The sequence below is a fragment of the Rana temporaria genome, chromosome 2, assembly GCF_905171775.1.
Source record: "Rana temporaria chromosome 2, aRanTem1.1, whole genome shotgun sequence".
In the NCBI taxonomy this organism is placed as follows: Eukaryota; Metazoa; Chordata; class Amphibia; order Anura; family Ranidae; genus Rana; species Rana temporaria.
In genome coordinates this window covers 202,409,653-202,553,831 of record NC_053490.1, presented here as the reverse complement: position 1 = coordinate 202,553,831, position 144,179 = coordinate 202,409,653, and the positions used below count along the sequence as shown (strand labels likewise).

At 41.6% G+C, this 144,179-nt stretch overlaps 2 protein-coding genes across 2 annotated transcripts; both read right to left on the bottom strand.

The window, feature by feature from the left end:
* Positions 1–29,249: 29,249 nt before the first annotated feature.
* On the bottom strand, positions 29,250–61,714 carry CRLF2 (cytokine receptor like factor 2). The gene is made up of 6 exons (XM_040336267.1): positions 61,554–61,714; positions 49,485–49,627; positions 46,190–46,376; positions 45,929–46,061; positions 41,596–41,680; positions 29,250–31,200 (listed from the first exon to the last, which is right to left on the bottom strand). Exons 1-6 carry the CDS (start codon positions 61,645–61,647, stop codon positions 30,946–30,948), a joined length of 897 nt encoding a protein of 298 aa, XP_040192201.1. The 5' UTR covers positions 61,648–61,714; the 3' UTR covers positions 29,250–30,945.
* A 20,542-nt stretch (positions 61,715–82,256) lies between these two features.
* On the bottom strand, positions 82,257–134,225 carry GRK1 (G protein-coupled receptor kinase 1). Its single transcript, XM_040336266.1, has 7 exons — positions 133,123–134,225; positions 118,229–118,356; positions 106,144–106,301; positions 96,877–96,960; positions 91,732–91,856; positions 88,335–88,536; positions 82,257–84,017 (listed from the first exon to the last, which is right to left on the bottom strand). The coding sequence occupies exons 1-7, from the start codon at positions 133,822–133,824 to the stop codon at positions 83,740–83,742; spliced, it is 1,677 nt and encodes a 558-aa protein (XP_040192200.1). The 5' UTR covers positions 133,825–134,225; the 3' UTR covers positions 82,257–83,739.
* Between the last annotated feature and the right edge of the window lie 9,954 nt (positions 134,226–144,179).

Sequence of the window (144,179 nt, the reverse complement as noted above, 5' to 3'; positions counted from 1 at the left end):
ATGTTTTTACATGGCATAGTAGACAAATGTATACAGTACGTTAGGAAAAAATCGAGGTGAGACATAAATTATGGGCGCTTATACAAGCTGTATAAAAACATGTACAACTCCTTGCTTCATCAAAGTATGGCTGAGACTACCAGTATTACAAGGTCTGCACAATCCCGCTACTGTCTTGGAGCTAGTCCGCTATGACAATGTCAGTTTCAAGAGGCAGCTTCTGGAGAAAATTAAAAATGTATAGGGAATGCCTTGGACCTGTTATGTAACAGATGACCAGTTTTAGGCCTCATGCACACGGGACAATTTCTAAACTGTCATATAATGCCACGTACACACAATCGATCAAACCGATTAGAACGGTCTAATGGACCGTTTTCATCGGACCAAACCGATCGTGTGTGGGCCCCATCGGTAATTTATCCATAGGTCAAAAAAAGCAATCTTGTTTTAAATTTAACCGATGGATACCTAACCGATAGATCAAAACCGATCGTTTGTAGGCACGTCCATTGGTTAAAAATCTACGCATGCTCAGAATCAAGTCGACGCATGCTTGGAAACATTGAACTTCGTTTTTTTCAGCACGTCGTTGGGTTTTACGTCACCGCGTTCTGACACGATCGTTTTTTTAACCGATGGTGTGTAGACACGACGGACCATGAGTCAGCTTCATCGGTTAACCAATGAAAACAGTCCATCAGACCGTTCTCATCGGATGGACTGATCGTGTGTACGCGGCATAAGCCTTCCTCCTGTCAGCAGCGTTTTGGCAAAAAAAATGTCTAGCGCTTGTAAAAGTGTGTAACGCGTTATGCCATGTTTACCTGCATCAAGTGTGAATGCACAGCAAGGGATAATGATAAATCATGTTATATTCCCAAGAGTTAAATATAATTTTTTTTAATAAAAGGATATCAAAACCTGAAAACATATAAAACATTAATTATATTGAAGCTTACCAGTCCTTAGATGTGATGTCTGCATTCGTTTTAACTATTCAGGCCAAGAATGTTTTTTAGCAAATACAGAAAATACCTGATGATCGGGCCAGAAATTCAATGTCCTTGTCATTTACAGTGAGTGTAGCTGAAAGCACAAATTATATCATCTTCCTTCTGTAAACTAATATCCCCCCCCCCCCCCTCCCATGTAAGTGAGATGAAAAGAGCAAAGCATGTTTGAAGTCCAACCTGGGTGACAACAATGACTCCCTCCATAATTACAGTGGAGCAAGTAAGGGTAGCCACCTTAGGACAGGAAATGTGTTATTTGCAGGATTACTAGGTGAAAATAAAGGTAAGAAAGTCTAAAAAAAACTAAAGCAGCTATAACATGTAAGGTCTGGAAAGCTGCAATATATTCAATTTTTGCTTTGGGGTTTAGATAAGCTTTAGGAGAAAAAAATGTTATTGCAGCTGCTGAAAGTGGTCGATTTGCATGTCTGATGTTTTGTCTGTCATCTTAGGTTACAAGCACAAGGTCAATGCACAGATGTATAGGTCTGAAAGAACATTTTGAGATGCTTATAATGTCTCCTGAAATGACTAACTGAACATAAAATTCCTCAAGGCAGTCTGGTGACAATGGCCCAGATTCTCAAAGGGCTTACGACGGCGCAACGCCATGTACGCCGTCGTAAGTCCTAATCTGGGCCGTCGTATCTATGCGACTGATTCTTAGAATCAGTTACGCATAGATATCCATTAGATCCGACAGGCGTAAGGCTCTTACGCCGTCGGATCTTAAATGCAATTTTTTTTTGGCCGCTAGGTGTTGCCTCCGTCGTTTTCCCCGTCAAGTATGCAAATTAGCTAGATACGCAAATTCCCGAACGTACGCGCGGCCGACGCAGCGAAGTTACGACGTTTACGTTAGGTTTTTCCGGCGTAAAGTTACCCCTGCTATATGAGGGGCAACCTATGTTAAGTATGGCTGTCGTTCACGCGTCGAAATTAAAAAAATTTACGTTGTTTACGTAAGTCGTCCGTGAATGGGGCTGGACGCCATTTACATTCACGTCGAAACCAATGACGTCCTTGCGACGTCATTTGGAGCAATGCACCCTGGGATATTCTTCGGACGGCGCATGCGCAGTACGTTCCGCGCGGGAACGCTTAATTTAAATACTACACGCCCCCTACCCACCTAATTTGAATTAGGCGGGCTTGCACCGGGTGATTTACGCCGCCGCAACTTTACAGGCAAGTTCTTTGTGAATAAAGCACTTGCCTGTAAAACTTGCGGCGGCGTAACGTAAATCAGATACGTTACGCCCGCCAAGTTTTACGCCATTCTACGAGAATCTGGGCCAATGAGTATTTTGGAGCTGTTACCTTCTGAAACCAGGGGCTTAAAGGCATAGTTCACCTTTTTACAAAAATGTAATAAATGCACCCACATTATTGCCTGCTTTTGTCCACCATGCAGGAACGCTTCATGAGATGGTCATCTATGTGACACTCTTGATTGGGAGGGATGTCTCTCTTTAGGATGGATATCCTACTGAGATTTTTTTTACATCTTCCAAACAATTCCGATCCGTGTCCCATGCTCATTTTTTCGACTGGAGCGGTCTATACCACTTAAATGTATCTGGCTTAGATCTCTGGCTAGACGTAGATCTGATATATTGTTGAAAAAGCGAGACTACGATGGTGCAGGCATACCCCATCTGGAACTATATCATGCTGCGGCACTACTTAGTAGGATGTTGGACTGGTTTCATCATGATTCCCTCAAGCAATGGGTTACTCTTGAGTCAGATCTATCACCTGAACCACTGACTTCCCTTCTATGGTTGCTCCCTACTGATCGCCCACCTTCAACACAGCTAAAGCTTCTACTTTCTTCACTCCTATACTTTGGTATAAGGTCATTACAACACCTTTGTGTCCGGGCCCCTTAACTCCAATATTGGGCAACCCTGGGTTTCTACCCGGTTTGTCAAATAAGGGATTTCTCTGCTGTACACCATCACGCCCATCGCCCATCTTGCAATCGCTCACTCCTGGGGGCCTGATATCCTTGGGAGAGCTCAACTCCCTCTCTTGTTCCTATAGAGGAGAATGGCTTCAATATTTCCAACTACTCCATTTCTATAATGGGTTGGGTAAGGAGTGGCATTGTGGAGACCTGATTGTTTTGGAAGTTGTTACTTTCTGATTCGAAATGTTCACTCTTTGTAAAATATATGGCACCCTATTGTTTCATACATTCCCTGATCACCCTTTCTATATTCGAGACTGGGAGCAAGAATTAGGCAAAAGTTTGGCTCCTGAGGACACTGATTAACCTGTCACTAAACGCCCTTATCAAGAAGGGGTCTAAATCTTCACCCTCACATTTAAATCTACTTTAGCTTCCCAATTGCAGGAATGAAATTATAAAATTCTAACCTGGTGGTATCGTTGCCAGGCTTTTTTAAATAAGATCAATCCGGCTATTCCGGATCAGTGTTAGAGATGTGGTGAGCTGAGAGGAACACACCTACATGTGTAGTGGTCTTGCCCGCAATAAAAACCATTTTGGTCAGCTATTTTTTAGCTTAGTCTCTGATTGTGGGCAATATATGGTCGAAGATCCGTGAGGTTGCTCTCCTTTCCATAATTCTGGGATCAATTCAATCCACCAAAAAGGGAATATTTAGATTCTTGCTGATCCCCGAAACTGGAAATCTGTAATGATACCAACGATACGAGAATGGGTAGTGGAAATTAATTACAGTTTGCATATGGAAGAGATGGCAGCTATAGCAAATGAAAATCACTCGGTTCAGGGAAACATGGACTACGTTGGTGGAGTTTCTTGAATCTCTTCTGCTGCTGTGTTTTATTATTTTTAAATCAGAAAAATGTTTATTGTGCCATTAGGTATCAAAAACACATTACAGTAATCTGAACATAGAAAAGAAGCATAGAACATACACTAGATGAGAATACAGAATCCATTGTGATAAGGCAAAAAAACATGTCCTAAGAAACAGAACATTTCAGCTCTGGGAGCAGTAATATATTACCATATTTGAAGATTTTAGTAAAAAACAAATTGACACATGACATGACATAGTCCTGTAAGACGTACTGTAACCATAAAAAAAATGGGAAAGATAACATTCAAAAGAGTGAAGTCTAACTACTTTCACCGCTTTGGTGAGATTAATGACCAATGGGCCTACAACAAAGTATGGTTTCTGCATTCCCAAATCCCTGGCACACAACCTCCTTGAGTAAAGATATGTTTTATTATTAGATACTGGCACCCCCCCCCCCCTCTACTAATAGCTATATCTAGTTGACCCTTATGGCGTGTACACACGATCGGTCAAACCGATGAGAACGGTCTGATGGACCATTTTCATCGGACCAAACCGATTGTGTGTGGGCTCCATCGGTTATTTATCCATAGGTTAAAAAAAAGCAATCTTGTTTTAAATTTAACCGATGGATTCCTAACCGATAGAAAAAAAACGATCGTTCGTAGGCACGTCCATCAGTTAAAAATCCATACATGCTCAGAATCAAGTCGACGCATGCTTGGAAGCACTGAACTTCATTTTTTCAGCACGTCGTTGTGTTTTACGTCACCGCGTTCTGACACGATCATTTTTTTAACCAATGGTGTGTAGGCACGACTGACCATCAGTCAGCTTCATCGGTTAACCGATGAAAACGGTCCATCAGGCTTGCAGAGCAGTGTGACTATTTTTATTGCATCACAGACCTCTGCCTTGTTTACTTCTAAGCCCCAGGTCGTTACAGAGGTATAGACCTACTGTTATGGTATTAAAAAAGGTAATCAATGGACTATAAGTGCAGTGACATCACCACATATGTGCTCCCTTGAGATACAAGAGTCTCTGTGCCATGGTGGCAGATAGGACTTGTAGTCGTTACTCTGAGGCCTCGTACACACGACCGGATCTGTCCGTTGGGATTTATCCGCGGATCAGTTCCAGCAGACAAATCCGGTCGTGTGTACGGCCTAGCGGACATTTTTCGGCGGAGATTTCTCCAGCCGACGGTTTTCAAGCGGATAAAAATTTCTTAGCATGCTAAGAAATCTATCCACTGGAAACCTGTCCGTTGGACTGATCCGGTCGTCTGTACAGACTCACCGGATAAGTCCAAGCGATCCCCATCCCTCGCATGCGTCGAAGTGATTTGACGCATGCGTGGAAGTATTTACCTTCCAGGGTCGCGCACGTCGCCGCGGCATTGTCGCGGCGACGGCGCGGCCACGTCACCGCGTATGTTTTCCGCGGGGATTTTGATCTGATGGTGTGTACAGCCATCAGATCAAAATCGGGAGCAGAAATGTCCGCTGGAAACGGTCCGGCGGACCGTTTCCAATGGATATCCTCTCGTGTGTACAGGGCCTGAGGCCTTGTACACACGGTCGGACCAAACCGATGAGAATGAACCGAAGTTCAGTTTCATCGGACCAAACCGACCGTGTGTATAGGCCATCGGTCTGTTTTCCTTTGGTCCAAAATTTTAAAACATGCTTCAAAACCGAACCGATGGACCGCTGCCCCATCGGACCAAACCGATGGTTAGTACAGAAAAGCATCGGTTCAAAACCCGCGCATGCTCAGAATCAAGTCAACGCATGCTTGGAAGCATTGAACTTAGTTTTATTCAGCACGTCGTGTGTTTGACGTCACCGCGTTCTGACCCGATCGGATTTTGGACTGACGGTGTGTACACATATCAGGCCGTACGGCCACTTCAGAGGTGAACCGATGAAAACGGTCCGACGGACCAGTCACATCGGTTTGGTCCGACTGTGTGTACAAGGCCTTACAGATCCCTGTTAATAGATCTGTGATTAGATGACATGGCTGTGTGTGAGCAACTCAAGTAAATGTTACATAACTCAAGTAAGGCAGGGTAGCCTAAGGATTTGGGAAAATAACTGTGTTTCAAGTTACAGTGTACATTCTAAATATGGGGGTAGCATGAAACATGGTCACAAAAGTGAACTAAGCCTTTAACATTTCTGACATTTTCATGGAATTAATAGGCCCCTTGCTCAACCCTCCAGAATGTTTTTCTATAATTTTGAGCCCCATTCTACGCGGGGAGTTCCTTTTTTATCCTCCCGTCTCTAGGACAAAGTCTCCCTACCTACCTCAGTGAATCTGTGGTGCAAAATAATCTTTGGTGATGTATAATAGTCTAGATGAGGTCAAGTGAACACTGGTTGATTTCAGAGTGCTAAACTGTCTAAAGGCCTTTCCAGCCTCAGAACTAGGTTGCCTTGGTGTGCCCTGTACAGCGTCTGCATTTGATTCCAGAAGGTGTGTTTTCCAGTAATCTTTTAGCCTTGGCAAGGACTTTGCTGCTTAGTGGAGTTATTCTCAAACCTGATGATCTAGTGATATAGTGAGGAAGAGCTAAGAAAAGAGGTACATGAGGTTGGTGGTGGGAAGTGTTGGCCATCTGTGCAGAGACAGGCAGACAGAATCTGTCTACTTTTATTAAACCTGCCCAAAATATGAAAAAACTACATGGGGGAGTTGAGAGGGCCTATCACAAAGAAAGCATTGGTGTTCATCCTCTCTTCAGGAAATGCTGGGGAGAAAGCCTCTGAAAGATAACAACAGCAGAGTGTATGACAAAATACATTTATTTACCACAGAAAACAAGATAAAAAGGTACAAAGTTATCTAAATCCATGTTAAAAACTATGTTTGCCTGGAGCAACAAATTAAGCCAGTTGTAAAGTACATACTTATATGAGTGCTATATCAGAGTCTACAGTAAAAAAATAAAAAAAAGCTAAAGAAGTGAAAGGCGTGTGGAGGTTAGGTGCAGGGAATCACATTTATAAACAAATATACTAAATCCAACGCAATGCTATAAAGAATCAACACAGAAATGATAATCGTGTTCTTCTTGATAAGGGAGTTTAGTGACAGGTTAATCAGTGTTAACACCAAGCAATGGATGAAGTATTAATGCAGAACATTGTGACTGACAGAACGCGATTAAAAAAAATTGTTTTTTTTTATCAACAGCTTACCGGTACTTTGATTGGCTGGTAATAAGTTGGCCATCAACAGCCTGAGCCTGGTATAAAGTTGGCCACCAACAGCCTGAAAGGGAAGAGCGGAGAGCAGTGACTAATAGCCACTGCTCTTTACTCTGAAAAGACGAGAACTGGGTGATCAGCAGTCATGTGATTACTCAGTTCTTAAGCTTATAGCCAACGATAGACAGCTGCAGCATTAGACCTAAGCTGCAGCATAAAGTTGAGTATAGATATTTGCTTTTTTAAATACCCCAAGCTTTTGCTTTAATACAAACAATGTTTTCTGATGATCTTAACCCAAATCTTACTATGATTTTGCAATTTAACCACTATCCAGCTAGATATATATTCCCACAGATATAACATTTTTTCAAAACACTTTTTGATCATCCCTTTTGAGGTTATGGGCACTACCAAAACCTTTTTCTGGTGACCTTTGCCTATCTCTAAGCTTATTGAAGATTTTTCAACATGGTCTTCCCATGGCCTTTTCCCAAAGATACACCCATTTTTCAAGCCCCTAAAACGGTTGTAAACCTAAGACATAAAATATGTACAAAGCATATTCCTGTATAGTGTGTGCTTGTCTTAATCCATATCACTCAGGCCTCGTACAGACGACCGGATCTATCCGCTGGGATTGATCCGAGCGGACATTTCCCGGCGGATAAAAATCCAGCTGACGGATTCCCAGCGGATAAAAATTTCTTAGCATGCTAAGAAATCTATCCGCTGGAATCCAGTCCAGCGGACTGATCCGGTCGTCTTTACAGACTCACCAGATCAGTCCGTCCACTCCCCTCCCTCGCATGCGTCGTAATGATTCGACGCATGCGTGGAAGTATTTACCTTCCAGCGCCGCGGCGATGACGCGGCGACGGCACGACACGTCACCGCGGATGTATTCCGCGCGGATTTCGATCTGATGGTGTGTACAGCCATCAGATCCAAATCCGCCAGAGGATTTATCCGCTGGAAACGGTCCGGCGGACCGTTTCCAGCGGATATCCTCTCGTGTGTACAGGGCCTCAGAGTCATTCCTGTCTGCTGCCTGATTCCTCTGCTATCTGATTTAGTAACGTCTGACAAGTTTTCCCAACGCCAGGAGAAAAATGGTGACAGGGGAGGGCACAGTCCGTGATTGACAGCCTCAACTCTGTGCCTGTGTGCTGTGTGAAGGGTGATGTGTTCCTTCTCTCCAATCAGCTCTCAAAGCTCTCCTCACTGATGTAACTTCAGCTCTCCACCCCTGTTTTTGAGAACTGAGAGATCCTGCATAAATTCTGCACTTTGAATGGATGTGGGGAACGACGTCTGTAGTTATCTGGAAAAATGTTGTGTACTCCAGAGTGTAAAAAATCATCGATTTTTAGCAATGATCCTGTTTTAGAAGTGTAGCACTACCCCCAAAGGAGCTGCTGGTTTAGATTGGGTTTTGCACGTTACCTCTAAGTTCGTTGTCTAGGGAAGGAAGTCTGTAGAAATTGAAGGACCCCGGATAACGGCGTCTGCCCCTTAAGTATCCCCTCCCAGCATGCACAGCGGGGCACCACTCCCACTGGGCTGCTGCCGAGAAGGGTCAACCAACACACTATGGTATGCCCGAGTTCAAACATGGGCCTGAAGTAGTAATGCCACCTACAGGCAACAAGGGAAAACTTCTACCGAGCACAACCATAGCCAGAACAGAGGCTAATTTAAATAGAATTATCAGAGTCTGAGCCCATTTACTAGCTCAGACACCCCTAAATTTACAATAGCGCCCAACTCGTTGGGAGACCAGCGCTACAGTGATTAAAGCAGAGCTCCACTCAAAATGAGAAGTTCTGCTTTAAGGCCTCCTCCCCCGCCATTTGTGAAATGGAACTTTTGGCCAGGAGGGGGGGAGCAGGTACGCAATTTTGATAGGTATCCGCTCACACTTCTGCTATGACCTCCTAGGTGATCGGAAGCATAATTTCTCCTTCTCCCCTCCCTACCTCCCAAAGCCTTCTGGGACACATGGCAGGTCCCAGAAGACTGTGGGACCATTTACAGTGTGCAGTGGGCACCCAGTTGGGAAGCCTGAAGCAGTCACAGCCGGGTGCCTATAGTAAAGATACGAGAGAGGATACAGAGAGAAAAATCGCTGGGATAAGCACACCAAAAGATAGTCGGACAGGTGAGTGTGTGTTTATTAAAAGTCAGCAGCTATAGTTTTTATAATTTTCACTTAGGAGACTGGAGCTCCTCCTAAAATATTTAGATTTGTCCTGAATGCTAAAATATCCTGGTTGAAAGTACAACAATGAACTGCATGCATTCTGCTTAATACCGAAGGTGAACTTCATGCTGGGTGATATACACATCTGTGCTGGATTCTCTTTTAATGGAAGTAATCATGATCTTTTTTGTTCTTTTACAAAATAAGACTCGGATATGAATCACTATCTTGATCATTCCACTGCACACCTTTATGAGAACCAAAGAGCATAGATTTTTTTATTTTTTTTCATTTAATATTAACCAAGATGTTTCTAATCAAATACTTTATACGGGATGGCTTCTTTTTGAGGTTATTTAGCATGTTTATTGAAGTTGACTATTTTTGTTTAAAGCGGGAGTTCACCCGAAAAAAATGTTTTAACATTAGATTGATGCTCTTTTGTCAAGGGGAATCGGGTAGTTTTTTTTAAATCGAAGCAGTACGTACCGTTTTAGAGAGCGGTCTTCTCCGCCGCTTCCGGGTATGGTCTTCCGGACTGGGCGTTCCTATTTGATTGACAGGCTTCCGACAGGCTTCCGACGGTCGCATACATCGCGTCACGAGTAGCCGAAAGAAGCCGAACGTCGGTGCGGCTCTATACAGCGCCTGCGCACCGACGTTCGGCTACTTTCGGAAAATCGTGACGCGATGTATGCGACCGTCGGAAGCCTGTCAATCAGGAACGCCCAGTCCCGCAGCCCATACCCGGAAGCGGTGGAGAAGATCGCTCTCTAAAACGGTAAGTACTGCTTCGATTTTAAAAAAACTACCCGATTCCCCTTGACAAAATGAGCATGAATCTAATGTTAAAAATGTACTTTTCGGGTGAACCTCCACTTTAAGATGAAGCTGAAATTGCCTGCCTTCATGTTCTAACTTCTACATGCAGTGGCCCGGATTCAGATACAATTGTGTATCTATCCGCATGCGCCGTTCGTGAACGTTTCCAAGTGCGCATGCTCCAAATTACACCGCAAACTGTCAATGCTTTCGATGTGAACGTAACTTACGTACAGCCGTATTCGCGAACGACTTACGTAAACAACATAAAATACGACGCTGTTGAGTCATTTCCGACGTCCATACTTAACATGACTTACCCCTGCTTTATGAGGGGTAACTTTACGCCGGAAAAAGCGTTACGCAAACTACGTAAAAAAATGCGCCGGGCGAACGTACGTTTCTGAATCGGCGTATGTACCTAATTTGCATATTCAACGCGGAAGTCTAGGGAAGCGCCCCTATCGGTCAGCGTAAATATTGCACCCTAAGATACGACGGCGTAGGAGACTTACGCCGCTCGTATCTAGGCAACATTGAGGCGTATCTGATTCTATGAATCAGACGCCGAGATGCGACGGCCCGCACTCAGAGTTACGACGGCGTATCTGGAGATACGCCGTCGTAACTGCTTTCTGAATCCGAGCCAGTATGTGTAAGAAAATATGGACAAGGTACAACAGCTTTAACTTACTTGTGTTGATTGTCTTTTTGGTTTTTCCAAATTGTATTCCAGTTACAAATAAGGATTATTTAAATAATCCTTCTGTTCTTGTGCACAGAATTTAGCTTAGTTTATTCAATACACTTTTATTACCCTTGATGTATGGGAAATGTCTCAATGGAAAAATTAAATTAGATATGATTGCTATAACCACTGCCATCTAACAAGCCATAAAATAGTTTTATACAACATGGTTTCATTCATATTAATGATATAATGTGCTATTTATATATTTAGCCTCCAAATACTTTGAATTTTTAATATATTTTGCGGCAAAAATCTAAATAATATAGAAAAGACATTCCTTAATATATTATATTTTTTATATGTATGCTGAATATGTACACAGTTGTACCAAAATGAATATTTAATAGACTGTTTTTTTTTCAGTGGAATCAGTTTAATGAGTGTAATATAAAATATATACAGGCTTGAAAAAGCCAGTTTGAATAATTGTTAAATTCTTTGCAGGCCTCCTAATAGGAAGCCCTGTTTCCCTTTAAAAGCAAAAATGCTATTATATTCTTGAGCTGAAAGCTTGCACATTGTATTTCTTCTTTCTTATGTAGTTCAACATGTGGCACTTTAATTTCCCTTCTCTTTATAAAGGAAGTTGCCATCTGGTAAAATTTTGCTGGTCAGTAATTGAAAAAAAAAAATCATGAAATAGAAAAATAAAGATACAAAAGATTAATATGTACCAGCAAGGCAGCTTCCCATTCAAGATCAATCGATTTTGCGACTACAGGAATACAAGAAAAAAAAATCCAATATTCTAATAATATGGTTTCAGAAACCATTCTAAAAAGTCTGGTAGATGTTTGTTTAAGGGCAAACTTTAGTATTTAACGCATATTTGGCTTATTACAGCAGTGTTTAGCTTAAAGTAAATTTGTATGCCTCTTTTACCATCCTATTTTATATTTTTGCCATTGTATAAAACATTCTGTAGATTAACCACTAGAGGGAGACCTGTATTTGACTAAACCTCCTTCACTCATCTCGCGTAATGCATCTCTAGGAAAAAAAAAAAACATTATTTTTTTTTCTTTTGATAAAGTCCCTCTGTCCCCATTTCACCCCTCTATTTGTACTTGTAGATATTAGCCCAATATGTGACACTTACCTGCAAAAGAGTCCAGTGATGTCCCAGCTGCAGGAAGCATCCATCTCCTGGCTTCTCTTCTTTCCGGGCTGCGGACTCCGGCACTGTGATTCGCCGGAGCCGCATGATGTCACTCCTGCGCATGCGCATGAGAGCCACAATTCACGGCACAGGCTGGGGAAGAAACAGGACTTTGTTTCGTTTCTTCCCCGCGCATGCGCCGTGGGGGTTTTCAGTGGACTACAAGTGCACGTTTAGGAGATATTTCCACTACCTACAGGTAACCCCTATTCTAGGCCTACCTATAGGTAGTAGTAGTCCAACTTTAATTATCACAAGTAAGTAATATACATATAATTATTATATATATTTTTTAAGGTAATTTACTATATTTTCAAAAACTGTACCCAAAAAGGTGGCTTAACGGAGAAATTCCTGAAGTTTGAAGTTATTACTCAAACCAGTAATTTCACAGTAAATAGATAAATAATAAATTATTATCTTAGACTTAGAACATTTAGCATAATAATATATGATTTAGCTTGTACCTTTTCAGCAGCAGCAGATTCTTATTCTCCCTCTTAACTGTGTGAGAAAAAACATGGGATTATGGATAAATCTTATACCCATGAACACATGTTTTTTCCTTGTAGATAAAAAGGCTGGGCTGGAAGGGGGCATTTGTCTTTTAGACACCTTGCCCCTATGACACTGCAGTGAGAGCACAGCCTCTACTGTAGCATTTTTATTGAACAGCTGGGGCTAATGGTACTTTACCATTGATCCAAGGCTCCAAGCTGTATATTAAGCTCAGTGCCTCTGACAAGAAGTGAGGAGAGGCACTGTGAGCTCATCCTCTTAGTCTGCTGCAAACAGAGTGTCTCAGCTTGTATTTAAACTGGCCACTCTGTATGTAGCTTCTGACAGGCTGCTTAAGTAGCCCTGTATCTCCAGAACCGTAGGTCGTAGGAGCCCCAGTGGCGGGGTAGAACTTTATCTACATACCCCCCCCCCCCCCCCAGGTCGCCAAGCTACGACCCTCGAAATTGATCTTTTTTTTGTTTTGTTTTTCATTATGTTCATGGCAGGTGAGGCTTTGTCTCACCTGCCTCTCCTGACTGCACGTCCCTGGCACAGTTGGTTAGTGCAGAACTTCTCAACCAGGGTGCCACAAAGAGCCGACTCTGTTCTGAGCGTTTTCCTTGTTAACTTCTGTGTACAGACAGGAGAGAGAGAGCACATCCTGCACCCCTCCCATCTCTCTCTGCTGCTATCTGTACTTCTTTCAGTGACCCAGAAAGATGTGCCCTCTGGTCGCCCGCCCGTGTCCTACTAATCGGTGACATCATCGGTTGCTAAGGACATATTGCACAGCATTCTGGGTTGTCAACAGGGGTACAGATAGCAGCATTGAGAGCCGGGTGGAGATGCGGGCTGTGCTCTCTCCCTCCTGTCTGTACACAGGAGTTAACACAGGTTCGCTCAGATCACACTATACAGGATTTGATTACCCACCCACCATTCTCCTACCCGGACTGCTTCTTCCACAGCAGTAATCAAGCCCTGTATAGTCCAATCTAAGCAATCCTGTAATAACTCCTGTGTACAAAGTGGAGGAAGAGCCCCTTTGCAGGCAGTGGAAGACCATAGTCCAAATTTGTGCTTGCGGTAGGCAGATTTGTGCTAGGAGGGGGAATTTGAGAGGAAAGAGGATTTGGGTTGGGGGGAAATTTGGGGCTGGGGGGTTGGGAGGGAGGTGGTTTTGTGCTAGGAGGGGGAATTTGAGTAAGGGAAGTATTTCTGCTAGGAGGGGGGATTTTGGAGGGGTATTTGTGCTAGCTAGGGGGATTTGGAGGGAGGGAATTTACAACCTACAGACCACTGAAATCTATCTCACAAATTAAATTTTAGGGCTTGTTAACACCAGGTGCAGTGCAGTAACACATACGGAATCATGCGTATGTGTTGAAACATGCCTGAATGTGTTGAAATTGCCTCTTGTAGTCTCTATGGGGAAGTCATGCTACAGGGTGAAATCACAGGAGCACAAGTGCGAGACAGCAACAGAGCGTTGTCACCCTATAACAGGAAGCACCTGAGAAACATATATGACAGAATCAATAGGTGATATTTGAGGAAAAACTGCTGATTTAACTGCTTGCCGTCCGCCCACCGTCAAATGACGGAGGGACTGTGCTTGCTCTCAATCTGGGTGGACATCACGCAGGAGAATGCAGCACGGCGATCATGGCTGTGCCGTGTTGCTAGAACATGGTGCGACCTCTTTAACCATGTGATCGGCTGCCCGCTGTGTCCAATCACAGCCAGTCACATGTAAAAACAGAAGTGCTGTGAATCAGCTCTCCTCGCCTCACACTGACAGAGTGTGTGGCAAGGAGTGCCAATCAGCGACATCTCCTCGCAGAGGAGACCTGAGCAGGTAATCAGGGCACTGATCACCAGTGCCCTGATTACAGGAAAGCCCCAGCAGTGCCACCAATCAGTGTTTATCAGTGCCACCATAAGATTGGTGGCACTGTCATAGGTGCCACCAATCAGTGCCCATAAGTGATGGCAGTCAGTGCATCCCATCAGTGCCCATAAGTGATGCCAATCAGTGCCTCTCATCAGTGCCCATCAGTGCCTGATCATCAATGCTGCCCTTTAAATGCCCAGCAATGCCCATCAGTGCTGTTCATCAGTGCCCATCAGCACCGCTCCCATCAGTGTTGTCTATCCATGCCGCCTATCATTGCCCATCAGTACTGCCCATCAGTGGCCACCACTGCCGCCTATCAGTGACCACCAGTGCCACCTATCAGTGCCCATCTGTGTCTGCTCATCAGTGCTGCCCATCAATGCCCATTAATGCCTCCCTTTAGTGCCTATCAGTGCTGTCCATCAGTGCCCATCAGTGCTGCTCATCAGTTCCCATCAGCACCACCCATCAATGCTGCCTATCCGTGCCGCCTATCACTGCCTGCCAGTGCTGCCCATCAGTGACCACCAGTGCCATCTATCAGTGCCCCCCAGTGCTGCATATCAGTGCCATTTATCAGTTTACATCAGTGCAGCATATTAGTGCCTCTTCATCAGTGCCCGTCAGTGCAGCCTATCAGTTTCCATCAGTGAACCCTCATCAGCGCACATCAGTGAATGAGAAAAAGTACTAATTTACAAAATTTACTGACAGAAAATAAGAAAAACATGTTATTTTTCACAATTTTCTGTCTTTTTTTTATAAGAATCACAGCAGTGAATAAATGGCACCAAAAGAAAGCTCTATTTGTGTGAAGAAAAGGATAAAATAAAAATTTGGATACAGTGTTGCATAACTGCGCAATTGTCATTCAAAGTGCGACAGCGCTGAAAGCTAAAAAAGGGCCTGGTCAGGAAGGGGGTGAAAGTGCCCAGTATTGAGGCGTTTAAAGATATAGAAAATGACTTTTGAAACGTCATTACCATGTTAGAGCCTATAGCAATTGGCGTACATATACTATAATATTATCATATCATGCGAATGCACATATTTCACCACATACAAGACATAGAAAAAAGGAACTTTCAGAATAAATGACGCTTACCATCCCCTCTGAGAATTGTAAGTACTATATGTTACAGATGAATGTGTGATCATTGCAATTGTCATTCTGAATGGGAGATAAGCCTGATCTCAGAAGGGAAGTGTGACGGTGCTGATGTCTGCTGGATGTGTGTGAAAGCAGATGTAGAGGCGTATATCTGTATATCACATCTGTGCTGATCACAATACTTTACATCGCAACGGTGCACATGTTACAAATCCTTCACGGGGAAGTTTGGTGACCTGAATAGAAATCTTAGATAACTAGTGTAGATACATTACAAAACAAATGAAAAGCTGAGAGTAGAGGTAATTTCCCAGTTGTCACAATGTACTGAGATAAAACAAAACAGCTTAGATTAAAATATATAAAAAATAAAATAAAAATGTATTACATTATGCTGTATATGGCAGTCATGGGTGACAAATTAAGGAGGTTTAATATAGTCAGTCTAAGAATATAGGTTACAATTTTGCTTTATTTCTCAATAATACATACAGACTATCAATACAGAAATAATATTGATTAACTACATTAATCTTGTAGTCACTAACATAGTTTTAAAGAAAAAGCAATAGTTATTACCTATATTTTAATGCAGTTGTTAACAACACTGTCTAGCATTACTGGCAGTATAACAGAATTCCCCATATTGGGACACATAACAAACAATGATAAAGTTTTGTTAAAGAATAAAAAAAACATTTGTAACCTTTAATTTTTGCTACAATTCTGGATTTTTATCTTTGGTAATGATGCATTTAAAGTATACCTCAAGGCAAATTTGTATTATTTTTTTTCCGTTTTGGATACAGTAGAGAGAGAGATTAGAGCACATGTGTCAAACACAAGGCCTTCATTCCGAATCTGACCCTCCAGGCAATTTCATGTGGCCCTCGTACCTCTCCTACAGCTGCAGCACCCCATAGGAAAGAACCTTTCTGACAGATCCTGCGCTTTTCTGTGAAGCCATTGAGAGGTTTGCCCCCCCCCCTCCCCCTCCCCCCCTGTCTCAGCAGCCGGCAGCAGAGAGGAGCATAGGACTCCTCCTACAGATTCTGCGCCTCTCTGTGCAGCCACCCTGGTCCGTCTTCCGTCTCCCTGGTCTTAGCAGCTGACTCCTGCCCTCCTCTGGTCCTTCTTCAGACCCTGCACTTTCTGATTCCCAGCTCCACCCCCAGCTTCTTCCCAGCAGCAGCACATGGAAAGGAGGTGCACTGTTATGTAAGGGAGGGTGGTTGACTCTTGACTTCTTACTGTGTGCTCTGTAGATCTCGTTTTACAGATACAACCGGCCCTTTGAGGTTAACCATAATGCTGATTAAATCAAGTTTAACACCCCTGGATTAGAACAACTTCCAGGTTTTTATTGCTGTCTGTGTCCCCAAAAAGCTGGCCATACATTATACAATTTTCATATTCAATTTCCTTAATGCCCGCATACACGCGATCATTTTTCGGCATGAAAAAAACGTCATTTTTCGGCATGTGGAAAAAACTTAGTTTTTTCCAACTTCAACATTAAAACGACGTTGCCCACACCCAATCATTTTCAAAAGCGCGGTGACGTACAACACGTACGACGGCACTATAAGGGGGAAGTTCCATGCGTATGATGCCACCCTTGGGGCTGCTTTATCTGATTTCCTGTTAGTAAAAGACGATTCGCGCTTTTTTGTCTGTTACAGCGTGATGAATCTGCTTACTCCATTATGAACGGTAGTTTTACCAGAACGAGCGCTCCCGTCTCATAACTTGCTTCTGAGCATGCGCGGGTTTTTAACGTCGTTTTAGCCCACACACGATCATTTTTTACAACCCGAAAAACAACATTGTTTAAAACGTTGTTAAAAAATGCAGCATGTTTGAAAAAAAATGTTGTCGTTTTTCAGAACCTGAAAAATGATGTGAAGCCCACACACCATCATTTTAAATGACATTTTTTTTAAACGTCTTTTTTTTCATGCCGAAAAATGACCGTGTGTACGCGGCATTAGATTTATCTTCAATTATGTAGTGAAAGGGCCTGTCTGATTGTATACAAATTGAAAGTGTTTAGGTTAGACTTCATATTACAGGCGGTCCCCGGGTTACAAACAAGATAGGGACTGTAGGTTTGTTCTTAAGTTAGATCTGTTTGTAAGTCGGAACAGGTAAATTTTTTAGGTGTAGCTCCAGCCCAAAAAATCTATTTTTAAGCTTTTCGGATAGCACAGGGAAGGGTTATCACCCCTGTAACATTTGTTTTGCTGTCTGTGCCTCTGTTCAGAAGATTTCACCTCACATTCTGTCTCAATGACAATTTTGAAAATTTGGGCTTGTTAGGGAAACATGGACTGGTGATAAAGCATCAGTGGAGACACCTTTTTCCCATATTAACTCTTACAGAAGAGAATTTCCCTTCCTAGGGGTAGATATTCTCTCACTTACTGTTGTTTCCCTCCGTTTGTAAGTAGGAGTCATTTGTAAGTCGGATGTTTGAAAGTAAGGGACTGCCTGTATATGGTTTTGGTAAATCTAAAGGAAAATTGTAAAAGAATATTGTATAATGAATAGGCATCCTCTCTATTTGCCCTGTTTGCCATTATCACAGAGAAAGTAAATCCCACGTTTTGGGTTGTCACCAGAACAGGAATACAGGGTAAAGCTTCTAATGAGGACACTAGTTCTAGTGACTTTAGGGACAACCAGGCATTCCCTCACTTTGAAGGGATTTTCTCTCATTTACTCTTTTGGCTATGGGACAGGAAGTGAAGCGAAATTTCCCCAATAGGACACAGATGACAGGGGTTATAACCCTCCCTTATTCTATTAAAAATGAAAAAAAAGAGGGGGCGAGCAGGAGTGTCAGGACGCCCACTAACACACAGCTCCTTTCTCTATCTGCAAAGTAGAGAGTGTCCTGACTTGTCTGCTCGCCCCCTTCCCCCTCAAGAGGCTTTCTCCACACCAGGGAGAAAGCCTCACATTACTGTGTGTAGTTACAGATAGAAGAACAGGAAGTGAGGATTTCTCAGAAGGAATAAGGACATTTAAAAGCAAAATCGAAGGATGAGGTAAGTGAAGGAAGACTGCACTAAGGTAAAGGAAGCTATTTAGGGGAAAAAATGTGAAACAAAAAATACAGCGCTCGAGGATGGAGTACGAATCACTTTATAGTCTTTAAAGTATTGCAAAAAATACACATGAACTAAAAATATAAATAAAAACTGCACACTAGGCAGAAAGTTTACACAAGCGAATCTATTGCAAAGTCCCCAAACACTTGAACAATAACCATAAGGTGATGGTGGGATAGCAACCTGAAATCACTGCTGGGAGAAAGCTTCCAACCAAAGTACACTTCTGTAGTATATGAAGGTGGTACGGCCGTTAGTAAACCTCTAAGCAGGGAGAAGAAAAACACACAGCGGGGAGACAGCATCCACGCTGGGAGTGATCAAAGATGATATTCACCTGCCGAGGAAGAAATGGCTATAGTTCTAATCCAACAGGGCGGCCGATGGAGGCGGGATCACTCCTCGCAACGGAGGGCAGTAAGGGAGATCCTGGATGGGAACCACCGTGCCAATACAAGGACGCCACCGCGTCAATCAGAAGCGAGGAGGGAGGGGTGGAATCACCGCTGCGTCACATGAAGGGGAAGGGAATGAAGTCCGGACTCTATCCCTCAAGGGTCATGTGACTCCAGGGGCCAATCAGTGGAAGAGATAGCCGAGCAGTAGAATCAACAAGCTGAACGTCACTGAAGGAATTCCCAGACTGTCAGTATCTCAGCATTGGCTTCTTGTAAACAAGTGGGGGCATAAAACGAGATGGGGGTGAGCCGTGACTGACATGTTTCGCGTGCCAGACGCTTTGTCAAAGTCACGGACAGGCAACACCACCAGATTAAAATAGGAACATGTAACAATCCCATTGGATAATGGCAGGCGGGGGGACGGATTTAAAGTGTTAACCCCACCATCACCATTCGGTTCTTTATTTAAAAAAGCAACATATTGAGTTTGCAATTGTTTGTTGATATTAAACTAGAAACACCCAATAGTGACACATATACAAAAAATAATAATAATAGCACATAAACAAAAACAAAAATACATAATCCATACATTAAAAATAAATACATTGAAAATAAATGAAAATAAAAATAAAAAATAAATACAAATATAGTACACATTATCCTCAGCTCATAACATAAATATTAGTGACATGAACACATTTATCTATAAAAACTATCATTTTTTAATTTTTTAAAAAACATTGAATAAAAAGAGCCATAAGCTCTGTATGCTAAAATTTAAAATTTAATATTTAATATTTAATTCAAGTTTCGTTCGTAATACTGAGGATATCTAGCTCCTCGTTAAGGCCACCTGGTGACAAAGAACCCATCCGAAAGATCCAATAAGTTTCCCTCTTGCAGAGGAGGGAAAATCTTTCATTGGCCGTAAGTGACCCTATTGGAATGGACTCAATCGCCATGACCTCCAGGCACTTAAAATCTTTATTATGGGCCTGCAGGAAGTGTCTAGGTACACTGTGTTTGTCACAGCCCTTTGTGATAAGGCGTCTATGCTCACCTATACGTATCCGTAAAGTACGGATTGTCCTTCCTACATAAAGCAACTTACAAGGACAACGCAACACGTAAACAACGAATTCCGTTGAACAGGTAATGAATTGATTAATCGGAAAACTACAGTCTTTGGTTTTAATAACATCAGTCCCTCCTTTAGAGATAGACTGACAAGTGAGACATCCTCTTTTACCACATCTGAAGATACCTGTTTTATTATTGAAATAGGCCCGAATATCTAAAGGACGAGTGGGGTTATTCTTAGTGACTTTACTTGGTGCAATGATATTTCGGATGGTCCGTGCCCTTCTAAAGGTAATCTGGGGTTTAGGGGGAAGGGAAGAAGACAGATATTGGTCTAGTTGAAGAATGTTGAAATGTTTATTAATAATGCTGCTTATGTTTTTATGTTCAGTATTGAAAGTAGAAATAAACCTTATATTATTTACGACCCTGTCCTTAATGACCTTCTTCTTTTTGTTCATAATCATATTGGAATTGAAAGCATCATCTAATAATTCTTGTGGATATCCCTTCTCTCTAAATTTCGTCTTCATAGTAAGGCCCTGGGTCATGTAGTCCTGTAACTTTGAACAGTTTCTCCGTAGCCTATTGAATTGCCCATATGGGATGTTTGATTTCCACGACGAGTGATGGCAACTATTAAAGTGTAAATATGAATTACCACTAGTGGGTTTAATATGATTACTAGTGGTAATGACCTCCTGATCATGTGAAAGTACCAAATCCAAAAAAATTAAGTTATCCTTATCGAAGACATGCGTAAACGAAAGGCCTAGCTCATTATTGTTACAGTGGTCTACAAATAATGAAAAAAGATCAGCACCACCACTCCAAATGAGGACTACGTCGTCTATATAACGCCCATAGAAGACGACGTGTTCCAGAAATGGATTGTTATTCCAAATATGCAAAATTTCCCAGTAGCCCATAGTCAGATTGGCATAAACCGGTGCAAAATTGGCCCCCATTGCAGTACCTTTCCTTTGTAAAAAGAACTGATCACAGAAAGAAAAATAATTGTGTTTAAGGCAGAATTCAATACCTCTACTGATAAATTCAGATTGTAGAGAGTTAATATCGTTGTTTTTACTTAAGAAGTATTGTACTGCCGCTAAACCAATATTATGGGGTATTGACGTGTACAAAGAGGCCACGTCTAGTGACGCCCAAGCATAACCCTCTTCCCAGGAATAATTTTCAAGGGTCTTAATAATGTCATTGGAATCTTTAATATAAGATGGCAATTCACAAACAATAGGCTGTAGGGCATGGTCTATATACATAGATAGGCCACTAGTAAGGCTATTAGTACTAGCAACAATCGGGCGACCCGGTGGGTCTACTAAAGATTTATGTACTTTCGGGAGGTGGTAAAAATGTGGAGTACTAGAAATTTTGGGCAATAAGAAGGACTTTTCACTCTTGTTGATAACGCCTTTACTATAGGCCGTCTCAACAAGAGTAGTAAGTTCTATTTGATAGGCGGAGAAAGGGTCTGTATTGAGTTTTTGGTAAGTCTCGCCATCCGACAGCAGACGATATGCTTCTCGGAGGTATTCAACCTTATCCTGTACAACTAGGCTCCCGCCTTTGTCGGCTTGTTTGACTATAATATTTTTATTTGCCGTGAGATCTTTAAGTGCCTGACGTTCTGCAAAATTTAGATTGAGGGTCCCTGACTTAGAAGGGTTATCACAAAAACTGGAAAAATCCTTATACACAGCTTGATAGAAGGTCTCAATATAGGGCCCTTTAGAGCGGGTAGGGTTAAAAACGGACTGAGGCCTAAATTTTGTGTGCACTATGTCCGGTTCCATGAAAGGACAAAAAGTTTGACTCTCTGTATTGCCCTCAGACCATAGTTCTTCAAGGATTAATAACAAACCATCTGGATCTTGATCAATGTCTGGGTCCTCACGAGTGCTAGTTGCAACACTGTCAGAATCCTGAACATTGTCAGTATTGGACGCATCACGTTTAGCAAAAAATCTTCTGAGGGTGAGGAGTCGAACAAATTTATTTAGATCCTTAAAAAGTCCAAATTTATTTGGTCCAGTAGAAGGACAAAAACTTAGCCCTTTGCGTAAAAGGGTAAGCTCAATTGGGGTTAGGGTATGGCTAGAAAGATTAAATATTTTAATGGTACTATCTTTTAGTCCCTGTCTGTCTTTTCTTTTTTGTTCAGTCTTGGATCGGAGTCCTCCTCTTCTACCTCTTCGAGTTTTCTTTTTTCTTTTTGTAATGAGGTTCCCTTTAGGGGTAAGTCTAAAAAACCTTCATCGATATTGCCTATTATAGTGTCACACATAGAGGTTGGAGGCCCATTGACTCTTGGACGAGCCCCTTCCTTCATGTAGACTTCTAAGTCTTTAGATAGAGGGCTATATTTATTACTAGTGGTGACTGAGAAGCATATGGGTAATTGTGAAAATGACGTGTTGCACTCATGATCACTATTGGGGTCTGCTATACTTGGACTGGGGTTGAGATCTACCAAAATGGGAGGGGGATTGGGTATTAAAATAGGTACGTTGGAAAGCTGGTTAATTGGCCCCTCTGATATTGGTTGCTTAGCAACCAATATCAGAGGGGCCAATTAACCAGCTTTCCAACGTACCTATTTTAATACCCAATCCCCCTCCCATTTTGGTAGATCTCAACCCCAGTCCAAGTATAGCAGACCCCAATAGTGATCATGAGTGCAACACGTCATTTTCACAATTACCCATATGCTTCTCAGTCACCACTAGTAATAAATATAGCCCTCTATCTAAAGACTTAGAAGTCTACATGAAGGAAGGGGCTCGTCCAAGAGTCAATGGGCCTCCAACCTCTATGTGTGACACTATAATAGGCAATATCGATGAAGGTTTTTTAGACTTACCCCTAAAGGGAACCTCATTACAAAAAGAAAAAAGAAAACTCGAAGAGGTAGAAGAGGAGGACTCCGATCCAAGACTGAACAAAAAAGAAAAGACAGACAGGGACTAAAAGATAGTACCATTAAAATATTTAATCTTTCTAGCCATACCCTAACCCCAATTGAGCTTACCCTTTTACGCAAAGGGCTAAGTTTTTGTCCTTCTACTGGACCAAATAAATTTGGACTTTTTAAGGATCTAAATAAATTTGTTCGACTCCTCACCCTCAGAAGATTTTTTGCTAAACGTGATGCGTCCAATACTGACAATGTTCAGGATTCTGACAGTGTTGCAACTAGCACTCGTGAGGACCCAGACATTGATCAAGATCCAGATGGTTTGTTATTAATCCTTGAAGAACTATGGTCTGAGGGCAATACAGAGAGTCAAACTTTTTGTCCTTTCATGGAACCGGACATAGTGCACACAAAATTTAGGCCTCAGTCCGTTTTTAACCCTACCCGCTCTAAAGGGCCCTATATTGAGACCTTCTATCAAGCTGTGTATAAGGATTTTTCCAGTTTTTGTGATAACCCTTCTAAGTCAGGGACCCTCAATCTAAATTTTGCAGAACGTCAGGCACTTAAAGATCTCACGGCAAATAAAAATATTATAGTCAAACAAGCCGACAAAGGCGGGAGCCTAGTTGTACAGGATAAGGTTGAATACCTCCGAGAAGCATATCGTCTGCTGTCGGATGGCGAGACTTACCAAAAACTCAATACAGACCCTTTCTCCGCCTATCAAATAGAACTTACTACTCTTGTTGAGACGGCCTATAGTAAAGGCGTTATCAACAAGAGTGAAAAGTCCTTCTTATTGCCCAAAATTTCTAGTACTCCACATTTTTACCACCTCCCGAAAGTACATAAATCTTTAGTAGACCCACCGGGTCGCCCGATTGTTGCTAGTACTAATAGCCTTACTAGTGGCCTATCTATGTATATAGACCATGCCCTACAGCCTATTGTTTGTGAATTGCCATCTTATATTAAAGATTCCAATGACATTATTAAGACCCTTGAAAATTATTCCTGGGAAGAGGGTTATGCTTGGGCGTCACTAGACGTGGCCTCTTTGTACACGTCAATACCCCATAATATTGGTTTAGCGGCAGTACAATACTTCTTAAGTAAAAACAACGATATTAACTCTCTACAATCTGAATTTATCAGTAGAGGTATTGAATTCTGCCTTAAACACAATTATTTTTCTTTCTGTGATCAGTTCTTTTTACAAAGGAAAGGTACTGCAATGGGGGCCAATTTTGCACCGGTTTATGCCAATCTGACTATGGGCTACTGGGAAATTTTGCATATTTGGAATAACAATCCATTTCTGGAACACGTCGTCTTCTATGGGCGTTATATAGACGACGTAGTCCTCATTTGGAGTGGTGGTGCTGATCTTTTTTCATTATTTGTAGACCACTGTAACAATAATGAGCTAGGCCTTTCGTTTACGCATGTCTTCGATAAGGATAACTTAATTTTTTTGGATTTGGTACTTTCACATGATCAGGAGGTCATTACCACTAGTAATCATATTAAACCCACTAGTGGTAATTCATATTTACACTTTAATAGTTGCCATCACTCGTCGTGGAAATCAAACATCCCATATGGGCAATTCAATAGGCTACGGAGAAACTGTTCAAAGTTACAGGACTACATGACCCAGGGCCTTACTATGAAGACGAAATTTAGAGAGAAGGGATATCCACAAGAATTATTAGATGATGCTTTCAATTCCAATATGATTATGAACAAAAAGAAGAAGGTCATTAAGGACAGGGTCGTAAATAATATAAGGTTTATTTCTACTTTCAATACTGAACATAAAAACATAAGCAGCATTATTAATAAACATTTCAACATTCTTCAACTAGACCAATATCTGTCTTCTTCCCTTCCCCCTAAACCCCAGATTACCTTTAGAAGGGCACGGACCATCCGAAATATCATTGCACCAAGTAAAGTCACTAAGAATAACCCCACTCGTCCTTTAGATATTCGGGCCTATTTCAATAATAAAACAGGTATCTTCAGATGTGGTAAAAGAGGATGTCTCACTTGTCAGTCTATCTCTAAAGGAGGGACTGATGTTATTAAAACCAAAGACTGTAGTTTTCCGATTAATCAATTCATTACCTGTTCAACGGAATTCGTTGTTTACGTGTTGCGTTGTCCTTGTAAGTTGCTTTATGTAGGAAGGACAATCCGTACTTTACGGATACGTATAGGTGAGCATAGACGCCTTATCACAAAGGGCTGTGACAAACACAGTGTACCTAGACACTTCCTGCAGGCCCATAATAAAGATTTTAAGTGCCTGGAGGTCATGGCGATTGAGTCCATTCCAATAGGGTCACTTACGGCCAATGAAAGATTTTCCCTCCTCTGCAAGAGGGAAACTTATTGGATCTTTCGGATGGGTTCTTTGTCACCAGGTGGCCTTAACGAGGAGCTAGATATCCTCAGTATTACGAACGAAACTTGAATTAAATATTAAATATTAAATTTTAAATTTTAGCATACAGAGCTTATGGCTCTTTTTATTCAATGTTTTTTAAAAAATTAAAAAATGATAGTTTTTATAGATAAATGTGTTCATGTCACTAATATTTATGTTATGAGCTGAGGATAATGTGTACTATATTTGTATTTATTTTTTATTTTTATTTTCATTTATTTTCAATGTATTTATTTTTAATGTATGGATTATGTATTTTTGTTTTTGTTTATGTGCTATTATTATTATTTTTTGTATATGTGTCACTATTGGGTGTTTCTAGTTTAATATCAACAAACAATTGCAAACTCAATATGTTGCTTTTTTAAATAAAGAACCGAATGGTGATGGTGGGGTTAACACTTTAAATCCGTCCCCCCGCCTGCCATTATCCAATGGGATTGTTACATGTTCCTATTTTAATCTGGTGGTGTTGCCTGTCCGTGACTTTGACAAAGCGTCTGGCACGCGAAACATGTCAGTCACGGCTCACCCCCATCTCGTTTTATGCCCCCACTTGTTTACAAGAAGCCAATGCTGAGATACTGACAGTCTGGGAATTCCTTCAGTGACGTTCAGCTTGTTGATTCTACTGCTCGGCTATCTCTTCCACTGATTGGCCCCTGGAGTCACATGACCCTTGAGGGATAGAGTCCGGACTTCATTCCCTTCCCCTTCATGTGACGCAGCGGTGATTCCACCCCTCCCTCCTCGCTTCTGATTGACGCGGTGGCGTCCTTGTATTGGCACGGTGGTTCCCATCCAGGATCTCCCTTACTGCCCTCCGTTGCGAGGAGTGATCCCGCCTCCATCGGCCGCCCTGTTGGATTAGAACTATAGCCATTTCTTCCTCGGCAGGTGAATATCATCTTTGATCACTCCCAGCGTGGATGCTGTCTCCCCGCTGTGTGTTTTTCTTCTCCCTGCTTAGAGGTTTACTAACGGCCGTACCACCTTCATATACTACAGAAGTGTACTTTGGTTGGAAGCTTTCTCCCAGCAGTGATTTCAGGTTGCTATCCCACCATCACCTTATGGTTATTGTTCAAGTGTTTGGGGACTTTGCAATAGATTCGCTTGTGTAAACTTTCTGCCTAGTGTGCAGTTTTTATTTATATTTTTAGTTCATGTGTATTTTTTGCAATACTTTAAAGACTATAAAGTGATTCGTACTCCATCCTCGAGCGCTGTATTTTTTGTTTCAGTTTTTTGCCCATGTTCTCAGGTGATTGACAGCTGCACGGAAAGAGTTTGTTTATCTTTTTTTACTACACTAAACATTGTGTTTTATTGTCCTTATGGTGTAGCGCTAGTAGTGGGAATTTTTTTCTTGTAGGGGAAAAAATGTACCTTTACAACCCCTTTAAGGTAAAACTTGAAAGAAAAAAAAAACATTCATTACCAAATCATGTATGTACATTACAAAAATGTTTGTAAACATTACTGCAGATTCACAGCTGCTTTTGTTTTGGAGGTTCGGTTTGCCTTGCTATTCCCATTATCAGGCCGTCTGTTAGTAGGAAGCGGTGGCGTAATGTGGGTTGGATTGGATTGGATTGGATTGGAATTAGGGTTGCCACCTCATCCCTTTAAAACAGAACACATATGAATTACACTATCATGAGGCTAATATCATTTAGATAAGGCTCCACTTGAGTTCAATTACCACCTTAATCAGCCACAGAACCTGTGTAATTCATATGTGTTCTGTATTAAAGGGATGAGGTGGCAACCCTAATTGGAATAAATACTTATAGAGCGCCTAATGCGAGTTGTGAAACTCGCGTCTAAGGGTTGTCAGCGCTCAGGGCAAGGCAAGTCATTTTCATCCCCTAATCCCCCTAACCCTAACCTACAGCAGAGCAGCCAAGCCAATAACCCCATCATTACATCAGGGTTATAGGCTGGCAGGAAAGAATGGCAAGAAAAACCCCTCGTTATTATGCCGATTGTCCTCTCACCAGGGCTTTAACCAGCTTTAACCTCTTCACAAATACACCCCCCACACACACAGCTCTCTCTCACCTCTTCAAAAGAGCCTTACTTAATGCTCTGGTAGATGTTTCCCCCAACTCATCAGAACAGCACAAAGCCAAGAGAACAGAGCTGAAGAGGGAAGAGTGTCGTAACACTTCATTCGTCTCTGTGCTACACAGATTGGACAAGCGGGGTGAGGACCAGAACGACCTCCCAAAGCACCCTAGGAAACAAAAAAAATGCAGCAAGTTGTGGCTTCGGGATCAGGTCACCCACCAACATATGTCCCTGCCACGCAGAAGTCGGTAGAGGAAGTGATTAGTGCAAAAACTTCCTCTACCGCCTTCTGAGTTTTGTTACAAGATGGAGAGGACAGGGCTAGCCAGAGGTGGTAAAATGGAGTTCTACCACCTTCCAGCTGAAAAAAAAAGCCCTGGTTGTAACTAAGTACGCAGTCGGCTGGGGCATTGGACCCAGCACACTCGAGATGTTGCAGGACTAAATATTGTGCCCACACACACACACACACACATGCTACACCAGTGGTAGGAAGGTGTGCTTTTACTATAATAGCATGCTTTAATAGAAAAAACTGTAGCCCCAAATTTATTTACACATGCATAGCCTAAAAGTGCCTCAATTAACATAAAAATCCTATTGCAAAACATGATTGTAATTTGATGCCTGCTCTCAGAAGATCAGTGGCGGATTACCAAAAAGGCAAAGTACGCCGTTTAAGGCCCCCGAGACAATGGACCTAAGTAATAATTATTTGATCTTGAAAGCAAATTACAATGAAGCTCTCTTAACCACTTCAGCCCCGGAAGATTTGGTTGCTCGATGACCAGGCCATTTTTTGTGATTTGGCACTGCGTCGCTTTAACTGACAATTGCGCAGTCATGCGGCGCTGCATCCAAACAAAATTTACGTCCTTTTTTTCCCACAAATAGAGCTTTCTTTTGGTGGTATTTGATCATCTCTGCGGTTTTTATTTTTGCGCTATAAACATAAAAAGAGTGACAAATTTAAAAAAACACAATATTTTGTACTTTTTGCTATAATATCCCCAATTTTTTTCTCAGTTTAGGCCAATATGTTCTCTTCTACATATTTTTGGTAATAAAAATCGCAATAAGTGCATATTGATTTGTTTGCGCAAAAGTTATAGCGTCTACAAAATAGGGGATAGATTTATAGCATTTTTATTATTATTATTTTTTTTACTAGAAATGGCGGCGATCTGCGATTTTTATCGGGACTTCAACATAATGGCGGATACATCGGACACTTTTGACACATTTTTGGGACCACTGCCATTTATACAGCAATGAGTGCTATAAAATGCACTGATTACTGTAAAAATTTCACTGACAGGGAAGGGGTTAACACTAGGGGGCGATCAAGGGGTTAATTGTGTTCCCTATGTGTGTTCCTAACTGTGGGGGAATGACCTCGAGGAAATGACAGATTGTGGTTCCAAGCTATTAGGAACTCATGATCTGTCATTCCTCACAGAACAGGGATTTGTGTGTTCACACACATGTCCCTGTTCTGCCTATCATGCCCACAGCCTGCTATCCCACTTAAAGGAGCCAACGCACAGCTATGACTGCTCGCAGGACCGTGCCGACCTGCCGAAGTATAATGACAGCGGCTGGTCGGCAAGCAGTTAAATAGTTTACAAACTATAGGAAGAATAAATCAGCTCAAAGGAAGGAAAATTTCACATTAAAGACTCTATATAGAAAATATAGACATTGCTGTTTCTTTTTTACAGTTTTTTATTTTTGCCATCTCAAAGGATAAGTGTGCTTAAAAAAAGTCCACCAACTCTCTGTTCAACACCCACCCCCACAGCTTCTAGAAAAATAAAGAGTCCGCCAACTCTCTGTTGAACACCCACCCAGCTTCTAGAAAAAAAAAAGAGTCCATCAACTCTCTGTTCAACACCCACCCTCCCAGCTTCTAGAAAAATAAAGAGTCCACCAACTCTCTGTTTAACACCCACCCTCCCAGCTTCTAGAAAAATAAAGAGTCCACCAACTCTTTGTTGAACACCCACCCCCACAGCTTCTAGAAAAATAAAGAGTCCGCCAACTCTCTGTTCAACACCCACCCTCCCAGCTTCTAGAAAAATAAAGAGTCCACCAACTCTCTGTTTAACACCCACCCTCCCAGCTTCTAGAAAAATAAAGAGTCCACCAACTCTTTGTTGAACACCCACCCCCACAGCTTCTAGAAAAATAAAGAGTCCGCCAACTCTCTGTTCAACACCCACCCTCCCAGCTTCTAGAAAAATAAAGAGTCCACCAACTCTCTGTTTAACACCCACCCTCCCAGCTTCTAGAAAAATAAAGAGTCCACCAACTCTTTGTTGAACACCCACCCCCACAGCTTCTAGAAAAATAAAGAGTCCGCCAACTCTCTGTTGAACACCCCCACAGCTTCTAGAAAAATAAAGAGTCCGCCAACTCTCTGTTGAACACCCACCCAGCTTCTAGAAAAATAAAGAGTCCGCCAACTCTCTGTTGAACACCCCCACAGCTTCTAGAAAAATAAAGAGTCCGCCAACTCTCTGTTGAACACCCACCCAGCTTCTAGAAAAATAAAGAGTCCACCAACTCTCTGTTTAACACCCACCCAGCTTCTAGAAAAATAAAGAGTACACCAACTCTTTGTTTAACACCCACCCAGCTTCTAGAAAAATAAAGAGTCTGCCAACTCTTTGTTCAACCCCCACCCTCACAGCTTCTAGAAAAATAAAGAGTCCGCCAACTCTCTGTACAACACCCACCCTCACAGCTTCTATAAAAATAAAAATAAAAGGATGGCACTTTCAATTGCTGGGAAATGCTTGCAACTCACACTGTATCCCATCCAAGCTAACTTGTTATAATGCACAGTACATGCACAAATTCCCTACTGTTCCCTGAATTGCCATAATTCTCTATGGTTAGCCCCCTATTATTATTAGCTGAGTTAACTTGTATGGTTTTGATTTAGCTAGGACTAAACTGAACCTGTGAAGATCATAATGAAAAAAATTCTAACAGCTATCATATTTGGCTTTCTATTATAGGCATTGATAGTATCCCCACTACTAAGCAATATGGCATTCAAAAGCAAGAACTAATAAATTTGCATAGTATTCCCTTTGACATCAAGGTGTGCATATTATCCAAAATAGTTTGTCACTAGTTATTGCTGGCAGGATAAACCATTACAGATAGATAGTCCCCATAGCAATCTCTTGGTCTTCTAGGACTAACATTTTACCTTTATTGTAGATCATTGTAGATTGAAGAAACATCTTGGTTTCTTTTTTTTTTGCTTTTTTTTTATCATTTGAATGAAAATATGCTTAACCAAAAACATGTCAATGCAGCTATCACCTCATAGCGCATGAGTCTACATTCTGTGTCTGTAGTAAACAGGCCTTTCAGTACTACTGGAAGTTATTTAAAGCATAATATACATGCTGTCATTCATTGTGAAATTCATATTTGTAAAGCAAGCATCAGATACATTTTGAACAAGTGGTGCAGGCATAGTCATGGAAGTGTCCATTGGTTCCTTAGACAAACACTGGCTGTCCAAGATCTCAGCCACATTATCTTTAAGCAATGTCGACATTTGGTCTTCATCTTGCTCTTCCGAGACCGACTCTATTTTTTCAAGATGCACATTATTATTTCTTGATGCTTTCATCCATTCCTAGAAAAATATATAGATGTGTGGAAATGGATAAACAAAATGACTCATTATACAAATGATTTAAGGTACCACATTGTCATATTGCTATACAAAAGGTAAGGACCAAAAAGACCCTGCAAAAGAAGATTTGTGCTAATCCAATCTTCACTCTCCGACACCTTTGTTTATATCAGGGATGGGTACAGGAAAGTGGAGGGAAGTCTCCTGGTGTTACTTGGCATATGCACACAACTTCTGGTAGAGAGTATTATTTCTCCATGTAGCCCCCCTGTGGATCTCACCTTTTTCCTCCCCAGGTCCCTTTGGTGCTAATGGCTCTACCTTTTGTCCCTGGAGGAGAGCTTTACCATACAGTACATACCTAGTTTTATACATAGTCATATGAGGGACAGTCAAGCCTGTTCCAAGTTGGATACTTTTTTTAATTAATTTTAAAGAAAAAGATGATAAATATATTACTATAATATTGGTTATAAATGTGATTGTCAGGAAAGGTTCCTCCCGCTGGTGATACTGCCTGGTATTTGGCGTGCAGTACTGTGGTCCACCACCAGGTGTCTCCTGGCAGTCTGGAACTGCCAGGGGAGCTCTCCCCTGGTGGTATTATGTGATCCTTGGGCTGCAGTACTGGCGTCCACCAGCGGGGAGTTCTTGGCAATGTGGGGCCGACATCTCCTGCGATCAGGCGTCACCTGAGCCTGATTGCAGGAGATGTGTATAAATACCTGGCAGTGACAATTAGACCTTGCCTTGATATCTTTCTTGTGCCCTAACCTGAAACCTGTACCTGGAATCCTGTTACCCTGTACCCTGTACCCTGTACCCTGTGCTCTGTGCTCTGTACCTACACCTGTTCCCCCTGTGATCCCTCCATCCCCTCCTTGTCCTGTTTGTGCTCCCTTTGCCCAGCTGCTGACCTCCCGTTGACGATCCTGGCCTTGCCCTGTTGTGATTCCGGTTTGTCCTTATTACTTGTACATATTAGTCTATTACTGTTATTATTTGTGGTTTCTGTTGGTGTTGGTTGGAGTGTTTTTGGAGGTTGTTATTTTAATATATTATTTCACTATCCTTAATAAACCATATTTTCACTTAAAACACGTCTGGGTTCCCTCTGTTGCAGTCCACATAGTTCTGATCACATCTGATTCATGACAGTAATGTTTTTATTGTTACTTCAGTGTAATGCAACATTTCTGTACTTTTATATGAGATGAAAGATATGTCAAAAATGTCAATCGGTGACCACCAGTCAATTACATTTATGATACAAAACCCAACTACATCCAGAGAATATTGGGTCCTGAGGAAGCCTCACTAAGCTGCAAAACACGTAGAACACATAACATATAGGACTATATTTTTGCGAAGTTTGTGGACTATGGATTATGAGGTGATTGTCAGCTAAATTCGAACTGATATGGTTTTAAACTTTTGAAGGACAATATATCGTTGGGCGATCTCAGGATACATTTTTCATGTATAATTGCGGGTTTCTTTATGAGTGCCAGTAGCAAAGTCTCATTGCTTTTCGTTTGTTTGTTATTTGACACTTTTAGGTGTGTAGGATGTTATGTCCATCCACCAGCCACAATGTTGCTAAACGACACAGTACAAATGTAACGGAGGGTAGGAGAAGCCATAGCCATGGCATGCCATGGCATGCAGTAGGAGAGTCTCAGTCATCAGGGAATTCAAGGAAGAGGTAAAAATGTAGGACCACAAGAGAAGAGCTCTTAGACAGATTATTAGTCATATCATCTGATTTGACCTCTAATATTACCATTTCCTGTACAATATGGGCATTTCATTTTAAAATGAAATTAAGATTGTTTTCAGAAATTAACTCCAAGAACAGGGATTGGTTTGCTCTCCTTTCTCCTGTTGTCTGCCATCTCACTGTTGGGTACATTTTTTTTCACAGATTAGTCTCAAGAAAGGTACCCAAACAACTAAGCATTTTCCATATTGTGCTGCTTTAGTTTAAGGTGTCATTAACAAAGTGCAAAAATCTTGCCATGTAATGATGGGCTCTTATGTTGTGGCTTCAGCTAGCTAGCTTCAATGTATTGCTTCAGCTAGCTGGTCCCTATGCACCAAGGGGACATGGTAACTTCCTGTTTTGGTTCACACATTATCTAATGCATGCCCTCTGTGTTGCATCACAAATGTGCTAATGTACTTAAATATATCATCTTAGCTGCAAGAGTGAGCTCTATGTGTGTCTGTGGGTGCTCTGCCTACATCTGCCTATGTTATATCTAACAATTGTGTAGTTATCACCTGCACAAGCACTAGACTGAGAGGTCTGGGGATTGTGAGATATGTTGTTTACTCACAGAAAGTGTCAGGTCTCATACTACAGACACAGGTCATGCTTTAACCTGTGCCGGACCTTGCCGAATGCTGGCACAGGAATGTGAAGACTTACTAAACTATAGGCTGTGCGCAACAAAATGTCACCATCAAGTTGCATGATTTATGAACATCTTATGCTGGTGAAAAACACAAGATGCAGGTAGGAATATTTACTATGCCTTTAAATGAGAACAGTGAGGATCATTACCACTGAACTAACTCCTATACCCTCAAAACCACCTGTAAGTGGATCTGTATTTAAAGAAAATTACTTTATCCAAAAGGCTTGTTTTTAGAGCAGGTAAGTATGACATGTTTTTTTCACCTCACTTTAACTGCAGCTTCCTATACAGTATCTCACAAAAGTGAGTACACCCCTCACATTTTTGTAACTATTTTATTATATCTTTGAGGGGTGAGGGGTGAACTCACTTTTGTGAGATAATGTAGCTTCTTTAGTATATTTCTGAATCCTTGTGTCAGACTTATCTCTGTCCTATTGTTTATATCTCACATGCACAGTGCCAGATATTCGTGCTATTGTGTGTGTAGTTGTCAACTTCCAGTATATTAGTAGGTGAACCTGTTTATTGAAATATAGTTTATATGCAGCACTATTTATTTTAGTTATATACATATATACATATCTCTTCTGGTCTGGAATTCTATAGCTAGTTTAAGCTTAGTGCTCAATAACCAGCATAGATTAGATCCAGGTTAGGCATCCCATGGCCACTTCTGGTAGTTAGAGCTCTGGCTGCATCTCAGATTAAAAACCACTAAAGCGCAGAGTAGATAGGTTGCTTCTGAGTTCCAGTGCCACAGTTACTGCAGGTGTGAGGCTACATTCCAGGCTGGATGGACAGCAGTTGGAGAATTCTCCCGCAGGGCTGTTGATAGGGCAGTACAGCCAGCCCTGTTGTACCGGGCCTGAGCCCTATCAGCTCATCAAGTTCGCCCAGACAGTGTTATAGTGCATTTCTTTAAAAAAAAGGCTCATTAAAATAAATTCCCCGCTCCTACTTGTATAGGGGGTGCATAAATATATTTTCCCGGGCCCCATCAGGAGCTCATGCGGTGGGAGCTGAGGAGGGACAATTTTTTCAATTTTGGGCGGAGGTATACAAACCTGTGCCAAGTCGCATTTTCTATTGTCCTGGCAGCTGCTCTCCTTCCCAGGTGCTTGGCGTAGTGATCTGTACAGTACTTTACTCGCTCCGCTGTCTCAGGGACTGATGTGAGACAGCTGACAGGGAGGGAGCTGTAAATCTGATCCTGGCAGTGATGGCGGTGGCGGGTAGCATATAGCGCTGCAGGCACTGGGCAGCACACAGTGAGTTGAGGTGTTACAACACCCGCGAATCATCCACACCCTCACAGTGCCGTATGATCCTCAGCATAGTTTATTCATTCACACAGCACAGGAGGTGCTCCATGGCTCTGTCAAAGTGTGGCACATGCTGTTGTGTGCTGACTTTTTTACTTTATGGATGTTCTGTGTGTTACAGATTGTACCACAGTACAGCCAGGGCCAGCGTAACCATTAGGCAGGACAGGCAGCCGCCTAGGGCAGCAGGATAGGAGGGGTGGTAAAATCCATTGAGGAGATTGGCTTTTCACCCCGCATCACAGGTAGCACAGTGGTGTAGTGGTTAGCACTTTCACCTAGCAGCAAAAAGGGTCGCTGGTTTGAATGCCAACCACGAGACCATCTGCCTGGAGTTTGCATGTTCTCCCTGTGTCTGCGTGGGTTTCCTCCGGGTACTCCGCTTTCCTCCCACACTCCAAAGACATGCTGGTAGGTTAATTAGATTCGTCCAAATTGGCCCAGTATATATGTGTACGACTGTGTGTCCCAATCGTGTCGAGATCCTACGGGGTAAATGACAGCACCAGCCAGGAAGACACTGGCTGCAAAAAGTGCCTTGAGGCAATTCAGTTTGCATGTGTAGCGCTATACAAGTCACTCATTCATTCATCCCACAATAGAGCCCCAGAGGATGAGCCCGGCAGGGATAAGGATAAACAATTGTGGGCAGAGCAGGGAGCGGAGTCTGTGTGGGCAGCGGTGGGAGGAGCGTCTTCTCCCCCAGGCACCATGACTTGTAGTGTGGAGATCGAGAGCAGCTATACCTATATCTCTGGAGATAGAGCACACAGGAGGTTTAAAATAACGCCCCTCTTCTTTGCAGAAAAAAACGTCTGATGCTAGTGAAAGTGTCTAATGCTTTTGCAAGCGTTTAGACTCATTTACAGGCGTCAATCACTTGGTTGTTCATTTGATTGGCCAGAATAATAAGTTATTCTGGTCACTGAAATGAATTATCGCTCAAGCTCAAAACGTGCCTAGCGTTAACATGCATTTAGGAGCATTTACATGCGTCAAGTGTTTTTTTTTTTTGGTCAAAATACTGCTGCTCCTGGAAGCACTGGCCATGTTTTTTTATTTTCCTGCTTGTAAACGCCCCTGCCACTAAAAGATTCCAAAATTATGTGTGCATAGACACATAGGATAACATGGAGGGGTGTTTTGGAAGCAGCAAAAAAGATGTGTTTTAAGAAAGTGGGTGGGGTCGAGGGCAGGGTCAAAGGGCGCCCAGTCAGATAGGCTGTAGGGGGCCCCATGATTTTAAACAATGGCCCAGTTCCCCTGTGCCCGCTGATCTTGTCCTCAGGTCTCCGACACAAAGGCAGATGTTGCATCATACTCAGGGGCCCTGCAACTGGACTTTGCAACATTCATCTGGGTACACAGTAAGTGCACAATTCAACCAGGACTTCTACCAGGCTCTTTGATGATAATACTTTTATACTCTGAATGTACAGTATGTACAGTTATTAATATCTTCTTATTTAAATGTCTTATATGTCTTATTGTAGGTCTTATTTTTTTACTGGTGTGCATCTATATATTTATGAGTAATGTTTCTTTGCTGGTTGCAGAAGTTCCTCTGCTCCCAATTACTTTGATAACATTACCGGATAATTTCCCAGGAAGGGAATCTCCTTCACAGAAGCCCTGTTCTGGGTAGATGTACTGCCAACTGTATTCTAAAACCCACTTTTCAACTTTACCTACAGTTTAAGTGCAATAGCCTGTTTGTGGAGGGTAATTTCTCATAATCCTATACTGTATATATACACAGTACAGACCAACAGTTTGGACACACCTTCTCATTCAAAGAGTTTTCTTTATTTTCATGACTATGAAAATTGGAGATTTAAACTGAAGGCATCAAAACTATGAATTAACACATGTGGAATTATACATAACAAAAAGGTGTGAAACAACTGAAAATATATTTCATATTCTAGGTTCTTCAAAGTAGACACCTTTTGCTTTGATTACTGCTTTGCACACTCATGGCATTCTCTTGATGAGCTTCAAGAGGTAGTCACCTGGCGCAGCACCCCATCACTCTCCTTCTTGGTCAAATAGTCCTTACACAGCCTGGAGGTGTGTTTGGGGTCATTGTCCTGATGGATGGAATAGCATGCCGCTGCAAGATGCTGTGGTAGCCATGCTGGTTCAGTAGGCCTTCAATTTTGAATAAATCCCCAACAGTGTCACCAGCAAAGCACCCCCACACCATCACACCTCCTCCTCCATGCTTCACGGTGGGAACCAGGCATGTAGAGTCCATCCGTTCACCTTTTCTGCGTCGCACAAAGGCACAGGGTTTGGAACCAAAGATCTCAAGTTTGGACTCATCAGACCAAAGCACAGATTTCCACTGGTCTAATGTCCATTCCTTGTGTTCTTTAGCCCAAACAAGACTCTCCTGCTTGTTGCCTTTCTTTAGCAGTTATTTCCTAGCAGATATTCTACTATGAAGGCCTGATTCACACAGTCTCCTCTTAACAGTTCTAGAGATGTGTCTGCTGCAAAAGGTGGCGACTTTGAAGAACCTAGAATATGAAATATATTTTCAGTTGTTTCACACTTTTTTGTTATGTATAATTCCACATGTGTTAATTCATAGTTTTGATGCCTTCAGTGTGAATCTCCAATTTTCATAGTCATGAAAATAAAGAAAACTCTTTGACTGAGAAGGTGTGTCCAAACTTTTGGTCTGTACTGTATATATTTTATCTTTACATGCACATAAACTTTAATGGCATCCCAGTCTTAGGCCCCATACACACGATAGAATCCATCCGCTGAAAAATCCCAGCAAATGGGTTTCAGCGGATAGATCCTATGGTGTGTACACTCCAGCGGATCTGTTTCCGCGGATATTTCTCCCCTGGGATGGATTCCAGCAGATCGAATATTCGCTGACATGCTAAACAAATCCATCTGCTGGAATCCATCCCAACGGATGGATCCGCTGGTCTGTATAGACTCACCGGATCCATCCATCCGAAGGGATCCCCCGCATGCGTCGTAATGATTCGACGCATGCGTGGAATTCCTTATATGACAGCGTCGCGTACGTCGCCGCGTCATAATCGCCGCGACGGCGCGACACGTCATCGCCAGAGGATTTCGGCGCGGATTTCAATGCGATGGTGAGTACACTCCATCGCAGAGAAATCCACTGAAATCCTCAAGAGGATTTATCCGCGGAAACGGTCCACTGGATCGTATTCGCGGATAAATCCTCTTGTGTGTATGGGGCCTTAGTCTGTAGGGTTCAATATTGAGTCGGCTCACCCTTTACAGCTATAATAGCTTCAACTCTTCTGGAAAGGCTGTCCACAAGGTTTAGGAGTGTGTCTATGGGAATTTTTGACAATTCTTCAAGCAGCACATTTGTGAGGTCAGGCACTGATGTGGACGAGAAGGCCTGGCTCGTAGTCTCTAATTCATCACAAAGGTGTTCTATTGGGTTGAGGTCAGGCCAGTCAGGTTCCTCCACCCCAAACTAGCTCATTCATGTCTTTATGGACCTTGCTTTGCGCACTGGTCCAAATCATTTGGTAGATGGAGGATTATGGTGTGGGGTTGTTTTTCAGGGTTTGGGCTTGGCCCCTTAGTTACAGTCAAGGGAACTTGTAACCCCCCTGGCGGTGTTCCCGAGTCTGACTCGGGGTGAGATTTTCTGGCTACGATCGGTAACCCCGAGTCAGACTCGGGCTCGTCTCGCTGGATCCACAGGCTTGGTTTACTTACCTTGTCCCTGGATCCAGCGATGCCACCGCGCTGTGTGAGCGAGTGAGACCTCGCTCGATTCACACAGTGTCCTCCTGTGCCGCCGATCTACTTTCCCTGCAACGTTGCGATGCACGGGAGCGGAGAACGGCGCCAAATTCAAAAAGGTAAACAAACACAATACATACAGTATACTGTAATCTTATAGATTGCAGTACTGTATGTAAAAAAATACACACCCCCCTTGTCCCTAGTGGTCTGCCCAGTGTCCTACATGTACTTTTATATAATAAAAACTGTTCTTTCTGCCTGCAAACTGTAGATTGTCCATAGCAACCAAAAGTGTCCCTTTATGTCAAAAATGGTTTTAGAACAGCTAGAAAACAGCGATAATAAATTATAATCATTTGCAGAATTGTGCGATAGCGATTTGTGGGGAAATTCGTCATAAAAAAATAAAAGTAATGACAGCGACAATTCTGCAACTGAGCAAATTTCAGTGATTTTGAGTTGATTACATTATTGAATAATTTGTATTATAATTATATTATTATTTGTTATAATTATTTATAATTATTTATTAAATTATAATTTATAATTTTGTTTTTAAAAAAATGTCATTCCCGGGATGCCTACTAGACTCTTGTTTGGTCAGATTTAAGTGAGTTATTCCTAAAGCCCCGTACACACAGTCGGACTTTTGCCCAACCAACTTCAAAATCCGGCACTTTTCGTATTTGTTCGACCATGTGTACATTCCATCGGACCAACTTTTTTGGCTTTCATCGGACAAAAAGTTGGGTCTGCGAACGGACCAACTTTCTGGCAACAAAAGTCAGATGGTGCCTTGTCCGACCGTGTGTACAGCAAACCATCGGACTTTTGGACAAAGTACAAATGCGCATGCTCAGAACCAATGTTAAACTCAACCAACAATAGCAGAAGTTAACCAAAGGGTGGCGGTAAAGAGCAAGTAAAACCACGTGATGTTGGGAAAGTGTTAGAAAAGTTTGCAGAAAAGTCCGAGCGTGTGTATGCTATGGGTGTGATCGGACAAATCAATTAAGACAAAAATCCAAGGGAAATTTTGTTGGATGTCCAACCGTGTGTACGAACCTTAAGAATTACAGGCCTACAGTACAAATCACCAAATTTCCTTGCAAATAATGGTACCGCTTTCAGCACCTTTTTTCTGAAAGAATCATACCGCCAGGGAGGTTAAGGCATCAGCATACCAAGACATTTTGGACAATTTCATGCTCCCAACTTTGTGGGAACAGTTTGGGAATGGCCCCTTCCTGTTCCAAAATGACTGCGCACCAGTGCACAAAGCAAGGTACATAAAGACATGGATGAGCAAGTTCTCATCCAACATCAGTGCCTGATCTCACGAATGCGCTTCTGGAAGAATGGTCAAACATTCCCATAGACACTCCTAAATCCTGTAGACAGCCTTCCCAGAACAGTTGAAACTGCAAAGGGTGGGCCAACTCAATATTGAACCTTATAGTGTGTGTATATATATATAGATGTAATGCCCTGGAGTTTAGTCAGGGAGCTCCTCACAAATTTACTTGCCAAGAGTAGTTATCATGATCGATTGATAGGGATCTATTGATTGGCCTTGTTGCACTTTTCTCTTCTATCCATGGCTTTTTTTCTCAAACAATAGGTGCTGGAACTTAAAGTGGAGGCTCACCCGGAAATGAAAATGTTTAAGATTAGATTCATGCTCATTTTGTCAAGGGGAATCGGGTAGTTTTTTTTTAATCAAATCCGTACTTACCGTTTTAGAGATACTATCTTTCGGTGCTGAATATCTGGGGCTACGGCCGCAAAATCAATCTAGACAGTGTTATCCTCTGTAAATGGTAAATACCATGTGGTCATTGTGAATGCCAAAGGATAAGGTGTGACACTGTCGGATCCCAGATATTATTGGTGGAATCTTACCAAAGCAATACCTTGTGGATTACAAATATGGGTTGTGTGATGTCAAGGACAGTCTGCTGACAGTTACCTTGCACACCCATTTAAAATGTTACTAATTGGAATATCCCAGAAAGCTGTAATGGCAGGACTGTGCTGGACTGAATGCTGCTGGCAGTTACAGGGAACAATCATTTGAGCCACGTTGGCTAAGGCTTCATGTACAAGGTAAGTTGTTGAACCTCTCCTGAACCATTTACCTGGACAGCTAGAAACCAGTGTCTAAAAACGGCCGTTTAGCCACGTTTACATGCCGCATTTCCCCGCGTTTAGCCGCGTTTGCATCTAGAAGCATTTGAAAAAAACGTTTTTTTTGTTAAAATGAAAAATGTCTGTAAACGAAACGCTGCTGAATGCGAGTTGCTGCATTTGGAGCTTCAACTACCTCTAAACACAGCTTCTAACCGCATTTTTTTGGTTTCAAGAAAAAGCCTCTAAAACACAACTGTCTAGAAACGACTATAAACAAGCCAGTGTACATGTACTGATAAGATAACAAAGACATAGAGGAAATGACAAACTGCTCCTAAACATCCGTTTACCAGCAGCAGTGTACATGAGGCCTAAGATTACAGTTGTAAAAAATATATAAAAAGGACTGTCAAAAGAAATAAAACCTCCTTTACATCCAAGAAGAGTCTGGCGCCCAATGGCTTTCACCATCTTTGCACTTACAACTCACCATGTATTGAAGCATGTTAGCTATCTTTGGCCTTGGAGGTCCTCATTAGACCCAAAGAGGTAAAAGACCTTGCTATATATATATATATATATATATATATATATATATATATATGCACTACTATATGCTATATGCACTACTATATGCACTACTTTTAACTTTGAGATCCCCATCTTTTCTATACCTCTATAGTGGAAAATAACCTTACTCCTTCAAGATTAAACTTTGCCCTTAATGTAGCAAACGTGTATCATGTAGCAGTAAATGTTACCTGTAAGTATCCATTGTGACTGTCGTATAGGTCATAAAATGTATTTTTTGGATCAGGTATTGTAGGCAACACACATTTCTTCACCCTGTTAAAAGCACAGAGAAATAAATATATGACACATTATGAAAGACATTTTAGCTTTATCTGTTCCAGACACGTTACTGATCTTGCAAGCATTGGTTTTAAAGCATCCTGTCTGCTTATGTGCTAAAAGTATTTATCTTTCATTACACATGCCAGAACTTAGTACATGATATCAGTAGGCTCAAAATATAAGATTTAGAATGCTTGGGATTCAAAGTGCATTCACACAATAGTTCTCTAACCAAAAACACCTTCTGAAAGATCCCCCTTAAAAAACAAAACAAAGTATTTATAAAATTACTTTATTCCGATAAGGCTATAATGCTTGTAGCTACAAGGCATTTTCTGAATAAGGAATATAATATTACCTTTTTGCACTTTTTATCCTTCAGTATCCTTCAGGAAAGTAGAGTAAAGGATAAGACAGCAGGCAGTATATGCAGGAATGGAGCATGGAGGGTATGACAGTGGGCAGTATATGTAGAAGAGGAGTGTGAGGCCGTATACAGACGATCGGTCAAAACCGATGAAAACTGACTGAAGGACCGTTTCATCGGTTAATCATATTCATCGGTTAACCGATGAAGCTGACTAATGTCCTGCTGATTATTCCCACACGTTATTATTATAATTCATATCAGATACGGCAATTTGTCTGCAGGGGAATCTCAACAGGAAATCTTCACAAGGCGTCCGGACCACCATAGATATATGTTGTCTGTTTATGTTTGTCCCAGTTTTTTGTCGCATGTTGGTTTGTTTTTGCACTATATTGTGAACTAGTTTCATGAGTGCAGTATTGGCCGGCCATAGTTAGTAGGTAAATCTACTTTACAACAACAGTTCAATCTTTTAGAATTTGATACCATCCATCTTATTTAGGTGATTATTTGTATTTATTTATTAAAAAAAACTTTTGTATCATATATCATTGTCCATCACTACCTTTGTAGCCCCCTTTATCCCTAAGGGATACCCTTTCTTGGCGTCCCAAAGCGATTTTTTCTTTATGCACATGTTTTTTGCTACGGTAGTGACCTCCACATTGGAGGAGTGACTATTTATATGCACATGGGATGAGTACTTAAAATGGTTAATAGGGACGCGCTCACCTCTTTTTTGTGTTTGTATGATGGTCTGATGTGCCTACACACCATCGGTTTAAAAACCGATCGTGTCAGAACGCAGTGACGTAAAACACACAACGTGCTGAAAAAAACGAAGCTCAATGCTTTCCAAGCATGCGTCGACTTGATTCTGAGCATGCGCGGCTAGTTGACCGATGCTTTTGCATACTAACGATCGATTTTGACCTATCGGTTAGGCGTCCATTGGTTACATTTTAAAGCAAGTTCTCTTTTTTTTGACCGAAGGATAACTGACCGATGGGGCCCACACACGATCGGTTTGGACCGATGAAACGGTCCTTCAGTCTGTTTTCATCGGCTTTGACCGATCGTGTGTACGTGGCCTAAAGGGTATGACAGTGAGCAGTATATGCAAGAAAGGAGCATGAAGGGTATGACAGCAGGCAGTATATGGAAGAAAGGAATGTAAAGGTTATGACAGCGAGCAGCATTTGCAGGAAAGGAGCATGAAGGGTATGACAGCGGACAGTATATGGGGGAAAGGAATGTAAAAGGTATGACAGTGGGCAGTATATGCAGGAAAGGAGCATGGAGGGTATGACAGTGGGCAGTATATGTAGAAGAAGTGTGAAAGGTATGAGAGCAGACAGTATATGCAGGAGAGGAGTGTGAAGGCTATGGCAGTGGGCAGTATATGCAGGAAAGGAGCATGAAGAGTATGACAGTGTGCAGAATAAGTATGTAGAAGAGGCATGTCAAGGGTATGACAGCAGGCAGTATGTGCAGGAGAGTAGTGTAGTGAGTTGACAATCTGTAGTATAAGCAGGAACATAATGCAGAAGGTATGACATCAGGTAGTATGTAAACAATAAACACAATCATCTGCGCTAGGAAAATATACTTAAAACTGAATAAATAGATTAGTAGCTGCTAGCATTATATTGCTGGATAACAATATAAATCTACAAATACATTAAAAGTGTACACATATAATCAGATTCTCACACTTAATTTAAACAGTGAAAGCCTTTCATAAAATAAGAGTCCTTTCCAGAAAGATGTAAATTTGCTCAGTAGAGACAGGTATATAAACATAAAATTGTGTGCTCCAAAGAAGAGGATAACACCACCACCGTCACCCGATCACACTGCCTCTTACCATAAAATGTGGACCCTCATATGAGAAGGTTACATACACAGTACAGCTCAACTCCTATAAAAGTTCTCCAGTGAGGATAATTCACCACTCCTTGCTTAGGGCACACTCCAATCCTCCCGATCAACTCCTCCAAGGACTCCCCAATGATATAAGAAAGAGTAAGGGAATACACTTATGTAGCAATTAAAACCGCATTTGTCTGTGTATTAATGTATTCATTTATGTAGTAATTAAAACCACATTTGTCTGTGTATTATATCAGCATTGTCAAGTCAACAAGATAACGGACAATGTCATATACTGATGAAACTCATAGGCAGGAGTTGGAGACGTGTGACGGCATTGCGTATCAGGACGCGGTGGCCATCTTGTTGGTTGACAGCACAGATGCGATACACACACATGCTGTTTTAATTGCTACCTAATCGAGTGTATTACATTTTAATAATAAATTAAGTTGGAATTACTACACTATGAGAGGTATTCCCTTACTCTTTCTTACATCATTGGAGAGTCCCTGATCAGGAGGATAGGAGTGTGCCCTAAACAAGGAGTGGTGAGCTATCCAAACTGGAGCTATACTGTGTATGTGGCCTTCTCATATGAGGGGGTCTACATTCGATGGTAAGAGGCAGTGTGATCAGGTGACAGTGGTCTTATCCTTTCCTTTGGAGCAACCAATTTTATGTTTATACACCTGTCTCTACTGAGCAAATTTAAATTTTTATAGAAAAGGACTATTATTTGAAAGACTTTTACTGTTTAAATTACGTGCGAGAGACTGATTATAATTTTAGCGCTGCACTTTTAATGTATTATCAGGTAGTATGTGCAGGAGATAGGTGTGGAGAGTATGATAGGGGCATTGTGTGTATAAGGAGAGCAGAGGGTATGACAGCAGATAGTATGTGCAGGAGAGAAATACAAAGGGTATAACATTTGTCAGTAAGCAGATTGTAAGATTAGAAAGAAATATATGTAGGCGATATGCAGGAGCGGAATTCAGAGCATATGCCATGGGGCAATATATACAGGAGGAGAGTATGCAGTGTGGGGCAGCAGGAAATATGTACAAACGAGGAGTGCATAGGGTATGACAAGGGGGATTATGTGCAGGAAAAGGGTATGACAGCTGGAGGAATAGTTAATCTTTGTGTTCACAACTAGTAGCTACTGATTTTTCACAATTGGCAACAAAATCACCCAAAAATATGGTCATAGTCACACAAGGGTGAAGATAAGTGCCCCAAAATACATAATTAAAGAGCAGCAGCATGAGAACCAAGCTCTTCACACAGAGGCTTCTACAGAGGAAAATTAAATCAAAATAAAATCAGTGTCCAGGAAAAAGGCCAGCTAAAATAAAAGCTGCTTATTCTGGGACAGTGAAGGTAGTCAAGATCCTGTCACCAGCATTGCAGACTGTAAAGGTGGAGGTGGGAGGAAACTGAAACAGGAGGAGTTTGTCAGTGGAATTGGAAACAATGGATTTTGAAAAGGAGACACAAAAATTTAAGGATTTAAGGCTATTGGCAAGGACTGTGTCTCGGAGTCATGGAACAGTAGCAGAAGTGCATGGGATGTGGGAGATGGGGCAGGGTTTTGATGTTGGGGATTGTTTATACAGAAAATGAGGCAATGAAGATGAGATTCCCACCCATGGGGAATTGTATGTGTGTAGCGCTGGGTTGGGTGATTATATTAATGATCATCTTTTACTTATGTAAAACCTTTATCCCAAAAGGAAAAAAACGATTTTCTATTACCATTTCTAAAGCGTGAGCTGGAGTTTGGCTTCAATTTGCAGCCAATTTGCAGCCTCCATCCCTAATGATCGGTAAACTGCAATATTATATTTTTGGTTTGGGGTTTTTACACCTGTTTGAAACAACCGTCTATTTTCCTTTAGATGTCTAAACAAGAGCAAAGGCATGCCAAAACCATAAGGTCCTTATGAAACAAATTTACTGAACATTCAGCCCATCAAATGAAACTAATTTACCTTTTCATAAAACATCCAATGAATATTATTAAAAGAAACAGTACAGACATAAGAGTTGAAAACAAAATGATGACAAGTCTTTGTATCTCCATTGTTGTCTGTTGCTTGTTCCTGGCAACTTCAGGACACACATCTAGTAAAAAAAATAGTGTCAATAAAAAACACAATGATTATAAAAAATCAAACACAAATATAGTTTAACATTATTGATCATTAATTTAACCTTTCCAAAAAGTTTAACTAAAATATAACAATTCCTACCATACAGACTGTTGTTCTTCATGAACATAGTAATGCTCCACTGGCTTTCATTAGTGTCCCCCAAACAGAATTCCAGTACTCGAAATTGTGCTTGCGTTTCATAGCATTTCTCGGCATCCAGATCTACGTTACTAAAAGGACACTCAATAGAAAAGGTACTTATGTTGCAACTTTCAGATCTTTTGTTCTGTTAAGTATAATAAAAAGAACATTCAAATAAAGTACATTGCAAAATAAGTGTAACTTGTGCAGAGTTTTTCATTCTATCAGGTTGTGGAATGTTTTCCAAACTTTTCTCAGTTATGTATATAAAACATTTCAAAATCCAAATATTAAAGTACACCTATTACCTTGTCCATTTATGGCAATGGAATTTTAGGTTCTACTGAGAGCCCATCACCTACTGCCCTTGCTAATTATTACCTTCCCCAATATCTCCACCAACCTGCTAAACTTCCAAAGCTTTGCGTTCATTTCTCTGTGTAATCTGGTGTTATACTATGTTGGAAATTACACTATAATGGAACACAAAAACAAAAATGTAAAATTGTTTCAGTTTACCAGTCCTTAAATGTGGTGGCAACAGCATTTTATTTTATTTTTTAGCTAATAAGGTGCACTGTCCCCTTTAAATGATCACATTCAGATCAAAATATGGCATCATGGTTGCTACAAAAAATAATAAATAAATAACATTTGTGTGTAAAATCTATTTAAAAAATCATATAAAAAAACTCAACATAAGTGAATTACTATGTGCAAAAGTGCTAAAAATGATATTGATCAAAAAAGTGCAACAAATTGATCAGTGCAGTAAATAACCCAAAGTTGCTCCAGAGCTTAGTAAATGAGGGGAAGCTCTTCTGACGTCCATCATCCAATCATGTGCAAACAAAAGTGCTGTTTTTTTCCTTGCATGTGATTGGGTATTATTTGTAAAGTGAGGCTTCACTTCATTTGCTAAGCTCTGGAGCAACTGCACTTGAAAAGTGCATAATCTATTTGCCTTTAGTAAATCAACACCATAGTATATATACAGGCATATCCCACTTTTAAGTACACAATGGGGTTTATTTACTAAAGCTGGAAGATGCAAAATCAGGCTCACTTCTGCACAGAAACCAATGAGCTTCCAGTTTTTTTTTTACAAGGCTTAATTGAACAAGCTGGGGTTAGAAGCTCTTTGGTTTCTATGCAAAAGTGAGCCTGATTTTGCACTTTCCAGCTTTAGTAAATAAACCCCATTGTGTACTTAAAAGTGGGGTATGCCTGTATATATACTGTATACATAGTACAAATCACAAATAGCAAGGTTTACAAACACAGCATACAATACACATCACACACATCTCGAAACAGAATACAAAATACACAGAGCATTGCAGTATACACAGCCCGACACAGCATACAGATCATACATAACATAGAGGTCAGAGAGTGCACACTCTCACAGCAAACAGCTAACACATACCATGCAGAGAGTGTACCCAGTACAGAATATGCACAGCACAGAGCAAACATGTATGCTAGGGAGCTGTCATTTACAAAAGGACTATTGGCGGGACAAGATTTTTGTGGTGTTAGGGCTCTTTCACACAGAGCGGATCCGTATTGATCCGCTCCGTTAGCCCGTTTGGCTCAGCGGGGATTCCTCCGTTAATCCCTGCTGAGCTGTCGGCGGACAGGGCGGTCCCCGCACACAGTGCAGAGACCGCCCTGTCTCTCCTCCACTCTCCCGAATGGGGAATCGGATGAATACGGACCGTCTGTCCATATTCATCCGATCTGATCCGTCAGACGGAAGAAAAATAGGGTTTTCTTCCGTCTGAAAAACCGGATCCTGACGGAGGCGGGTGATTACGGACGTTAGCGGATGCTCCATCCGCTAACGGCCGTGATCCCATAGGGAACCATTGTAAGTCCGTAAACGGACTTATGAAAAGCGGACGGTTCGTCCGCTGGTGTGAAAGGGCCCTAAGTCATCTGTGGGTTGTCGGGGCATCACTAATTGTGACTGCTGATTGATCTACATCAGTGGACAACAAGACTGACGTTGGATTTATCATTATAGACAATGGGCTAGATTCAGGTAGGGGGACGTAAATTTGTGCGCGCGTAGCATATGTTATTTACGCTACGCCGCCGCAATTCAGAGAGGCAAGTGCAGTATTCACAAAGCACTTGCTCCGTAAGTTGCGGCGGCGTAGCGTAAATCTGCCGGCGTAAGCGTGCCGAATTCAAATTGTCAAGAGGTGGGAGTGTTTTATGTAAATAAAACATGACCCCACGTAAATGACGTTTCTCACGAACGGCGCATGCGCCGGCCGTGAACGTATCCCAGTGCGCATGCTCCTAATCACGTCACAAATAGTCAATGCTTTCGACGTGAACGTAATTTACGCAAAGCCCTATTCGCGAACGACTTACGCAAATGACGTAAAATTTTCAAAATTCGACGCGGGAACGACGTCCATACTTAACATTGGCTATGCCTCATATAGCAGGAGTAACGTTACGCCGAAAAAAGCCTTACGCAAACAACGTAAAAAATCCGCCGGGCGCACGTACGTTTCTGAATCGGCATATCCAGCTCATTTGCATATTCTACGCTGAAATCGACGGAAGCGCCACCTAGCGGCCAGCGTAAATATGCAACTAAGATACGACGGCGTTAGATACTTACGCCAGTCGGATCTTAGCCTAATTTCAGCATATCTTGCTTACTGAATACAGAAAGAAGATACGCCGGCGCAGCTTTGAATTTACGCGGCGTATCAATAGATACGCCAACGTAAATTCTTGCTGAATCTAGCCCATTTTATTTAGTTTTTTTGTTCCTATTCCAATTCTTTTATTAGAAATGAATAACACGGGGGCTAAAAAGGAATTCCATTATCCAGTAAGGCTGGGGAATAATCTGTCATTTAGGGGCAATCAATATATTTTGTTTAAATGTCAGTTTTAAAAGAGTATAGTCTATATCTTCATGTGAAGATTTAAGGAATCCCCCGAGAAAGTTATTTAAAGCAATTGTGTATATTTAATGTTGCCCCTTAGGCTGTATTAAAAGACCAGCTGCCCACTCACATTTTTCTTTTTGCATCGGTGCATATTCCGCATGGCACAAGAGTTTGCAAACTGGCCTTAAAAGAAAGCCAGAAACATTACAAGATTCAACTCTTCAGTGGGATGTGGGTGCTATGGTCATGGTTCATGGATTTCGCCCTGGATTCAGCAAACATCCAGCAAACTAAACTGCTCATCATTATTGCCAACCATGAAAAATTATGCTTACCTGCCACTCTGTAGTTTTTCTTGTTCTAAACTGCAGAACCATATCAAAGCAATCATGATCTAATTCTTGTCCAAAAGGTTCCCACACACTTTGAATGACCATTTTCTCATTTTCCCATCTTAAAGTCAAATTTCTTGGAGGACCTAAGAAAATTATGCAATTACTATAGTACTGCTTGGAGAATAACTGAATAGCTTCAATTGCTCCTACAGTTGATACATTACAGTATCAATACATGCATTCAACACATACACTCTGGAAAAAAATTTTTTTCGAAAATGCGCTATTTTTTCACGACGTTTTAAACATGTTGTTTTTCGTGTTGTAAAAAATGATCGTGTGTGGGCTTTAACGACGTGAAAAACCCGCTCATGCTCAGAAGCAAGTTATGAGGCGGGAGCGCTCGTTCTGGTAAAACTAGCGTTCGTAATGGAGTAAGCACATTCATCACGCTGGAGTAAGCACATTCATCACGCTGTATAAAGGGGAAGTTCCACATGGAACTTCCCCTTTATAGTGCCGTCGTACGTCACTGCGCTTTGCTAGAGCATTTTTTTTTCATGATTGTGTGTAGGCAACGCTGTTTTAATGATCAAGTTGAAAAAAACATTGTTTTTTTCTAGAGCCTGAAAAACGTTGTTTTTCAGAACCTGAAAAATGATCGTGTGTACGCGGCATAACAATTGCCAATACATAAAGTTATACCAAATGTATTTTGCTACATTTCTTTGGTAAAAAAGAGTATTTTATTTAGTCTGCAAACTGTGGTATATACAGTATATATTTGAAATTTGATCAACCCTTATTTCATGAGGGTTTAAAATGCCAGAACAGTACAAACATCCTGAAATAACCCACTTTAGGAACAGTGGGCCAGATTCACAGAAGAGATACGACGACGTATCTCCTGATACACCGTCGTATCTCTTGCCGTATCTATGCGGCTGATTCATAGAATCAGTTACGCATAGATAGCCCTAAGATCCGACAGGTGTAATTGACTTACACCGTCGGATCTTAGGATGCAAAACTTCGGCCGCCGCTGGGTGGAGTTCGCGTCGTTTTCCAGCGTCGGGTATGCAAATGAGGTTTTACAGCGATCCACAAAGGTTTTCGCGTTCGTTACGTCGTCGCAAGTCTTTTTTTCCCGTCGCAAAGTTAGTCATGTTTTTTCATGCCTTAACTTTACACAGCCCATGTTAAAGTATGGCCGTCGTTCCCGCGTCAAATTTGAATATTTTTTTTTCCGCCGTAAGTACGTTACGCACATCGCGATTCACAAACACGTCGGGCCACCGTAATTTTGCGCAAAGCACGTCGGGAAAATTGCGAATAGAGCATGCGCAGAACGTCCGGCGCGGGAGCGCGCCTAATTTAAATGGTACACGCCCCATTTGAATTGGGCGGGCTTGCGCCGGACGGCTTTACGTTACTCCGCCGCAAGTTTACAGGTAAGTTCTTTGAGGATCAGGCACTTACGCTGAAAACTTCCCAAAAAACTCCGGCGGCGTAAAGTATCGTCTTTACATTACACCGCCCGAGTTTTTTGTGAATCTGGCCCATAGATACTCCAGTGCATTTAGTAAAACGTATTTTGAGTTTTTTTGAAGTTGTCATTTTTTTGCCACAATTTTTTGGAAATGACGTTTGATTTGATTTCACAAAGTTGTCATATTAACAGGTAATGTATTACTCATGGCATAGGCATACTTATGCCGCGTACACACGATCATTTTTCGGGTTGAAAAAAATGAAGTTTTTTTTTAATGTCATTAAAAACGATCGTGTGTGGGCTTCAGAGCATTTTTCGGGTTCTGAAAAACGGGCAAAAAAATATTTGAACGTGCCCAATTTTTTTACAACGTTTTTAACGTTGTCGTTTTTAAGGTTGTAAAAAATGGTCGTGTGTGGGCTTTAACGACGTGAAAAATCCGCGCATGCTCAGAAACAAGTTATGAGACGGGAGCACTCGTTCTGGTAAAACTAGCGTTCGTAATAGAGTAAACACATTCATCACGCTGTAACAGACAGAAAAGCGCAAATCGTCTTTTACTAACACAAAATCAGCTAAAGCAGTCCAAAGGGTGGCGCCATCCGAAAGGAACTTCCCCTTTATAGTGCCGTCGTACGTGTTGTACGTCACCGCGCTTTGCTAGAGCATTTTTTTTTCACGATCGTGTGTAGGCAAGGCCTTCTAAATGATCGGGTTAAAAAAAACGTTGTTTTTTCTAGACCCTTAAAAACTCAGTTTTTTACAACCCGAAAAATGATTGTGTGTACGCGGCATTAGAATTACACACCAAAACACATTCTTCTACTCTAATTTTTTGACTATCTATCACATTTTTTAAGGCCCTGAAGTAACAGGACAGGAGAAACACCCACATTTTGCAAAGAAGACCCTCCGAAGTATTTAATTAGAAGCATGATGAGTCATTTGAAGATCATGTTTTTGCCACAAGCTTTTAGAAAAGAAAGAAAATAAAGTATTTTGTATGCATTTATAAGAAATTTCCAAACACAAAATTAATGTAATCATTTTTCAATAGTGTAATTTAGCTACAATTAAAGAAAAATTTATTTTGTGCATCTGGGATCTGATTAGAGACTCTAGATTAGAGACTCTAGACACAGTTACAGTCCATATTTCCATCGTACTGGGTGCTGGAGCGAATGCCAGCTGGATACTGGAACTTATGAAATATGTAGATATTCGCCAGAACACCAAGGATCATCAATTTTAACCAAACATTTTTTTATTCAAGAAATATCACATCAGAAGACAGTGTAGTGCAACATTTTGAAACCACGCTGTACCCCTTTTGTCAGGCATGTGATCATCATATGTCTGACGAAGGGGTCCTGCGTGGCTCCGAAATGTTGCACTACACTGTCTTGTGATGTGATCTTTCTTGAATAGAAAAACGTTTGGATGAAATTGACGATCCTTGATGTGCTGGTGAATATCTACATATCATGACACAGCTAGACTCATAGAAATGTGAGTAAACACAACTAAACATGGCTAAATCTGTTTTAAAGCAGGAATCTCTAAATGCAGGAAAACGATATCCGAGGGGTATAAAAGTTGTGCATACTTCCCAGATGACTTTTGCTGTATTTAGAAAAGCTAAAAACAGGAGTGCCAGTGTGGATGAAACCTAAGATCCTCAGAAAGAAAGGTGTGGATGCCTACGAGTCTGGCATGGGATTTAAAAAGATTGTCAAGTTATTTTAAATCATTCCATTGTAGAAAAAATTATCTTCGAGTGGTGTAGATTTAAAACAACTGCTAATTTTCCCAGGACTGTTCGTCCCTGCAATTTTAACCCCAGAGCTAACTGTCATACTAAAAAAAATCTCAGAGAACCCCAAAATGTAATTGAGGGGTGATCAACAGTTTCAACAGCTGAGGCCAAATGCATGCAGCTACAACAATAAGAGATTGCAACAATTCAATCTGGATGAGATGTATTAAAGTGGATGTAAACCTTCACATGTACCCAGTGAAGTGAACAGTCTCAGATGATACACAGAGATTAAACAAATCTCCCTACATAAGTTTTACATGTATATCTTGCCTTCAGCTTTATATACTGTTTAGAAAGTGCACATTGTGTTAAGAGATTTTTTCTTCCTGGTTAGCACTGCAGTAAAGCCTGGGAATACAACCAAGACAGCTGATTGGAGGAAAGGCACACACCCCCTCTCCTCATAGGTAGAGACTTTCAGCTCTGTTGGTTGAATAGTTCAGGGCTCTGCTAATCTATTTATAACATCCCCCCAACACAAAACTCAGGCTGCTTTTATCTCAGTTGATGGAGAACTTGTCAGGAGTTATCAGGCTGATAACAGAGGAACTAAGCAGGAGACAGCTACGGGACATAGTGCTTAAAAGAGAGATAACAAAACACTGCAGATATATGTGCCCAGCTCAAATTTCATGAATCGGGTTTACATCCACTTTAAGAAAAATCCTTTGTTGTCCAAAAAGGACTTGGAGAAAGATTACAGTTTTCCATTGAAAACATGGTCAATCAAAGATTCAGTTGCTTAGTCACATTATAGGCGCGTACACACGATCGTTTTTCGGCATGAAAAAAAATGAATTTTTTAAAAACGTCATTTAAAATCATCGTGTGTGGGCTTCACATCGTTTTTCGGCTTCTGAAAAAATGTAATTTTTCGGGTTGTAAAAAATGATTGTATGTGGGCTAAGACGACGTTTTAAACCCGCGCATGCCCAGAAGCGAGTTATGAGACGGGAGCGCTCATTCTGGTAAAACTACCGTTCATAATGGAGTAAGCACATTCATCACGCTGTAACAGACAAAAAAGCGCGAATCGTCTTTTACTAACATGGAATCAGCTAAAAGCAGCCCAAAGGCGAATAGAACTTCCCCTTCAGAGTGCCGTCGTACGTGTTGCACGTCACCGCGCTTTGTTCATCATTATTCAAAAATGATGGTGTGTGGTCAACATCATTTTTAATGATGAAGTTGGAAAAATTACGTTTTTTGGACATGCTGAAAAATTTCATTTTTTTCATGCCGAAAAACGACCGTGTGTACGCGGCATAACAATAGACATGTTGCCACAAATCAAAAACAGTAGTTTAGGAGAAGAAACTCCTAACAACCAACTATACATTTTGCATCATTTCATAGTGTGCTTGAGTCGAACTGCAAGTTGAATCGCAAATTTGACTTTCAACACGTTAATAATCCTAAGCACACTAGCAAACCGACTAGGGTATAGCTGCAAAATACGAAACAGGGTGTTATGGACTGGCCTAGTCAAAGTCCTGATTTGATTCCCATTTAAATTGTGCATAAACATTTTGAAACAGGCAGTTCATGCAAGGAACACCACAGACATCTCTTTACAACTGAAAGAATTATGCATGGATAAGTGATCACAGATTTCAGTGTGGAAATGTGGTGGTCAGTTATACAAAATGAGTACAAGAAGTAATTTCTGCTAGAGGGGGCAATACCAACTTGTAATGTTGTACTTACTTTTGCCACAGTGCACAATTCACCTGTTCATATTTTTATTGAATAAGTGACTGAAATTCAATACTTTTTGTGTTTCTATTCAAGTACATTACCATTATCTGTAGCTACTGTTTGGTTAAGGATCTAATGTTTGCCTGTCTAAATTGGTTGAAAAAGTCAACAATTTCCATTGGGTGAAGCCTATTTTTCACATGAATGTATGTTGGTAGTTGATATAACCTCAATATGGGTTCTTCTGGGAATTCATGTTAAGAAAAAAGAAGCAAATGCTTGTAGGTGTGCTGTAAATGGGCACCTGTAATAATAGTAAGCTACTAAGTGCTAATCTGTTATCAATAACAGTAGTAATAGGGCCATAAACAAAATGTTTGCTGCTTAACATTTTGGTTGAAAAAAATACAGTTTAATTTGTTTGAATATTCTGAGTGCAATGTGAAACCTATTAATTAAATAGCTAAACTATAAGGCCCCTTTCACATTGAGGAGTTTTTCAGGCGGTAAAGCGCTAAAAATAGCGCTGCTATCCCGCCTGAAAAACTCCTGCACTGCAGACTCAATGTGAAAGCCCGAGGGCTTTCACACTGAGGCGATGCGCTGGCGGGAGACAAAAAAATCTCCTGTCAGCAGCATCTTTGGAGCGGTGAGAGGAGCGGCATGTATACCGCTCCTTCACCGCTCCTTCCCATTGAAAACAATGGGAACCGCGGCAATACCGCCCGCAATGCGCCTCTATAGAGGCGCATTGCGGGCGGTATTAACTCTTTATCGGCCGCTAGCGGGGGTTAATACCGCACCGCTAGCGGCTGATACCCGCGGCAATTCCGGCGGTATAGCGCCGCTATTTTTAGCGGCGTTATACCGCCACCGCAGCTCCCGCCCCAGTCTGAAAGGGGCCTAAGTAAAATTTACTGACAGTATATACTTTATATATCTTAAACAGCCGATATACATAATAGATATACCGTATATAATCGAGTATAAGCCAAGTTTTTCAGCACATTTTTTCATGCTGAAAATGCCCCCCTCTGCTTATACTCAAGTCTGTGTCTATCAGAGGCCTTGTGCGCCTGCTCTCCCGGCGCTGTGATTTCAGGCGGCTGTCCAAAACTATCTGTGATAGGAAACTGAGTGTTCCGAGGATGAGGCGGGGTGTGTGGATGTGACAGACTGTTTCACACCACATCCATCATCCTCCTGTTATTAGCTTACCGACGGCGCTGGCGCTGTTCCCAGCCTTTGACGTCATCCTTCCGCGCCATGTATCCGTCCTGGCCAGTCAGACCGAGTCTGTGCACTATTTACTACGTTTGGGTCCGCTGCTGCACACACAGATGTCTTTACCAATGTACTGACAGCTTTCCCCAGCCATCCTTCCATCTGCACCTTACGTTGGCAGCACAGCAGGGCTTCCCATGCCTGAATTGGTTCCAGCTGACCCCCTTGGGATGGAGTGATCTTTACCAGGGCAGACCACTTCCCTTCTCCTCTTCAGCAGCCCTGTTTGGTATGTTAAACCCTCCTTGTTGCTTATGGCTTTTCTGATTATGTGATGTTTGTCAGTTTTACTGACCAGTCTGGTTTTTATGTTTTTTTTTTTAACCATCTTTTAATTAACTTTATATGTTTGAGCACTTTTTGGTGACAACAATCCTTTGGGGTCATCTATTTATCCCTGTGGGACTACAAGTTAGCCAACTTATTCAAGAATTTTAAATTTAAAGGGTAGGTATGGCGCTGTTCAGCTGACACAACCCATTAACCAGGGTCTGATATATGCCAATGCTGCACCTCCTTCGCAGATGCAAAATTGAATAAAAATCGAATAAAAACTTACAGTAGCTGCTGCATTTCTCACCTTAGGCTTATACTCGAGTTAATACGTTTTCACATTTTTTTGTGGTAAAATTAGGAGCCTCGGCTTATATTCGGGTCGGCTTAAACTCAAGTATATACGGTAATCATATCAAAACGATTAGGATTTACTACATATACAAAGTACAACTTTTATTGTAATAAATATATATTTTTTTACAGTTCTGTGTATATTACATTAATGTGACACTATGAAATTAATTCAATGAAACAAATGCAAATGGGTAAAAATGTTTGCTTGTTAAATAAAAAATAAAAAAAATTGAAATACAGTGTAATATACTGGTCTATATTAAATGACTAATAACAAAAGAGCTTTTTGTTTTTAAAAATAATCTCAGGCACACAGTTTAGTGTGGGACTTACACATATTGGGATGTAGGATTGGAGGGCTCTCAGCAATAAGGAGGCAGCTCCAGTTTTACTAACCTTTGGCAAACAAAAAAACAAAGTTTAATTTTTTTTTTTTTTTTCTTGTTTTATTTACTTGAGCTCAAAGGCCCAGATTCTCGTATATGGGCGTAAAACTGTGCGGGCGTAACGTATCTGATTTACGTTTCGCCGCCGCAAGTTTTACAGGCAAGTGCTTTATTCACAAAGAACTTGCCTGTAAAGTTGCGGCGGCGTAGCGTAAATCACCCCGCGCAAGCCCGCCTAATTCAAATTAGCCGGGTAGGGGGCGTGTAGCATTTAAATCAGGCGCGTTCCCTGCGCCGAACGTACTGCGCATGCGCCGTCCGGAAAATATCCCAGGGTGCACTGCTCCAAATGACGTCGCAAGGACGTCATTGGTTTCGACGTGAACGTAAATGGCGTCCAGCCCCATTCACGGACGACTTACGCAAACAACGTAAATTTTTACATTTCGATGCGGGAACGACGGCCATACTTAACATTGGTTGCCCCTCATATAGCAGGGGCAACTTTACGCCGCACAAAACTTACGGAAACGTCGTGTATCTAGCTAATTTGCATACTCGACGGGGAAAACGATGGAGGCGACACCTAGCGCGGAAAAAAAAATGCATTTAAGATCCGACAGCGTAAGAGCCTTACGCCTGTGAGATCTAATGGATATCTATGCGTAACTGATTCTAAGAATCAGTCGCATAGATACGACGGCCCAGATTAGGACTTACGACGGCGTACATTGCGTTGCGCCGACGTAAGCCCTTTCAGAATCTGGGCCAAAGTGTTTTTCCCACTTAAAACATGATTCAGTACAGATAATATTTTTTTTAACACACAAATTTAAAATTTTATAGCTGCCTTGTCCTTACTCCCAACATTATAAAAAGGCAGCTCCATCTGTTAAGAAACACGGAAACTAAGAATCAGAGCTGCTTCCTTTTTTCACCAATTGAAAGAGGATTATTATGAACAAGATAAGGTATGCAACCAAAAAAAAAATAATAAAAATGGTGCTGCCTCCTTTTTGTTGTGAACCCTTGCATTCATGTTCTAGAAATAGAGGTTTGCTAAAGATTACCTGGATATAACATAACACTTCTGGAGTGTTTTGAGGACAGATGAAAACAATTCTGAATCTGATGGAAAATGTGTATAGTATTTGGAGAATGCAAAACGCTTTATAACCCAAATCTCATTCTAGCTGTGAAGCATGGTGACAGAGACTGTACAGCTTGTCATTAAAAAAAAAACAAAGAATTCCAACTTAAAATTAGAATCTATATGCAGAAGATAGTCAGAAGCCTGACACCAATCTTGTTTATATGCTTTGAAAAGTTATCACAGATGTGGTAGACCTTTTTACATCAGGTAAAAGTAGAAGGATCTCATTGGGGTGCAAGTTCTAGAAGTGCCTGTTTTTTTATCTTATCTGTTAATAGGCCCGATGAAATAGGTATAAACAGTATAAGAATGTCAGCTTTTTAAGGAAGTAGACCAGCAATGACTGTCCCAATATTTTACCCGTAGTAGATTTCTTTAAACCTTCTTCCTTCAAAGGAATATCATTATATAAAACCCACTCACATACGAAACCAGTAAATATGGTATGTCGTCCAAGAAAGAGCAGACTGTGGATGGAAGTGATTTCTCTGTTGAATCACAAAGAGCAGGCAGATGTATTAATAATGTACTCTTCTGCTCAAAGTAAACTCATTTTGGAGTGGAGCTCTACTTGAATGTTTTATAATAGGGGTATATGATTGAGTTCTTAATGATCAAATCCTGGTCCTTCTAAAATGGACCAGGATTTGATCATTAAATTTTACTTTACAGTGTCTCTAAACTAGTTATTTTAACATGTACAGTCATCACTAAGGTCATCCCTAAATGCATGGGTCTGTGCATGGGCCCCTCTCCATTAAACCACTCTATACAAACAGGAGAGAAGAATGCCTCGGTCTGTTCTTCCTTTCTCTTTATCTATCTCTCTTTTTTTTCTTTCCTCATTTCTTTCTTTATTCTCTCTCTCTCTCTCTCTTCTTTCTATTTCTTGTATTTTTTCCTTTACTTCTTTCTCTTTCTCTCTCTCTCTCTCTTTATTTTTGTCTTCCTTTCTATCTTTCTCTCTCTCTTTCTTTGTCTTTTTTTCCTTTCCTTCTTTCCTTCTCTTTTTATTTATTCTTTCTTTACTTTTTTCCTTCTTTCTCTCTCTCTTTCTTTCTCTCTCTCTATCTCTTTCTTTTTTCTTTATTTCCTTCTCCCTTTCTTTCTTTCTTCCTTCCTTTCTATCTCTCTCTCTCTCTTTCTCTCTCTCTTTCTTTGTCTTTTTTTCCTTTTCTTCACTTTCTTTTATTTTTTCGTTACTTCTTTCCTTCTTTCCCTTTTTTCCTCTCTTTCCTTTTCTCTCTCTCTCTTTCTTGTTTTTTTATTTCCTTCTCCCTTTCTTTCTTTCTTTCTTTCTTTCTTTCTTTCTTTCTTTCTTTCTTTCTTTCTTTCTTTCTTTCTTTCTCTATCTTTCTTTCTTTCTTTCAGTGGCTATAGCTGCCAGCAGTAATCATTATTGTGTGATTGTGGGAAAACCTCTTGCTGTGAGAATACAAAAGTGCAGTATGAGGGACTCCCCCATCAACACTAATGCCCTGTACACACGATCGGTTCATCTGATGAAAACGAACCAATGGATTTTTCCATCAGATATCCGATGAAGCTGACTTTCATCAGTCTTGCCTACACACCATAGGTTAAAAATCCGATCGTGTCCAACGCAGTGACGTAAAACACAACAACGTGCTGAGAAAAATTAAGTTCAATGCTTCGGGCATGCGTCGACTTGATTCTGAGCATGCGTGGATTTTTGACCAATGGATTTCCCCACAGACGATAATTTTTTTCTATCGGTTCTTAACCATACAAAAATTTGAAAACAGGCTCTATTTTTTTTCACCGATGGGAAAAAAACTGATGGGGCCCACACACAACCGGTTCGTCCGATGAAAACGGTCCATCGGTAAGTTTTCATCAGACAAACTGATCGTGTGTATAGGGCATAACTGTGGTGATGGGGGAATCGAGTAGTTTTCTTTCCTTCTACCTGTGGTGGAAGAAAAGAAAATCGTATAATCTATGGGCTGCTTAAGTATGTGTGTGTGTTTTATGTGTATGTATATGTACGTCTATACATACTGTACTGTAATTGTGATGTCCCCTCTCTACATTGTAAAGCGCTGTGTAAACTATTCGGCGCTGTATAAATCTTGTATAATAATAATGTATATAAAACACACACACGTTTTGGGGTGCACACCGTAATGCAATAGGTTGCACACACCAATGCCTAAATAGTTGTGCAACCAAATGTTGCCCCTGCTTTACTGAAACTAATCATATTTATTGTACCAAAACAGTTAGTTTGACTGACTGCATAGAGACAACAATTGTCACAAACTGCTAAATTTTCTTAAAACCAGTAAGCGCCCCAGCAACTTGTATAGCAACTGAGATTAAAGTGAGCCTATCACAAGTATTCACACTTCACATGAATCAATAGGATGGATATTAGCATTTCCATATCACATTATTATTTTAATAAAAATGAACTCTTGCCAAGGATACAAAAACATGTTGTTAGCTTATAGCGTGGACAGCCCACATACACATGATCTCTGGCTACCAATCTTTACTGTAGAAAGCCTATTATTTATAATCAGTGGCAAGATACCAACATCAAAAAGAGTTGTCCCCATGTATCTAAATTAGTACAACGTTTTTATATATTAAAGTATATTGAAGCCCAAACTTTTTTAGTTACATTTAGGGTAGGGAATAGATAAAACCCCTGTTGGTTGTCTTTGCTTTATTTTTGCTGTCTGTATCTCATTAGAGAGAATGTATTCCCATAGACACAACAGGAAGTCAGAGAAAAAAATGGAAATCCCATCTTAGACAATAGTTACCTGATCAAGTGTTCTCATTGGAAAATAACCTCTCTTCTTCAGTTTTGGTGTCATCTTAAAATGTAGGATATTTTCACTTTAAGGGCCAGTTCACACCAGACGCAGTTCCGTACAGTTTCATGTGCATTTTTTCTGCACTAAAAATGCATGCACAGTGTTTTCCATGTATTCCAATGGCTCTGGTTGGCTCTAGTTCACACCATGCAGTCAGTTTCCGGTGTGGAAACTGACGGGAAACTGACTGCATGGTGTGAACTAGAGCCATTGGAATACATGGAAAACACTGTGCATGCATTTTGTGCAGAAAAAATGCACACAAAAGATCTGTACAGAACTGCGTCTGGTGTGAACTGGCCCTTAGGGGCAATAGACAAACCTAGACAGTGAATCTACCCATTGCGCACACAGACAGCAATAAAACCCTGACAGAGGTTCTAACACATACACACATCTAAAACTGTTGGTTTCAACATGTACGGCCATCTTATACATGCATATCTAATAAGCATTACAAAAGATAATAGTTCTTCTTATAATTGTTATAGTAATAGTCTTTACAAATCCTGTGACCAGTCAAGCAAGTAAAGTTGAACTCTTAGGCAGTAATATAAATTGTAGCAGAGCATTATAACAATGACATCAAACAGAAATACCAAATATACTATTACCTGACATTAAAAAAAATTATATCATTTAACAGTCATGATTTTATGTCATTGGGCATGTAAATACAAATGAAAAAAAAAAGACATTTATTCTAAGAAGTCCCAAGACTTCTCCTGCAGCTGTCAGACTAAAAGCATAATTTAAGTTACCTTTAAATTCATTGATATTTTCTTCCCCATCAACAATTAATAGAGTGTAGAGAAGAAGGAACATTGCCAGCGCCAATCTGTCCATGTGAAACATTTGATGTATTGCAAGGCAGACACCAGGCTATTTTATGACTGCTGTGACCCATTGTCAGTAAAAAAGATCTTCACTGATTTATACCAAGGGAAACAGTTTGAGGAAATGACAACAGGAAGAACTACAATACAGAGTATCAATATATACAGTATATGCATGGTTCTGCGATAGCTACAGCCAGATTTTATTTATTATTATTGGAGTCTAGAAATGAATACACAACTTGCTTTGCTAAGCTGCAAACACCCCACTCTTCTTCAAGCCTCGTACACACGGCCGAGGAACTCGACGTGCCAAACACATCGAGTTCCTCGGCCAGTTCAGCACTGAAGCCGCCGAGGAGCTCGGCGGGACGAGAGCTCCCATAGAACAACGAGGAAATAGAGAACATGTTCTCTATTTCCTCGTCGAGCTCCTCGTCGGCTTCCTCGGCCGAAACTGTACACACGACCAGTTTCCTCGGCAGAATTCAGCCAGAAACTCGGTCGGAAGCTGAATTCTGCCGAGGAAACTGGTCGTGTGTACGGGGCCTCACTGTTCTCAATGCTTCATGGTTGTGTCTTTTATGTAGATTATGTATTGTATGATAAAGCAATTAACATAAAGGAGTTGTAAAGGAAAAAAAAATTGCCTAAAATTAATGTCTGCAAGGTAGACATTAAGAACTACATTTCCCAGTATGAATTGCGGCACGCCCAGTAATTCACACCTCCTTGAAGTCTCTAACACGTAGAGAGCATCCTGCCGCACAGATGTAGTTCCCAGGAGGGGGCGAGCACGTTACTGACCACCGCAGTAAAGCCTCCCTTCACGGTGGTCAGTAAAATCAGACAAACAGGAAGTGAACAGAGAAGAAATAGAGCAACTTCTGAGCAAAAACAAACAATAAGGAAGTGAAAAGAGGAATGTCTGCAGGTAAAGGATGCTTATTATGAAAAAAATTGTTTTCCTTTACAACCCCTTTAACGACAGTATGTGATATCTGCAACGCTGAAAACAAATGTTTCACACACACCTTTGCTATTGTGGACAGCAATGCCAATAAGCAAAATTATATCAGATTTCACAAAGCAGAAAGAAGGCATCCGAAACTGGGGTCATCAGCTGCCATTTTGGCAAAGCCTGCAACCAGATGAATGGAGTTCTCTGCCGTGTATATGGTAGGCAGCAATTCTAAAGTAAGCAACACCCCCCCCCCCCTTTTTTTTCTGCTGATAAATGTCTCCCTTTTTTGCAAGGAAAATCCTTGCATTTGTCAAACAGTGAGATCAGCCGGTAGCTGTTTGGTGAGACCTGTTGAAATGATGGTGTGGCATATTTTTTTTTAAATCATTATGGTTAAAACTAGAAAAAAGTTAAAAAATATTATTTATTATTATTATTATTATTATTATACAGGATTTATATAGAGCCAACAGCGCTTTACAATATAAAAGGTAGACAATCTATATATATAAAACTCAACGTGTGTGTGTGTATGTATGTATGTATGTATGTTCCAGCATCACGTCCAAACGGCTAAAGATATTAACATGAAACTTGGCACACATGTTACTTATATGTCAGCAACAAACATAGGATAGGTGGTTTAACCCTTACCCACCCCCATTTGCCATGGTCGGGGTTTTTCTTTAAAGTCCCATTCAACTCTATGGGAAATACATGTTACTTCATAACTTACAAACGGCTGTAGATATTTCCATAACACTTGGTCACATGTTACTTATATGTCCACTTAAACTATAGGATAGTTGATTTATCCCTTAACTACCCCCATTTGTGAGGGTCGGGGTTTTTGTTTAAAGTCCCATGCAAATCAATGGGAAATGTATGTTCCCACATAACTTCTGTACACCTGGAGATATTTCAATAATACCTGGTACACATATTACTTATATGCCAAATAAAAATATATGACAGTTAAATTAACCCTTACCTACACCCTTATATAAAAGATGGGTATATTTATATTACTATGATTTTCCTCCCCAAAAGGTTAAGATAGGAAGACCGGGCAACGCCGGGTATTCAGCTAGTAATACTATAAAATACAAGAGGATTGAGAGGGCCCTGTTTAGAAGAGTTTACAATCTAATAAGCTACCATTTGTATTTCTATTTGAAGCATGCAGGTGGAGCTCTAGCTTTTCTTTTATGTGTTTTTTCTCTCTGTGCTTCTCGTCTTAAAGTGGTTGAAAACTTTCAATGACAACTTTCACCTACGGGTAAGCCTACATTAAGGCTTACCTGTAGGTGCTTGCAATATCTCCATAACCTACACGGTTTAGGAGATATTTGCAAAAAAGACGGCACTAATGTCTACGGCGCATACGCTAACTGAGCACAGGCTAACTGAGTGTGCCGTTTTCCAAAGGTGATCCGAAGGCGATCGTGCATCACTGGGGGCTCCCGTGCACATGTGCGGGAGTGACATCATCGTGGCTCCGGCCAGTCACAACGCCGGAGCCGCGATACCCAGAAGTCACTCCGGCAGAGATGGCGGCGTCATCGGGAGCAGTGATCACTGTCGTGTCACTTGTAGCCCAGCCCCCACACAGTTAGAATCACTCCCTAGGACACACTTAACCCCTTCTCCGCCCCCTAGTGGTTAACCCCTTCCCTGCCAGTGTCATTTACACAGTAATCAGTGCATTTTTATAGCGCTGATCGCTGTATAAATGACAATGGTCCCAAAATAGCTTCAAAAGTGTCCAATGTGTCCGCCATAATATCACAGTCATGATCACGAAGATCACCGCCATTTCTAATTTAAAAAAATGCCATAAAACTATCCCCTATTCTGTAGATGCTATAACTTTTGCGCAAACCAATCAATTTACGCTTATTGTGATTTTTTTACCAAAAATATGTAGAAGAATACATATCGGCCTAAATTGAGGAAAAAAACTGTCTTTGTATATATTTTTTATAGCATAGAGCATAGAGATATTTATTATAGCAAAAAGTAAAAAATATTGTTTTAAATTTTTTTTTTTTTTTTTCTTTTTAAATTGACGCTCTTTTTTTGTTTATAGCGCAAAAAACAAAAAACGCAGAGGTGATCAAATACCACCAAAAGAAAGCTCTATTTGTGGGAAAAAAGAATGTAAATTTTGTTTGGGAGCCACGTCGCACGACCGCGCAATTGTCAGTTAAGTCGGGCTGAAGTGGTTAAGCATTACAGCGTGTTTTAAGATGTAAGTGGATATTATTTGTTTTTAATCAAATATAACAGAATTACACTATAATTTTCTCTTTGCCATCTGTTACCAACTGCCTGAACACACTCTGAGGACATCTCAAGCTGCCATTGGAGTCCCAGCCTGCAGGACAACAAAGCCCAGTCATCAGTTCAAGCGTTTGAGACTTAATGGAAGTCCATGATATCTGGTGAGTGAAAAGCCTCGTACACACGATCGAGAAACTCGACGGGCGAAACACATCGTTTTGCTCGTCGAGTTCCTTGTTAGGCTGTCGAGGATCTCGGCGAGCCAAATTTCTCCATTGCCGTCGAGGAAAAAGAAGACATGCTCTCTTTTTGGCTCGACGAGATCCTCGACAGTTTCCTCATCGAAAATTGTACACACGACCGGCAAAAAAAAAAAAAACAGCAAGTTTCTTGCTGGTTTTTGCAGAGAAACTCGGTCGTGTGTACGAGGCTTAAGAGGGGAGCACAGATCGCAGGAATTGAGCACGAACAGCACTTGCCACTTTGATTTTGCACATGGAAATGGTTATGCACTAAGAAGATTTGAAAGTCTTATGAATATTATATGACATTTTGGGAACTTTTTGTGAACTTCATGAACTATATACTGTATGAACTTCATTGTTGCATATGCACTTTAAATTGATTTGACATTTGCAAAACGTTTGTTGTAATTCATAATTTAATCATAATTTGTCACATGGGGTAGCGCTTCCAAACTAGTCACATAATTAAAAATATGCACTCACCGGTCACTTTTTTAGGTATACCTGTTCAATTGCTTGGTACCACAAATGGCTAATCAGCCAATCACATGGCAGCAACTCAATGTATTTAGGCATCTACTGTAAATGTGGTGAAGATGACTTGCTGAAGTTCAAACTGAGCATCAGAATGGGGAAGAAAGGGGATTTAAGTGACTTTTAACATTACATGGTTGTTTGTGCCAGAAGGGCTGGTTTGAGTATTTCAAAAACTGCTGATCTAATGGGATTTTTATAGACAACCATCTCTAGACCACACCGGGTGCCACTCCTGCCAGGTAAGAATAGGAAACTAAGGCTACACTTTACACAGGCTCACCAAAATTGGACAATAGAAGATTTGTAAAAAATGTTGGTCTGATGAGTCTCGATATCAACTGTGACATTCAGATGGTAGGGTCAGAATTTGTCGTAAACAACATGAAAGCATGGATCCATCCTGTCTTGTATCAATAATTCAGTATGATGGTGGTGGTGTAATGGTGTGGGGGATACTTTCTTGGCACATTCCAATTGAGCATCGTTTAATTTTTGCATTTCAGTATCTAATCTGTCCTTGACAGATTTTTTTTTACTTTTACTTTTATATTATTTATTAAGATATCTCGGATTGTCTGCCTGCTTAGGGGCTTGAATTCTGCTGAAAACTTTTTATAGTACTATGCGCAGAGGCATCCTTCCTTAGTGTTACCCCCCATATCTTTAAGAATGACCTTTTGCGCAAATACTTTTCTACAGAAATAAATATCACAACTCTAAACTCCAACTTCTATGCGTTTCCTTCCTTGGGTCACCTAGATTATTTCTATGAATTTCAAAGAAATTTACTTACTAAGATGCTGACAATTGGTCTAAGCACATAAAGATATGTATTTTTACACCCTGCAACAGTCAGGCTACTTTCATATGGTCAGACTAAGAACCCAACGACAGCAATTACATATCTGAATAGGTTTTCTTTGGGTGAATAGTCCGAAATTATTCAAAACTCCTTTTCAGTTGATCCAAATCACACCAATATTGCTGTCTTTTATCCACATGTTTATGTCACCATATAAAAAAAATTACCTTGTGACATTCCGTAAACTGCTTTAAATACGACTAGTGATGTATTTGGTGCACCAACACTTCTACGCTATTTTCCTTCTTCTACCCTACCTCTTCCAGGTCTAGACCTCTATCCCATTTTAAGGCACTCTTTTTGCTTTTGTTGTTCTTTTGGTTTGATTTTTATTGTATTAAAACCCGGAGACCTAAACATCGAGTTCTAGATGCAGAAAGTTTTTCACACATTCTAAGGATCAACTCAAGGCCATGTTATATCAGAACTTGTTCATTAACCTCCCTGGCGGTATGATTCTGTCTGAAATTACGTACCAAAAGCGGTACAATTATTTTGCAAGGAAATTGGCGTTTTATACTGTAGGCCTGTAATTTTTAGAAATAACTCACTTAAATCTGACCAAGCAAGAGTCTTGTAGGCATCCCGGGTATGATATTTTTTTTTAAAACAAAATTATAAATTATAATATAATAAATAATTATAAATAATTATAACAAATAATAATATAATTATAATAAAAATTATTCAATAATGTAATCAACTCAAAATCACTGAAATTTGCAGTTGCAGAATTGTCGCTGTCATTATTTTATTTTTTTTATGATGAATTTCCCCACAAATCGCTATCGCACAATTCTGCAAGTGATTATAATTTATTATCGCTGTTTTCTAGCTGATCTAAAACCATTTTTGACATAAAGGGACACTTTTGGACAATCTACAGTTTTTAGGCAGAAATTACATTTTTTATTATATAAAAGTACATGCAGGGCACTGGGCAGACCACTAGGGACAAGGGGTGTGTGTATTTTTTACATACAGTACTGTAATCTATAAGATTACAGTATACTGTATGTAAAGTGTTTGTTTACTTTTTTGAATTTGGCGCCGTTCTCCGTCCCCGTGCGTCGTAACTTTGCAGGGAACGGAGATCGGCGTCACACGGGGACTGTGAATCGAGCGAGGAGGACCCGCTCGCTCACACAGCGGGTGGCATCGCTGGATCCAGGGACAAGGTAAGTAAACCAAGCCTGTGGATCCAGCGAAAGGTAAGCCCGTCCAGCCCGAGCGTGACTCGGGTTTACCGATCCTAACATGAAAAACCAACCCCGAGTCACGCTCGGGTTTACCGTCAGGGGGGTTAAACAACATCTTACTTTTATAGAATATTAACGCTCTTAATCATAAGTTCTCTTATTTCTGTGTTTCCATTAATTGGAGCTGCGACTCCATATCTGTATATCTTTATTCTTCAATAAACTTTGATGAAAAAAAAATAATAATAATCACCATTAGCATCAGTTAGGAGCGTTCTGCTTTTTTTCTGCTGGCAAATTTTCCAAAAATGCAAAAAAAAAATCTGAAGCCTCCAAAACACTTCCTGACTAACGCCTAGTACACACGACCGGGATTCCAGACGGGAAAAGGTCTGTCGGAAATACAGAGGGGAAAACCGAGAACATGCTCTCTACGTCGGGAAAACTCAGATGAGAGCTTTTCCTTGGGAATCTCGACTGTGTTTATGCTCCATCAGAGTTTTTCCCCCACAGGAAAACTGCCAAAAAAGGCCGGTTTCTGCTACACGCGGCCAGGTTTTCTGACGGGAAAAAGTCCATCTTGGTTGAGTGGGGATTGGTTAAAATCCATGTGGGTTTTTCTTTTTGTCTGGCTCCTGTTAGAGAGATTTTCCTTTACTTCCCTTTACAGGAAATCTTTCAAGACCCAGGGGAAATCCCTCTTACAACAATTAAAGCATGCCAGGGGCAAAACTACACACTATTCTACACAAAACTAAAAAAAGAAAAAAAAAACATTTTAAATCTTAACCACTTCCCGCCTGGTCAATAACAGATTGACGTCCGGGAAGTGGTTCTGAAATCCTGACTGGACGTCTATTGACATCCTGCAGGATTTCATGCCCGCGCACGCCCATGGGGGCACGCAGCACGGCGATCGGTGATTCGGGGTGTCAGTCTGAGGCGGAGGCTCTTTACCACGTGATCAACGGTGTCCAATTACGGCTGATCACAATGTAAACAGGAAGAGCCATTGATGGCCGATCGGTGGCTCTCCTGACAGGGGGGGTTTGCGCTGATTGTTTAGTGCCCATCTGTGCCACCCATAAGTACCCATCAGTGCCACCCATAAGTGCCGCCTATGAGTGCCCAGTGCCGCCTATGAGTGCCCATCAGTGCCGCCCATCAGTGCCGCCTATGAGTGCCCATCAGTGCCGCCTATGAATGCCCATCAGTGCCGCCTATGAGTGCCCATCAGTGCCGCATACCAGCGCCGACAATCAGTGCCCACCAGTACCACCTCATCGGTGCCCATCAGTACTACCTCATCGATGTCCGTCAGTGCCATCTCATCGGTGCCCATCAGTGCCTCCATATCAGTGCCCGTAATTGAAAGAGAAAACTTACTTATTTACAAAAAAATTAACAGAAAAAAGTAAAAACATAATTTTTTTCAAAATTTTCAGTCTTTTTTTTTGTTGTTGCTGTACCCCCAAAGGGGTGTGTTTTCCTTGGTGGGACTTTAAACATGGGAGATGGGTTTAAGGTATAGAACTAATTTAGTCAACAAGTATGTATCAAAAATATCCAATTTTATTTGGTTTAAATGGTGTTGTTCATGGACAACTTGTCAAAGTAAAAATAAGAATTCGTTGACAGCATTGAATATAAAGCCCCCAAATGACCAATTGTGAAAAAGAGGGCACGACCTAGGGCGGACAACTAACACAGATACCCTAAATCATTCATAGGAAGACACACATTCAAAATTATATACATGTACAAGCGACAATGAAAGCAGAAAGAGCCCTCTAAAGAACTGTCTCATGGGTATAGACAGGGATGCCAACGTTTCGAGGCTTTTAGGCAAAGTGTCGCCTCTTCATCAGGGCGAGGGCGGTGCAAAGGTGTCGCAGTACCGTCTAAAAATAATAAATAAATAGAAAACATGAGTGCAAAGTACATATTGTAAATACAGAACACATATAAATTTGAGACAATCATTTACAGAGAATAGTACACAGAAATCACCATTGGCACATCCTCATCATGGCTCCTGCCGTGTCTGGAGTGGTGCCAAAACAAACTTATGTGTGGATAGGGAAGTCCCCAAAACTGTACTTTAGGTTCAAGTTTAAAAATATTTAAACAATGCTTGCAAACGTCCGATCACCCCTTTAGTATGGGTATATTGGGACAAGGAAATATAAATAAATAAATAAATACTAACCGGTAACTGGGTGGTAACTATGTCTCCGGAGGAGATCGTGAAGATTACTGGGCCGGTTAGAGGAAAAATTGGTCCTAGGTCATTAAAAGCACAGGTTGTTCACCAGGTATTTCCATACACTGTGACCTATAGTATGAGAGGTATGCGAAGCAAGCAAGGAAAGAAAAAAACATCAAAATGCCAGGCCTGAAAACACAGGAAATACACTTGTCAAGGGCAGCAGAGACTATGTCATTTCAAACACCCTTAAAATCAAATCAGAGTGAACCAGTGGTATATATGAAAACATAGCACTAGGAGAAAGAGGGCCTGGGTGTAGTGTTGGAGAGGATAATGGCAACAGGGGGCGGTCATGGATCCCAATGGATCAGCATAAATACCCAGGGGAATTCCCTTAATGGTGGCTAGACAAGCCAGGTTTGTGTAGCACACCGTCAAATCAAATGAAAGAGGGTGGAGGGGGCACACACAGGGGGCCACCCAATGATGTCAAAAAGATGTGTCAACCAAGTATACTATCCTTGGTTTCTACATCCTGTATGGTGTGCAATGTATGCGCTAACGCAGCTAGCAGCATTGCTACGTTATACAAAAGTAAGCAGAATGGCCTTCTGGGGTGGTCAAATCAATAAGACCACTCCCTGATAGGAATTACCCAACCAGTGACATGCAGAAAGCCATACAGTGCATATAGTACATAATAATTGGGAGGAATGTCCATATATGTATGAGAGTACTTACCAACTTCCGAGAAATATTTGTGAATCAGGGAGGAGGAAGGGGATATATGTTGAATCACAATAATTTTAATTTAAGATTCACCATGAGTTGGAATGAGTCCTCTATCGACTTCCTTGACTTAACTATCCATAAAGATGCAGTTGGAATATTAAGTAGCAGTTTATATCGCAAAAAAACTGCAGGGAACACAATACTGCATGCGAGCAGTTTCCATCCGAAAAACCTGATTGCATCAATCCCCTACGGTCAATATTTGAGAATTAAAAGGAATTGTACAGACAACATCAAATTTAAACAAGAAGCTGACCTTCTAAAAAATCGACTACTTAGTCGTGGTTATTCCCACCGGACCCTTAAAAGAGCTTACAACAAAGCGACCAAAAAAACACGCAAAGAATTATTATTTAATCCCACCTCAAAAAAACTAAACAAAAAGAACCCAATATCCATCATAACAAGGTTCTCCAACCAACATGGTGCCATCGAACAGATTGCTAAGAGATACTGGCACTTGTTATCGATGGACTCAATAATTGGCCCCTATGTAACCAAAGCCCACTCTTTCACTTTTAGAAGGGCTTGTTCCCTTCGGGACCACCTGACTTCTAGCGAATTCAAACAATCACCCAACCTTACAAATTTTTAGGTCCTTATGTAAAAATTGTAATATTGCCTCTATTCCTGGCCCTTTAACTCCACTCAACCATAATCCTGACATCCCTATAAAATGTTTTAGACTTCGCAGCTCTTGTTCACACTTGTATGAATCTGTTAGGGCAGAATCCTTTTTTGAGAAAGGTCGCCTTCTCTCTTTTGACGCATATATACTTAAATACCCTGACTGTTCTATTTCCTCTTCTGATTTTGAACAAATTAACCAATTTCTCTTTACATCACCCTCCCATTCAGATTGGTACAAGACTAAGACACCTTTTGAGAATCTATGTATTAAATCTTCCCCTCAAAGACACCTGATTTCTTCTATCCACACCCTTTTTTTCTCTACATTTGACCCTAAAAGCGATTACACTACTCAAATATGGGAAAGGGATCTTAATATATCCCTCTCAAATGAAGAATGGAAGCGTATATTCATTCACATACACAAGAGTTCCTTGAATGTCCTGATACAAGGGAACAGTTTCAAAGTGTACTCTAGATGGTACAGGACTCCAGTTGTTACTCACAAGTTTATTCCCAATTCCACACCTTTATGTTGGCGTTGTGAATCTGAACGTGGTACACTATTACACATTTGGTGGGACTGTAGCTACATACAACCATTCTGGAAAGACGTTCATGATTTAATCTCTCACATTACAACTTTTGTCCCTAATTTTACAGCTGCTCAATATTTATTACACCATAGTTCTCTATCGCAATCTGCTTATAAAAAATCAATCCTACCACATCTTATTAATGCCGCTAAGCTATGCATTCCTATTCATTGGAAAAATCGAAACTCCCTTCCGTATCTGAATGGCTGAGAAAAATGTAACATATTGCTGACATGGAAAATCTAATCTGTCAGACTAAAGACACCCCCACTAAATTTTATAATAAATGGGCGTGTTGGCTGAATTTTAAGGTTACTGCAGAATTTCGTCGCTTATCTAATGCTTCTTCATAACATTCTCAGATTGATTGCTATCTTGTATGTTCTACTTTTATTTCACAATGTATTGCATGATTTCTATCCCACTTGTCTTCACTTCCCCTCTTTTTCCCTACCCCCCCCCCCCACCTCTTTTTTTTTTTTCTTTCTTTTCTTTCCCCCCCTTTTCTGTACAACTTACTATATATAGCAAAGTTATTAATCTGATTATTCAATGCTATCTATGGTATTTATTGCATCCATTATCGTTTGTTACACAATGTGAATTTGTTATATTCATTTTTGTTCTTATTCAAAAATTTCAATAAAATATTTGGAATCAAACAATCACGAAGGAAATGCTCATGTAAACTCCCAGGCACCTTTACGTGCGGTGGATGTAAGTACTGTCAATACATGAACACAACCAAAAATTTACGCTTACCCAATGGTGATGGCTACCATCCAAAACACTACGCCAACTGTCAAACAAAAGGAGTAGTATATCTTCTACTATGCCAATGCTCTTCCTACTATGTAGGTAAAACAATCCAACCATTTTGGAAAAGGGCATATAGACATATTCTTTCCATGAAATCCTGTAACCCTGATCTCCCCTTGGGGAGACATGTAACTAATATCCACAGTGGAGTGTCCCCAAAAATGTATTTTATTATTTTGGACCGCATACACACCAGCCCTAGAGGAGGTGATACCAACAAATGATTATTGCAAATCGAACAAAAATGGATTTTCACTTTAAATGCCACCTCCCCTCCCGGCTTGAATGGTGGTATCTCCTTTAGACCTTTCTTAGAGGGTTTTTCGTCAGGAGGCTCCGAGTGGGACCCGCCCTAAGGGGTCACCACTCTTATTCCCCCTGGACCCGAGGGGTACAGGATGAATTGCATATTAATCATACACCCTATGGGTGGGGTCCTTCTTTAATTTAATTTATTTTAGTCTAATTTTTGCTTCTAGTTTCATCTGTTATGCTTACCCCTCCATGAGGTTATTACCTTTGATATCTAATACCTTGCAAACAAATTATATATAATTTGCCATCATACTTATTGCATTTACCAGTCTGTTTGATTTTGCAGGATGATTTACCAACTTCTTTGTTTGATACAAAAATGCTTAGAATGTAAGCCTGGCTCTTCCCGTGTGTACTTTGGAGTGTCTCTTTTTATTTTATTTTGCCTGACTCCATTCTTTGTGGACCGGATCTCCCCTTGCTTCGAACTATTGTAATTTTTACTTTGCCAAATATACACTGCACTGTCCATGACAGCAGAGATCCCCTTTTTATTTTTATTTTTTATTTATTTTTTATTTTTGCATTTTTCTTGATCGTGTCACTTACATCCAGATATCGTATGTCTTGGGCCCGGACGGTTGGATATTTTATGGCACTCGGCGTGGGTAAGAGTCAGGACCTTGTGTCCTTCTCGATTGAGGGTGTTTATCTTGCTCCTCCGTGCTTCGGCATGGTCGGGCATCATCTCCCTCTCCCCGCGCCGCGGGACTCTGGCGCGCTACGCCTTCTCCCCTCCCTCCCTCGTCCTTCTGTGGGCTTGCTTCCAGTGACGTTACCGGTCACGCCCACCTCCGGAATCACCTGGGACTTCCCCTGGCTGGCGAGTATGTGGGGGGGGCGGAGACCTCACGCGTCACTGCGCCCGGAGGGCGGTCTCCTGGATGTGATGACGTGCATGGGTCTACCCCTTGCTATTGTGCTGACACACAGCTGTCAGCACTAAGTAACAAGCCCAGGGAGACATATAAACGCCTGATACGAATTTCAGGCTTAGTCTCCCTGTGGACAGCAACACAGACAGAGCTGCCAGAACCAGGTATGGAATCTTGTTCTACTACTTCACACTAGGAGAATTTCCAGAACTTTCTGCTAATCATTCTCCAATTTTTATTTGGATAATTTTACTTATTATCCCCCATTAACCTGGTCTCTTCTATGTTTTTCTGTGCGTGCTGTTTTTCTGTTCTCTCTGTTACCCTGCTACTTTATCACAGATTTTTCCTTTGGAGTGTTTTTGCTCCCGGCATCTTAAACAGCCTCTGCATTCCATACTGTTCCAGGGCAGGGAGAACAATATTTAAAGGAAGGGACGGTTCCTCTCATCCCCTTCCTCCTCCCTGATTCACAAATATTTCTCGGAAGTTGGTAAGTACTCTCATACATATATGGACATTCCTCCCAATTATTATGTACTATATGCACTGTATGGCTTTCTGCATGTCACTGGTTGGGTAATTCCTAACAGGGAGTGGTCTTATTGATTTGACCACCCCAGAAGGCCATTCTGCTTACTTTTGTATAACGTAGCAATGCTGCTAGCTGCGTTAGCGCATACATTGCACACCATACAGGATGTAGAAACCAAGGATAGTATACTTGGTTGACACATCTTTTTGACATCATTGGGTGGCCCCCTGTGTGTGCCCCCTCCCCCCTCTTTCATTTGATTTGACGGTGTGCTACACAAACCTGGCTTGTCTAGCCACCATTAAGGGAATTCCCCTGGGTATTTATGCTGATCCATTGGGATCCATGACCGCCCCCTGTTGCCATTATCCTCTCCAACGCTACACCCAGGCCCTCTTTCTCCTAGTGCTATGTTTTCATATATTCCACTGGTTCACTCTGATTTGATTTTAAGGGTGTTTGAAATGACATAGTCTCTGCTGTCCTTGACAAGTGTATTTCCTGTGTTTTCAGGCCTGGCATTTTGATGTTTTTTTCTTTCCTTGCTTGCTTCGCATACCTCTCATACTATAGGTCACAGTGTATGGAAATACCTGGTGAACAACCTGTGCTTTTAATGACCTAGGACCAATTTTTCCTCTAACCGGCCCAGTAATCTTCACGATCTCCTCCGGAGACATAGTTACCACCTAGTTACCGGTTAGTATTTATTTATTTATTTATATTTCCTTGTCCCATTATACCCATACTAAAGGGGTGATCGGACGTTTGCAAGCATTGTTTAAATATTTTTAAACTTGAACCTAAAGTACAGTTTTTGGGACTTCCTTATCCACACATATGTTTGTTTTGGCACCACTCCAGACATGGTAGGAGCCATGATGAGGATGTGCCAATGGTGATTTCTGTGTACTATTCTCTGTAAATTATTGTCTCAAATTTATATGTGTTCTGTATTTACAATATGTACTTTGCACTCATGTTTTCTATTTATTTATTATTTTTAGACGGTACTGCGACACCTTTGCACCGCCCTCGCCCTGATGAAGAGGCGACACTTTGCCTAAAAGCCTCGAAACGTTGGCATCCCTGTCTATACCCATGAGACAGTTCTTTAGAGGGCTCTTTCTGCTTTCATTGTCGCTTGTACATGTATATAATTTTGAATGTGTGTCTTCCTATGAATGATGTAGGGTATCTGTGTTAGTTGTCCGACCCTAGGTCGTGCCCTCTTTTTCACAATTGGTCATTTGGGGGCTTTATATTCAATGCTGTCAACGAATTCTTATTTTTACTTTGACAAGTTGTCCATGAACAACACCATTTAAACCAAATAAAATTGGATATTTTTGATACATACTTGTTGACTAAATTAGTTCTATACCTTAAACCCATCTCCCACGTTTAAAGTCCCACCGAGGAAAACACACCCCTTTGGGGGTACAGCAATTGGCTTATTTAGGGATGTGGTGAGATTTGGGTTTTCTGCTTTTTTGTGTATACATGTAAGGGACACCTACATTTTTTCTTTTTTTAGTTGTTGCGCAAAAAAAAAAATCGCAGAGGTAATCAAATACCACCAAAAGAAAGCTCTATTTGTGGGGAAAAAAAGAACGCCAATTTTGTTTGGGTACAGTGTAGCATTATCGCGCAATTGCCATTCAAAGTGCGACAGCGCTGAAAGCTGAAAATTGGCTTGGGCGGGAAGGTGCGTAAGTGCCTGGTATGGAAGTGGTTAAATATGCATTTTTTTCATATTTAAATCTGAACTCACAAACAGCTAAGTACATAAATGAAATACATGTTTGAAAGCTTCTTTAACGATTAAAGGAGTTTGTAGTCCTCTCTATCCATTCCTGAGATGTATAAAGTGCCCTCACACAGCACAGCACAGCAGGTGGGTGACACCACTGCCTGCTGACTGGACAGTTAAGGAATAGCAGCAGGCGAGGTGAGGTCATCCTTTTGTTCACTCTCTTTTCCTACTTGCATGTTCCTTATCAAGAGATCTACATGTAGCACACTTGATTTTTTTCCCCAGTCTTGCCCCTCTTTCTCCCACTCTGAGTGCTGCTGTACGGGGGATTGTAAAAGACTCATGCCACCGTAGTTATATAGATATACATCTAGGCTTGTTTACCACCTATGTCTTGTGCCGTTCTTCTTTCCTTCCTCTTTCTCCAATTTCTCCCCTCCCCCCTCCTTCTCCCTTCCCTCTCCCTTTTCCTCCTTTCCCCCTCCCTTTCCCTCTTCCCCCCATTCCCCCCCCCCTTCCCCCTTACCCCCTCCCTGTTCCTTCCCCCCCTTTCCCCTCACTCCTCCTTCCCTCCTACATTCATTCTCTCCCCCCTTCCCATCACCTTCCTGTTCCCCCTCCATTCTCTACTTTTTCTTCTATTTCTTGGTTGGCCCCGCACATCCCATTCCCGTATGCACATGGTGTCCCATTATCATTTTTGGGTTTATCAATTCTAAAATAAAATAAATATTATTATCTTATTAGAGTTTCACCTACTTTTGCTTCCCCCCTGTTCGCCACAGGGGACCTTGGTCAGTGAAGTTGCACTACGGTCCTTGACTCCTGGTAAGCAGCTTTGTGGTTTTGTTTGCAATTTTTTGATCCCGCCAAGTGTTTTATTATTTGTTGTTCTGATGTTTTATGTTTGCGAGTTTTTGATATTCTGTCATCTATTGTACAGACTACCTCCTGAAGAAGCGGTTACCCGCGAAACCGGTAGAGGTTCTCCTATGACTCCTCCTCACAATTTCAGATACCCCACGGTTTCCATTTGTAATAACAATTCTGTATCTCAAGTGAGGTTGTTGGTCCTAGCTCTGTTTTATATTAAAAAATGTATGTTTTTATGTATAATAAATTAATTTTTTACTACATTGATTCATGTTATCAGTACCGAGAAAGTTCATTGATATTTTTGTCTGGGTAAAAGTTTGTGTGGGCTTGCGGTACTGGCAGCCGCTACCCCTCTATTCCCGGTTCCCCTCTTTTTCCTAACTAATTCCAGATGATGGTACATTTTATTTTTGATCTAATTAATTCAATCTGAGGCTATACTCAAATTTTATGTATGTCTTGTGCCAACATGTCGTGAAAACATTGCATGGTAATGCACGCTACTCTGTGCAATGTAATGCAGTGCCATTCATTACAAATGGGACCTCAACACCCAAATACAGTAGGAGCTGATGGACCTGCAATACAGAGCACTGCAATGCACATATTGTGTGTTGCATTACATTTTGCTGCAGGGCCATTTTTTTGTGTTATGGAGCATTGCCAATTTAGGTAATTTCATAAATAAGATCTACATGTGTGTCTTTTATGACTGCCTGGAGTTCAGCTTTATTTCTTTTTTTTTTTGTTTGTTTGTTTTTTGTTTCCCCTAAATACACAGGGTATTTGATTTTTTTTTTTTTATCACTTTTTCATAATATAATAAAAGTGAGTACAAGGTGATCTGTTTTCATGTTATGGGGAAGGGTTGAATCACCATGTTTTCTCTGTACAAGGACTATACAGGACTCCACGTAACTGAAGGCAATTCCTGGGTTGTAACAATTCATTTGGGATGTTGCAGGAAGAATGTTTAACAAAGTAAATCTTTGTAAAGGTGCTGATTGCTAACCATTTCCCCTTTATGTTTCCGTTTAAGCACCACATTTCTGGTAAGATAATAGCCCTGTTATTGATATCTTTCTGAAAACGATTATGTACACAGTAATCCACTCTCACGCACATTGAAAAGGTTATACGAAATCTCTGTATTGCTACACAGAAACAAAAGATAAAAATCACTGCTAGCAGCATAAAAAAAAAATAACAATATGTCTCAGCAAAACAACTCATATCAAAAGACATCTTAAAAAATTGTTGTGTTCCAGTACATTTCCTTTATAATAAAGTAACAGTCAGCTGGGGGTGCCCACAATTAAAAAAATATATATGTCAGGTCAAGGACTGCAGTTTCAATCCAAATGATAACATATTTTTTTTTACTCAATTTACTAAAATTTCTTTATTTGCCTGCAACACTGTGACATTAATGTATGATTTTTTGATCGTGTATTGAAAAGTGAAGAGCATTTTCCTTTGCCCAAACATTGGCACTACAAATCACTGATTCGTCACTAGATGAAATGATCATGCTGAGTTCTGTGTTACCCCTCTCTGACAGGTCTCTTTATAATTATGAAACAACTGTTTGGATAGGAGTGCCGTTCTTTATAATGATATAAATTGCCTTTGTTAGACAATATTTAGTCCAAGCAGGACTTATTTAGTCTAAATAAAAAAAAAAATGTTATGGTGATTCAGCATACCCAAAAGTCCACGTAATACAACATCCTCATCACTCATCGACTAGAAGGTGGATGAAAGAGATATTCCCAATTAGCTGTCCAGCACCAATGTCCTCTCACAATATAGAAGACTCTGAAAGGGATGATGTCAGCACAACGGAAATGCAGGGGACTAGCCAACATTGGTAGTGCTGAATTACCATTCCTGCACCTAAAAAGAGCACCGATGAGGGGCCAAGATGATGCATTTAGGTTTTTAAAACACAGTTAAAAGGGGTTTAAAAAAACAGGGGACTGCGGGAGAGGGGTGGCAAGGGGCTTAATTTTTGTCTGGAGATAGGCTTCAACCTGTTAAGGACCGACGCGGCAGTTGTACTGTGGCAATGTGGCTGCTTCCCCTGAATTGTCGTTATTGTACATCGGTTTGTACACGTCGATTTGCCAGCGGGTGGGGCGGACTCAATGTCCGATGGCCACTCGCGATCGTTCCCCGCAGTGACAGAACGGGGATCTGCCTGTGTAAACAAGGCAAACCTCCGTTCTGACAGGGGAGATCATACAGACCCTATGTTTCTGCTATGCAGGAAGACGGATCTGTGTGTTTCCTCAGTCACACAGTCCCCCATACAGTTAGTAAACACACTGAGGGAACACATTTAACCCCTTGATCACCCCTGATGTTAACTCCTTCCCTGCCAAAAGTGTCAAAAATGTCAGTTCGGTGTCCGATCTGTCCGCCGTAATGTCCCATTCCCGCTAAAAATCACTGATCGTCACCATTACTAGTAAAAAAAATAAAAATAATAAAAATGCCACAAATCTATTCCCTATTTTGTAGACGCGATAACTTTTGCGAAAACCAATCAATATACGCTTACTGTGATTTTTTCCCCCAAAAAAATATAGAGGAATAATTATTGGCCCAAACTGATGAAGATTTTTTTATGTATTATAGCAAAAAGTAAATAATATTGTTGTTTTTTTTGTTTATAGTGGCAAAAAAAACACATAGGTGATGAAATGCCACCAAAAGAAAGCTCTATTTGTGGGGAAAAAAAGACATACATTTTGTTTGGGTACAGCGTCGCATGACTGCGCAATTGTCAGTTAAAGTGACGCAGTGGCGTATTGCAAAAAATGGCCTGGTCATTAAGGGGGAAAATAACTGTTTGCACATGCATTTTTTAATATTTACATAAAACAAATATAGCTGTAAAAGAAAACAATGGTGTTAGAGCCACACGTGAATAAAACATTTTTATCACCTGTTAATAAAAGCATTTAAAGAACCATGATGCAAATGAAGACACTGCTCATCAATAAAATGTTATCATAGCCTATATGACAGTTGAAATGTATTTGCTTTAAAGCATGTGAAGTTTGACACCATGCTGCAACACTAAAAATGATCCATCCTGTGATTCTGACAGGTAAACGTAACTGTTGCTTCACTCTGTCCAGCCAGTAAAAGGGATGGAGACATGAAAGCTGTTGTTGGGTGGCTATAACTCACTATTTTCCTGGCCAATATTTAATTTCTACAGCTGAGGCTCCTACAGCTGCTGTAAATACTGTACAAGATGGGCAGTGTAAAATAAAAATTTGACTAAAGATAAGGTTTTACATTTCCTTACTGGTAGCACATGGTTGGTCAATTTCAGTGCAGCAGGTTTGGCTAAAACTACATATCCTTTCAAGAATAAAATATAGGAAAATCTGCAAATTTGTGCAAAAAGCTCACATTATCCACATTTGTAGTTGATTTTTATGTGCTCACATCTATTAAGCCCAAAAATACATTACTATTTCCAAACAAGCTCTTGTACTTTTTCTGAGGGTTGCACATTAGAATAACATGAAAATATGTTGACTCATGGTGACCACGTGTGGAACTGTGGTTTGCTCATGCAGAGTTCAGCTGGTGTAAGTGAGGAAACGTACCCAGTCTTTCCCTGTATGGGGGAGAATGTAATCTCTTTTTTGTCACATGACAGCACTAGTGCTTGATGGCCAAGTACCCAGCACTGTCACTGATCTCAATTTCAATTAGGAGGTTAAACCAGGCTTCCTGACTTTGCTCTCACTAGTAAAATGTAACCCTGCAGGGGTAAAGCATAGGATCAATTTAAGAATTATTTTAGAGCTAGAATTAGAATTGAAGTGTAATTCTACGTGCTGAGATAAAAAAAAACTTCCTCTGAGTAGTCTATTTTGATTTCAAGGATTTTAAGACATTTTGGAGCAGAGTCCTACCTTTTTCTGCTCTAAAGATACAGCTACCAGGCTACTGGTCCTTTATAGATCTGAGTGGGAGGGTATGGTTCATTATAATCACCTGGAAAATCTGCAGCCAGCATCGGCATCCATTTAGAAATATTTAACTCCTTGGTAATATCTCACCAAAACTGAAATTCCAATTGCAGGGGGTGACTAAAATATTAGTTCTGGACCGGCTCCCAGTTAGCGCTTTCAGCCAATGGTTGAGAGCGCTGGCCAATGGCTGAGAGCACTGAATGGAGTGTTCTTGCAGGGGTCAATCCCCCTGTTGGAACACAACAGTTCAACAAAGGGAGATTGCTGTGCTGATGTTGGACTGTTGGTGCAGCGGCTCCAACCTGAGCTGTCAGGTTTTTTTTTTTCGTTCAACCCAGAGAGAACATTTTAATGTGTACCAGGATTTAGTGTGTATTGTAAAGTCTTTAATGATATGATTATAATCTGTACTTTGTTGCTGGACTTTACTGTCAGTGGTTGGTGCCTGTGAACATCTAGTCTACATGAAAGAGAATTTTGATGGAAAGAGACTTGAACTGAATAAACAACTAATAGCAATTAAAAAAAAACATGAGTTCTATCTTAGTATAGACTACTGGAAAAATCAGTGAGCCAAACACACAAGCAGAAAATTACATTTCTGGGGGTGTTATGTAGACCAATGGTGTACAGAACGTCTTCAGGTTGCCATATTGCAGTAAATATAACAGAAAAATACAGCAGTTGCAGAAAGTTAACTTTAATAACATAAAATTGCAATATAGCTTTTGTCTGGCAATTGTTTATGCTATAATTTTGTATATGCTATATATTGCCACAAAAATGGAGTTACCCTTTAAGTGAGTGTTAGGATAGTACAAAGTTTTTGGTTATGGTTTAGGTTAAATTTAAGGGTTAATGTAGGTAGGTTTAGGTTTTAATTTAGGGTAGGTAAGTTTATTTTGTAGCTTAGTGTTTAGGTTAAAGATGATGTTAGGGCTTTTGATGTTATAAATTCATTTTCAGATGTGATAACATTTGTCTCACCCAAAACTAGCATATCGGTTTAATTTTGCTGAAACAGCCACCTCCTTTCTATATTATCCAAATGTCAAGGAAAAGCCGGTTTTGAACTACCTTCTGTGAGATAAATAGAAGTTACCTGACAGCAGCTAATGGTTTTTAAAAAAACAAACATGTTTTCTATTTTTTTATTTCAACATTTACATTGTTTTATATTTCACTTTCTATACATTGTATTGAGCCGTGTATAAAGCACCTATTTTCAGATCACATGTCAAATTCACATGCTAACCAAAATATAAACTAATACATTCACAGCATCTATAATGAAAACCAGTGCAGCGCTCACATACTGTACATACTGGTTATACTTATAAGAAGCACATTAGGAAAATAAATATTTCTAACATGTCAACTTTGACCAAAAAAATCTGTAAAATAATATAATCTAGTTATATACTTCATGTTTTAAAAATAATTTTAATATGTATATACAAATTATTTATTTATTTAAAGCTCCTGACGTTACCTAACAAAAGACAATTATTAGCCATTTCAATTTGAATGTTTAGTAAAAGGCAGCCCATCTCATTAAGACAAATGTTGCCATTTTTACTGATAAACAATTTAACCCCCTTACAAAAGTTATATTATATCAATATTAATAGAAGCCCCTAATTATCCTCTGCAGAGTATCAGCTAACTTCTGTAGGTTTTTAAAAAATTGTTTATTAAATCTAGTTGTGAACATAGCCTTTTCCAGATGCTAAAAATTAGGTTTGGTAACAATAGTGCATAATTTGTGTTACTATAAAATGTAAACTATATATAAGCTATATAAAACTGAAAAAAATATATATGAAAGCCAATCTCCCCTGGCCAAAAAATGTGTTTTGCTCTTTAGGTGTATATGAACACCTACTTTTTTATTTTATTTTATAACTTTATGCTAGTAAGGATATGTGTAATCAAGGAAAAAAAATAAGTATTTTGCGGCAACATTTCAGAATTTAAAGGAAAAAGGGGTTAAGTAAGCATTACAGTATGGTAAAAGTTAAGGTTCAGATATATATTTTATAAATGTACATTCCTACTACCACTATACCTAGAGCAGACTAATCGTTGGTATGAGGCAAGACAATGCCAACTTATTCTGAATTGTAATCAAAACTTCAACAAGGGTACCACCCTAGATCTAGTAGTCCTTACTTATATTTTAGTTATTAAATCAATATTGTTTAAATAAGAAATGTATTATAGAAGAGAACCCTAACATTCATAAATTAGTAATAAAATCGTAATTAAACAAAAAAAATTAAGGTAACCTGTCACAATTTGGAGGAGCACATAATTGCAACCCTACATATGATGTCCATACGTATCATTTCCATGATAAAATGACTAGCAGCTTTTACAACTGTCAACACCATGATTGTTGCCTGTAGTCTTTTCATGAGTGGTTCCATATGTACATTTTACTTTGTATGTGGATAAAAAGGAAACAAAAAGCCACTATTAGCTAAAAATCTAATATCTCTAATTAAGTGCTTTGCAGGTCTGAATCTTCTCACAGCAGAATATGCAGTTCACACAAGAGACCAACAAAAATACAAGTTAGTTATTTCTCTTGTATGTCATTACAAAACTTGCAGGTCTTCTATGCAACTCGACATACTCCAGACTTAGCTGAGTTGTCATTAGCTGTGGAATTTCTTCTGACATCATTTAATTCTGCATCTATTTCATCATAAATGCCAGTCTCAATCATTTCCTCCTGCCATGGTATAGGGATATTGCCTGAAGCAAACTCATCAAAGAACTTCTTGTCATTGTCTTCAATGTTGACCCCTTTAACTGTTGAAAATGCCCCAACATCCTGAATATCCTTTGCATAGACAGTTCTGGAGTCAGGGGTGAAAGGTGGTGGAAGAATACCTTTAAATGTTAAGAAAAAGAAAGATTAGGAACAAAACACTAGTATAAGATAACAGTTGTAAATATCTACTTGTCAAAAGATGTAAGTCACCCTGTAGGAAAACACAACTCAAACCTAACCTGCTGCAGTGCATGCCTGTCCTTTCCGTAATCTATTCTCCCCACTACATGTTTAAACTTACATAAGGCTTATCAAGTTCCCCCCACCACAAATGACCATGCTCTTGCCTGGCAATGGGCCAAACAGGGCACCAAGCCTGTGGGAGGCAGGAACCTGCATGGGTGCTCCATACCCAAAAGTAGAAAGTGTTTGTTCTGGTGTTGGGAAAACAAGGTAGAAGTGAGATCTGGGAACTCATGGTAGCTGCAATGCAAAGGCAGGTATAATTTTGGATTAGAGTTAAAATCACAGTTGCCCTGGGGTGATAATCAAACACCCCAAGTACAAAAGTGCCACATCCTAATAATAAATTGAATTAAGAGTTTTTAGAAAAATTTACTTTGAAGGCACATATGAAAATGTATACACATTTTTTTTGTAAATGGACCCTTTTGGCAACACCCAGGAGATAATACTCTATTTCAACGTGGGCTTTGTTTCTCGATACAGCCACGTAGCAAGTATACACCGTACACACCAAGTACTTCCCCTGGGAAAACCATCTGGGCTTTTTTTTTTATTATTTTTTATTTCTATCATATGTATATTATATGTGAATTATTAAAAAAAATTGTATACATGTTTCATATGTGCCTTCAAAGTAAATTTTTCTAAAAACTCTTAACTCAATAAATTTGGATTAGCCATAAAAAGAAGTTTGAGATAATTTATTTTCATGTGATTCATACCACACCATTCATGCTGTGCTTGTTCGCTACTAAATCACACACACGCACACACTTGCAAAACATTAAAACTGGCTGCTAAATGAAGTGTGACAATTACAGCAGCTTGCGCACTAACCCTCGCTTACCTGCACCTGGGCTATTGGGAGCAGACAAAGGTGTATAGCATGTGTGGGTTTGATGAGCATGTTCTCATGTGGATTCACTGCATAGATGATGTGCTGGTGGCATGGAGGGGGGGGGGGGACCCCGGACAGTTGATTCAATTCATTGACAACCTCAATTGTAAAAATAGTAACAAGTACAGTAATGAGGGAAGTGATTTCCCAGATTTTCGGATTAAAAAGGATGTCACTGTTTTAAAAGCGAACACTTTAAAAAAATCCACGACAGGAAATACCCTTTTCCATGCCGCCAGTCTTCATCCTTGGCCCCTTATTCATGGAATCCTTATTGGTCAAGTCTAGCACTCACAGAGAAATATTATAGATTTTCACCTCGAATGTAAGGACGTACATAAAGAATTTAGGGCCAAATCTTCAAAGGAGATACGCAGGCGGAACTGCTGTTCAGCCTGCGTATCCCTGTGGCTATCTTTGGAAACGATCCTCAGAAGGATTTTTCCAAAGATAGGCATAAGATCCGACATCTGTAATAGACTTACACTGTCAGATCTTAGGATGCAGTACCGCATCCGCCGCTGGGGGCATTTCGAGTCGAAATGCCGCTTTGCGTATGCAAATGAGTACTTAGGCAGATCCACAAAGCTTTTCAGCTTTGTGTTTTCTGCGTAAGTTACGTTTTGCATGCTTAAATTTAGGGATGCTTTTACAAGGCCTAAACTGTTTAGACCTTGTAAAAACAAACCTTATTTTTTACCCGACGCAACTTTATTGTCCCGTCGCGATCCACAAATGCACGTCGGGAAAAATGACGTCACACGCATGTGCCGAACGTCTGGCGCGGGAGCGCGCCTCATTTAAATAGGAATCGCCCCCTCGATCAGACGACCGCCTTGCGACGGAGGCACTTAAGTTACACGGCGTGTAATTTCTAGGTAAGTGCTTTGTGGATCGGGCACTTAGGTAGAAATTTAACGCCTGTGTAACTTAACTGCTGAAAGTTAAGTTAGGCAGATTTTTTGAGGATTTGGCCCTTTATGTTGGGGATACCCTCAATGAGTTATCCACAAGGGCAAGGAAAAAGCATTGAATTAAAATTAGAACTGGAAAGAGATTTACCAAAAATGTGGTATAGTCAGTAAATGTGGGAAGCATTGTGAGCAGTTGCATGCATTACTATCCAAGTTTTGGTATACCTTTATACTTGGCAGTAAGATGGAAAAAAATGGTGGTTCTACCACTGTGGCCAAACATGCCACAAATCTACTTATTGGTTTACATCACATACCATGTATGCTGGTATACTGAAAGGACATCAGGGGACAGTTGACACAGTTTTCTATTAAGTCCGTTACAAATTGCACTACGGTACCTATTGTGTAACGTACTGCATCAAATGCCCTTGCAATAAAATCTATATACTGTAGGAAAGAGGAAGTCATGGGTCAAAATTGGAAAACATCTCCATTATATTATTTGCAAAAATATAGCCTGTTAGGAACTAATTTTAAGTAAACATTATCATAACGTATCAGCAATAGATGGGTTTAAATTCTCTGGTATTTTTTGTTGCATAATTCGTTCCAGAGACATGCTTGTAATCCAAAGCACTTGTATATCAAAGTGAATTTCCCCATAAGAAAAAAAGGAAACTCAAATGATTTGTTCCAGAACTATTTATTCATAGGTCCTTCAGTTTATAGTCCATATAAAAAGATTATAGCAATGTGCCCAGGTTGTGTAACCATAAAATGTCCACCCACAAATGGAAGCCTCCACAAGGGGATTAGAAGCAAAATCCAACAGGAGCTACAGAGTATTAAAGAGAAGAGAGGCGCCTCTAAAGCCCTGTACACACAATCAGTCCTTCGGACCGTTCTCATCGGTTAACCGATGAAGCTGACTGATGGTCTGATGTGCCTACACACCATAGGTTAAATAACCGATCGGGTCAGAACGCGGTGACGAAAACACAACGACTGAAAAAAAAAGAAGTTCAATGCTTCCAAGCATGCGTCGACTTGCTTCTGAGCATGCGTGGATTCTTAACCAATGCTTTTGCAAACTAACCATCGGTTCAATTTTAAAGCAAGTTCTAAATTTTTTGACCGAAGGTTAACTGACCGATGGGGCCCACACACAATCGGTTCGGACCAATGAAAAGGTCCTTCAGTCCATTTTCGTTGGTTTTGACCGACGGTGTGTACGCGGCCTAAGTGTAGCAATATGTTACTAAATGTTGTACCTTCATTTAATGTAACCATATTGCTACACCTAGAGGTGCCTTTCTTCTCTTTTATACTCAGTTGTGACATGATGCTATTTGTATATCAAGACATCACTTGTATATCAAGTCAAAATGTATTTAAAAATGTAGCTTATCTTGCAAAACGCTCTCAAACCAAGTTACTCTCAAACCAAGGTTTACTGTAATTTTACTGCAATTCATTTTTGGTTTATGGTTTAATACAGCTTTAAGATTGTTGCAGCGAATAACATATGAATTATAGCCATAAACTGTCATTGTAAATGCAGTATGTAGGAAGATGTCATCGGCTGAGGGATGTATTTACCAACAAGTAATAGAAGCTGAAAGCTGAACTCCAGGCAGATATTAAAAGACACAAATTAATACAGCTCTGCAATTAAGACAGAGTTAAAAGCTGTGTTTTGCTCCTCTCCATAAAAGTCGGTGGATTGAAGCAATATCGGAAAAAAAGTCCCCTCCACATAGCGTGACTCACATAATGCCAGATCTCAGCTGAACTAAATAATCTGGCTCTGGAACTATACATGCGCACTGTTTATGTACTGGCGGATGGGACTTTCTGAAATCCATTGAAGCGGCAGCCCTGTACCAGCCTCTTGCAATCCCCAGTACATCAGAATTTAGATGTGATAGGAAGAAGCAGCACAAGGAGCCATTCCATAGTGCTGCGATGTGCATGTGCTAACACGGAGCATAACGATAGGTGGAGAGAGCAGAGAGACAGAGATTAACTCATATAACCTCAGCTTCTCCTTTTACTGTCTAATCACAGGCTGCAGTAGGGACAATGGCTCTAAATGTTACATAACTGCAGCAGATAAAAATACAATTTTGGCCCTGCTAAGCAGGGCTGTTCTGTGCAGCAGGGCAGTGTAAATTTCAGGATTGGATAGACAGAAATACATCTCTGGTAGGTAAAACAGATGCCATATTTGTATTGTATCTGTGTATTTAGTTGTCTGCCTGAAGCTTTAAACGTAGGTAAAATTTAAAATAAGGCTGTTACATGACATACAGTATATTGTTAAAGAAACCACAGTTTATTCTATTATAATAGCAAGACTTGTGTTCAAGACCTACCAGCTTCAAGCTTCCTCCAGTTTATTCCTCTAAAGAAAGGAACTACTCGTAGGTCATTACAACTCCCATTTCTAAACCCAAGACGTTTCTTGGGATCTTTCTCCAGTAAGGCTTCACAGAATGATTTGCACTCATCAGTAAACTTCTCTGTGTATGTCACTGCTTCATTTATGACTCGGCTCTTTAAGTCCTTGGGTTCAACCTAATATAACAATTAACAAATGCAAATAATATACCATTATTCTACAAAACCAAATGCACGTGTATGGTCTTTTATGGGGACTACTTAAAGTAATACTAAAGTCTCAGTATTTTTGTTTAAAAAAAAAAAAAAAAAACATGTTATACTTACCTGCTCTGTGCAGTGGTTTTGCATAGAGTAACCCAGATCCTCCTCTTCTTGGGTCCCTCCCACCTGCCAAGTGCCGCCACAGCAAGCAGCTTGCTATGGGGGCACCTGAGCCAGGCTGCTGCTCTGTCTGTCCATTCAGACACGGAGCCGCTGTTTCGGCCCTGTCCCCTCTCTCTCCTCCCCGCTGCTTTCTCAGCCAATGAGAAGGTGAGTCTCAGACAGCCGAATCTCTCGTGCAACATCAGTGGATCGAGATGGAGCTCAGGTAAGTATTAGAGGGGCTGAGTAGGGCTGCTACACACAGACAATTTGTTGTTATCTTAATGCACAGAATGCATTAAGATGAAAAAAAACTTCTGAACCACTTTAAGACATGGATTTATTGAGATAAAATAGTTTTCTCATAAAACCTCTCTTCATGTAATTTAATTTTTTTCTGATTTAAGAGGGTAGATGCACCCAGCTCCTCCAATGATGTCACTGTGCCTACAGAGAATAATTTATTCTAGTAATAATCACTGGGAAGCTCTGAGCTTTTTACTCTGATTTCAAAATCAACATACAGTACATGTATATTATATTTGTGAAGTGTTCAGGACTCACAAACAGTATAATTTATATCAGAGTTGCAAGTTATGCTGTATATATATATATATATATATATATATATATATACAGGGAGTGCAGAATTATTAGGCAAGTTGTATTTTTGAGGATTAATTTTATTATTGAACAACAACCATGTTCTCAATGAACCCAAAAAACTCATTAATATCAAAGCTGAATATTTTTGGAAGTAGTTTTTAGTTTGTTTTTAGTTTTAGCTATTTTAGGGGGGTATCTGTGTGTGCAGGTGACTAATTACTGTGCAGAATTATTAGGCAACTTAACAAAAAAAAATATATACCCATTTCAATTATTTATTTTTACCAGTGAAACCAATATAACATCTCAACATTCACAAATATACATTTCTGACATTCAAAAACAAAACAAAAACAAATCAGTGACCAATATAGCCACCTTTCTTTGCAAGGACACTCAAAAGCCTGCCATCCATGGATTCTGTCAGTGTTTTGATCTGTTCACCATCAACATTGCGTGCAGCAGCAACCACAGCCTCCTAGACACTGTTCAGAGAGGTGTACTGTTTTCCCTCCTTGTAAATCTCACATTTGATGATGGACCACAGGTTCTCAATGGGGTTCAGATCAGGTGAACAAGGAGGCCATGTCATTCTTCTTTTATACCCTTTCTTGCCAGCCACGCTGTGGAGTACTTGGACGCGTGTGATGGAGCATTGTCCTGCATGAAAATCATGTTTTTCTTGAAGGATGCAGACTTCTTCCTGTACCACTGCTTGAAGAAGGTGTCTTCCATAATCTGGCAGTAGGACTGGGAGTTGAGCTTGACTCCATCCTCAACCCGAAAAGGCCCCACAAGCTCATCTTTGATGATACCAGCCCAAACCAGTACTCCACCTCCACCTTGCTGGCGTCTGAGTCGGACTGGAGCTCTCTGCCCTTTACCAATCCAGCCACGGGCCCATCCATCTGGCCCATCAAGACTCACTCTCATTTCATCAGTCCATAAAACCTTAGAAAAATCAGTCTTGAGATATTTCTTGGCACAGTCTTGACGTTTCAGCTTGTGTGTCTTGTTCAGTGGTGGTCGTCTTTCAGCCTTTCTTACCTTGGCCATGTCTCTGAGTATTGCACACCTTGTGCTTTTGGGCACTCCAGTGATGTTGCAGCTCTGAAATGTGGCCAAACTGGTGGCAAGTGGCATCTTGGCAGCTGCACGCTTGACTTTTCTCAGTTCATGGGCAGTTATTTTGTGCCTTGGTTTTTCCACACGCTTCTTGCGACCCTGTTGACTATTTTGAATGAAACGCTTGATTGTTCGATGATCACGCTTCAGAAGCTTTGCAATTTTAAGAGTGCTGCATCCCTCTGCAAGATATCTCACTATTTTTGACTTTTCTGAGCCTGTCAAGTCCTTCTTTTGACCCATTTTGCCAAAGGAAAGGAAGTTGCCTAATAATTATGCACACCTGATATAGGGTGTTGATGTCATTAGACCACACACCTTCTCATTACAGAGATGCACATCACCTAATATGCTTAATTGGTAGTAGGCCTTCGAGCCTATACAGCTTGGAGTAAGACAACATGCATAAAGAGGATGATGTGGTCAAAATACTCATTTGCCTAATAATTCTGCACTCCCTGTATATACACACCACAGTTTACTAGTTGTACTATGTCCAAAGCCAATGGTTTCCAGACTGTGGCCCGGGGGCCAGATACAGCCCTTCCCCTGCCTTTATCCGGCCCTTAGGGCACTATTCCTCCCACTGATATGAGACACCATTCTGCCAACTGACATCAGCAATGGGGCACCACATTCATCCCCCCAGTACCAAATGGGCAGATGTTTACTCACACTGATGTCAGGAAAATTTACACTTCTGCTGTTCACAGTAGCCAAGGCCCAGTCTATGCAGAGCCTGCTGCCTATATTATCATTTATAATTACTTGTACCACAGCTTAAATTATAGTAGGCCATAACCTAAAGTGGGGCTCAGAATTATAACCAGAACTAACTAAAACCTTATCTAGTATATAATAGATGATAATAAAATTCCTTTGATCACTCTCATGTCATTGATGTCCTCCTCAGGAAGAATCTGAATCTGTTTTTGACTACCGTAATTCTAAGCATTTTTAATTATTATAACAACATACAACAGTCATTACTGATGTTATAAATAATAATAATAAAGGCATATGCATCAATTGCTACAATTTCTGATCAATATATAATTCCAGTGGCATTTCCAGCAGTACATAACTGTACAGGACAGAAATGGATGAAATAGTGTTATTTAGCATAATTCCAGTACAAGAAAATGGCCATAAATAGATATTTCTCTATTGCAGAAAGTGATAATACACAATTTTGCAGTAGAAGCATTAAAAGTAATATGCTAAGTTGTCTAAAATGCTATTTAGCATTAATTCTTAGAAGAGATTATTCATTACCTTCTCTCCTCGGGACCGAAATGGGCCACGTGCAGCAATCATCTCATACAGAGTTACACCCAAGGAAAAGTAATCCACACAGTAATCATATTCTTCTGCGTTCAGCAATTCTGGAGCCATAAATCCTGGAAAGAAGATCTATGCAATCATACGGTACATGTGTAAATGCTGTACAATGTATTATATTGGGCTGTATTATTCAGACATACTGGGGACATTGAAGTTAAACAAATGAAAGGATACTACAAAGACATTTGCTTTTTTTTCTCTGGCGACCCAATATACAATTAAGCTGCATTCAACCAATAATCATTAAAGAATAATTACATTACACATTAGCCTATTTATTATACATATACATTAATATGGGGAAACTATGCAAACATAACCCCTAACATTGCCTATTCCTGTGCCTTAAGTGGCCAGTACAGGACAGTAAAAATATTGCAGTGTTTACATTCAGTTTGCCTGCAACCTACACTACATCTAGGTTCTGCTTTTCAAACCTGATTCAAGCCTTCACTGCCAAAAGCCATGACTGACAATGTCCATGCTGCAATGAACTCATATTATCAGTGTAGATCAGAAATTCCAGAAGCAGGTAGTTCTTGCCAGCTGCCATATCAAATGTGAATTTAGACATCCAGTTGTGGAGCATTAAATGCCAACCTGGGGGGGAATCCTCATGGCATCCTTGTTCTCAATCCTGGTCTGGAATTATGTGATGTCATGTCTACATTGAGGTTAGACCTTTAAAGGGACTGTCTACTTCCAGTTGTTTTACACGCTTCTCCACAGTATTTGTTGTATTCATACAGTAAGGGTAGATGTATGCATTTAAATCTCCCTTTCCTCTGAAGACTGATCCGCATTTGGATCTTGCTTCAGAGACTAATGACAGACAGTGAGGAATCGATGCGACGCCTTGTCACTGCTTATTCTAACCTAATTTTTGCTATTGAATCAGATAGGTAGTGGAACAGATATCTTCCTTGTTCCCAATCTCTGTCTGCAGTTACAGTGCAGATTCAGACAAGCTGAATATAAGGAAGATGGTGCCTATAATGACAGCTTGAAAACCACAGTAAAATAGAGGAAAGAAATAGGTTAAAATTCCTGGATGTATTAAAAGGGAAATATATTTTAAGAATTGTGCAACTGTATTCTCCATTCTATTAAGTACTTTAAGAAGCAGCTCAAAAAGTCACTGGTAAAAAAGAACTCTCTTAAGCTTCATTTGAATCTCGCTCCTCCACGTCTTTATGGACTTTGCTTTGTGCACTGGTGCCCAGTCATGCTAGAACAGGAAGGTACCATCTCCAAACTGTTCCCACAAAGTTGGGAGCATAAAATTGTCCAAAATGTCTTGGTATGCTGAGATCCCTTCACAAGAACTAAGGGGCCAAACCCAACCCCTGTAAAACAACCCCACACCATAATTACCCCTCCACCAAATGATTTGGACCAGTGCACAAAGCAAGGTCCATAAAGACATGGATGAGCAAGTTTGGGGTGGAGGAACTTGACTGGTCCTAACTTCAAACTGATCGATCACCTTGGATGAAGTAGAGCAGAGACTGCAAGCCAGGCCTTCTCGTCCAACATCAGTGCCTGAACTCACAAATGCGTTTCTGAAAGAATGGTCAAACATTCCCATAGACACACTCCTAAACCTTGTAGACAGCCTTTCCAGAAGAGTTGAAGCTGTTATAGCTGCAAAGGGTGGGCCAAATTAAATATTGAACCCTACGGACTAAGACTGGGGTATCATTAAAGCTAATGTGCATGTAAAAGGCAGGCGTCCCAATACTTTTGGTAATATAGTATATGTATATATATATATATATATATATATATATATATATACACACACAGCATATAGTGTAAGAAATGGGACAAAAACCCCTGGCACTTTTATGGTTAATGGTAATATTTTTCTTCGCTTTCTGTTCTGACTATAGGACAGGAAATGAACGGAAATCTCCTCTTATATAGTTATAATTGAAACACCCTTTGGAAGAAATCCCCTTTATTGCTGTTCTGGTGGCTACTCAATATTTTTTTTTAACTCAGTTCCAATCCCAATGATAATGGTCAAAAGGCCAGATAGATGTAAATCCCCTTATCAGGGAAACAGAGAGGAATAAAGACTTCTGGAAGTAGAAGAACGGTGTGTGTCACTAGATATCTTAACCTCTTGCAAACCGTATATGTGCAGCAGCAGGGTGGGTACTTCATAACGCCCACACGCCATATATATGTGTCCATGAGAGTAGAAGGTTTCTGTACTCACTATACACCCCTCTGCAAAGCGACTAAGCTGCTACAGACAGCTACTGGTCTCTGATTAGCCAAGCGGCCAATCACATGACCACTATGACAGATAATCACAGTGATCACGTGCTGGGGAGTCTACAGTAGATTGAGTTTGGCGAACATTTTAAAAGTTTGGGTGCTATATGTGAACCTCATTGAAGCCAATGGGAGAACTGTCCTGGGTTCGATTTAAGCAGAGTTTGGCGAACTTCAAATAAGTTTGGATGCTGAACCCCATTCTAATTAATAGGAGCGAAGCTTATCAAATCAAAATTCCCATTTGGGCAAATAGGCAAAGGGTTGTCAAAAGAATAAGCATGGGGGGCTGGCCACCCCCCTGTGGAATATGGACTAAACAAAATAAAAAAAAATTACATTCCATTTTGTAGGAAAGAGCAACTTTAATAATGCTTAAAGTGAAACATTAACAATGTAAAATCCCTTTAAAAAACATGCCATGGGGTGTCAATAACCTGTCTGTGAAGTGACGCCTCCGTACAACGTTTACAACCCACTGCAGCAAGACTAAAATATAAAAGAAAACAAATGCTGCTTAACCACTTGCCGACCGCCCGTGTATATATACTGACTGCAGGGTGGCAGCTCCCCTCCGTGAAATCATGTACAGGTACGTGATTTGGTTCTCCCGGGTCTGGACCAGCTCCCACTATGATTGGACACAGCAGGAGCCAATCAGTGGGTCCCGCCGATCATACGAGAGAGGCAGAATGGTGTTCTGCCCATGTAAACAAGGCATATCATCATTCTGCTAGTAGGGGAGACAGATTCAGTGTTTCTGCTAAGCAGGAACACAGATCTCCGTCTTCTCACAGCCAAAGCATCCCCCCCCCTCACACAGTTAGAAAGCATTCCCGAGGAGCACATTTAACCCTTTGATTGCCCCTGATGTTAACCCCTTCCCTGCCAGTGTCATTAGTACAGTGAAAGTACTTTAGCACTGATCACTGTATTGGTGTCACTGGTCCCCAAAAAGTGTCACTTAGTGTCAGAATTGTCCGCCGCAATATTGCAGTCCTGAAAAATAAGATGCCATAAATCTGTTTCATAGTTTGTTGAAGCTATAACTTTTGTGCAAACCAATCAATATACGCTTAGAGTCGGTTCACACTGGGGCGACTTGGGATCCGACTTGAGGTCGCCTCAAGCCGTCCCAAGTCGCGCTGTAGAGAAAAACAATGTAAGTGAATGGGAGCGGTGTTAATACACACGACTCAAGTCGCTCCGACTTCAGAAGAGGTTCCTGTACTACTTCAATCCGACTTGTAGGCGATTTGTACCCATTGATTTCAATGGAAGTCGCCTCAGAAGTCTGATCACTGTCTTAACTGAAGCGACTTTCCAGGAAGATAACATACATTTCTCAGGCAAACCTCTCCCTCCCCCTCCCTCCCCCTCCCTCCCCTAGAGCTGATTGTTGTTTGATTGGCCACTGGAAAGTCTTCTGTCCTGGAGACGACTTCAAGTCGTGTTGTAAATCGCCCCAGATCGCCCTGTGGTTTATGCTCAAGTCATGTTGGAGTTGCCTCTGAAAGTCGCGCTGGAAGTCGTGTCTCCCCAGTGTGAACCGACTCTTATTGGGATTTTTACCAAAAACATGTAGCAGAATACATATTGGCCTATACTGATAAAGAAATTAAATTATTATTTTATTTTGTATTGGGTGTGTTTTATAGCAGAAAGTAAAATATATTTTTTTTTTATTTTTTTTTTAATTGTCAGTTTTTTTTTTTTTTGTTTATAGCGCAGCAAATAAAAACCGCAGAGGTGATCAGATACCACCAAAAGAAATCTCTATTTGTGGGGAAAAAGGGACATAAATTTTATTTGGGTACAACATCGCACGACTGAGCAATTGTCAGTTAAAATAACAGTGTCGTATCGCAAAAAATGGCCTGGTCACGAAGGGGGTAAACCGCCAGTAAATGACAGCTTCAGACACCTATTTCTGTTTCTAAAATTCCCTTCATTTCTAGCAGACCCTGCAAAACAAAGCAGCACGAGATCCCTCTGAAAAAAATACATTCCAGACCCTTCACCTCTCCTTCCCTCTAAAAAATACCTTCCTTCATCCTTCGCCAATGCAACAAAAGAAATGTAGGTGCCCCCAAATTCATTCTATATTTGACAACTCCCCATTGTTAATGGTTCCTATAGAAGCAGCAGGTGCTGGTAAAAAAAATGATATGGTTTAATCTGACCGCAAATGACATCTCATGCAGGCTTCTTTGGACCTTTGGAGCGGTCTGTGTGCAATTTTCTTTTCTTTTTTAAATAGACGACAGGCGAGAATTGTGATTTGCTGGCCATTTAAAACCATTTGCCCTTGTAAATGTCTGTGCTTTAAAAAATCACTGCTCCTAGCCAAATAGATTTTTTTACATGTAGTCAGGACTATATTTGCTGTGGACTTTTGCTTTTCCTGCAATTGTTGCTATATTATTCTTCTGTGGAATTTAAAGAGTTCATAAGACCATTAGTTAAACAATCAATAATAAAGAAAAAAAACTAAAATCAGCGCTACACCTCCAAAGTGAAAAAAAATAAATGTGCCCAGGTAGCTGCTAGCCAAAAAAGATGTATACGATCCTCCACATGGCATGAATCAAAAAATTGCAGCGCTCACCTAAAATTAATAAATAAGCAAATTCAAATGAGTCTAATAACCAATAAAATTGGCAATACACTATGGAACAAAACTTTAACTTCCTTTCATTGCTTGTCTGCATTCCCTACAAGAATTTTCCACAGTAGTTAGGCTAGGACAGGATTACCATATACTTTCTGCACAGTCATATGCACACAAGTTACCTGGAGTTCCAGCATAGCCCTTGATTTTGTTTTTCTTTTCCTTCAGTTCCACAGCAAGCCCAAGGTCAGAAATACGAACATTTCCTGAAAAGCAAACAAAGGCTTTGTTCTATAAGAATTTACAGCTGTCTTTCTGTTGGCCGGAAATATTAGAATTTTAAGTTCATAATTTTTAACTAAAAAACATTTTAATGTAAAACTATATAAGCTCAATCACAAAGCTAAATAGATAAAAAATGAGAAATAAGTTGTTTAAATGTTTGTTATGCATACGTGCAAGCTGCACACAGTGGTAGACAAAATACATCACGTGTCTTGTACTCATGTTGGTAGATAATTTGTGTTATGTCCTTTATATTATTTGCATGTTAGAAAAGCAAACATGTTATCAGATTACAAAACTCCCTCTCCAAAAAGACTTGTAAAAGTGGCAAGTTTGGTTTTAAAGGTTTAAGCTTATACAGATTATTTCAGGAAAAGCTGTATTCAAAAATTATACATGTCCCAAAGTTCTGCGTTAGGGGGCACTCTCTGATGTCTTTATAGATGCCTTGAAGCATTTGTATTTGCAAATGTATTCAAAACCTCTTATTTTAACCTACATAGTTGCTTGGGGCCAGATCCACAACGAGCGGGCTTAACTTAAATCTTCCTATTTAAGTTACACCGCCGCAAAATCTCAACCTAAGTGCCCGATCCACAAAGCACTTACCTAGAAATTTTCAGCGGTGTAACTTAAATTCGTTCCGGCGCAAGGCGGGCCCATTTAAATTAGGCGCGCTCCCGCGCCGGACGTACGGCGCATGCTCCCGACGCGATTTTCCCGACATGCATTGCACGAAATTACGTTACGACGAGTTTTGTGAATCGCACCGGGTAAAGAAAGTTGCGTCGGGAAAAAAAAATGCGGCGGGAAAAAAAATTAAAAAAAAAAAAATTTGACAGTGTCGCAGGAAAGAAGGGTCTACTTTTACATGGTGTACTAACTTTACACTTTGTAAAAGTAGCCCTAATTTTGCGTTTGCAAACTAATAACTTACGGAGACTTCACAAAGGGAAACCGCTTCGTGGATCTCCGTAAGTGCTAATTTGCATACCCGACGCGGCATTTCGACGAGAAATGCCCCCAGCGGCGGCCGAGGTACTGCATCCTAAGATCCGACAGTGTAAAACTATTACACCTGCCGGATCTTAGGAATATCTATGCGTAACTGATTCTGTGAATCAGTCGCATAGATAGAAACAGGGATACGACGGCGTATCAGTAGATACGCCTGCGTATCCCTTTTGTGGATCTGGCCCTTGGACCTTAGAAGAAGAGGGTACACCCTGAAAGATTGTCCTGAAAATCTGAATGTTAGCACAAATGAAACAGAAGTATAATGGCCAGTACACAATGTCATTGTTGCAAGTACACTAATACAGCTACAATCAAAACGGAACAGTTGAAAAAAAAAATGTTATCCTGAATAAAGCCCCTTTCACGTGGAGCGGATCCATCCAAGCGAAATCCACCTGCTCAGCAGGGGATCTTTCAGCTGATCCCCACTGAGCAGGCAAATGACAGGTCCATGTCCGCTCTAATATGCAGAGCGGACACGGACACAGCCCGCTCTGCTCTATGGGGTGGTCGGATGGAAACTGACTGCATGTCTGTTTTCATCCGATTGTAATCCATTCCGATCCGCCGGATGGGTGGCGAACATATCGCCATAAGTCTATTTTTAGCAGATTTTAACTGATCGGATGCCCTGTAGGTATCAGCAGACACATGTCCACTGACATTCGCTGCCATATAGAGAAGAATGTGTGGTCTGATCGGGTCCACCTGAAAAACTGACAGGCGAACCCGCTTGGTCCGCTGGTGTGAAAGGGGCCTTAAGTGTACTTTTGCAAGGGAACTTTTGTATCGTTCTGTGTATTGCTCTGCCTCTGTGCACCTAACCCCTTTTTGCTAGTTGCTTTAGATGGATTTGGTGTACACTGGGGGTCTTCAATTGCCTTTGAGTTGTGCTAAGCTTTCCGGTGTGTAGCAGCACCTTTAAAGAGAATAGGCTTTCCGCTGATAACCTACTCTAAATTTGTATTCATATATACACATAGCCGGATTCTCGTAGTGCGGCGCATCTTTTGGCCGGCGTAGCGCATCTCATATGCACTACGCCGACGTAACATAGAGAGGCAAGACCAGTATTCACAAAGCACTCGCTCCGTAAGTTGCGGCGGCGTAGCGTAAATTGGCCGGCGTAAGCCTGCCTAATTCAAAGTAGCAAGGAAGTGGGCGTGATGTATTAAAATGAAGCGTGACCCCATGTAAATGAAGGGCCGAATGAACGGCGCATGCGCGCGCATGCTCAGAATCACGTTGCATATACTTCCTAAGATACGACGGCTCAATGCCTACGACGTGAACGTAACCTACGCCCAGCCCCATTCACGTATGACTTACGTAAACAACGTAAAATACGACGGCTGTTCCGACGTTTATACCCTAACATGACTTACACCTGCTATTGTGTATATTGTGAATAACTTTACGCCGGACGTACGCCTTATGTAAACGGCGTAGATTACTGCGATGGGCGTAGTAGTACGTTTGTGAATCGGCGTATCTCGCTCATTTACATATTCGACGTGTAAATCCATGGAAGCGCTCCTTGAGGCCAGCGTAAATATGCGCCCAAGATACGACGGCGTAGGAGACTTACGTCGGTCAGATGGAGCCAAAATTCAGGCGTATCTTATTTCAAGAATCAGGCGCAGAGATACGACGGCGCATCCGTGTACTTACGCGGCGTATCAGAAGATACGTCGGCGTAAGTCTTTCTGAATCCGGCTAATAGTGTATAGATTCAATGCAGGGAACTCAGATAGTTTTAAGTTAGGGAATACACTTTACAGAGGTAGCTGGATGCAGTAGCGTAACTTCACAAGTATTTTCATATGTATGCAAGAAAAACTTCTGTCTTTAACCTGAGTAGTTGAAGCTTTGTTAAAGCAGACCTGAAAGACCTGTTCTGTTTAACTCAGGAAAGGTAATGCCCTTGAATGAAATGAATTTAATGAAATGCAATTAGCACTGCTTCAAAAACCCCTCCTTTAGGATCACACCATCAACAGCCAATGAAGGATAAGTTCACCTATTTTTCTGTGGATTGTAGGTGCAATGTCAGGCTCCTGCAGACACTGTTTCCCCCTTTCCTGCTCAAGTCGTACCTTTGTACAGGCTTTCTGTTTGAAAGTTGGAGGAAGTGTCAATGAAAGATGAGGTCCAGGGTCGGATCTAGGGGGTGCTGGGGTAGGCTATGCCCCCCAGATTTCAGTGGCACCCCCCAAAGCCAACTGCTACCCTGGACACTATGCCTGGCTGCTGAACCATACCTCAGACAGCTGAACTTACCCTGTCTTTGCAGCTTTATAAAAATAGTAAGTGTACTGCCCAGCTAAGATGATCATTGCATCAGCAGGGAGCCCAGCAGGGCGGTGGAGGGTGCCTGTACCTGTCTCCTGTCATCTAATAAGTTTAGGTTGTTCCTCAGGGATCTTCACTAGCTTCCAAGACAGCCAGTGGGGTTGTGGGCGGGGCCACGCTGCCTTCTCCACTCCTCCCACAGACTAGTTTACTTAGGCTGGTCTCGCAGCTGAAGAAGGGGAAAGAGGAGGAGTGGTCACAGCAGTCCAGGAGTCTTTACCAGCCATGCTTAAGTGACTAAGCACACTGTCACTACATACTGTACATCCCTAGCCTGCCACTATACACACTGTACTGCCCTAGCCTGCCCCAGCCTGCCACTATACTGCTCTATCCAGCTACTATACTGATCTATCCAGCCACTATACTGCCCTAGCCAGCCACTATACTGCCCTAGCCAGCCACTATACTGCCCTAGCCAGCCACTATACTGCCCTAGCCAGCCACTCTACTGCTCTACCTAGCCACTATACTGCCCTAGCCAGCCACTATACTTTTCGAGCCTGCCACTATATTGACCCAGCTTGCCACTATACTGCCCTAGCCTGCCACTATACTGCCCTAACCTGCCACTATACTGTCCTTATCTGCCATTATATATCCCTAGCATTACTACCACTCTCTTACATATATGTGTTTTTAAAGTATGGCATTAGGTTAATAATATTCTCCTTGTAAAACCATGTCTGTTTTAAATGAATGCCCCATCCCTAAATAAAGTATATTCTTTGTCTACAATAGCTTTCTTAATGTTTTTAAAATGTTGGCAGTTATGCTGAACTCCAATTCTTGCACTGCACACAGCCTGGGCACAGGCAACAGAGCTCCTCCTCCCCACACAGCAGATAGCTGGGATTGGATTTCTTTACACAAAGTCATTATCTGCACTGTGTGTAGCTGGCTGCCATGTTGCAGTGCTGACCAGTGAAATTACCTGATCGGAATGGCAGTGCAGCTGCATTAGCCAGCTGCACATTGTGCAGAATGATCGTGGCTGTGTATAAGTGAATATCAGGTATGTGTAATGTGTGGAGAGTGTAAGTTTTTCTGTCTGTTGTCCCAGGAGTTACCTTTACAAAGAGTTGCGGAAGTTAAATACCTAGGGGTGCGGTAACCAGGAACTTGAGAGATTACGTCCCTCTTAATGTAGAACATCTGTTTGCCATTATTAAGGCTAGAACCCAGGCCTGGGCGAGACTGCCCTTAGGGGTTATGGGTAGAATTAACTTAGTAAAAATGATTTTGCTGCCTAAAATGTTATATATGGTATGGCACGCTCCCTTGTACATACCTCTTAAAATATTCAAACAGTTGGAGGATCTTAAACTCTTTTGTTTGGGGCACAGCCCGTCATAAACTAGCGTGGCATATACTTAAAGCGGTGGTTCCCCCTTAAAAACAACTTTTTTTTATTCCACTGCCCCCCCACATTCCCTCACGATTAAGGCTCTTATTATTTTTTTCCTGCTGTACATACCTTAGTACAGCATATTCACCCGTGCATCCGGGTTGCAAGTCCCGCGGGAGTGGGCGTTCCTCACATGCTGTTGATTGACGTTTTGCCCAAAAACGAGCTCCCCCCTGTCGCGTAAGCCGCGTCACGGTTGGCGAAAGGAGCCTAACGGCGAGTCGGCGCTATACTGCGCATGCGCATCGCCGTTCGGCTCCTTTCGCCAATCGTGACGCGGCTTACGCGACGGGGGGAGAGCTCGTTTTTGGGCAAAACGTCAATCAACAGCATGTGAGGAACGCCCACTCCCGCGGGACTCGCAACCCGGATGCACGGGTGAATATGCTGTACTAAGGTATGTACAGCAGGAAAAAAATAATAAGAGCCTTAATCGTGATAGAATGTGGGGGGGCAGTGGAATAAGAAAAAGTCGTTTTTAAGGGGGAACCACCGCTTTAAGAATCCTAATACAGAGGGAGGATGTTCTCTTCCTGATGTTCAGGATTATTATATAGTGTCACAATTGTCACATATGTATTATTTCAACACGACCGAATCCCAGAGGTATAGGGCATTGGTATGTAATAGGCCGAGCAGCACTTTTCACACTCCTGCACAGGCAATATTTAGGAGGGGACTTGGGGGTAGTAGCTCATCCCGATTTAGTGCTGATATTCTGACTCACCACCAAAAAATATGGGATATTGCTCTTAAAAAACAGGGGCAGACACATATGCACTCGCACACCCCGCTATGGAACAATGGTCTTCTGCCCGAGCTGAGCACAGTGCCGGATCAGGGGCTATGGGCGTCATATGGGGTGCTATTTGTCTCTCAGGTTCTGATGAGTTCCGGTCCCAAGCCCTTTTCCCGTCTCAGAGAAGAGTTTTTCCTTCCACCACAGTTCCTCTTTAGGTATCTGCAGCTTAGACATGCGCTTAGATCACAGCTGGAGTCTGTCGCAGTTGATTTGAGGACCCCGGAGGTGCTGGATGTGGTTTTTGGAACGGACTCAGCAAAACTCACGTCCAATCTCTATTACATTGTCCGACAGCGTAGAATTGGTAGGGTTTCACAGGCAGCAAAGACGAAGTGGGAACAGGATGTAGGCCCTATAGATGACACTGACTGGGGAGAGATTCTGGAGGGGGTTAAGACTGCATCCCCTAAGCTGTCGGACAGTTTGACACAGCTGTACATAGTTCACTGGGCATATATCACACCCCTGAGACTGGCAAAGTTCCAAGCCACGAGAAGCCTCTTGTGCCCCATGTGTGACTCTGCTGTGGGCTCATTTTATCATTTGATCTGGCATTGCCCAGATGTGCAGGCTTTCTGGCTACAGGTGACTCAATTCCTTCATGACAATATGGGCTCCCCTGTGGGCATGGACCCTAAGCTGTGCCTCTTGGGATTGCTACCAGATGTAGATACAGACAAGTACCAGGCTATCTTTATATATGAATCGCTATTCATGGCTAGGAAAGTGGTGGCCAAGGCTTGGATGCAGACGAGGGCTCCAACTCTGGGGGATTGGAAAAGGGAGGTGAACGCCACTCTCCCGTATAGAAAGATGATATATGTGCACAGGGGGCGACCACAGAAGTTTTCCAGTGTATGGGACAGGTGGCTGGAGGACGGTGAGACTTGTACGGTCTGAGTTAACATATGAATATGCACTTTGGGCTCAGGGGGAGGGGGTGGGGGGGACGGTGGCTCTGGACAATCCAAATGTATTTTGTGTAGTGGACCTAAGTTGAACTGTTGGGTTGAGCCTTAGTTTTACCTCTCCGTGTTCCTCTACACAAATGTTTTCTGTGTCTAACTAATGGTTTTGATGCTCTCCTGTTTATATGACCGTGTATGTAATGAACAGCTCGATAGTGCCTACTATGTTTAGCTCAAACCTTGTACCGCTAAATGTTTGGACGATGTTGGTCCACAATTTTTTTATGTATGTATGCCATCTTTTTTGCATCTCAATAAACTTGGAATTTTATAGTTAAAAAAAAAGTTTTTCTGTCTGTGTCAATGCTGTTTGCAGTGCAGAGATGAGAAAAGGAGCTCTTCTGAGTGCCCAGCCAGCAGTGACCCCTATCCTCTGTTGAATGCTCTGCCAACAGTGACCCAGTCTACTGCTCTGTCAACAGTGACCCCTGTCCTCTGCTCTGCCAACAATGACCCCTGTACTCTGCTGCCCTGCCAGAAGTATCATCTGTCTTCTGCCCTGCTGAGCCATGTCCTCTGCCCTTCTAACCCCTGTCCTCAGTTCTACTGATCCCTATTCTTTGCCCTGCAGACCCCTGTACACTGCCCTACAAGTTAATGGCTTCTGTACACTGCCCTAAAAATTGCTGACCATATCCTCTGCCCTGCTGACCTCCCATCCTCTGCCCCCCTGACATTTTTAACTGCACTCCCACATTAGATAGGCTAGATCCGGGCCCTGATGAGGTTGCACATACTGAAAATGAATGACACAGCTGAACTCCACACAGCTGGGCCAATCTGACAAGGGCTATGTGGGAGAGGAACCCCTGCCCACTGTCATGGGGAAGAGGTGGTGAGGGAAGGGAACAGGGGAGCTGCATAGTAACATGTTACACCCTAAATACAGGTGAAAATGTAACATGTTATTAAAATAGACAATATCCTTTAACAGGACTGAATGCTGGTCACATGACCCCATCAGCTGTTTTTGCATTTTAATCCTGCCTTTCAGAAAAGCTCATGTGAAGGATCTTTTGGTTTTGGGTCATATCACTCTGCCTAGAATCCCAGGACTGTGGTTTCTGCAACCAAGTATGTCATGCCTTCTGCTAACTTTCTGACTGAAGAAAAGCCAATGCAGGGAGAACGCAGCGGGTTTGTTTTAATCCCCTCTCCCTAGAAGCACATATTCACCTGCCCTCTGCTCTGTTCAGCTGTCAGGAGCGAAAAAAATATCTACTACTTCTACGTATAAAAAAGCATGCGATTAAAAACTATAACTTTAAAACTATAACAACTATAACTTAAAAGCCATCCACAACCTGGCCCCCAGCTACATCACTTACCTAGTCTCAAAATACCAACCTAATCGTTCTCTTCGCTCCTCCCAGGACCTCCTGCTCTCAAACTCCCTTGTCATCTCATCCGATGCTAGCCTTCAGGACTTCTCCAGAGCCTCTCCCATCCTCTGGAATGCTCTACCCCAATCTATCTGACTTTCTTTTAGCTGTGAGTAACAGAAAAAATCTGTAGCTATGGGACTTTGGTTTTACATGTCTTCTGTTAAAAAAACCTGGAACATTTACATAAACCAGGTTATGTATTTTGAATGTGGTGACCCTTTAAACTTTGCATTCACACCTAACCAGTTTAACCCAACATGTTTTTAAAGCATCTTGCCATTACTGGATTATAATTGCTGTTTTTGTTTTTCATTTTGTTGTAGTTGTTCTTAAAGGGGTTGTAAATCCTCATGTTTTTTCACCTTAATGCATCCTGTGCCTAGTCAATGTTTTGGTGTACTATGTGAGGCGCTAAGGGAAGTAATGGGAAAGAAAATCCATGACTTCCCCACTGACAGGACAGAGCTCTGCCTGTGTGTCTTCCCAACAAACGGTGGGTGCCTGCGGCCATCTATTGGCCGGCACCCACTATTTGGCATCTGCTGTGTATAATCACAGAAGAGCCAGGTTGCCAGTGGTGCGTGTGCGCCCCCCTACCAAGAAATGGCAGATCACGTACTTGGCGCAAGAGAGCTGCCTTGCCACCATATATGTAAGTTATACAGTCGGCAAGAGGTGAAAGTCTACACCATCTAGTGACCAGCTCCCTTCTAAAGAGTGTCGGGATGTTTACTGTTTACTCAGCAAGAAGTTGATGTATCAATTATGAAGACCTTGAACTATGAATTTATGAAGACCAAAAAACAGCCGCTGCAGCAACAGGGATGAGCATATGCACACGTTTTTAAAGTGGAAAAAACATTTCAATAATATTAATAAAACGTTTGGTGTCAGTGATTATTGCTCTTTATTAGGCTTGGTTCACACCATTGTGAATTGGATGCTGGTTCACATATCTCTGCGGCTGCGAATTTGCATAATTTGCATAAGAGCCCTGTGTGTCTTTTGGTCCATTTTAAGTCAGAATTCAGCCAAAAATCGGACCTGAAACGGTGAACCAAGATGCAACGGACCCCTGCTAGGAGCCGCATGTGGCGATGGTGTGAACCCAGCCTAAATGTTTATTGTAATGAATGTGACTTTAGTGCTCCTTTATGGTTACCTGCTACTAAAAATTGCAACAGTAACCATCTAGCATTAAAACTTTTGTAAGTATAAAAAAATAAACATACCATCATTATCTAATAATACATTTTCTGGTTTCAAATCCCGATAGATGATCCTGTTTTGATGTAGGTGTTCCATGCCACATACGATCTGAGCAGTGTAAAAACAGGCTCGGGGTTCATCAAGACCTGGATTTTCCTCATCAACATTGTAAATATGGAACCTTAATACAAAAAGATTTGAAAACAGTCATCCACAATAACGCATAAGATTCTGAATCAAGTAAATATTTTGTTACCCAGTAATAAGGAGTTTGAATTTGTGTCTTTATCTACAATCTACAAGAAGAAAACAAACTTATAATTTCCTGTCTTGAAGCTCGGCATGAAACTAAGATTTTAATAAATATGCAGATCAATTTTAACAGAGGGAGGCCCCTTTCACACGGGGCGGATCAGTAATGATCCGGCCCGTGAACCTCCGCTTGCTCAGCGGGGATCGCTCCGTTGATCCCCGCTGAGCCGGCGGATGACAGAGCGGTCCCCGCACACTGTCCAGGGACCGCCCTGTGTTTTCTCCGCTCTCCCCTATGGGGGGATCGGATGAACATGGACTGTCTGTCTGTGTTCACCCGATCCGATCCGCCAGACGGATGGAAAAGTAGGTTTTTCCTCCGTCAAAACTTGGCGGATCGGAGCGGGTCGGATGTCAGAGGGCATATCACCGATGACATCCGTGGCTCCATAGGGGAGCACGGAGCGCCCGTTCAGGTCCGCCTAAAAAACTGGCAGGCGGACCTAAAAGGTCCGCCCGTGTGAAAGAGCCCGAGCTATAAAATTTCAAGAGCGCTAAGTGCTAGATAGCATCTGTTTTGTTATAATATTTGTAAATATTTTGTAAAATTCCTGGGGACGCCAAACACATCAGTCTCACACAGAATGAGTTTACAGGAATTTTTGCTAAACAAAATTACAACATGTACAATTGTAACTTGTGTAACTATCGTACTCTCTCAGCCAAATTCAAGTTGGCTAAATGTCCACATTTAATAATGAGGGGAGAAGGGTAATTGTTGACATACATTGCCAGCACCACTAGCTGGGATTAATTTTCTAAGCTTTCTAGTGAATTGTCACTCCTAAGAGGGACTGCGCCAGTATTGTGTAGGTCACATAAGTTGCTTGATCTGATTAAAAACATTTCATATCTATGGGTATCATTTTGCACCAATCATAATATAGACACAAGCAATTTACTGCTCCAGATGACAATCTCTGACCTCCTCTGCATGTGAAAGGGTGCTGGCTCAGCGATACAATCACCTTTATTTGTATAAAAAAACAGTCCATACAGTACATGGAAGCACAAGCAACAGCTTATCTGACGCTTTTTTACACCCTCATTGGTGCTTAGTTATAGGTAAAATGATAAGCTCAAACACGGATATATATATAAAGCAAATGACTGATAGCCAGATTCAGGTAGACGTGCCTAACGTTAGGCAGGCGTAGCGTATCTCATATACGCTACGCCGCCGTAAGTTAGAGAGGCAAGTGCTGTATTCACAAAGCACTTGCGTCCTAAGTTACGTCGGCATAGCGTAAATGTGCCGGCGTAAGCGCGCCTAATTCAAATTGTGAAGAGGTGGGCGTGTTTTATGTAAATAAAGCTTGACCCCACGTAAATGACGTTTTGAACGAACGGCGCATGCGCCGTCCGTGGACGTAACCCAGTGTGCATGCTCCAAATTACGCCGCAAAGACTCATTGCTTTCGACATGTACGTAAATTACGGCCAGCCCCATTCACGAACGACTTACGCAAACGACGTAAAAATTAAAAAATTTGACGCGGTTCCGACGTCCATACTTAACATTGGCTGGGCCATCTTTTTGGTGGTTTATCTATTTGTGTGCAAATAACAAGTAAAAACTATGTGTTTTTTCTTTTTCTTCTTTCTTTTTTTACTTTTTATTTGCACACGCAGCATATTTAACTTTATAATTTACTGCGATTTGGCACATCACTGCTCGATGCACGCACTTACATTGTGACGGACTGTCAGTAACAATTGGCAGCACATCTCTATTGGCATTAGTAACGGGTAATCTGTCAGGCCCCCACTTACCATAGGGGTGTGCCACAGCAAAGGGAATCCACTCCATTAGATTTATCTCTTACATTGATTACCCAACACCTGTTTTTTAACAGGGACTAAGACCATCATATGGTGATCTAGTCAACATTGCAGCGCCACCATCCCACTTTTCATACTCACTTACTGATCCCAGCATTGAGATCTTCTAGGGAGGCAGCAGCAATACTACATCCTAAGCGCGGATTCCTACATTTTCTGATAAGGCATTTATAGCTGTCAGTCAAATTTTGTGATAAGGGAGAGAAGGGCATGGCCAAGCCACATTGTGTTTGTCTGTGGACTCAAACATCCCAGCTTGGGAGCAAGGGTGCATGGGTGCCCCCATAGCAGCTGGCTTTCTGAGGGGGCACCTGCTGGAAAGAGGAACAGACAGAACCAGCAGAAGACCAAAAAATATTAGGTAAAGTACCACTCTGTGCAATATCCTTGCACAGAGCAGGTAAGTATAACCTCTTTTTTATTTTGATAACAAAAAAATAAGGTTAAGTATCACTTCAAATGTGATGGCTGCATTTTCCTTGCTTAGGCTTTTTCAGTTTATTTTTACATGGTGATCCTGCCATTAACACACTTCCTGTCTTATGTATCTCCACTCTGGAAGAGCAATGAGCACACCTTTGGAAAGCAGCATTGTTAATCTGGGGAGAGGGTAGTGTTACAGTGGCCATGCATGCTACAATTTTGTTATCCGATTAATGTGCGATTAAATAAAAAAAACACTTGAATCAGAAACCGATCAAATAGTTATAATTCCCTTCCAATCACTTGGCTTAAGTTGATCACACAGGACAGAAAATTGATTGAGATTATTTAGCCATAGGTTAGATCAAACAGAGATGCGATCAATAACTTATGATCTTCCAACTATTGATCACGTTCTGCTTTCCCGTGTGTCAATGTTGTCAATTGTGGGATAAAGATTTTACATAAATTAATAAGAACTGGCCATTGTGAGCACCCCTGCTAGTGGTAAGTGGGTTGTTTCAACCTGTTAGAAGAAGTTACAAAAATAACAGATTTACTGGCAGGGTTGCCAGGTGAAAATAAAGGAAACAAAGCCTAACAAAGAAAACAAATGCTTCGAAAAAAAATATGTATTTGCTTTAAAGCGGAGGGTCACACCCTAACTTTCAAGTAAACGTTAAACACACGGGCTGAGTGTCTATATTGAAAGTTTGTCGTTTAAAAAAATTAAAATCAATTCCATACCTTGTTTCTCTGAGCTAAACCAGGCACTTACTGGTTTAGCTCCCGCGGGAGTGGGCATGTCGCTTTGTCTGCGATCGCCCCAGTGATTCCTGGGAGCCCAGCGTGACGCTGCCCAGGAGACGATGCTCTAGCCCACCACAGGCACTCTCGCGTATGTCGTCACAACAGGGTGTGTCCTTTTCAGGACGCCGGCCGCTCTCATAGCAACTGTGTAGTGTTGACGGCGCCGCTCGCAGTCAACACTGCACATGCGGGGGATAGAGCAGTGAATGCTGGGACATCAGCATCCACCGCATCCCGGAAGGATTTGCTTGTGGGCTTCACAGTGCCCACAAGCAAGATGGACGCGCTCAGGAAAGAATTTTATAAATTACTTTTTACTGCAGAATGACAAGGCGGAGGGCTAGTAAAATCGGACACGTGAGTAAACTATTAATGATATACCGAGCGGCAGATGCACATAAAATAAAAAAAAAAGAAGTCCCGCGGAACCCCGGCTTTAAAAAGGGAAACAGAAGCATGGAATGAAAGATATCTATCCTGTATATAAATCATAATATTCTACAATATAACACAATGCTAAGTATGAAATATAGAAAAGACAAAACATGCCATGTTAGGCAATGCTAAATTGTATGCAATGATATGTTATTTAATATTTTATTATTCAAAAAATTGAGTGAAGAAGGGAAATTACCAAATATACATGCGTACATACTGTTATCAAAAAGAGTGCTATGAAAGCTGTAAACTACCAGGAGAGGGCTATGATTCCTGGACAATTATTAGGGGTGTTATGATAGCTTGATAATATAAATGAGAGCACTAAAAGCTAAATGTAACCACAAAGTGTGTTATTAGTGCTTTGCAATACTTTACTGAGTGATGAAGGAGTTGCATATTACTAGGGAGTAGTTATAAAATGAGATGTTCACATTAATAGAGTGTGCCATGTGATGTGTACGTTACTAGAGAGAGTCCCATTAGAGATTCACATTACTAGAGGGGGTGCAATGAGATATCCACATTACTAGAGAGCACCATGTGATATGTGCGTTACTAGAGAGAGTTCAATTAGCTGTTCACATTACTTGAGAGAGCACCATGAGATGTTCACATTACTAGAGGGAGTACTATGAGATGTTCCAAATACTAGCGAAAGCACTATGAGATTTTCACATTACTTGAGAGAGCGCCATGTGATGTGTATGTTACTGGAGAGAGTTCCATTAGAGGATCACATTACTAGGGGGGGGGGGGGGGCAAGAGATGTTCACATTACTAAGAAGCACCAGCGAGAGCTTCATGAGATGTTCACATTACTAGAGAGTGTACCATGAAATGTTCACATTACTAAAGAGAGTGTCATGAGATGTTCACCTTACTAGAGAGAATTCCATGAGTGGTTCACATCATTACCCGACTGTACCCCGAGTGATTATAGTATAAAAGACTGGAGGGAGCAATACAGGAGTATTTGTTCCCATGGTCATAGTGTAACATTATTATATATTGTAAGGGGTTAGCTTGGTAGCGGGGGTGTGTGACCCCTTGGATGGGTTCACCACACACTGAATTTATACAGACAGGCAGTCGAAGACGGTTGAAAACAAAGATTTTGGGTTATTCTTCGATTTTGCTGGAAACAAGTGCAACCATCCAAACAGCATAAACAAAATCAAACATAAAATAAACCCTAGCCACTTTGGGCGTCTACCTTCCACACAGGAACCTATCTATGGAGTCTAGCACAGCCTACTGCTGGGTAGACAGTGCTGGTTATACAGCAGAAAAACAATAGTCTTTTGATTTTTATCACACAGAAAAATCAATCCTCTCCTCACCTCCTCAGAAGACTTTCAGTACTGCTCTCTTTCACTCAGAAAACCTCAGCATGCAGCAAATTAGTGGTAATCCTCTGGACTACTTATAGGGGCCTTAATTGCCTTATTCTGAACAGCTGAAGTCTTCCAACGCCCTAAACCTTTCTCTGGCTATTTCTGCAGCCAATGCCTAATTACAATTGGTGTATTGTCTAAACAAGGCAGAAATGTATGTCCCGTCTGTGACAACACCCACAGATTTACCTGACTTCCTGTCACAATATATATATATACATACATATACATATACATATACACACACACACAGTGGGGATCGAAAGTTTGGGCACCCCAGGTAAATTTGTATTAACCACTTAAGCCCCGGACCTTTAGGCAGCTAAATGCCCAGGCCAGGTTTTGCGATTCGGCACTGTGTTGCTTTAACAGACAATTGCGCGGTCGTGCGACAAACAAAATTGACGTCCTTTTTTTCCCACAAATAGAGCTTTCTTTTGGTGGTATTTCAATATTTTTTACTTTTTGCTATAATAAACATCCCCCAAAAACATATATATATAAAAAAAAAATTCCTAAGTTTAGGCCGATACGTATTCTTCTACCTATTTTTGGTAAAAAAAAAATCGCAATAAGCGTTTATCGGTTGGTTTGCGCAAAATGTATAGCGTTTACAAAATAGGGGATAGTTTTATTGCATTTTTATTATTTATTTATTTTTACTACTAATGGCGGCGATCAGCGATTTTTTTCATGACTGCGACATTATGGCGGACACTTCGGACAATTTTGACACATTTTTGGGACCATTGTCATTTTCACAGCAAAAAATGCATTTAAATTGCATTGTTTATTGTGAAAATGACAGTTGCAGTTTGGGAGTTAACCACAGGGGGCACTGAAGGAGTTATGCTTCACCTAGTGTGTGTTTACAACTGTCTGGGGGTGTGGCTGTAGGTCTGACGTCATCGATCGTGTCCCCCTATAAAAGGGATGACACGATCGATGCAGCCGCCACAGGGAAGCATGGGGAAGCCATGTTTACATACGGCTCTACCCGTTCTTCAGCTCCGGGGAGCGATCGCGAGGGGGCGGCTAGAAACGAATAGCCGCGCCCTCGTCCCGGATCGCTCCCTGAGGCTTACCGACCGCCGCATGTACCAGGGGGGGTCCCGATCGGACCCCCGACCCGCGGAAAGGCAGCGACGTGCGGGCACATCGTTCTGCCTGCCCGTGCCATTTTGCCAACGTATAAGTACATGCGGCGGTCGTTAAGCGGTTAATGTGCATAACGAAGCCAAAGAAAAGATGGAAAAATCTCCAAAAGGCATTAAATTACAGATTAGACATTCTTATAATATGTCAAAAAAAGTTAGATTTTATTTCCATCATTTACACTTTCAGAATTACAGAAAACAAAAAAATGGCATCTGCAAAAGTTTGGGCACCCTGCAGAATTTATAGCATGCACTGCCCCCTTTGCAAAGCTGAGACCTGCCAGTGTCCATGGATTGTTCTCAATCATCGTCTGGGAAGACCAGGTGATGTCAATCTCAAAGGTTTTAAATGCCCAGACTCATCTGACCTTGCCCCAACAATCAGCACCATGGGTTCTTCTAAGCAGTTGTCTAGAAAACTGAAACTGAAAATAGTTGACGCTCACAAAGCTGGAGAAGGCTATAAGAAGATAGCAAAGCGTTTTCAGATGTCAATATCCTCTGTTCGAAATGTAATTAAAAATGGCAGTCATCAGGAACAGTGGAAGTTAAAGCAAGATCTGGAAGACCAAGAAAAATATCAGACAGAACAGCTCGCAGGATTGTGAGAAAAGCAATTCAAAACCCACGTTTGACTGCACGATCCCTCCAGAAAGATCTGGCAGACACTGGAGTTGTGGTACACTATTCCACTATAAAGAGATACTTGTACAAATATGGTCTTCATGGAAGAGTCATCAGAAGAAAACCTCTTCTACGTCCTCACCACAAAAATCAGCGTTTGAACTTTGTAAATGAACATTTAGACAAGCCTGATGCATTTTGGAAACAAGTTCTGTGGACCGATGAGGACCGGAATGAGCAAAGGTACGTTTGGAGAAGAAAGGGCACAGAATTTAATGAAAAGAACCTCTGTCCAACTGTTAAGCATGGGGGTGGATCAATCATGCTTTGGGGTTGTATTGCAGCCAGTGGCACAGGGAACATTTCACAAGTAGAAGGAAAAATGGATTCAATAAAATTTCAGCAAATTTTGGATGGTAACTTGATGCTATCTGTGAAAAAGCTGAAGTTAAAGAGAGGATGGCTTCTACAAATGGATAATGATCCTAAACACACCTCAAAATCCACAGGGGATTACATCAAGAGGCGTAAACTGAAGGTTTTGCCATGGCCTTCACAATCTCCTGACCTCAACATAATTGAAAATCTATGGATAGACCTTAAAAGAGCAGTGCGTAACAGACAGCCCAGAAATCTCAAAGAACTGGAAGACTTTTGTAAGGAAGAATGGGCAAAGATACCTCGAACAAGAATTGAAAGACTCTTGGCTGGCTACAAAAAGCGTTTACAAGCTGTGATACTTGCCAAAGTGGGCAGTACAAGATATTAACTCTGCAGGGTGCCCAAACTTTTGCAGACACAATTTTTTTGTTTTCTGTCATTTTAAAAGTGTAAATGATGGAAATAAAATCTAACTTTTTTTGACATATTATAAGAATGTCTAATCTGTAATTTGATGCCTTTTGGAGATTTTTCCATCTTTCCTTGGCTTCGTTATGCACTAATACAAATGTTTACCTAGGGTGCCCAAACTTTCGATCCCCACTGTATATATATACAGGATTTATATAGCACCAACAGCTTGTACAGTGCTTTACAATATAAAGGGAGACAATTTAGCAACAATACAATTCAAAACAAGAGGGTTAGGAGGGCCCTGCTCCTGTGAGCTTAAAATCTAACAGGGAGGGGCTAGTGAAACAAAAAGGTAAACATGTGAGGAACGAACTGATGGGAGAAGACAATTATTTGGTTATTAGCTGAAGGTAGGATAGGCTTCCCTGAAGAGATGAGCCTTTAGGGATCTCCTAAAAGTGGACAGAGTATGAGATAGCCAGACAGATTGGGGTAGTGAGTTCCAGAAGATGGGAGAGGCCCTGGAGAAGTCCTGCAGATGAGTATTGGGGGAGGAGACAAGGGAGCTAGAAAGCAGGAGGTCTTGGGAGGAGTGGAGAGGACGGGTTGGGTGATATTTGGAGACAAAATTGGTGATGTAGTTAGGGGCAGAGTTGTAAATAGGAATCCAGTGGAGGGATTGGCAGAAAGGGGTGGTGGACAATGAATGGTGGTTGAGTCTGGCAGATAGACTAAAAGGAGGATAGCCTGCGGAGAGGTAGGCCAATGAGGAGGGGGTTACAATAATCAAGGTGAAAGATAATAAGGAAGTAAATAAGCTGTTTAGTGGTTTTAACAGTTAAAAAGGGAGCGTATTTTAGAGATATTATGGAGGTAAAGTCTGCAAGATTTGGACAACAATTGGATTTGGGACTCAAAGGACAGGTCAGAGTCCAGGATTACACCTAGCACCCTGGCGTGAGGGGAGGGACTGATGGTTGTATTATTGATCTTGATGTAGAATTCCAGGGAGGGGGGCATGGGCAGGAGGAAATATTAGGAGCTCCGTTTTAGAAGGATTGATTTTGAGGAAGTGGTGTGACATCCATGCTGATATGTCAGTTAGTTAGCAATGGGACAGGAGACTGAAGGAGTGAGGTGAGGAGTAGAGAAATATATTTGTGTGTCATCAGCATAGAGATGCTACTTGAAGCCATGGGAGTTTATCAAGTGACCAAGGGAGGAGGTGTGTATGGAAAAGAGGAGGGGTCAGAGGACAGAACCTTGGGGGAAACCCTACAGAAAGAGGAAGTGGAGGAGGATATAGAGTTATAGATAACGCTGAAGGAGCGCTGTGATAGGTAGGGGGTGAACCAGGAGACAGCTAGGAGGCCAAGAGAGTGAAGTTTTTTCAGGAGAATGTCACTAGTGTTAAAAGCCGCAGAGTGGTCTAGTAGGAGTATGGAGTAGTGGCCATTGGTTTTAGTAACATCGTTCATGGCATTTCTTTTTGAGGGTAGAGCAGACATTTGCCTTGTGACCTATTTTCTTAATGGGAAAACAGGAGTTACTTCTCCTTAACCCCCCTGGCGGTATTCCCGAGTCTGACTCGGGGTGAGATTTTTTGGCTACGATCGGTAACCCCGAGTCAGACTCGGGCTCGCCTCGCTGAATCCACAGGCTTGGTTTTCTTACCTTGTCCCTGGATCCAGCGATGCCACCGCGCTGTGTGACCGAGCGGGACCTCGCTCGATTCACACAGTGCCTCTGTGTGCCGCCGATCTCCGTTCCCTGCGACGTTACGATGCACAGGAGCGGAGAACGGCGCCAAATTCAATAAGGTAAACAAACACAATACATACAGTATACTGTAATCTTATAGATTACAGTACTGTATGTAAAAAAATACACACCCCCTTGTCCCTAGTCGTCTGCCCAGTGTCCTACATGTACTTTTATATAATAAAAACTGTTCTTTCTGCCTGCAAACTGTAGATTGTCCATAGCAACCAAAAGTGTCCCCTTATGTCAAAAATGGTTTTAGAGCAGCTAGAAAACAGCGATAATAAATTATAATCACTTGCAGAATTGTGCGATAGCGATTTGTGGGGAAATTCGTCATAAAAAAATAAAAGTAATGACAGCGACAATTCTGCAACTGAGCAAATTTCAGTGATTTTGAGTTGATTACATTATTGAATAATTTTTATTATAATTATATTATTACTTGTTATAATTATTTATAATTATTTATTATATTATAATTTATAATTTTGTTTTTAAGAAAAAATGTCATACCCGGGATGCCTACTAGTCTCTTGTTTGGTCAGATTTAAGTGAGTTATTCCTAAGAATTACAGGCCTACAGTATAAAACGCCAAATTTCCTTGCAAATAATGGTACCGCTTTCAGCACCTTTTTTCTAAAAAAAATCATACCGCCAGGGAGGTTAACCACCAATCTGTTTCACATACAGTGAGGAAAATAAGTATTTGAACACCCTGCTATTTTGCAAGTTCTCCCAATTGGAAATCATGGAGGGGTCTGAAATTGTCATCGTAGGTGCATGTCCACTGCGAGAGACATAATCAAAAAAAAAAATCCAGAAATCACAATTTATGATTTTTTAACTATTTATTTGTATGATACAGCTGCAAATAAGTATTTGAACACCTGTCTATCAGCTAGAATTCTGACCCTCAAAGACCTGTTAGTCTGCCTTTAAAATGTCCACCTCCACTCCATTTATTATCCTAAATTAGATGCACCTGTTTGAGGTCATTAGCTGCATAAAGACACCTGTCCACCCCATACAATCAGTAAGAATCCAACTACTAACATGGCCAAGACCAAAGAGCTGTCCAAAGACACTAGAGACAAAATTGTACACCTCCACAAGGCTGGAAAGGGCTACGGGGAAATTGCCAAGCAGCTTGGTGAAAAAAGGTCCACTGTTGGAGCAATCATTAGAAAATGGAAGAAGCCAAACATGACTGTCAATCTCCCTCGGACTGGGGCTCCATGCAAAATCTCACCTCGTGGGGTCTTAATGATCCTAAGAAAGGTGAGAAATCAGCCCAGGACTACACGGGAGGAGCTGGTCAATGACCTGAAAAGAGCTGGGACCACCGTTTCCAAGGTTACTGTTGGTAATACACTAAGACGTCATGGTTTGAAATCATGCATGGCATGGAAGGTTCCCCTGCTTAAACCAGCACATGTCAAGGCCCGTCTTAAGTTTGCCAATGACCATTTGGATGATCCAGAGGAGTCATGGGAGAAAGTCATGTGGTCAGATGAGACCAAAATATAACTTTTTGGTCATAATTCCACTAACCGTGTTTGGAGGAAGAAGAATGATGAGTACCATCCCAAGAACACCATCCCTACTGTGAAGCATGGGGGTGGTAGCATCATGCTTTGGGGGTGTTTTTCTGCACATGGGACAGGGCGACTGCACTGTATTAAGGAGAGGATGACCGGGGCCATGTATTGCGAGATTTTGGGCAACAACCTCCTTCCCTCAGTTAGAGCTTTGAAGATGGGTCGAGGCTGGGTCTTCCAACATGACAATGACCCGAAGCACACAGCCAGGATAACCAAGGAGTGGCTCTGTAAGAAGCATATCAAGGTTCTGGCGTGGCCTAGCCAGTCTCCAGACCTAAACCCAATAGAGAATCTTTGGAGGGAGCTCAAACTCCGTGTTTCTCAGCGACAGCCCAGAAACCTGACTGATCTAGAGAAGATCTGTGTGGAGGAGTGGGCCAAAATCCCTCCTCCAGTGTGTGCAAACCTGGTGAAAAACTACAAGAAACGTTTGACCTCTGTAATTGCAAACAAAGGCTACTGTACCAAATATTAACATTGATTTTCTCAGGTGTTCAAATACTTATTTGCAGCTGTATCATACAAATAAATAGTTAAAAAAATCATACATTGTGATTTCTGGATTTTTTTTATTTTATTATGTCTCTCACAGTGAACATGCACCTACGATAACAATTTCAGACCCCTCCATGATTTCCAAGTGGGAGAACTTGCAAAATAGCAGGGTGTTCAAATACTTATTTTCCTCACTGTATGTCTTGAAAGTTTAAATCTGATTGATGATACTGTATGTTGAAAAAGCTTCAGTTCTTGGTTCCCATTCTCATCTGGCTCATAGTTGTCAACATCCCAGTGAGCATGTGCTGCTCTCTTACACCAAAATATTTATAGCATCCTAGCTGATTATAGCCGTTTTGTAGACATGAGAAATATATCTCCTTAACATTACTAATATACATTATTTATTGTCATAAAATATTAACAACGTTATAGTAATGACTTACCGTAGGTCACCTCCATTCATTATAGTCATAACTAAGCAGACATCATTTTTTGTTTGGTATGCATATGCCAAAGAGACAATAAATCTACTGTGAACTTTGGCAAGAATCCTTTTTTCCACCATGGCACCCTGTAATCAAAAAAGGGAATTTTGTGAGTCAAGTTTCATCTTACTAAAAGTACTATCATCAATAACCTGAATGTTGGAAACCCATGATCTAGGTTCAAATAAAAATGTATCAGAATTGGTCCAAGATTCCCATAATAAGGCCTCATGCACACAGGACTTTTTTTTTTTAAACTCTCCTAGAAGCCAGCAGCATTTTTGCAGAAAAAATGCCTGACATTTGTAAAAGTGTCTAAAGCTTTTACAAGCTTTTAGGAGCTTTTACAGGTGTCAAGCTCTTGGGTATTAATTCAATGCATTGGCCAGAATAAATTACTTATTCTGGCCATCAAAATGAATTAATGGTCAAGCACTAAATGCGCCTAGCAATTAGGCACATTTAGTAGCATTAAGCATTTTTCTGACCAAACTCTGCTGGCCTTTTTCTACCTATTATGTGTAGCCCCAGTTTGCATCGCGGTCATAAGAACAGTAGCTGTGTAGACCTGGCTGCCAGGTTTCACTATTTCTGCTGCCATTCCTGCTTGAGCTGGCAGAGGGACAGGAACAGATTTGAAGAGGAGACTGCTATAACAGAGCTTTGTGTAGCCTGTTTAAGCCCAACCACCACACAGAGGAAGAGGATGTGGACTGCTTGAACTACCGTGAATGCTTGGAGGAACTGAGAATTGTGAGAGAGATAGTTCCATGCAGACTAAGCCTTCTTTGTGGACTGGGAAGAGGAACTACTTTTCCCAGGCTCAATGGAGTTCTGTGGGGAGGAAAAAGGATAGGCTTGCTCCCGGACTCAGGGAGAAGTAAGGAGGACATTAAATTGTGCACATCTGGTTGCTGCCAAAACACTTACCACTGCATCTGGGATGAAGAGAAGTACAGTAGAGGACACTGCCTGGTATCTGAGACCGTCACTGTCGCAGACTGAGCCCCATACCAAGTTAATGGAAGGAACGCTATGGTCAGTGAATGAATGAATGAATGAAAACTTATATAGCGCGGCACATGCAAACTTAATCGCCTCTGGGCGCTTGTTGTTCCTGTCTCCTTTGGTATCAAAAGAGATGTGTTTTGATCTTTCTCCTGAATGCTAAGTGGTTCTCCTCCAACCGAATGCTGGTTGGTAAAGAGTTCCATAGTCTGGGACCTTGGACCGCGAATCTCCTTTCTCCTTTGGACTTGTATCTGGCTTTCGGTATCTGAAGAAGATTTTGATTGGTGGATCGCAAAACGCGATTGGGATTATGAGCTTTTATTTTTTCGCATAGATAATGGGGAGCCTTCCCATGGATACATCTATGCGTTAGACAGAGTGCTTTAAAAGCAATTCTGTCTTTTACTGGCAACCAATGAAGGGATCAGTGACTTTGTTGTGCTAACGGGGAACAAAGGGAGATCAGCTGCCTCCACAGGAGTTGATGAGTGGCCACTGATCAACCCCCACTACACCTTGATAAAAATTAGCAGCAGGGCAGGGCTGGCAGCCTTAGGCCTTGGGGGCAAGTCCAGTCAAGTGGCCCATAGAGCGTGGAAAAGTGATGGATCAAGGAAAACAGTCTAAGATTTTTCATGATCACAAGAGTCCGCATAGAGGCCCCCTTACATCAGAGTCCGCACAGAGGCCCCCTTACATCAGAGTCCACACAGTGGCCCCCCTTACATCAGATTTCACACAGTGGCCCCCCTTACATCAGAGTCCGCACAGAGACCCCCCTTACATCAGAGTCCGCACAGAGGCCCCCCTTACATCAGAGTCCGCACAGAGGCCCCCCTTACATCAGAGTCCACACAGAGGCCCCCCTTACATCAGAGTCCGCACAGAGGCCCCCCTTACATCAGAGTCCGCACAGAGGCCCCCCTTACATCAGAGTCCGCACAGAGGCCCCCCTTACATCAGAGTCCACACAGAGGCCCCCCTTACATCAGAGTCCACCAGTGGGAGGTGAGCATCGGCCGTGAACTGTGTTAACAGAGCTCCAGCAGGCATATTCCTGCTCTGCAAAAACAGCATTTGGTAGTGGCGGCCGGTGACTGTGCATAGTGTCACCAGCCCGGGGGATATTTCCACCCTGCCCCCCCTCCCCTGAGTAGCAGTGTTGCATGTGTGGGTCACAGTGCAGGTGCTTTTACCAGTGTTTGACAGAACTTTATCCTGAGCATTCCAACATCAGATTTAGGCCCCGATGTGCTGGCCAGCAGGGAGGAAGGGGTTTGATATAGACTGCCAGACTGTAGAATAACTCTCTTAAAGTGTTTGTTACCCCAGCCTTTCATATTCCTGATATGTGTCTGCTGTACCATGTACTTATGTGGAAAAGTATCCTGATTTTTTTTATTGCTTTCCTTACAGTATGTGAAATCACTGCTGTTCCTGCCAGTCCCTCTGCTTTCCTATTAAAAACTGAGCACACTAAGCAGAAGAGCACACTGTGGTCAGTTCTCAGTTCTCCAACTATGCTGGGAACTCAGTCTGCTCTCCTCCAATGATAGACTTGTCCTGACACGCCCCTGCTGCACAGCCTTTCACTGGAAAGCTCAGTGTTCTGTTGCTTGGTCTTCTCCTCCCCCAAGTTCTTATGCACCTGAGAACAGAGAGAATGTAATCACTTCTAAATAAGGGAAAAATTAAATTATATATTTTTTATATCTATACACACCTCCAAGACGACCACTGCCTTGCTAAAGAAACTGAGGGCAAAGGTGATGGACTGGCCAAGCATGTCTCCAGACCCAAACCCTATTTAGCATCTGTTGGGCATCCTCAAACAGAAGGTGGAGGAGCGCAAGGTCTCTAACATCCACTAGCTCTGAGATGTCATCATGGAGGAGTGTAAGATGACTCCAGTGGCAACCTGTGATGCTCTGATGAACTCCATGCCTAAGAGGGTTAGGGCGGTGCTGAAAAATAATGGTGGGCACACAATATATTGACACTATGGCACAATTTGGACATTTTGACTTAGGAGTGTACTCATTTTTGCTGCCAGCGGTTAAGACATTAATGGCTGTGTGCTGAATTATTTTGAGGGGACAACAAATTTACACTGTTATACAAGCAGTACACTCACTACTTTACATTGAAGCAAAGTGTAATTTATTCAGTGTTGTGAAAAGATATAATAAAATATTTTAAAAAATGTGAGGGGTGTACTCACTTTTGTGAGATACTGTATGTAGCACATTGATGTTTAGGCAGGGTTTCTCTTAAATTTACCTGTGGGGCGTAGCTACCTTGGCTAATTGTTGAGGATCAATCGATTTCACTCTAAGTCTGTAATTGCTGCGTTTCTCTCTTTTGTCAGTAGGTGGCCGGGTACCTGGTGGCATTATAAATGATAAGGGCAATGCAAGGTCAGATTATGGGTATATGGGATATCCCAGCCAATGGATAAGTGTTTTCTTAAATCCCTAGGCCTGCTGGGAGAGCCTATATATTGTGGAGTAAGGTGATCAGTGTTCTGTGCCATCTGGACAGCTGTCTGGGTGGACGTGTGTTGTACTGCCCAGGCTGCTAGGCCAGAGTTTGGGCCTATCTGGCTGCTAGGCTGTCTGAGGGCCTTTCCAGAAGCAAGAGAACAGCGCAGAGTTGGGATTGTGGCTTGCAGTCCAACCAAAAGTGACGGTTCTGCCGGCCAGAGAACCTGTTGTGGTCAGAGGGAGAGGGGAAGCTGTCGCCACTAAGGATCCAACTGTCTTATTACCAAGGACCAGAGTGAGTAACTGAAGCAAGTTCCCGGAGCAGTATTCTCACCAACAGGGGACGATGAAGAATCTGGAAACTTCAGTGGGTATCAAGCCAGGGACCCAGCCAGTGAAGGTGACACTTGCAGAGGAGCCTTGTGTGACCAAGCAGGCCAGTGGGGCGGAGCTTGAGGAGTATATTGAGTGCCAAGCTAGGGACCCAGCAGAGAAGCGAGAGTGAGGCTTGAGGAAAATACTACAGTAAGGATTAGAAAAGCTCAAGGGATTCAGTGGCAGAGAATCATCTAGGCTAATGAGAGAGACTGGGAGTTCAGTGATCTGAAGAACTTTTACAACTTGTAATAGGAGACTGTTGCTATAGGAGACAGCATTCCTACACATGCAGATGTGGCGTCTTGCTGGATAACTTTCCCTGCATGGCTGTCCTTCTGTTGAAGTCACGGAGTCTGCCAATTAATCTTGAAACTATCTAAGGGTGTCCTGGCCCTAATCTTCTCTCCCAAAGTTCTGTTAAGAGAAATACAATCTCTTCTTTATTCAAGAAGTGTCTGGTGCCCCAATCAATATACCTTAAATTACACCCACTATGCCATTCAACCCTCCATATACAGAAGGATGTCAGCTATCTCTTGCCCTGGAGGTTCTCATTCGACCAAAAGAAGGCCTGAGACCTTGCTCCATTAAGCGCTCAGGCTAAGGTATTATCTCTGCAGCAGTCACCCTTAGCAACCGGCATCTACTTCATCTGGATTTCGTCTGGCTTCGTGGGTCCATTGACACACACAGCAGGGTTTGGCCCTGCCCCCGGCTCCCATGTCACTTGATTTGATTGACAGCAGCGGGAGCCAATGGCTCCTGCTGCTATCAATCTATCCAATGAGGACCCGAGACAGTGGCTTGAGACAGTGGCTCAAATAGGCTATCAAATAAGGTGGGCGCTACAAGCCCACCCAGGTGTTACAACAGCGAATGAAAATTCGCTATTGCAACACTGGTCCTCCTCCCGGCCAATCGGGAAGCGGATCTGATACCCGATTGTCTGAAAGGACAGGCAATATTATTGGACGCCTAGCAGGAGGGGAGGAGACACATGGCGGAAGCGAGGAGGAGAAGACACAGGAGCCTCTACCTGATGCCCCTAAGCCCACCGAAGCCTGATGTCCGCTGATGCCCCAAACCCCGCCACTCCTTAATGTCCCAGAAGGCTGCAGGGGAAGGTGAGGGCCGAACATCCTCACAGATTGCTGCAGCAATCTGACCCAAAAGTAGGATCGGGTACCAGCTTCCCCCCCCCCCCCCCCCCACCACCAAAAGTGCCAAATGTGGAAGGGGAGGGGCGGAGGATGCAAACAAGTGGAACTTTCCCTTTTGGGTGAAGTTCCACTTTAAGTATTACTATACTTTCACAAAAAATCATACATTTGTACTTGTCTCAGCAGCATTTTTTTTTCCTTTTTGGATTCCTCATGCAGCTCAATGCAAAGCAGTTCTCCTGTTTTCAAAGGGTGCCCTCTAGTGGTGGTTAGAAAGAGCTCAGTTACAGCAAATACCAATGCAAACACGGGCCAATTTATCTTCATAAAAGGTAACCCATGTAATATAAAAGTGAAAATTTAAGTATCACCATCTAATACACATTTAATCCATAAAATAAGGTCTGCTGGGTTTGATGACAAGGTAGTCATCAACAAGTGGTTACATGAGCAGGTCAAGAGAGTAGTGATAAATTACTCCTCCAACCCTCTTCTCTAAATGGACTAAGGTTGTGAGTGGTGTGTCCCATGGTTCTGTCTTGGGGCCAATGCGGTTTAATTTGTCTTTTATTATTATTATTATTCTTATGATGATGAAGTGCTACCCCCAAAAGAGGTCGCTGTAACTCAAATGATTTTAGTACAGAGGCAGCCAAGCACACAGCATTTTATTTCTCTGGCTTAATCAATAGTCTAGGAAGGGTCTTTTATGCCTTTTATTGCTTGCAGAAAACTTGGATGGGGTGAAAGGAAGCATGGGGCACAGAATAACCAAAGGACTACTACTTTACAGTCTCAGGCCCCGTACACACGTCCGAGGAACTCGACGTGCCAAACACATCGAGTTCCTCGTCGAGTTCTGTGTTGAAGCCACCGAGGATCTCGGCGGGCCAACTTTCCTCATTGAACAACGAGGAAATAGAGAACATGTTCTCTATTTGGCCCGACGAGTTCCTCGTCGGCTTCCTCGGTGAAAAGTGTACACGACCGAGTTTCTCGGCAGAATCCAGCTCCGATCGAGTTTCTGGCTGAATTCTGCCGAGAAACTCGGTCGTGTGTACGGGGGCCTCAGAGGGTTCTCTGCAGTAAGCTCTCCAGACCAAAACCCCAGATTAAAACTTTTGATTTATGCACCCAGTTGTGCTACAGCTGGGACCTTGTAAGGCATATGGTAGTGTTCCAGTGAACTGCCCTTAGGGGCAGATCCCCCTCAAGCTAGGGACTCTTCCTCTAGGACTGGACCTAGGACCAACTCTGCTCCACTCCTCAGACTATTTATGGGTTCTCCAACCACCTACTGGCCACACCTGTATAGGGGATTGGCTGAGTTCCCATATATATTTAGACTGCCCTTCTGCCTTAACTCCCAATTAAATTTTAGAAATCTCTAGAATGGGGAATAGTCAAATCAGAAGTCTGTGAAACATTGAGCAGGCCAAAACAATCAATAACTACTACACTGACTATGGAGGAGCCAAAATGTACCTAAGTTTACCTAGCATCCAATACTCTAGTTAGGAGATAGATAGATTACAATTACTGTATTCACTCTGGAGAAAAGGCACTATTATTACAACATACAAATATATCAAAAGTGACATCAGTAACTGCAATAGCATGTTTACTCTAAGATCCCCGAGGAGGGCACACAATTTGAGGTTAAAAGAAAGGGGGTCTGACCTTAGATTGTGAAAAGTTTTTTTTATTGCTAAAGCATTAAAAATGTTAAATTCCCTCCCCCAGGAAGTGGTACTGGCTGAGAGTCTTGACAGCGTTGAAAAACGTTTTGATGTCAGCAGAATATATAGGGCTTTGGTAATTGATTGGGAATAAGATCACCCACACATGAACACATAGGGGTTTATTTCCTAAAACTTGGGCAAAATCTGGTGCAGCTCTGCAAAGAAACCAATCATCTTCCAGGTTATATCAAAGCTTAAAGGGGTGGTTTCCCCTAAAACAAATTTCTAACAATACATTCGTAAGACCCGTTACACTGCGGGTAGGCTGGCTTTTGTTTTGTTTTTTTAGTACATACCGCTATATCGCCGTTTCGTCCCTTGGCGGTGGGCGTTCCTAGTTGATTGACATTCCTCCGACGGGCACATCCGTGACGTCACGACTTTCCGAAAGAAGCCGAACGTCGCTGCGCAGGCGCAGTATAGAGCCGACTCTATACGGCGCCTGCGCAATGATGTTCGGCTTCTGTCGGAAAGTCGTGACGCGCAGTATGCGCCCGTCGGAGGAATGTCAATCAACTAGGAACGCCCACCGCCAAGGGACGAAACGGCAATATAGCGGTATGTACTAAAAAAACAAAACAAAAGCCAGCCTACCCGCAGTGTAACGGGTCTTACGAATGTATTGTTAGAAATTTGTTTTAGGGGGAACCACCGCTTTAATTGAACAAACTGATGTTAGAAGCTGATTGTCTACCATGCACCAGATATTGCACCCTCAAGTTTTAGTACACCATATCATGATTTGTTTTTGGCACTGATCAAGAAGTACTACTATGTTCGACACAGCCCTGATCCCACATATCATTGCCAATATTGTTAGTACAAAACATAATATATAAATAACAAAACTTGATGAGTCCAGAATAAGTACCCTGAACTTGTGAAACATTTATCCTGCCTTTGCTTTATACACAATTTATATATATTATAAACATAATTTTTTATGAACAAAATGCATTTTTTTGTATCTAATGTACCTTTGATCTTTGATAGAGATTATGGGTGGGTGTGGTTACTACAATATCTAGAATTTGATGAAACGGCAAATCTACTTACAGGATTTGAAAACATTTCATGAATTTCTCAGAACTTTTGTTTGAAACTTTGCAGACATTGTGGTAAAATAATATTTCATTGTCACGGAAATTAAATAATTTGTACTACCTTTGTTCACTTATTGCACCAATGAATTATTTGATATGAGATCTGGGGTCAAAAAGACACACTAAAATTTATAAAAAAAATTATAAAAAAAGTTCTCATTTGAAAAAATTACACAAAAATGGCCCTTTAAGAGCTATGGGCGGAAGTGATGTTTTGTCATCGCTTCCGCCCTGCTATGGTATGGAGACGGGTGGAGGTCATCTTCCCCTCACTCATATCCATACCAAGCAGGAGAGATGACCCCGATCGCCTCCACTGCTACCGACGGCTCTGGTAAGCGGCAGAGGGCACGGGAGAGCGGCGGGAGTAAGCGGGGGGCACTCTCCCGCCACCGATAGCGGTGATCTCTCGGTTGTGTCATCATTGTCTCGCTAGCGAGGGAATCCCACCTGTCCAAGGTCCAGCCTAGGCAACAGGATCAGAACCGAACCTAACAGAACCCACGCAGAGACCACCATTAATCGGAAACCAGACCGCCGGCTGAAGACGAGGATATATGGGTTATGGCAGATAGCTGCTGCCATAACAGAGATACCCCTCGTCAAAGAGAGGACGTATATAGTCTTGCTGCAGTCCGGAAGTGGTTAAGGCCTTTGTAAACCCAAAAACCTGATCTCTTTGTTTTGCTTCCTTTGTGCGAAATTTCTGGAGTTCTTGCCAGTCTCTCTGCTTTCCTATTAAAAACTGACCACACTAAGCAGGAGAACACATCGTGGTTAGTTCCTTAACTATTCTGGGAACTCAGACAGCTCTCCTCCAATGATCAGACTTATCCTGACACACCCACCCCTCAGCCTTTCACTGGGATGATCAGTGTGCTGCAGCTTCTCCTCCCCCCAGCTCTTATGCAGCCGAGAACAGAAAATATGTGACAACTTTTAACCACTTCAGCCCCGGACCATTTTGCTGGTCAATGACCAGGCCACTTTTTGCGATTCGGCACTGCCTCGCTTTAACTGACAATTGTTATTGCACCAATGAATTATTTGAGAGAGAAAATAACCCCTCAGTAGTCTTCAAAGAACCTCCTCACTGGAAATAAACCATGGGTGCCGGAAATGCAATAGTGATGCAAAAATACGAAGGAAACTTGGACAGCCGCACTCCAAAAATGTTCTTTTAATTAATATCGATCACAAAATGAACATGCCACAGCAAAAAAATTGGAACAAAAGCTATTGTTTCGCACTGTAGCTTCAGTGCTTAGTCATAGCTAGTACCGAGTACTAGCTATGACTAAGCACTGAAGCTACAGTGCGAAATGTTAGCTTTTGTTCCAATTTTTTTGCTGTGGCATGTTCATTTTGTGATCGATTTTAATTAAAAGAACATTTTTGGAGTGCGGCTGTCCAAATTTCCTTCTTATTTTTGCAATGAATTATTTGAGCTTAGTTCCACTAGATTTCTAGCAAGGACATCAGGAAAGTAACTGTGATTACCTGTGATTTTCAGTACAGTTAAGCAGGCTATACACGGTCGAATTTCAAACAAATTTTCTTTTCAAAATCAGAAAATTCATTATTTTTGGGATCCAATGATGCCACCATTGATTTTCGAAGTTTGGCCGACCAAGCCTTCATGTTGCTACAGAAAAGAATTTTCATTGCCGGGAATATTCTTTTTTCTCCGGGAATTTTCTTTTCTTGCACATGGGCATTTTTTTCTATTACATTTCTCGCACGATTCTGGCATCATTGATTAGAAAATCATTTGTTTTTCCAAAAATTTCCAACATGTCCGATTCCTCAAATTTCATTGCCGCACGAAAATCGGCTGTTGCTGCAGCCCACCAACGGTGCGAATCTCGTACGAAAATTCTTTGATGCGATTTTCGAAAGAAAATTATTTCGAAATTCGAACCGAGTATGGCCGGCATTAACCACTTATGCCCCGGACCATTTTTTAGCTAAAGGACCAGGCTCCTTTTTGCGATTCGGCACTGCTTCGCTTTAACTAACAATTGCGCGGTCGTGCAACGTGGCTCCCAAACAAAATTTACATCTTTTTTTCCCCACAAATAGAGCTGTGTTTTGGTGGTAATTCATCACCTTTGCGGTTTTTATTTTTTGCGCTATAAACAAAAATAGATTGAATATTTTTTTACTTTTTGCTATAATAAATATCCCCCAAAAATATATAAAAAATAATTTTTTTTCCCCAGGTTAGGCCGATATGTATTCTTCTACATATTTTTGGTAAAAAAAAATCGCAATAAGCATTTATTGATTAGTTTGCGCAAAAGTTATAGCGTCTACAAAACAGGGTATAGTTTTATGGCATTTTTATTAATATTTTTTTTTTACTAGTAATGGCGGCGATCAGCGATTTTTATCATGACTGCGACATTATGGCAGACACATTGGACACTTTTGACACTATTTTGGGGCAATTGTCATTTTTACAGCGATCAGTGCTATAAAAATGCACTGATTACTGTGAAAATGACACTGGCAGTGAAGGGGTTAACCTGTAGGGGGCTCTGAAGGGGGTTAAGTGTTTCCTAGAGAGTTATTACTACAGTGTGGGGGCGTATCTTGGCGTGTGACGTCACTGATTGTCGTTCCCTATGACAGGGAACAGACGATCAGGGACACTCACACTAGGAAGAACGGGGAAAGGTTTGTTTACACTTACCTCTCCCTGTTCTTCAGCTCTGTGACCCGATCGCGGGACACCGGCGGCGATCGGGTCTGCGGGTCCCACGGACGCGGTCACGGTGCTCAGGACCGGGTCGCGAGCACACCGCTGGCGGCGCGCAAGCGACCCATGGCTGGGCTCTTAAAGGGCAACATACCTGTACGTGCTTAAGCCCAGCCGTGCCGCTCTGTCGACGTATATCGGCGTGAGGCGGTCAAATCTGTCAACGGATGTGGATTTTATTTGAGGTTTTGCATTTTCAGGTTGAGTAGGTGAGATAGTGGGAATGAGAAAGTAATTGAAATCCATGTAATAAAAAAAAGGCAATAGAAAAGGTTTTATATAAAAGCAGAGTGGTTCATTTTCTAGCGTGATTCACAAAATGCATTGATTTTACACTTTTTTGAATTAAAAAATAAGACAACAGTAAAGTTAGCCCATTTTTTTTATATTGTGAAAGATAATGTTACGCCGAGTAAATTGATACCCAACATTTCACACTTCAAAATTGCGCCCACTCGTGGAATGGCGACAAACTTTTACCCTTACAAATCTCCATAAAAAATATGTTTAAAAAATTCAGCAGGTTGCATGTTTTGAGTTACAGAGGAGGTCTAGGGATAGAATTATTGCTCTTGCTCTAACGATCGTGGCGATACCTCACATGTGTGGTTTGAACACTATTTTCACAGTTTTGCTCACGTATGCTTTCGCTTCTGCATGCGAGCTCGGCGGGACGGGCGCCTTTACATTTTTTTTTTCTTATTTATTTTACCTTTTATTTTTCTTTCTTTACACTGTTCTTTTTAAAAAAAATTGTCACTTTTATTCCTATTACAAGGAATCATCCCTTGTAATAGAAAAAAGCATGACAGGTCCTCTTAATATGAGATCTGGGGTCAAAAAGACACACTAAAATTTATAAAACAAATTATAAAAAAAAGTTCTCATTTGAAAAAATTACACAAAAATGGCCCTTTAAGAGCTATGGGCGGAAGTGATGTTTTGTCATCGCTTCCGCCCTGCTATGGTATGGAGACGGGTGGAGGTCATCTTCCCCTCACTCATATCCATACCAAGCAGGAGAGATGACCCCGATCGCCTCCACTGCTACCGACGGCTCTGGTAAGCGTCAGAGGGCACGGGAGAGCGGCGGGAGTAAGCGGGGGGCACTCTCCCGCCACCGATAGCGGTGATCTCTCGGTTAAACCCACGCAGAGACCACCATTAATCGGAAACCAGACCGCCGGCTGAAGACGAGGATATATGGGTTATGGCAGATAGCTGCTGCCATAACAGAGATACCCCTCGTCAAAGAGAGGACGTATATAGTCTTGCTGCAGTCCGGAAGTGGTTAAGGCCTTTGTAAACCCAAAAACCTGATCTCTTTGTTTTGCTTCCTTTGTGCAAAATTTCTGGAGTTCTTGCCAGTCTCTCTGCTTTCCTATTAAAAACTGACCACACTAAGCAGGAGAACACATCGTGGTTAGTTCCTTAACTATTCTGGGAACTCAGACAGCTCTCCTCCAATGATCAGACTTATCCTGACACACCCACCCCTCAGCCTTTCACTGGGATGATCAGTGTGCTGCAGCTTCTCCTCCCCCCAGCTCTTATGCAGCCGAGAACAGAAAATATGTGACAACTTTTAACCACTTCAGCCCCGGACCATTTTGCTGGTCAATGACCAGGCCACTTTTTGCGATTCGGCACTGCCTCGCTTTAACTGACAATTGCGCAGTCGTGCGACGTGGCTCCCAGACAAAATGGCGTCCTTTTTTCCCCACAAATAGAGCTTTATTTTGGTGGCATTTGATCACCTCTGCGGTTTTTATTTTTAGCGCTATATACAAAGCGACAATTTTGAAAAAAAATGAATATTTTTTACTTTTTGCTGTAATAAATATCCCCCAAAAATATAAAAAAAAAACGTTTTTTTTTCCTCAGTTTAGGCCGATACGTATTCTTCTACATATTTTTTTTTTTTTAAATCGCAATAAGTGTTTATTGATTGCTTTGCGCAAAAGTTATAGTGGCTACAAAATAGGGGATAGATTTATGGCATTTTTCTTAATATTTTTACTACTATATTTTTTTTACTAGTAATGTTGGCGATCTGCGATTTTTATCGGTACTGTGACCTTATGGCGGACACTTCGGACACTTTTGACACATTTTTGGAACCATTGGCATTTTTATAGCGATCAGTGCTATAAAAATGCATTGATTACTGTAAAAATTGAACTGGCAGGGAAGGGGTTAACACTAGGGGGCGAAGAAGGGGTTAATTATGTTCCCTGAGTGTGTTCTAACTGAAGGGGGGGTGGGACTGACATGGGGAAATGACAGATTGCTGTTCATACATTGTATGAACTTGCAATCAGTCATTTCTCCCCCTGAAAGGACCGGGAGCTGTGTGTTTACACACACAGCTCCCGGTTCTCGCTCTGTAACGAGCGATCGCCGTTGACCAGCGGTGATTTCGGCTGCCGGGCACGCGCATCGGCACCAGGGGCGAGCGTCCCTAGTGGCTGAAATGCAAAATCACGTTATATTACGTTATTTTGCGCAGCCGAGCCAAACTGCCACCGTAAAACTATGGTGGGCGGTCGGCAAGCGGTTAAAAAGGGGGGAAAAAGGTATTTATATATTTTTTATACGTTTTCAAAACGGTCGTTTTTTCTGGAGCAGTGATTTTAATGATGCTTAAATAAAGAAAAAATGAAAAATTCCTTTAAATATTGTACAATCGGGTACTGCATGTCTGTAAAACTGTACCTGCTGGGTGTCTATAGTATGCCTGTGAAGTGGCATGTGTTTAGAACTGTCCCGGCACAAAATTAGATTACTATAAGAAAAAAGTAATTTAAAACTGCTTGCGGCTTTAATGTAATGTCTGGTCCCTGTAATATGGATGAAAATCACTGAGAAAAATAGCACAGACACAGACAGTACACACCCCACGTAGCTTTAGGTGCAAACTACGGAGCACACGTCCATTACACACCAAGTAGCTTTAGGTGCAAACTACAGAGCACACGTCCATTACACACCAAGTAGCTTTAGGTGCAAACTACAGAGCACACGTGCAGTACACACCAAGTAGCTTTAGGTGCAAACTACAGAGGACACAGGCAATAAACCACGTAAGAATACTACAGCTAGCACAATCACCTGCCTGCCAGTAAATTAGGAAGAACTGATCTAGCTAAACTATACAGTGTATAAATATATGTACAACACCTGGGATGTATATATATCCTCTACACACTGTAACTTTAACTGACTAGCCTGCCTGCCTGCCTGCTCTATCTACCTGCAAAAAATGACACTCTCTCTGTCTCTCTCTGTTCTCTCTTAACCACCGCAACACACTACACAAGGCCGACCTGCAGGCAGCCTTTTATAGTGTGGGGCGTGTACTAAACCCCCTGAGCCATAATTGGCCAAAGCCACCCTGGCTTTGGCCAATTATGGCTCTCCGTTTTTTGCAAGCTGTGATTGGCCACAAAAAACAACCACAAAAACATGACTTCTACATCAGTATTCTCTTTAGAGCTAACTATCAGAAATAAGCATAAATTGGATAAATCTAGCAAATTGTGATTCATTTTATTCTTATACATGATAGATTATTCTCCTCTGTACCATTTAATTACTTTATAAAGCTGTTAAATATTCATAAAGAATATTGCATGTTACTACTGACCCTTCTATTAAAACAGAGAATTCCCCTTTTTTGGTACAATTCCATGAGTTTATTGTTTACTTTTATTTTATATACAAGCAAAGAGCTTTGCTCAGCACTTTTTTTTCTCCATAATAGTATTCTAGGTACTTTATCCCATGGTTTTCCTGTTTTTTCATACACTAGAAGCTAAAATAGTTTTTTTTTTTTAAATATAGTCCTTCTGGAAAGTAGAAAATGCAAATAAATTATCAGCAAATAAAGAGATATTTTTGAAAAATGATCATGCTCATTACATTTTGTTTCATTGCATTACATAATTTACATGCCCCTGATATCTAAATTCATGAAGTAACTTGTAAATGAGGTTAAAAAAATTAGATTTTAACAGCATCATAATCAGAGACAAATTCTGTTAAGTGTGATTAACCATGACCTTCAAAGACTAAGCTTCTAAAGAACATCCTGGTCATATGATCTTAAGCCAATCACATAGCTCCTAAGCACATATTATCTATAGGCTTGCTCTCTTTAAAAAAAAAAAACATAATCAGTTTACATATTATGTATGCAAAAATTCAACACTTACATCCAATCCCTTTCTTTTCTTCAAACGTTTCTTGTTGAGTTTCTTGCAGGCATACATTTTTCCTGTTCCTCTCATTTGAGAGGCTGAGACCTCCCCAAATCCACCTTTCCCGAGAATTCTAAAGTCCATGAACCAGTCCTCTCCAACGGGTTGAGCTTCTAGCCATTTCCACTGAAGAAATTTGGACAAATATTTTCCCTCCTTGTACAGTGGAAAAGCATTTTCTTTTAAATAATCCAAAGTAGATTGAAGTAGGTCTTTAAATAGCCCATCTGGGACCTTGGAATACTCCTCAACTACTGGTGCAATTTTTTTCTCATCTAAATAGACACAAAAATACTTTGAATGTGGATCAAGATGTTTGTTGATGATGCCAGTAGCTTTTCGCAATCGGTCCTCATCCTCTGCAACATCGTAATCCTCAATATCACCCCAAATGTCCAGAGCTGGTACAAATTGCTCCACAGTTCCCAAAAACTCCTGAAACAACTTCTTTCCAATGGGTTGTTTGACACAAATATTGTCAAATTCCAGATCAAGCTGATCCTTCAGATGTTCACACTCTGATAGAGGAGGCAATTTAAGCTTGGCACGAAACTTCTTATTTCTTGTAATTTGAGGGTTGAAGCCCCCATCAAAGCTGCCACGAGCTGTAATATATGCTGAGTTGGCTACCACTGTTTCCAAAGCCCCAAAATCCATCTTTGATTGTTTAGTCTCCTGGACCAAACATGAACCACTTGGTATCTAGAGAAAGCAAATCTTGACTGAAAGGAAGTCCAGCCCACACTGCAATCAGCGCTTCCAGGCTTAGCAAAATCCCCTTGAATTATGGACTAAGGACTTCAATCGGGTACTGCATGTATGATACTGTGCATTACAAAATAGCAGGCACACAAGCCCATGACCTAAAATCCTTAGATAAATGTAAAAAAATACAAAAATTAAAACAAAAAGCAAGACGGAAAAACACCCCAGATGTGCAAAAGTAATCCAGAGCTTGAGTGATATAATGCAAGAATGTCTGTCTAAAAGATATAACTAAATGGCAGGTGAGAAACTAATACGCCTGAGTCAACACCTCTATAAACTCTTTATCCACTTAGATAGTTAATACGACTCTCTTTCTCCCTCTCTCTCCATCATTATCTCTTAAACATACTCTGTTGTCTGAGCCACATAAATAAAACACTATTTAATATTTCAGATACTTCCTCGCTATGTTGCTCTGCAAATATTTTTTTAAAATAATAACTTACTGCTGAAACAATTATACAATGGCATTATATATAGGGGATAAATTATTATTATTACTACAATTGACTATATTAGATACTTGTGCTTTTTAGATAAAAAGACTGATTGCTAGCATTCAACATATAATTCTTTATGGGGGAAAGACATATTTTTATTCTGAGTTATAGATGTATTTAATGAGGAAGGAAGAAAGGGAAATAAACAGCACTGTGTTCATCTTACAAAGACAAGCCAGTTCTTTTGTAGTGATGAAAATAGGATTACAGTCTTTACAGACATATATAAAACAAAATCTCCAGATTAGTGCATGCCTTCTAGAGTGTGTGTTACAGAAATTGGTGACACTGAATTTCTAGCTACTGTATCTATAGGCCACAAATGTTACAGAGGTGTGTAATATAATTACACTTGGGGGTGACTTACACAAATCTGAAATCACAATCTTTATTAACAGCAAAAACATGTATGCAGAAAATATAATGTGCAATGAGGCCAGAAAAATAAAGTGAAGATGTTGTGTTTTAATACATATAAGGTAAACAAATATGTTTAAAAATGTAAGTGTAGAGGCCCTGCCTTAAACTATGGTATTCATAGTCTAAATTTAAAGCGGGGGTTCACCCAATTTTTTTTTTAATAATACATCTAGCAGAGCCAGCATAGTAAGGGCATTTACTTTCGGCGTTTTTTTTTTCTCCGTACATACCTTTATATTCTGTTTTTGTCCAGGGCTTCTGGGTTTCGATGACTGCGGAACTGGGCGTTCCTATCCTTCCGTTCGATGATTAACGGCTTGTGAAACAGGTGACCTGTCGCACAACGCGCGTCACCAGATGTCGGGAAATAGCCGAGCTGCGAGTCGGCACTATACGGCGCCTGTGCAGTCAGCTCTACACGGCGGGCGCAGGCGCCGTATAGTGCCGACTCGCAGCTCGGCTATTTCCGGAAATCTGGTGACGTGCGTTGTGCGACAGGTCCCCTGTTTCACAAGCCGTCAATCATCGAACCGAAGGATAGGAACGCCCAGTCCCGCAGTCATCGGAACCCTGAGGCAGGGATAGGAACGCCCAGTCCCGGAGTCATCAGAACGCGGAAGCCCTGGACCAAATCAGAATATAAATGCAAGTACGGGAAAAAAAAAAAAACCTGCCGAAAGTATATGCCCTTACTATGTTGGCTCTAATGTTAAAAATGTGTTTTTAGGGTGAACCTCCACTTTAAGTTGGCCAGGGAGAGAACGGTTGGTACTTTGAAATGACACACACAGCACATAGGGGCTGGCGCCTCCATCCCCATTAATTGCAAAAGAGGAAAGGTTGGGATTTTGAATGAGGTGCGCGCTAAACAGTAGATACGCGGAGGGTGTGGGACACATGGGAAGACCATATGTATTTAGTCGTGATTTAATGCAAAGTATTGATGTTAAAATAAGTTTATTAATAAACAACCTTAACAAAAATGCTGAATTGGTGTTTGCAACGCATGTTGATGATAAAATATTTGCATCTAAGGGCTCAAAGCATTTGTGGGATTTCCACTCATCAGGATCAAGTGCTTTGTACATAATTATAAAAGATATAAAATAGTATTATAATCTCATAATTGGACAGGAATAGGGGGAATGGCAGGAGGGAGGAAGATAGAATAAACACACCCAGACAATGTTCCCTTCCCTACTTTACTCACACGTTCGCTCACAGGTCAATGTGTAGAGCCATGGACAGAAGGTCATCTGGGGAAGTCTACCCTGGGAACTGAGGGAGTGCTTCCCCACAGAGATTGGGGCACATATGAAAGAACCTTAGGATAGGTGGAATTCTCCAATTACGGTATGTAAACAAGGACAACATGGTTAACATCCCAAAATGGAGGGAAAAAAATATATGTATATTTTTAATGTAATCACTATGTAAATTATTATATAGCTAGTGCCTTAATAACATAAATGGAGTGGCTGGGGATTGGATCCCTTAAAGAGGAGATCTTAAGACCCAATGTGAAGAATTGTGCCGATATTTCTCATTCAAAAGTGATTCAAAATGAAAAATGTTCCTAGGTTAATGCCACCTTGAAATTAAAGGTCAAGTGTGTGGTAAGACTGGTGTCTAAAGTAAAGAGGAGTAAGTGAAAGAAAGGAAATTACAAATATGGTGCAACCCATTTGGTGTCCAAAATAAGTACATACAAACCAAAAGAATGAATAAAACTGGAAAACAAAGTGGCTATATTAAACTGATGTGTCCATTTTCAAATAGTGGTGGAAAGTATAGTCAAAAGGGCGAAAGGAGAGAAACTAAGGCCCCATACAGACGAGCGGACTGTCCGCTGAAATCGGTCCACCGGACCGTTTTCAAAGGACATGTCCGCCCGGAGATTTCTGTCTGATGGTTGTACACACCATCAGACAGAAATCCGCGCGGACAGACAGCGCGGTGATGTGGCCGCGCCGTCGCCGCGACGTGCGCGACCCTGGAAGGTCAATGCTTCCACGCATGGGTCGAATCACTTTGACGCATGCGAGGGATGGCGGCCGATCGGACATGTACGGTGAGTCTGTACAGACGACCGAACATGTCCGACGGACAGGCTTCCAGCGGACATGTTTCTTAGCATGCTAAGAAACATTTGTCCGCCGGAAAACGGTCGGCTGGACAAATGTCCGCTGGAAACCTGTCCGGTCGGCCGTACACACGACCGAACATGTCTGCTGAAACTGGTCTGCGGACCAGTTTCAGCAGACATGTTCGGTCGTGTGTACAAGGCCTAAGTGTAATGTCTTATAAAAATACTAAATGTACCCCGATCAAGGATGAGAGTGCCTACCAGCGTCATGAAGGCATTCAAAAGAAGAGGAAGGCCGCCAAACCATCAGCGGGACTAGTCATGCGTGCAATTCTGCTAGAAGACTCTCTCATGGACTGAACACCGTTGTTATACACACACGTCAGCCCAAACCCTCACGTCCAACTGAACAGGAGGAGAAGGAGAAGGGGAGGGCCCATGGAGCACATCACAGTTCCCAGAAGCAGAAATTAACCCAGAGGACCCCGCACATGACAACCACATAAGACTATGGGGTTTCATCCAAGGGGCTTGTGACATGTAGTAGGATATACAGGTTAAAGCACTAGAAAATTATGCAGAAAAGATGCAGCTGAACTAATGCCCCGCACACACGAGTTTTCACATCGAAAAAAACAATGTTTTTTTCGAAAACCGTTTGTCTGTATGGAATTCCAAAAGGGAAAAAAACACGCATGCTTGGAAACAATTAGACGCATGCTTGTACGTCACCGCGTTCTTAACGCTCAAAAGTTCAGAGAACTTTTGTGTGACCGTGTGTATGCAAGGCAGGCTTGAGAGGAATTCTTAACATTGGCTATGCCTCATATAGCAGTAGTAATTTTACGCCGGAAAAAGCGTTACGCAAACGACGTAAAAAAATCCGCCGGGCGCGCGTACGTTTCTGAATCGGCGTATCCAGGTCATTTGCATATTCTACGCTAAAATCGACGGCAGAGCCACCTAGCGGCCAGCGTAAATATGCACCCTAAGATACGACGGCGTTAGAGACTTACACCAGTCGGATCTTAGCCTAATTTTGGCGTATCTTGCTTTCTGAATACAGAAAGAAGACACGCCGGCGCAGCTTTGAATTTACGCGGCGTATCTATAGATACGCCGGCGTAAATTCTTGCTGAATCTAGCCCAGTGTATATAACTGGTTGCTATAGGGGGCCTGGAAGCCGGTCGTAACGTCCTTAGCATGTGATGAGTCATCATCTGTCAGTGGGGTTCCCCGCTGAAAGCTGAATGTAATAAAATAACAAAAAATTTGCTGAAAAGCAATAATATTTTTTTTTGCTGTGGGTGTCCTGGAGGGTCTGGTATGGACCTGGGGGGGGGGGGGGGGCATGTCGTTTTTGTTTTTACATTTTTTTTTACATTTAGCTTTCAGCTCTGAACCCTGCTGGAAGCTGATGACTCATTGGTTACTAAGGACGCGGCGGCCGACTTCCCGGCCCCCTGTTTAGCAACCAGCTATAAACAGGGGTAAAATAAAAATCACAAAACACATCAAAAATGCACCACTTGCATTTCTGGTGCAGCTCCATTGAAGTCTATTAGTCGCAAATCGCAGGAAAAAAGTCCCTGACCCTTTCCAATAACACACCGGCAGCAAAACGCATAGATGTGACCTACCTTAGGAAACCATGTTAAATGGACATTAGTGCGTTCTGAAAAATGAAAAACGCCCCATATGTGTAAACGTGTACATCTTGCGACTCGGCGTACATCTTGCAGCATATATGCGTTCCTTGATCATCTGATCGAGGGCGATTACTGTGTAAGCACATTGTTTCCCTGGAAGCCCAGCTTCTGAATCTGGGGAAGCAACTGTCAGCACTGGGAAGACCCTCCACTTGAAATAAGAGCCAGGAACGTACACGCCAGGTGATGGCAGGGGCCAGCACAGAGGCGGGTGGAGACAAAGAAATGCACGCACTAGAAAATATGAAATGGGTGACAGTCAGGAAGGGTAAAGGGGGAAGTGCCAGGGAGGCCAATCCAGGGCTGGAGCATCCCAATAAGTATGCTCCATTGAGTGACATTGGTGAAACCAGTCAGGGACCAGCACTGCTGGAGCTGAGGGACTCTCCTAGCTGCCGGTGAAGAACTCCTCCAGTGGGAGTGGGGGGGAAGCAAAGGGAAAGGAAAGACAGATTCTGGGGGTAGGGGACTCAGTTGTTAAAAGGACAGAGAGGCCAATCTGTAATAAAGACCTGAAGCGCGAACTGTATGTTGTCTACTTAGCGCTCGGGTTCGGTACATCATGGCAGTGGTGTATTTAGGTTTTGTGCTGCCCTAGGCCTGACTAAACTTGTGCACCCAGCTAATTTAAATATGACCCACTGCTTCATGTCAATACCACATCCCTTTCTGTTTAAGAGTGGGGAGTGGGGAGTGGGGACACTAGTTCTTGGGCCTGGGGGTGGGGCATTGGATTCCCTTAATTTGCATAGATTTCCTCTCATTTCCTGTTTGGCGATGGGGCAAGAAGTGTAGGGAAATCTCTGCAATGGGACAGGCATAGTAAAAAATAAACTGACAGGGGCTATAACCCTCCCTCCCTTAAAAAAAGTGCTGTCTATAGTTCTACTTTAAGCACAAATTTCTGATAATTTTATGGAGCGGACTAAGATATAACCATGCCAATGGTGCAGCAGAAAACATATAGCACCGTGAGGAAGGTTTGGGGTCCATGATGATAGGACAGTCAAAATTAGAAGCAGCTTGCGTTACACTAACAGTGTAGCGAAAGCCGGCGGGGACTCTTACCGTGCTACCCCAGTCCAAAGTGCTGCCTTAGGCCTGAGCCTTGTTGGCCTAGGCCAGGATACAGCGTTGCATCACGGATCTGGTGGACAGATTACTGGGAGGGGCTGGGGAAGACCCAGCTGTCATGGTGCACGTTGGCACCAATGACAAATTCAGAGGCAGATGGAGTGTCCTAAAGAATGATTTTAGGGACTTGGGAGCTAAATTGAGGAAAAGGACCTCCAAGGTTTAAAAAATGGAAGATTGGGACTTTAAATGAGATGCGATTATAGCAATATGCGATTAAGTATAAATATGGAAAATAAAAAATTGTTTCCATAATGACCAGGCTCAAAAATACTAGCCCAAGAAGCACTAAACCAAATAAATCTGTCAAATTGTATGTAATTAAAACAGAGGTTTAGTTGCAGGAATTTGCAAATACCTGGGAAGCTGCAGGCCAAGCGTCACGGCACTCTGTGTAACTGCAGTCCTAACTATGATTTTTGAGGCCTCCAAAGGAGGAGCACAGGTGTGCTAATCAATAGACAGGGGGAAGATGGCAACCTAGACCTGCCCCTATCTATAGTTGGTCTGGCAAATGAGAGCACTGGGAAGACAACAAACAAAGGTGAAACCAATACATGCCTATCAAACCAAAATACCACCAAACTAGGTGCGGACCACATCTAACTGGGTCAGCTAGCCAAAAAATGACAAAGCATAAATTAACTGTTGGTGATAGATCTGTAAAGGCACTCTGTTACACCTCTGAAATCGCATCTCCATCCCTGGCTAATATTAAAAAAATATAAAATGGAGTTGGAACTTTGTATGAGGCACGTGGCTTAGACTGCCACGGGCCTCCATCCCTGCAAGGGTTAAAAAATGGAAGATTGAGACTTTAAATGAGATGCGATTATAGCAATATGCGATTAAGTATAAATATGGAAAATAAAAAATTGTTTCCATAATGACCAGGCTCAAAAATACCAGCCCAAGAAGCACTAATGCCGCGTACACACGGTCGTTTTATGCGCTGTAAAAAAACGACGTTTTCTGTGAAGTAAAAAACGACGTTTTTGAAACTTCAATTTTCAAAAACGAAGTTGCCTACACACCATCGTTTTTTCACAATGCTCTAGCAAAGCGAGGTTACGTTCACCACGTTTTTCCCATTGAAGCTCGCTTCATAACTAGCTTCTGGGCATGCGCGGGTTCAAAAACGTCGTTTTTTGCTACACACGGTCAATTTCTGTGAAGTAAAAAACGACGTTTTGAAAAACGACACATAAAATTGAAGCATGCTTCAATTTTTTTTGGTCGTTTTTCAGAAGACATAAAACGACGTTTTCTCCCACACACGATCAATTAAATTGACGTTTTTAAAAACGTCGTTTTTTTACATCGCATAAAACGACCGTGTGTACGCGGCATAAACCAAATAAATCTGTCTAACTGTATGTAATTAAAACAGAGGTTTAGTTGCAGAAATACTACCGGTACATTGAGCCACACCAGAAAGGCAGAGGGAGATTAGGGAAGTAAACAAGTGGCTGAAGAGCTGGTGTAGTCAGGGCCGGCGCTAGCGCAAGGCAAGTTTGGTGCTTGCCTTACAGCGCCAGCGCCACCCAAAGGAACAGGGCGTAATAATCAGTCCCGGCCGAGTGCGCCGTGCAGTTCACCCAGGGGCCACAGAGGTGGCGCTCAAGCGCCAGAGTGCGCCTCTCCCTCCTCCTCTCCTTGTCTGAGGCCCCGCTCCCCACCGCCGCGGTGTTTCCTAGTCCTCCCTCCTGTGATCCATCCACGATCGTCATCTTCTCCACCCCGGTGGCGCAGCTGCACACTGTCCTCTTCAGCTGCCGCCCGGGTGGGGTTTGGGGGGGCTCTGTACTAATTGTGGGGGGGGGGCTCTGTACTAATTGTGGGGGGGGCTCTGTACTAATTGTGGGGGGGGTGGCTTGTGGGGGGGCTCTGTACTAATTGTGGGGGATGGCTTGTGGGGGGGCTCTGTACTAATTGTGGGGGGAGTGGCTTGTGGGGGGCTCTGTACTAATTGTGGGGGATGGCTTGTGGGGGGGCTCTGTACTAATTGTGGGGGATGGCTTGTGGGGGGGGGGGCTCTGTACTAATTGTGGGGGATGGCTTTGGGGAGCTCTGTACTAATTGTGGGGGGCTCTGTATTAATTGTGGGGGGCTCTGTACTAATTGTGAGGGATGGCTTGTGGGGGGTTCTGTTTTAATTGGGGGGGCTCTGTACTAATTGTGGGGGGCTCTGTATTAATTGTGGGGGGTGGCTTGTGGAGGGGCTCTGTACTAATTGTGGGGATTGGCTTGTGGGGGGGCTCTGTACTAATTGTGGGGGATGGCTTGTGGGGGGGCTCTGTACTAATTGTGGGGGATGGCTTGGGGGGCTCTGTACTAATTGTGGGGGGCTCTGTATTAATTGTGGGGTACTCTGTACTAATTGTGGGGGATGGCTTGTGGGGGGGGTTCTGTACTAATTGGGGGGGGGTGCTCTGTACTAATTGTGGGGGGCTCTGTATTAATTGTAGGGGGTGGCTTGTGGGGGGGCTCTGTACTAATTGTGGGGGATGGCTTGTGGGGGGGGTCTGTACTAATTGGGGGGGCTCTGTACTAATTGTGGGGGGCTCTGTATTAATTGTGAGGGGCTCTGTACTAATTGTGGGGGATGGCTTGTGGGGGGGTTCTGTACTAATTGGGGGGGGGGCTCTGTACTAATTATGGGGGGCTCTGTATTAATCGTGGGGAGGGGTGGCTTGTGGGGGGGCTCTGTACTAATTGTGGGGGATGGTTTGTGGGGGGGCTCTGTAGTAATTTTGGGGGAAGGCTTGGGGGGGCTCTGTACTAATTGTGGGGGGCTCTGTATTAATTGTAGGGGGGTGGCTTGTGGGGGGGCTCTGTACTAATTGTGGGGGATGGCTTGTGGGGGGGTTCTGTACTAATTGTGGGGGGTTCTGTACTAATTGTGGGGGGGTGGCTTGTGGGGGGGCTCTGTACTAATTGTGGGGAATGGCTTGTGGTGAGGGGTCTGTAAAAATGGAGGGGGTGGTTTGTCCGGGGGTCTGTACTAATGGATGGGGGAGTCTCTACTAATGGGGGGTGGTTTATGGGGGGTCTGTACTAATTGAAGTGGGAGGTTTGTCCTGAGGGGGGGTCTTTACTAATGGAGGGGGGGGTGGTTTGTCCTGGGGGGCAGCAGTGTGTGTGGGCTGCCACTGCGGGTGGCATCTGAAGGACGAGTCCACACCACGCTCACCACACAGGCCGGACATACGCCCCCCACAGAGCCACCGCCGTGACTTGCAAGGCTTCAGAAACAGGTAAGGGGGACCTGTTTTAAAGTTTCCTGTTTAAAAAAAACACCAAATCCCTGCAATAATATATTAAACAGCCTGTATAATTGCTGGGATTTGTAGTCCTCTGTAACTGCTGGTATTCTGCATTGTGTTTTATATAATGTATCATTGCTGGGATTTGTAGTCCTCTGTAACTGCTGGCATTCTGCATTGCATTTTATATAATGTATCATTGCTGGGATTTGTAGTCCTCTGTAACTGCTGGTATTCTGCATTGCGTTTTATATAATGTATCATTGCTGGGATTTGTTGTTCCTCTATAGCTGGTGGTATTCTGCATTGCGTTTTATATAATGTATCATTGCTGGGATTTGTTGTTCCTCTATAGCTGGTGGTATTCTCCATTGCGCTGTATAATGTATTATTGCTGGGATTTGTAGTTCCTCTATAACTGGTCAGTGGTAATCTGCATTGCCCAGTATAATCATTATACATCGCAATGCAGAATACCAGCAGTTACAGAGGAACAACAAATCCCAGCAATAGTACATTATACAACGCAATGCAGAATAACGCCATCTATGCTATTTTTCTCTGTAAAAGATAAATAAGTTAAACGATCACTTTAAGCATCATAGCCGTTAAAGGTTAATGGAGCACAGATATAATGTATGGCGTGTGCGCGCCGGGGAGGGGCGGCAAAATGCACCTTCGCCTTAGTTGGAAAAAATCCTTGCGCCGGCCCTGGGTGTAGTAAGGAGGGGGTTGGGTTCTCAGTCGATAACCAGTACTATAGAAGGGACGGATTGCACCTAAATGAGGAGGGTGCAGATCAGCTGGAAATGAAGATGGCCAAAAAGTTAGAGGGGTTTTTAAACTAGGCGACTTCCAGAGATAGAGATAGTCAGCATGGAACATATTCCAGACGATAGTATTAGACCAATTTTCAGCTTTCGGTGCTCTCACAGATTTGAACGACAATAACTCAGTCATACAACACTGTAACCAAATTAAATTTTTGTCCTTTTTTCCCCACAAATAGAGCTTTTATTTGGTGGTATTTGATCACCTTTGCGGTTTTTATGTTTTTTTCTATAAATTAAAAAAGAACGAACATTTTGTAAAAAAAATAATTTTTCTTTATTTCTATTATAAAATTTA

Excerpts from the sequence above, each read along its gene's own strand:
- CRLF2 (XM_040336267.1), bottom strand. The coding sequence starts at position 61,647 with ATGTTTCACATGGACAGATTGGCGCTGGCAATGTTCCTTCTTCTCTAC. Across the intron at positions 46,377-49,484 it reads GAAAAACTACAGAGTGGCAG|AACAAAAGATCTGAAAGTTG; the intron begins GTAAGCATAATT and ends TATACTTAACAG. Across the intron at positions 41,681-45,928 it reads ATTGGATGTTTTATGAAAAG|GGTGAAGAAATGTGTGTTGC; the intron begins GTAAATTAGTTT and ends TGCTTTTAACAG.
- GRK1 (XM_040336266.1), bottom strand. The coding sequence starts at position 133,824 with ATGGATTTTGGGGCTTTGGAAACAGTGGTAGCCAACTCAGCATATATT. Across the intron at positions 106,302-118,228 it reads ATGAATGGAGGTGACCTACG|GTTCCATATTTACAATGTTG; the intron begins GTAAGTCATTAC and ends TTTTGTATTAAG. Across the intron at positions 96,961-106,143 it reads TGTATTATTAGATAATGATG|GAAATGTTCGTATTTCTGAC; the intron begins GTATGTTTATTT and ends TTTGCTTTTCAG.